General features: G+C 45.3%; 3 protein-coding genes across 4 annotated transcripts; 1 reads left to right on the top strand and 2 right to left on the bottom strand.

Annotated features, from left to right (window-relative positions):
* Positions 1-19,825: 19,825 nt before the first annotated feature.
* On the bottom strand, positions 19,826-52,935 carry LOC139539123 (UPF0524 protein C3orf70 homolog B). Its single transcript, XM_071341915.1, has 3 exons — positions 52,373-52,935; positions 25,230-25,475; positions 19,826-22,982 (listed from the first exon to the last, which is right to left on the bottom strand). Exons 1-3 carry the CDS (start codon positions 52,554-52,556, stop codon positions 22,651-22,653), a joined length of 762 nt encoding a protein of 253 aa, XP_071198016.1. The 5' UTR covers positions 52,557-52,935; the 3' UTR covers positions 19,826-22,650.
* A 5,449-nt stretch (positions 52,936-58,384) lies between these two features.
* Positions 58,385-121,142, bottom strand: ehhadh (enoyl-CoA, hydratase/3-hydroxyacyl CoA dehydrogenase). Of its 2 annotated transcripts, XM_071341912.1 has the most exons (9): positions 120,641-121,142; positions 120,190-120,293; positions 119,599-119,768; positions 117,081-117,192; positions 109,473-109,577; positions 62,377-62,718; positions 60,710-60,912; positions 59,819-60,498; positions 58,385-59,201 (listed from the first exon to the last, which is right to left on the bottom strand). In XM_071341912.1, exons 1-9 carry the CDS (start codon positions 120,712-120,714, stop codon positions 58,835-58,837), a joined length of 2,157 nt encoding a protein of 718 aa, XP_071198013.1. In that variant the 5' UTR covers positions 120,715-121,142; the 3' UTR covers positions 58,385-58,834. The 2 variants fall into 2 exon arrangements, with proteins under 2 accessions (XP_071198013.1, XP_071198014.1); XM_071341913.1 differs by lacking the exon at positions 109,473-109,577.
* Positions 121,143-121,255: 113 nt separating this feature from the next.
* On the top strand, positions 121,256-124,855 carry tmem41aa (transmembrane protein 41aa). The gene is made up of 5 exons (XM_071341914.1): positions 121,256-121,422; positions 122,427-122,577; positions 122,778-122,939; positions 123,232-123,370; positions 123,608-124,855. Exons 1-5 carry the CDS (start codon positions 121,256-121,258, stop codon positions 123,817-123,819), a joined length of 831 nt encoding a protein of 276 aa, XP_071198015.1. The 3' UTR covers positions 123,820-124,855.
* The last annotated feature ends 19,324 nt before the right edge of the window (positions 124,856-144,179 follow it).

Genomic DNA, 144,179 nt, shown 5'->3' with positions numbered 1-144,179 from the left:
TTATACCAACCAGACTGTACTATACCAACCAGACTGTATTATACCACCAGACTGTATTATACCAACCAGACTGTATTATACCAACCAGACTGTATTATACCAACCAGACTGTACTATACCAACCAGACTGTACTATACCAACCAGACTGTATTATACCAACCAGACTGTATTATACCAACCAGACTGTACTATACCAACCAGACTGTACTATACCAACCAGACTGTATTATACCAACCAGACTGTATTATACCAACCAGACTGTACTATACCAACCAGACTGTATTATACCTACCAGACTGTATTATACCACCAGACTGTATTATACCAACCAGACTGTACTATACCAACCAGACTGTATTATACCTACCAGACTGTATTATACCACCAGACTGTATTATACCAACCACATACTGTATTATACCACCAGCCTGTATTATACCAACCAGACTGTATTATACCAACCAGACTGTACTATACCAACCAGACTGTATTATACCACCAGACTGTATTATACCAACCAGACTGTATTATACCACCAGACTGTATTATACCAACCAGACTGTATTATACCAACCAGACTGTATTATACCAACCAGACTGTATTATACCACCAGACTGTATTATACCACCAGACTGTATTATACCAACCAGACTGTATTATACCACCAGACTGTATTATACCAACCAGACTGTACTATACCAACCAGACTGTATTATACCAACCAGACTGTATTATACCAACCAGACTGTATTATACCTACCAGACTGTATTATACCACCAGACTGTATTATACCTACCGGACTGTATTATACCAACCAGACTGTATTATACCTACCAGACTGTATTATACCAACCAGACTGTATTATACCAACCAGACTGTATTATACCAACCAGACTGTATTATACCAACCACACTATATTATACCAACCAGACTGTATTATACCAACCAGACTGTATTATACCAACCAGACTGTATTATACCAACCACATACTGTATTATACCAACCAGACTGTATTATACCAACCAGACTGTATTATACCAACCAGACTGCATTATACCAACCAGACTGTATTATACCAACCACATACTGTATTATACCAACCAGACTGTATTATACCAACCAGACTGTATTATACCAACCAGACTGTATTATACCAACCAGACTGTATTATACCAACCAGACTGTATTATACCAACCAGACTGTATTATACCAACCAGACTGTATTATACCACCAGACTGTATTATACCAACCAGACTGTACTATACCAACCAGACTGTATTATACCAACCAGACTGTATTATACCAACCACATACTGTATTATACCAACCAGACTGTATTATACCAACCAGACTGTATTATACCAACCAGACTGCATTATACCAACCAGACTGTATTATACCAACCACATACTGTATTATACCAACCAGACTGTATTATACCAACCAGACTGTATTATACCAACCAGACTGTATTATACCAACCAGACTGTATTATACCAACCAGACTGTATTATACCAACCAGACTGTATTATACCAACCAGACTGTACTATACCAACCAGACTGTATTATACCAACCAGACTGTATTATACCAACCAGACTGCATTATACCAACCACAGACTGTATTATACCACCAGACTGTATTATACCAACCACATACTGTATTATACCAACCACATACTGTATTATACCAACCAGACTGTACTATACCAACCAGACTGTATTATACCACCAGACTGTATTATACCAACCAGACTGTACTATACCAACCAGACTGTATTATACCAACCAGACTGTACTATACCAACCAGACTGTATTATACCAACCAGACTGTATTATACCAACCACATACTGTATTATACCACCAGACTGTATTATACCAACCACATACTGTATTATACCAACCAGACTGTATTATACCAACCAGACTGTATTATACCAACCACATACTGTATTATACCACCAGACTGTATTATACCAACCAGACTGTACTATACCAACCAGACTGTATTATACCAACCAGACTGTATTATACCAACCACATACTGTATTATACCACCAGACTGTATTATACCAACCAGACTGTACTATACCAACCAGACTGTACTATACCAACCAGACTGTATTATACCAACCAGACTGTATTATACCAACCAGACTGTATTATACCAACCACATACTGTATTATACCACCAGACTGTATTATACCAACCAGACTGTACTATACCAACCAGACTGTATTATACCAACCAGACTGTATTATACCAACCACATACTGTATTATACCAACCAGACTGTATTATACCAACCAGACTGTACTATACCAACCAGACTGTACTATACCAACCAGACTGTATTATACCAACCAGACTGTATTATACCAACCAGACTGTATTATACCAACCAGACTGTATTATACCAACCACATACTGTATTATACCACCAGACTGTATTATACCAACCAGACTGTACTATACCAACCAGACTGTATTATACCAACCAGACTGTATTATACCAACCAGACTGTACTATACCAACCAGACTGTACTATACCAACCAGACTGCATTATACCAACCAGACTGTACTATACCAACCAGACTGTATTATACCACCAGACTGTATTATACCAACCAGACTGTATTATACCAACCAGACTGTATTATACCAACCAGACTGTACTATACCAACCAGACTGTACTATACCAACCAGACTGTATTATACCAACCAGACTGTATTATACCAACCAGACTGTACTATACCAACCAGACTGTACTATACCAACCAGACTGTATTATACCAACCAGACTGTATTATACCAACCAGACTGTACTATACCAACCAGACTGTATTATACCTACCAGACTGTATTATACCACCAGACTGTATTATACCAACCAGACTGTACTATACCAACCAGACTGTATTATACCTACCAGACTGTATTATACCACCAGACTGTATTATACCAACCACATACTGTATTATACCACCAGCCTGTATTATACCAACCAGACTGTATTATACCAACCAGACTGTACTATACCAACCAGACTGTATTATACCACCAGACTGTATTATACCAACCAGACTGTATTATACCACCAGACTGTATTATACCAACCAGACTGTATTATACCAACCAGACTGTATTATACCAACCAGACTGTATTATACCACCAGACTGTATTATACCACCAGACTGTATTATACCAACCAGACTGTATTATACCACCAGACTGTATTATACCAACCAGACTGTACTATACCAACCAGACTGTATTATACCAACCAGACTGTATTATACCAACCAGACTGTATTATACCTACCAGACTGTATTATACCACCAGACTGTATTATACCTACCAGACTGTATTATACCAACCAGACTGTATTATACCTACCAGACTGTATTATACCACCAGACTGTATTATACCTACCAGACTGTATTATACCAACCAGACTGTATTATACCAACCAGACTGTATTATACCACCAGACTGTATTATACCAACCAGACTGTATTATACCAACCAGACTGTATTATACCAACCAGACTGTATTATACCAACCAGACTGTATTATACCAACCAGACTGTACTATACCAACCAGACTGTATTATACCAACCAGACTGTATTATACCAACCAGACTGCATTATACCAACCACAGACTGTATTATACCACCAGACTGTATTATACCAACCACATACTGTATTATACCAACCACATACTGTATTATACCAACCAGACTGTACTATACCAACCAGACTGTATTATACCACCAGACTGTATTATACCAACCAGACTGTACTATACCAACCAGACTGTATTATACCAACCAGACTGTACTATACCAACCAGACTGTATTATACCAACCAGACTGTATTATACCAACCACATACTGTATTATACCACCAGACTGTATTATACCAACCACATACTGTATTATACCAACCAGACTGTATTATACCAACCAGACTGTATTATACCAACCACATACTGTATTATACCACCAGACTGTATTATACCAACCAGACTGTACTATACCAACCAGACTGTATTATACCAACCAGACTGTATTATACCAACCACATACTGTATTATACCACCAGACTGTATTATACCAACCAGACTGTACTATACCAACCAGACTGTACTATACCAACCAGACTGTATTATACCAACCAGACTGTATTATACCAACCAGACTGTATTATACCAACCACATACTGTATTATACCACCAGACTGTATTATACCAACCAGACTGTACTATACCAACCAGACTGTATTATACCAACCAGACTGTATTATACCAACCACATACTGTATTATACCAACCAGACTGTATTATACCAACCAGACTGTATTATACCAACCAGACTGTATTATACCAACCAGACTGTACTATACCAACCAGACTGTACTATACCAACCAGACTGTATTATACCAACCAGACTGTATTATACCAACCAGACTGTATTATACCAACCAGACTGTATTATACCAACCACATACTGTATTATACCACCAGACTGTATTATACCAACCAGACTGTACTATACCAACCAGACTGTATTATACCAACCAGACTGTATTATACCAACCAGACTGTACTATACCAACCAGACTGTACTATACCAACCAGACTGCATTATACCAACCAGACTGTACTATACCAACCAGACTGTATTATACCACCAGACTGTATTATACCAACCAGACTGTATTATACCAACCAGACTGTATTATACCAACCAGACTGTACTATACCAACCAGACTGTACTATACCAACCAGACTGTATTATACCAACCAGACTGTATTATACCAACCAGACTGTACTATACCAACCAGACTGTACTATACCAACCAGACTGTATTATACCAACCAGACTGTATTATACCAACCAGACTGTACTATACCAACCAGACTGTATTATACCTACCAGACTGTATTATACCACCAGACTGTATTATACCAACCAGACTGTACTATACCAACCAGACTGTATTATACCTACCAGACTGTATTATACCACCAGACTGTATTATACCAACCACATACTGTATTATACCACCAGCCTGTATTATACCAACCAGACTGTATTATACCAACCAGACTGTACTATACCAACCAGACTGTATTATACCACCAGACTGTATTATACCAACCAGACTGTATTATACCACCAGACTGTATTATACCAACCAGACTGTATTATACCAACCAGACTGTATTATACCAACCAGACTGTATTATACCACCAGACTGTATTATACCACCAGACTGTATTATACCAACCAGACTGTATTATACCACCAGACTGTATTATACCAACCAGACTGTACTATACCAACCAGACTGTATTATACCAACCAGACTGTATTATACCAACCAGACTGTATTATACCTACCAGACTGTATTATACCACCAGACTGTATTATACCTACCAGACTGTATTATACCAACCAGACTGTATTATACCTACCAGACTGTATTATACCACCAGACTGTATTATACCTACCAGACTGTATTATACCAACCAGACTGTATTATACCAACCAGACTGTATTATACCACCAGACTGTATTATACCAACCAGACTGTATTATACCTACCAGACTGTATTATACCACCAGACTGTATTATACCTACCAGACTGTATTATACCAACCAGACTGTATTATACCAACCAGACTGTATTATACCAACCAGACTGTATTATACCAACCAGACTGTATTATACCAACCAGACTGTATTATACCAACCAGACTGTATTATACCAACCAGACTGTATTATACCACCAGACTGTATTATACCAACCAGACTGTATTATACCTACCAGACTGTATTATACCAACCAGACTGTATTATACCAACCACATACTGTATTATACCTACCAGACTGTATTATACCAACCAGACTGTATTATACCAACCAGACTGTATTATACCAACCAGACTGTATTATACCTACCAGACTGTATTATACCAACCAGACTGTATTATACCAACCAGACTGTATTATACCAACCAGACTGTATTATACCAACCAGACTGTATTATACCAACCAGACTGTATTATACCAACCACAGACTGTATTATACCAACCAGACTGTATTATACCACCAGACTGTATTATACCAACCAGACTGTATTATACCAACCAGACTGTATTATACCAACCAGACTGTATTATACCAACCAGACTGTATTATACCAACCAGACTGTATTATACCAACCAGACTGTATTATACCAACCAGACTGTATTATACCAACCAGACTGTATTATACCAACCAGACTGTATTATACCTACCAGACTGTATTATACCAACCAGACTGTATTATACCTACCAGACTGTATTATACCAACCAGACTGTATTATACCAACCAGACTGTATTATACCAACCAGACTGTATTATACCAACCAGACTGTATTATACCAACCAGACTGTATTATACCAACCAGACTGTATTATACCAACCAGGCTGTATTATACCACCAGACTGTATTATACCAACCAGACTGTACTATACCAACCAGACTGTATTATACCAACCAGACTGTATTATACCAACCAGACTGTATTATACCAACCAGACTGTATTATACCACCAGACTGTATTATACCAACCAGACTGTACTATACCAACCAGACTGTATTATACCTACCAGACTGTATTATACCAACCAGACTGTATTATACCTACCAGACTGTATTATACCACCAGACTGTATTATACCTACCAGACTGTATTATACCAACCAGACTGTATTATACCAACCAGACTGTATTATACCACCAGACTGTATTATACCAACCAGACTGTATTATACCTACCAGACTGTATTATACCACCAGACTGTATTATACCTACCAGACTGTATTATACCAACCAGACTGTATTATACCAACCAGACTGTATTATACCAACCAGACTGTATTATACCAACCAGACTGTATTATACCAACCAGACTGTATTATACCAACCAGACTGTATTATACCAACCAGACTGTATTATACCACCAGACTGTATTATACCAACCAGACTGTATTATACCTACCAGACTGTATTATACCAACCAGACTGTATTATACCAACCACATACTGTATTATACCTACCAGACTGTATTATACCAACCAGACTGTATTATACCAACCAGACTGTATTATACCAACCAGACTGTATTATACCTACCAGACTGTATTATACCAACCAGACTGTATTATACCAACCAGACTGTATTATACCAACCAGACTGTATTATACCAACCAGACTGTATTATACCAACCAGACTGTATTATACCAACCACAGACTGTATTATACCAACCAGACTGTATTATACCACCAGACTGTATTATACCAACCAGACTGTATTATACCAACCAGACTGTATTATACCAACCAGACTGTATTATACCAACCAGACTGTATTATACCAACCAGACTGTATTATACCAACCAGACTGTATTATACCAACCAGACTGTATTATACCAACCAGACTGTATTATACCAACCAGACTGTATTATACCTACCAGACTGTATTATACCAACCAGACTGTATTATACCTACCAGACTGTATTATACCAACCAGACTGTATTATACCAACCAGACTGTATTATACCAACCAGACTGTATTATACCAACCAGACTGTATTATACCAACCAGACTGTATTATACCAACCAGACTGTATTATACCAACCAGACTGTATTATACCACCAGACTGTATTATACCAACCAGACTGTACTATACCAACCAGACTGTATTATACCAACCAGACTGTATTATACCAACCAGACTGTATTATACCAACCAGACTGTATTATACCACCAGACTGTATTATACCAACCAGACTGTACTATACCAACCAGACTGTATTATACCAACCAGACTGTATTATACCAACCAGACTGTACTATACCAACCAGACTGTATTATACCAACCAGACTGTATTATACCAACCAGACTGTATTATACCTACCAGACTGTATTATACCAACCAGACTGTATTATACCAACCAGACTGTATTATACCAACCAGACTGTATTATACCAACCAGACTGTATTATACCTACCAGACTGTATTATACCAACCAGACTGTATTATACCAACCAGACTGTATTATACCAACCAGACTGTATTATACCAACCAGACTGTATTATACCAACCAGACTGTATTATACCAACCACAGACTGTATTATACCAACCAGACTGTATTATACCACCAGACTGTATTATACCAACCAGACTGTATTATACCAACCAGACTGTATTATACCAACCAGACTGTATTATACCAACCAGACTGTATTATACCAACCAGACTGTATTATACCAACCAGACTGTATTATACCAACCAGACTGTATTATACCAACCAGACTGTATTATACCAACCAGACTGTATTATACCTACCAGACTGTATTATACCAACCAGACTGTATTATACCAACCAGACTGTATTATACCAACCAGACTGTATTATACCAACCAGACTGTATTATACCAACCAGACTGTATTATACCAACCAGACTGTATTATACCAACCAGACTGTATTATACCACCAGACTGTATTATACCAACCAGACTGTACTATACCAACCAGACTGTATTATACCAACCAGACTGTATTATACCAACCAGGCTGTATTATACCAACCAGACTGTATTATACCACCAGACTGTATTATACCAACCAGACTGTACTATACCAACCAGACTGTATTATACCAACCAGACTGTATTATACCAACCAGACTGTACTATACCAACCAGACTGTATTATACCAACCAGACTGTATTATACCACCAGACTGTATTATACCAACCAGACTGTATTATACCAACCAGACTGTATTATACCAACCAGACTGTATTATACCAACCAGACTGTATTATACCAACCAGACTGTATTATACCAACCAGACTGTATTATACCAACCAGACTGTATTATACCAACCAGACTGTATTATACCTACCAGACTGTATTATACCAACCAGACTGTATTATACCAACCAGACTGTATTATACCAACCAGACTGTATTATACCAACCAGACTGTATTATACCAACCACATACTGTATTATACCACCAGACTGTATTATACCAACCAGACTGTATTATACCACCAGACTGTATTATACCAACCAGACTGTATTATACCAACCACATACTGTATTATACCAACCAGACTGTATTATACCAACCAGACTGTATTATACCAACCACATACTGTATTATACCAACCAGACTGTATTATACCAACCACATACTGTATTATACCAACCAGACTGTATTATACCAACCAGACTGTATTATACCAACCACATACTGTATTATACCAACCAGACTGTATTATACCAACCAGACTGTATTATACCAACCAGACTGTATTATACCAACCAGACTGTATTATACCAACCAGACTGTATTATACCAACCAGACTGTATTATACCACCAGACTGTATTATACCAACCAGACTGTATTATACCACCAGACTGTATTATACCAACCAGACTGTATTATACCAACCAGACTGTATTATACCAACCAGACTGTATTATACCAACCAGACTGTATTATACCACCAGACTGTATTATACCAACCAGACTGTATTATACCACCAGACTGTATTATACCACCAGACTGTATTATACCACCAGACTGTATTATACCAACCAGACTGTATTATACCAACCACATACTGTATTATACCACCAGACTGTATTATACCAACCAGACTGTATTATACCACCAGACTGTATTATACCAACCAGACTGTATTATACCAACCAGACTGTATTATACCAACCAGACTGTATTATACCAACCAGACTGTATTATACCAACCAGACTGTATTATACCAACCAGACTGTATTATACCAACCAGACTGCATTATACCAACCAGACTGTATTATACCAACCAGACTGTATTATACCAACCAGACTGTATTATACCAACCAGACTGTATTATACCAACCAGACTGTATTATACCAACCAGACTGTATTATACCAACCAGACTGTATTATACCAACCAGACTGTATTATACCAACCAGACTGTATTATACCAACCAGACTGTCCTATACCAACCAGACTGTACTATACTGCTTGTTGGGCTTCTGGCTGCATATTTCTGTTTACAGAGGGAAGGGGACTGTGGCTGTGGAGGAGGGAGGCTGTGTCATGCTGACTCACTGCAGCACCTCCTACAGTTATTGTATAGGACTTCATGCTTAAACCTCAACGTTCATTTAGGTTACAGTTCCTCAACGCTTTTTGTTAATGATTTTCTGTCAGACCAAATCAAGATGTGTTTTGCCGGTGTCTCCCCCGTCTCCCCTTATCACTACTAATATACATTTAACCATTACGCCTTGCTGTTTTGCAAGTCAATGTTTTGTGCCTGAAGAGAAATTGGAGTCCTTGAAAAGGCTAAATCTATTGTTGTGTTTATAGACTAATTGATCTACATTATTAAAGATACGTTTTACTGTTCAGTAGAATGTTGGCCTGTGAACTGCACCTGTGTGTTTTATTTAACCTTTATTTAACTAGGCAAGTCTTAAGAACAAAATCTTATTTACATTGATGGAACAGTGGGTTAACTGCTTGTTCAGGGGCAGAACGACAGAGTTTTACCTTGTCAGCTCGGGGGATTTGATCCAGCAACCTTTTGGTTACTGGCCCAACACTCTAACCACTAGGCTACCCTGCCGTTTCTCAGTGTTGATGCCAGGGTGGCTATAAACAGCTGCGTCCTTGTGCAAGGACACCATTTGATATGTGTGAGTGTGTGACTGTGTATCAGTCCTTTGCTCTGAGGGACAGCAGACCTTTCTTGTTATCTCAGTACTAGATCTATGGGCTCCTGTACTGGACTGTCTGCCCTACTGTCTCTACTCTAGGTCTACTGACTTTAGTGTAGGTCTACTGTACTAGACTGTCTGGCCTACTGTCTCTACTGTAGGTCTACTGTACTGGACTGTCTGCCCTACTGTCTCTACTCTATGTCTACTGTCTCTACTGTAGGTCTACTGTACTAGACTGTCTGGCCTACTGTCTCTACTGTAGGTCTACTGTACTAGACTGTCTGCCCTACTGTCTCTACTCTAGGTCTACTGTCTCTGCTGTAGGTCTACTGTACTAGACTCTGGCCTACTGTCTCTACTGTAGGTCTACTGTACTAGACTCTGGCCTACTGTCTCTACTGTAGGTCTACTGTACTGGACTGTCTGCCCTACTGTCTCTACTGTAGGTCTACTGTACTAGACTCTGGCCTACTGTCTCTACTGTAGGTCTACTGTACTAGACTCTGGCCTACTGTCTCTACTGTAGGTCTACTGTACTGGACTGTCTGGCCTACTGTCTCTACTGTAGGTCTACTGTACTAGACTGTCTGGCCTACTGTCTCTACTGTAGGTCTACTGTACTAGACTCTGGCCTACTGTCTCTACTGTAGGTCTACTGTACTGGACTGTCTGGCCTACTGTCTCTACTGTAGGTCTACTGTACTAGACTGTCTGGCCTACTGTCTCTACTGTAGGTCTACTGTACTAGACTCTGGCCTACTGTCTCTACTGTAGGTCTACTGTACTGGACTGTCTGGCCTACTGTCTCTACTGTAGGTCTACTGTACTGGACTGTCTGGTCTACTGTCTCTACTGTAGGTCTACTGTACTGGACTGTCTGGCCTACTGTCTCTACTGTAGGTCTACTGTACTAGACTGTCTGGTCTACTGTCTCTACTGTAGGTCTACTGTACTAGACTGTCTGGCCTACTGTCTCTACTGTAGGTCTACTGTCTCTACTGTATGTCTACTGTCAGGCCCTTGTCCTGTGTCTCTCTGTCATCTGTCAACTATTACAGAATAGAGAATGTATAAATATTTACACTGATTAAATAGACTGAATACATAGACTGATTATACAGACTGATTATATAGACTTATTATATAGACAGATTAAATAGACTGATTATATAGACTTATTATATAGACAGATTAAATAGACAGATTATATAGTATAGACTGATTATATAGACTTATTATATAGACAGATTAAATAGACAGATTATATAGTATAGACTGATTATATAGACTTATTATATAGACAGATTAAATAGACAGATTATATAGTATAGACTGATTATATAGACTGATTATATAGACAGATTAAATAGACAGATTATATAGACTTATTATATAGACAGATTAAATAGACAGATTATATAGTATAGACTGATTATATAGACTTATTATATAGACAGATTAAATAGACAGATTATATAGTATAGACTGATTATATAGACTGATTATATAGACAGATTAAATAGACAGATTATATAGTATAGACTGATTATATAGACTGATTATATAGACAGATTAAATAGACAGATTATATAGACTTATTATATAGACAGATTAAATAGACAGATTATATAGACTTATTATATAGACAGATTAAATAGACAGATTATATAGTATAGACTGATTATATAGACTGATTATATGCACACTATGACCACCCACAAATCTCAAACCCAGAAACTCTCTTGCAAATGGTTTCCGCTTTGGAAGAGAAATTAAATACTGATACATTGTGCTCTTCAGCGCTGAAGTCATCTGATGCACCAACATGCAAACAGTAGATATTCCTTCGCCCAAAACACAAGGGAGTACGGTATTCACCAGGAGTACCATACCACCACAGTCCAACTGCCAATCTCATGCAAGGTTCTGATGGTCTACGCCAGTTCGCTGTTTGTTTATCTAGGGTTGGTCCCAAAACTTCCATGTCTCAGCTAGGGTCAGTCTGTTATATCTGGAGTATTTCAGCTATGGTGACCAGTGAGCTGAGATAAGGAGGGGCTTTACCTAGCAGAGACTTGTAGATAACCTGTAGCCAGTGGGTTTGGCGACGAGTATGAAGCGAGGACCAGCCAACGAGAGCATACAGGTCGCAATGGTGGGTAGTATATGGGGCTTTGGTGACAAAACGGATGGCACTGTGATAGACTGCATCCAGTTTGTTGAGTAGAGTGTTGGAGGGTATTTTATAGATGACATCACCGAAGTTGAGGATTGGTAGGATGGTCAGGTGTCCTGTGTGAATTTAAGTATGCTCCCTCTAATTCTCTCTCTCTTTCTCTCTTGTCTGGGTTGGCGCCCCCCCCCCCTTGGGTTGTGCCGTGGCGGAGATCTTTGTGGGCTATACTCGGCCTTGTCTCAGGATGGTAAGTTGGTGGTTGAAGATATCCCTCTAGTGGTGTGGGGGCTGTGCTTTGGCAAAGTGGGTGGGGTTATATCCTGCCTGTTTGGCCCTGTCCGGGGGTATCATCAGATGGGGCCACAGTGTCTCCTGACCCCTCCTGTCTCAGCCTCCAGTATTTATGCTGCAGTAGTTTATGTGTCGGGGGGCTAGGGTCAGTTTGTTATATCTGGAGTATTTCTCCTGTCTTATCCGGTGTCCTGTGTGAATTTAAGTATGCTCTCTCTAATTCTCTCTTTCTCTCTTTCTTTCTCTCTCTCGGAGGACCTGAGCCCTAGGACCATGCGTCAGGACTACTGGGCATGATGACTCCTTGCTGTCCCCAGTCCACCTGGCCGTGCTGCTGCTCCAGTTTCAACTGTTCTGTCTGCGGCTATGGAACCCTGACCTGTTCACCGGACGTGCCACCTCTAGAGACCGCAGGAGCGGTAGAGATACTCTTAATAATCGGCTATGAAAAGCCAACTGACATTTACTCCTGTGGTGCTGACTTGCTGCACCCTCGACAACTACTGTGATTATTATTATTTGACCATGCTGGTCATTTATGAACATTTGAACATCTTGGCCATGTTCTGTTATAATCACCACCAGGCACAGCCAGAAGAGGACTGGCCACCCCTCATAGCCTGGTTCCTCTCTAGGTTTCTTCCTAGGTTTTGGCCTTTCTAGGGAGTTTTTCCTAGCCACCGTGCTTCTATACCTGCATTGCTTGCTGTTTGGGGTTTTAGGCTGGGTTTCTGTACAGCACTTTGAGATATCAGCTGATGTAGGAAGGGCTTTATAAATACATTTGATTTGATCTGAACAGAAGAGTTCAGGTGGAGAGAGAACAGAGCAGTAGACTGTATCACTTCAAGCTGCTCTATACAGTCTGATTCATTTGACTTACTTGCATTATACCAGGTGAAATACAGACAGCGAAAATGTAAAAGATGGTTTGGAAAGAATTTCCAGGTGAGGTGAAAAAGCCTGTGAAATTACTATTACATGGATTCTAATTGCGAGAGAGAGAGAGAGAGAGAGAGAGAGAGAGAGAGAGAGAGAGAGAGAGAGAGAGAGAGATAGAGAGAGAGAGAGAGAGAGACAGACAGAGAGAGAGAGAGAGACAGAGAGAGAGAGACAGAGAGGGACAGAGAGGGACACTGATCAAAACCTTAGAAAAACCTTGACGAAGTACAGGCTCAGTGAGCACAGCCTTGCCACTGAGAAGGGTAGACACAGCAAAACCTGGCTCCCTGTAGAGGAAAGGCTGTGAAACCACTGCACAACAGCAGAACCTGAGACAGAGCTGCATTTCCTGACAAAATGTCAAAAATATTAAACAATTAGAGAGTGTCATTTCCCCAAATTTGAAACCCATATTCAAGGTTTCAAAGACCTCTCTGATGAGAGGAGGCTACCCGTCCTGTTGGGGGAGGATGCAGAGAGCTGTGGGTTGGCAGCGCACTACATTGCTGCCTGCCATAAGATGAGGGACAGTGTCTGACAGACCAATCAACCTGCACATGTCCTCTACTGTATGTTTATTGTTATTGTTGAATGTATGCTTATTTTGACCCTTGGTTATTGTTGTTACTGTTGTCCCGTTGACAATTTTGATTCTCATTTTTATTTTTATATTGTAAATATCCAAAATAAGCTTTGGCAATATGTACATTGTTACGTCATGCCAATAAAGCGAATTGAATTGAATTGAGAGAGAGAGAGAGAGAGAGAGAGAGAGAGAGAGAGAGAGAGAGAGAGAGAGAGAGAGAGAGAGAGAGAGAGAGAGAGAGAGAGAGAGAGAGAGAGAGAGAGAGAGAGAGAGAGAGAGAGAAATCCCTCCATCAGTGCTCAGACTGTCCGCAATTGGCTGAGGCTGGACTGGGGGCTTGTAGGCCTGTTGTAAGGCAGGTCCTCACCAGACATCACCGGCAACAACTTCGCCTATGGGCACATAGTCCTGGACCAGACAGGTCTCTTCACTGACGAGTCGCGGTTTTGTCTCACCAGGGTTGATGGTCGGATTCGCGTTTATCGTCGAAGGAATGAACGTTACACCGAGGCCTGTACTCTGGAGCGGGATCAATTTGGAGGTGGAGAGTCCGTCATGGTCTGGGGCATCATCGGACTGAGCTTGTTGTCATTGCAGGCAATCTTAATGCTGTGAGTTACAGGGAAGACATCCTCCTCCCTCATGTGGTACCCTTCCTGCAGGCTCGTCCTGACATGACCCTCCCCCTCCCCCCTCCCCAGCATGACAATGCCACCAGCCATGCTGCTCGTTCTGTGCGTGATTTCCTGCAAGACAGAAATGTCAGTGTTCTGCCATGGCCAGCGAAGATCCCGGATCTCAATCCTATTGAGCATGTCGGGGACCTGTTGGATCAGAGGATGAGGGCTAGGGCCATTGCCCCCAGAAATGTCCGGGAATTTGCAGGTGCCTTGGTGGAAGAGTGGGGTAACATCTCACAGCAAGAACTGGCACATCTGGTGCAGTCCATGAGGAGGAGATGCACTGCAGTACTTAATGCAGCTGGTGGCCACACCAGATACTGACTGTTACTTTTGATTTTGACCCCCCATTTGTTCAGGGACACATTATTCCATTTCTGTTAGTCACATGTCTGTGGAACTTGTTCAGTTTATGTCTCAGTTGTTGAATCTTGTTATGTTCATACAAATATTTACACATGTTAAGTTTGCTGAAAATAAACGCAGTTGACAGTGAGAGGACGTTTCTTTTTTTGCTGAGATTATCAAGTTGGCTGGATGTCCTGTGATAAACACAGGAAACTGTTGAGTGGGAAAACCACAGCAGCGTTGTAGTTCTTGACACACTCAATCCGGAGCACCTGGAAGCTACCAGAGGAGACAGTGTTGCAGAGTAGAAACTCTAATTGGGTAGAAACTCTAATTGGGTAGAGACTCTAATTGGGTAGAAACTCTAATTGGGTAGAGACTCTAATTGGGTAGAGACTCTAATTGGGTAGAGACTCTAATTGGGTAGAAACTCTAATTGGGTAGAGACTCTAATTGGGTAGAAACTCTAATTGGGTAGAGACTCTAATTGGGTAGAGACTCTAATTGGGTAGAGACTCTAATTGGGTAGAGACTCTAATTGGGTAGAAACTCTAATTGGGTAGAAACTCTAATTGGGTAGAAACTCTAATTGGGTAGAGACTCTAATTGGGTAGAGACTCTAATTGGGTAGAGACTCTAATTGGGTAGAAACTCTAATTGGGTAGAGACTCTAATTGGGTAGAAACTCTAATTGGGTAGAGACTCTAATTGGGTAGAAACTCGAATTGGGTAGAAACTCGATTTTAACCGAAAAGTATCTCTCATTGTTCTCATCTCAATGTGCACCAAATGCATCCCTCCTACTGGCTTACGGCTAAGACAAGAGCGTATTAAAATCCTAGAAACTCTGAGAAAGGCAAAATGACACTCCACAGGCAGCCTCAGATTACATCAAACACAAGAACAGCTGTCATCATAATGCCTCCAGGGCAAAAAGTCTGAATAAGAGAGCCTATCAGAGTCATGATGTGATTCATTCTGTTTCTACAGAGTCAGAGTAAGAGAGAGTATCAGTAATGATGTGATTCACTCTGGTTATACAAAATGTCTGTAAAACAAGGAGAGCAGGAGACATTCAATTTATTTTATGTTTATTTGTATGAAAACAAGAGCTAGAATAACAACAGGAACATAATAAGAAAGGCGGTATAACTGCATCATATTGTTGAGAGGTGATGATGTGATGTGGACCTAAATACAGCACTCTGCTTCTTTGTCTCTGAAGATGGAAAACACGACAGAGTGACAACATGTCCTCAGCCCTTCCCTGTTTTAAAAAAGGGAACAGCTGAGGACAATTGATCTAATTCTAGCCCCTTGTGACTTTGTGAGGCTACAGGACTGAGATGAGAACACAGTCTATTCTAGAACAGAGGCTATGACACTCCAAACCAACAGTCCATTCTAGAAGACAGAGGCTATGACACTCCAAACCAACAGTCCATTCTAGAAGACAGAGGCTATGACACTCCAAACCAACAGTCCATTCTAGAACACAGAGGCTATGACACTCCAAACCAACAGTCCATTCTAGAAGACAGAGGCTATGACACTCCAAACCAACAGTCCATTCTAGAACACAGAGGCTATGACACTCCAAACCAACAGTCCATTCTAGAAGACAGAGGCTATGACACTCCAAACCAACAGTCCATTCTAGAACACAGAGGCTATGACACTCCAAACCAACAGTCCATTCTAGAAGACAGAGGCTATGACACTCCAAACCAACAGTCCATTCTAGAACACAGAGGCTATGACACTCCAAACCAACAGTCCATTCTAGAACACAGAAGCTATGACTCTCCAAACCAACAGTCCATTCTAGAACACAGAGGCTATGACACTCCAAACCAACAGTCCATTCTAGAACACAGAGGCTATGACTCTCCAAACCAACAGTCCATTCTAGAACACAGAGGCTATGACACTCCAAACCAACAGTTCATTCTAGAACACAGAGGCTATGACACTCCAAACCAACAGTCCATTCTAGAACACAGAGGCTATGACTCTCCAAACCAACAGTCCATTCTAGAACACAGAGGCTATGACTCTCCAAACCAACAGTCCATTCTAGAACACAGAGGCTATGACACTCCAAACCAACAGTCCATTCTAGAACACAGAGGCTATGACTCTCCAAACCAACAGTCCATTCTAGAACACAGAGGCTATGACACTCCAAACCAACAGTCTATTCTAGAACACAGAGGCTATGACACTCCAAACCAACAGTCTATTCTAGAACACAGAGGCTATGACACTCCAAACCAACAGTCCATTCTAGAACACAGAGGCTATGACACTCCAAACCAACAGTCCATTCTAGAACACAGAGGCTATGACTCTCCAAACCAACAGTCCATTCTAGAACACAGAGGCTATGACACTCCAAACCAACAGTCCATTCTAGAACACAGAGGCTATGACACTCCAAACCAACAGTCCATTCTAGAACACAGAGGCTATGACACTCCAAACCAACAGTCCATTCTAGAACACAGAGGCTATGACATTCCAAACCAACAGTCCATTCTAGAACACAGAGGCTATGACACTCCAAACCAACAGTCCATTCTAGAACACAGAGGCTATGACACTCCAAACCAACAGTCTATTCTAGAACACAGAGGCTATGACACTCCAAACCAACAGTCCATTCTAGAACACAGAGGCTATGACACTCCAAACCAACAGTCCATTCTAGAACACAGAGGCTATGACACTCCAAACCAACAGTCCATTCTAGAACACAGAGGCTATGACACTCCAAACCAACAGTCCATTCTAGAACAGAGGCTATGACACTCCAAACCAACAGTCCATTCTAGAACACAGAGACTATGACTCTCCAAACCAACAGTCCATTCTAGAAGGGGTACACTAACTGGGCCATTGGCCTGAGTGTGGCTGATCTCACTGAGAGCATCATCAAGAACATGAGCAGGATCCACCCTGTCTCCACCATGGTCAAGGACATGTATGGTATTGGCGAGGAGGTGTTCCTGTCCCTGCCATGCGTGCTGAACAGCAACGGAGTGGGCAGCGTGATCAATATGACCCTGACCGACGCTGAGGTGGGACAGCTGAAGAAAAGCGCAGACACACTCTGGGGCATCCAGAAGGACCTCAAGGACATCTAGACACACATCTGCCCTCCCTTTTCCGTTCCCGATGCAGTCAAACCCAGACCTAATTCCAACCGTCCTCCTTTTCATCTTAATCTACTGGTATACTCTTCCTTTCACCCACCCTTTCCTTTTGTAGGATTAGGTTGCTGTGTTTCCATGCTAGGTACTGTGTGAACCAGTATGACTGTATGCACCCTCATTCGATTCATGTGTTAAAGCTATTGTTCTACGATCAAAAAAAATGTTGGCTTTATCCTCCGTTTGCACTGTCTTGAAGCACTGTTCTGTTCACTTCCTGTAGTGAGCGCAGAAACACAGACCCTATAACTCAGTCTCCTCCTGAGGGGAGCAGTGGTGTTGGTTATTGTGCGAGGAGAGATATTCAGTCCTTTCTGGCATTCAATGTCAAAGAGGGAGAGAGGGCAGAGGTGGAATCAATCGAAACCACCTACTTTATTTTTACTTACTGTAACACCCATGTTGATTGTGTAATGGTGAATGCACCAATTTGTAAGTCGCTCTGGATAAGAGCGTCTGCTAAATGACTTAAATGTAAATGTAAATGTAGAAGACAGAGGCTATGACACTCCAAACCAACAGTCCATTCTAGAACACAGAGGCTATGACTCTCCAAACCAACAGTCCATTCTAGAACACAGAGGCTATGACACTCCAAACCAACAGTTCATTCTAGAAGACAGAGGCTATGACACTCCAAACCAACAGTCCATTCTAGAACACAGAGGCTATGACACTCCAAACCAACAGTCCATTCTAGAACACAGAGGCTATGACACTCCAAACCAACAGTCCATTCTAGAACACAGAGGCTATGACACTCCAAACCAACAGTCCATTCTAGAACACAGAGGCTATGACACTCCAAACCAACAGTCCATTCTAGAACACAGAGGCTATGACACTCCAAACCAACAGTCCATTCTAATGAGTAATATTGAACAGTACTGTATGGTAATGGATAGTACTGAACAGTACTGTATGGTATGGGTAGTACTGAACAGTACTGTATGGTAATGGATAGTACTGTATGGTATGTGTAGTACTGAACAGTACTGTATGCTATTAGATAGTACTGAACAGCACTGTATATTAATGAGTAGTACTGAACAGTACTGTATGGTAATGGATAGTACTGTATGGTAATGGGTAGTACTGAACAGTACTGTATGGTAATGGGTAGTACTGAACAGTACGGTATGGTAATGGATAGTACTGTATGGTAATGGGTAGTACTGAACAGTACTGTATGGTGATGGATAGTACTGAACAGTACAGTATGGTAACGGATAGTACTGAACAGTATTGTATGTTGATGTATTGTACTGTATGGTAATGGATGGTACAGTATGACAATGGATAGTACTGTATGGTAATGGATAGTACAGTATGGTAATGGAGGTACTGAACAGTATTGTATGTTAATGGATTGTACTGTATGGTAATGGATAGTACAGTATGGTACTGGATAGTACTGAACAGTATTGTTTATTAATGGATACAGTACAGTATGGTAATGGATAGTACTGAACAGTATTGTTTATTAATGGATAGTACTGTATGGTAATGGATAGTAATGTATGGTAATGGATAGTACTGTATGGTAATGGATAGTACTGTATGGTAATGGATAGTACTGTATGGTAATGGATAGTACTGAACAGTACTGTATAGTAATATATAGTACAGTATGGTAATGGATAGTACTGAACAGTAATGTTTATTAATGGATACAGTACAGTATGGTAATTGATAGTACTGAACAGTATTGTTTATTAATGGATACAGTACAGTATGGTGATGGGTAGTACTGAACAGTATTGTTTATTAATGGATACAGTACAGTATGGCAATTGATAGTACTGAACAGTATTGTTTATTAATGGATACAGTGCAGTATGGTAATGGATAGTACTGAACAGTACTGTTTATTAATGGATACAGTACAGTATGGTAATGGATAGTACTGTATGGTAATGGATAGTACTGAACAGTATTGTTTATTAATGGATACAGTACAGTATGGTAATGGATAGTACTGAACAGTATTGTGTATTAATGGATACAGTACAGTATGGTAATGGATAGTACTGAACAGTATTGTTTATTAATGGATACAGTACAGTATGGTAATGGATAGTACTGAACAGTATTGTTTATTAATGGATACAGTACAGTATGGTAATGGATAGTACTGAACAGTATTGTTTATTAATGGATAGTACTGTATGGTAATGGATAGTACTGAACAGTACTGTTTATTAATGGATACAGTACAGTATGGTAATGGATAGTACTGAACAGTATTGTTTATTAATGGATAGTACTGTATGGTAATGGATAGTACTGAACAGTACTGTTTATTAATGGATACAGTACAGTATGGTAATGGATAGTACTGAACAGTACTGTTTATTAATGGATACAGTACAGTATGGTAATGGATAGTACTGAACAGAACTGTTTATTAATGGATACAGTACAGTATGGTAATGGATAGTACTGTATGGTAATGGATAGTACTGTATGGTAATGGATAGTACTGAACAGTATTGTTTATTAATGGATACAGTACAGTATGGTAATGGATAGTACTGAACAGTACTGTTTATTAATGGATACAGTACAGTATGGTAATGGATAGTACTGAACAGTACTGTTTATTAATGGATACAGTACAGTATGGTAATGGATAGTACTGAACAGAACTGTTTATTAATGGATACAGTACAGTATGGTAATGGATAGTACTGAACAGTACTGTTTATTAATGGATACAGTACAGTATGTGCTGGGCTTTTATACTGAGCGGTTGCTCTGGTGTGAATGACCCCCTCAAGAGGAAAGTAGCCAGTAACATGGGTGCTTCACTGCTTCCCATCAAGGTAACAAAGTACATAGTAGCTGTGGGAATCACTGGTCCTCTTTCCTCTTAGGTTTACATGCTTTGCTCTGGTAAACATGTGATTTGGTATGTCCACACTGTGTCATTGGCTGACAGGAGTTGAGTAGGTGGGTCTTCACAGCAGGTAGAGGAAGGAATGTGCTTTCTTGATTGTCAAACAACTTCAAAGTTCTATCTGAAAAACTCCACTGTGATTCTATTTCTAGAAGCAGGTAGAAGTTGCTGATACAAGGCTTGGTAGTTGGTTGTTCAGTGGCTAATAAAGGCTGTGATTGTCTGTTGATGGACTAGAAAGAAGCCTATTTAGTCAGCTGCTGTGAGTGTTCAAGGACATGTTTTCCTGTGTATTTCTAGTCAAAACTTTGCTACAGTAGACAGCTCCATCTATCTAACAAACCATGCAGGGGGACTGGAGAGATATAGAGTGGGGTGGAAAAACCAGAGACCATCCAAACCTGGGATCCTTGACCGTCTCTGAGAAAACACATAGGGTCATTATCATGTGGGGTTACCTACTGTATATCGGACAACAACAAAGTAAACTCCACTAGGTGGACTGTCGGTTCCTTAAATCCAACTCAAGAAATCTGGAGCTGTTTTTCAAATGCTCCCAGAGAGGCGGTGTGCTCCATATATATAGTAGAATATAGTTGTATCTCTCCGGTGTGCTCAGTGAAGTGTCTGTCTCTGTCTGTCACACAGTGGTCTCTATCTTCTCGATGATCTCCACCATGGACTTAGAGGGAGACAGCAGAGAGGTCTCATCCTGGTCCCAGAGACTACAGAGGCTAGATTTCCCATCTCCATCGGTGCTCAACTCCTCATTCTGATCCTCTGACTCTGACTCACAGGATTCCAGGTAGTGCAGACCTAACGCGTTGATCCCAGAGTCCTCGGAGCTGGATGGAGAGGAGCAGTGGTCCATCTTGGGGCCTTTCAGCTTGTCTACAGGGCTGGGGTGGTGGGGCTTGTCTACAGGGCTGGGGTGGTGGTGCTTGTCTACAGGGCTGGGGTGGTGGTGCTTGTCTACAGGGCTGGGGTGGTGGGGCTTGTCTACAGGGCTGGGGTGGTGGGGCTTGTCTACAGGGCTGGGGTGGTGGGGCTTGTTTACAGGGCTGGGGTGGTGGTGCTTGTCTACAGGGCTGGGGTGGTGGGGCTTGTCTACAGGGCTGGGGTGGTGGTGCTTGTCTACAGGGCTGGGGTGGTGGTGCTTGTCTACAGGGCTGGGGTGGTGGTGCTTGTCTACAGGGCTGGGGTGGTGGTGCTTGTCTACAGGGCTGGGGTGGTGGGGCTTGTCTACAGGGCTGGGGTGGTGGTGCTTGTCTACAGGGCTGGGGTGGTGGGGCTTGTCTACAGGGCTGGGGTGGTGGGGCTTGTCTACAGGGCTGGGGTGGTGGGGCTTGTCTACAGGGCTGGGGTGGTGGGGCTTGTCTACAGGGCTGGGGTGGTGGGGCTTGTTTACAGGGCTGGGGTGGTGGTGCTTGTCTACAGGGCTGGGGTGGTGGTGCTTGTTTGCAGGGCTGGGGTGGTGGGGCTTGTCTACAGGACTGGGGTGGTGATGCTTGTCTACAGGGCTGGGGTGGTGGGGCTTGTCTACAGGGCTGGGGTGGTGGGGCTTGTTTACAGGGCTGGGGTGGTGGGGCTTGTCTACAGGACTGGGGTGGTGCTGCTTGTCTACAGGGCTGGGGTGGTGGTGCTTGTCTACAGGGCTGGGGTGGTGGTGCTTGTCTACAGGGCTGGGGTGGTGGGGCTTGTTTACAGGGCTGGGGTGGTGGGGCTTGTCTACAGGACTGGGGTGGTGCTGCTTGTCTACATGGCTGGGGTGGTGGGGCTTGTCTACAGGGCTGGGGTGGTGGTGCTTGTCTACAGGGCTGGGGTGGTGCGGCTTGTCTACAGGGCTGGGGTGGTGGGGCTTGTCTACAGGGCTGGGGTGGTGGGGCTTGTCTACAGGGCTGGGGTGGTGGGGCTTGTCTACAGGGCTGGGTTGGTGGGGCTTGTCTACAGGGCTGGGGTGGTGCTGCTTGTCTACAGGGCTGGGGTGGTGGGGCTTGTCTACAGGGCTGGGGTGGTGGGGCTTGTCTACAGGGCTGGGGTGGTGGGGCTTGTCTACAGGGCTGGGTTGGTGGGGCTTGTCTACAGGGCTGGGGTGGTGGTGCTTGTCTACAGGGCTGGGGTGGTGGGGCTTGTCTACAGGGCTGGGGTGGTGGGGCTTGTCTACAGGGCTGGGGTGGTGGTGCTTGTCTACAGGGCTGGGGTGGTGGGGCTTGTCTACAGGGCTGGGGTGGTGGGGCTTGTCTACAGGGCTGGGGTGGTGCTGCTTGTCTACAGGGCTGGGGTGGTGGGGCTTGTCTACAGGGCTGGGGTGGTGGTGCTTGTCTACAACAGGGAGGTGGTGGTGCTCCCTCTGGTCTACTGGGGTGCTGTAGTAATGCTTGTCCACAGAGCTTTTGTAGTGTTGTGGTATTTTGTTGTAGTCCACAGAGGGGTGATGCTTGTCTAGAGGCGATTTGTGTTGCTTCTCACTGTGTGCAGGGGGATTGTGTTGGTGCACAGGGCTTTTGTGGTGGGGCTTTTCCACCGGGGGTTGTAGTGTGTTGTGGTGGGGCTTTTCCACCGGGGGTTGTAGTGTGTTGTGGTGGGGCTTTTCCACCGGGGGTTGTAGTGTGTTGTGGTGGGGCTTGTCCACCGGGGGTTGTAGTGTGTTGTGGTGGGGCTTTTCCACCGGGGGTTGTAGTGTGTTGTGGTGGTGCTTGTCTACAGGGCTGGGGTGGTGGGGCTTTTCCACCGGGGGTTGTAGTGTGTTGTGGTGGGGCTTTTTCCACCGGGGGTTGTAGTGTGTTGCTGCAGCAGGAGGAGGTGCCGCCGCAGCAGGAGGTGCCGCAGCAGGAGGAGGTGCAGCAGCAGGAGGAGGAGCCGCAGCAGGAGGAGGTGCCGCAGCAGGAGGAGGTGCAGCAGCAGGAGGAGGTGCCGCAGCAGTAGGAGGTGCAGCAACAGGAGGAGGTGCCGCAGCAGGAGGAGGTGCTGCAGCAGGAGGAGGTGCCGCAGCAGGAGGAGGTGCCGCAGCAGGAAGAGGTGCCGCAGCAGGAGGAGGTGCCGCAGCAGTAGGAGGTGCCGCAGCAGGAGGAGGTGCCGCAGCAGGAGGAGGTGCCGCAGCAGGAAGAGGTGCCGCAGCAGGAGGAGGTGCCGCAGCAGGAAGAGGTGCAGCAGCAGGAGGAGGTGCCGCAGCAGGAGGAGGTGCCGCAGCAGGAAGATCAGGGATGGGAGGAGGAGAACGTTGAACATAACACATCTTCCCGTTGATGCGTTTGACGATATAGTCGTCGATGAAGAGGTCTGCTATGACACAGTATTTGGGCGACTGAAGGTACGGCGGGGACTGGAAGCAGGGGGCGATCTTCAGGAAGTGTTCGGTGAGGGAGACAGACAGGTTCATGGTGGCTGGGGACTCAGAGGGGTCAGAGGGTACCGCCGTGCTCGGCAGCTGGCACACACTGGTCATGGGCTGGTAAACATATTTACCTGCACAGACAGGAAGAGAAACACAACAGAAGAAATGTAAATATAGTCATCAAGACAAGAGCCTCTGGATGACTCCTGGTGCTTTGACTCTGATCCGTTCCCGAAAACTGACAGCCTGGGATTAAAAAACAGATATTCTTCAAACTAACGACAATGGTTTAAAAATCAGATATTCATCAAACTAACGACAAGAGATTAACAATCAGATATTCTTCAAACTAACGACAAGGGATTAACAATCAGATATTCTTCAAACTAACGACAAGGGATTAACAATCAGATATTCTTCAAACTAACGACAAGGGATTAAACTTCTTAAGGTGCTATTTTCACTTTTGGGGAAAATCGTATCCAATTTAAACGGCCTCGTACTCAATTCTTGCTCGTACAATATGCATATTATTATTACTATTGGATAGAAAACACTCTCTAGTTTCTAAAACCGTTTGAATTATTTCTCTAAGTGAAACAGAACTCTTTTTACAGCCCATTTCCTATCCGGAAGTGAGATTTCCAAAAGCGAGGTCTCTCTTCAAGAGCTTGTCTATAAAAGGGCATGTCACTTATGACTGTAGAAACACGTCATACACCTTCCCCTGGGTGTCATGCGGAAGTGAGAGCAGAAATGACTTGATTATCTCGTTCTGGGATTGAATACAACCTCTTGGAGTGAGAGGTCCGCCATTATTTTTTTTGGAAGGCGCGAAGTTGGACCTGGAATCGCCTCCTGGAAAACCGTCGTTATAGGTGAATATGATCTCCGGCTTCGATTTTATTTGATACATGTCACAATATCATCCTAAAGTATGTTTTTTCAATATAGTTTAATTATATTATTGAAATTTATTCGGGACTTTAGACGTGATACGTTGCAAGAATTTGTTCAAGAAGGAGAGGTTAGCGCCGCACGGCCAGTGTGCTTGCTAATTCAAGAGGGAAATAGTTCGTTCTGGATCCAAACAAAGACGGTTCTGAACAAAGGACCCCTTGTACAACATTCTGATGGAAGATCAACAAAGATAAGGACCCAATTTGGGATGCTATTTCATATATCTGTCGAACTGTGCTATCGCTACCGTCTGCCCTGAATCAATGGTGCTGTGTGTTAGCTATTGTAGTAAGCTAATATAACGATATATTGTGTTTTCGCTGTAAAACACTTCAAAAATCGGAAATATTGTCTGTATTCACAAGATCTTTGTCTTTCATTAGCTATCCACCATATATTTTTCTGAAATGTTTTATGATGAGTAATTAGGTAGTTGACGTTGGTGTCTGTATTTACTCTGGCTACTCCCATGCGATTTCTGACTGTAGCTATGATGGTAGCTATGATGGTAGCAGTAATGTAAAACTGATTTATAGCTCAAATATGCACATTTTTCGAACAAAACATAGATTTATTGTGTAACATGTTATAGGACTGTCATCTGAGGGAGTTTTTTCTAGGTTATTTAGGTTGGTTCTAGGTTAGTTAGGTTGGCTTTGTGCATGCTACCTGCATGCTACCGTTGCTGTGAAAAATGTCTGTCTGTCTTTTGTATTTGGTGGTGAGCTAACATAAATATACGTGGTGTTTTCGTTGTAAAACATTTTAAAAATCGGAAATATTGGCTATATTCACAAGATCTTTGTCTTTCATTTGCTATCCACCATATATTTTTCTGAAATGTTTTATGATGTGTAATTAGGTAGTTGACGTTGGTGTCTGTATTTACTCTGCCTACTCCCGTGCTATTTCTGACTGTAGCTATGATGGTAGCAGTAATGTAAAACTGATTTATAGCTCAAATATGCACATTTTTGGAATAAAACATAGATTTATTGTGTAACATGTTATAGGACTGTCATCTGAGGGAGTTGTTTCTAGGTTAGTTAGGTTGGTTCTAGGTTAGTTAGGTTGGCTTTGTGCATGCTACCTGCATGCTACCGGTGCTGTGAAAAATGTCTGTCCTCTTTTGTATTTGGTGGTGAGCTAACATAAATATACGTGGTGTTTTTGCTGTAATACATTTAAAAAATCGGACATGTTGGCTGGATTCACAAGATGTTTATCTTTCAAATGCTGTATTGGACTTGTTAATGTGTGAAAGTTAAATATTTCAAAAAAAAAAAAAATTGAATTTCGCGCTCTGCCTTTTCAGTGGAATGTGGGAGGAGTTCCGCTAGCGGAACGGGGGGGCGAGACAGGTTAACAATCAGATTTTCTTCAAACTAACGACAAGGGATTAACAATCAGATATTCTTCAAACTAACGACAACAGATTTCAGGGATTACCAGATACTGATTTAAATTATATGTAAGGATAATCTTGAGCCATCAGAGTTGATCAGAATAGAACTCTTTTCAGACTATAGGTGTTTCTTAAGATCCTGACAACAGTGGTCCTGTATTGTCCAAGCCAAGCATCTCTTTCTCTGTGGATTAGTCCCTAACGGCACCCTATTCCCTACATAGTGCACTCCTTTGACCAGAGCCCTATAGGCACTATCTAGGGAATAGGGTGTCTGTCTGGTGTATGAATCCAAGGCTGAGTAGTCATGTGTAGTGGAAGCTGCTCCCAGTTCTCCTTGACAGCTCAATCACCTAACGTTGAACATAGGGCTCCCAAGTGGCGGTCTAAGGCACTGCATCTCAGTGCAAGAGGCATCACTGCAGTCCCTTGTTCGATTCCAGGAGGTATCACATCCGTCTGTGATTGGGAGTCCCATAGGGCGGTGCACAATTGGCCCAACGTCCTCCGGGTTTGGCCGGGGTAGGCAGTCATTGTAAATAAGAATTTGTTCTTAACTGACTTGCCTAGTTTAAAAAAAACAGCTCACACTACTGTATGACTAAAGGACGTCATAGAAAGATGTTGTTTTCAAGAACGGCTTTCAAATGTCATTAAGCGTTTACAGCCGACTGCATCTGCAGCAAGCTGCTGTGGTTGAGGACTGCAGTCTGTAGCAAGCTGCTGTGGTTGAGGACTGCAGTCTGTAGCAAGCTGCTGTGGTTGAGGACTGCAGTCTGTAACAAGCTGCTGTGGTTGAGGACTGCAGTCTGCAACAAGCTGCTGTGGTTGAGGACTGCAGTCTGTAGCAAGCTGCTGTGGTTGAGGACTGCAGTCTGCAACAAGCTGCTGTGGTTGAGGACCGCAGTCTGTAACAAGCTGCTGTGGTTGAGGACTGCAGTCTGCAACAAGCTGCTGTGGTTGAGGACTGCAGTCTGTAACAAGCTGCTGTGGTTGAGGACTGCAGTCTGTAACAAGCTGCTGTGGTTGAGGACTGCAGTCTGCAACAAGCTGCTGTGGTTGAGGACTGCAGTCTGTAACAAGCTGCTGTGGTTGAGGACTGCAGTCTGCAACAAGCTGCTGTGGTTGAGGACCGCAGTCTGCAACAAGCTGCTGTGGTTGAGGGCCGCAGTCTGTAACAAGCTGCTGTGGTTGAGGACTGCAGTCTGCAACAAGCTGCTGTGGTTGAGGACTGCAGTCTGCAACAAGCTGCTGTGGTTGAGGACCGCAGTCTGTAACAAGCTGCTGTGGTTGAGGACTGCAGTCTGTAACAAGCTGCTGTGGTTGAGGACTGCAGTCTGCAACAAGCTGCTGTGGTTGAGGACTGCAGTCTGTAACAAGCTGCTGTGGTTGAGGACTGCAGTCTATAACAAGCTGCTGTGGTTGAGGACTGCAGTCTGTAGCAAGCTGCTGTGGTTGAGGACTGCAGTCTGTAACAAGCTGCTGTGGTTGAGGACTGCAGTCTATAACAAGCTGCTGTGGTTGAGGACTGCAGTCTGTAGCAAGCTGCTGTGGTTGAGGACTGCAGTCTGTAACAAGCTGCTGTGGTTGAGGACTGCAGTCTGTAACAAGCTGCTGTGGTTGAGGACTGCAGTCTATAACAAGCTGCTGTGGTTGAGGACTGCAGTCTGTAGCAAGCTGCTGTGGTTGAGGACTGCAGTCTGTAACAAGCTGCTGTGGTTGAGGACTGCAGTCTGTAACAAGCTGCTGTGGTTGAGGACTGCAGTCTGTAACACGCTGCTGTGGTTGAGGACTGCAGTCTGTAACAAGCTGCTGTGGTTGAGGACTGCAGTCTGTAACAAGCTGTTGTGGTTGAGGACTGCCGTCTGTAACAAGCTGCTGTGGTTGAGGACTGCAGTCTGTAACACGCTGCTGTGGTTGAGGACTGCAGTCTGTAACAAGCTGCTGTGGTTGAGGACTGCAGTCTGTAACACGCTGCTGTGGTTGAGGACTGCAGTCTGTAACAAGCTGCTGTGGTTGAGGACTGCAGTCTGTAGCAAGCTGCTGTGGTTGAGGACTGCAGTCTGTAACAAGCTGCTGTGGTTGAGGACTGCAGTCTGTAACAAGCTGCTGTGGTTGAGGACTGCAGTCTGTAACAAGCTGCTGTGGTTGAGGACTGCAGTCTGTAACACGCTGCTGTGGTTGAGGACTGCAGTCTCTGCAGATCCCCTCAAGCTCTGTCAGGTTGGATGGGGAGCGTCGCTGCACAGCTATTTTCAGGTCTCCAGAGATGTTCGATCTGGTTCAAGTCCAGGCTCTGGCTGGGCCACTCAAGGACATTCAGGGACTATTGTTTGAGGAGAGTGCCAAGCTATGAACTTGAAAAGCTATTAATAAACCAATTAGGCACATTTGGGCAGTCTTGATACAACATTTTGAACAGAAATGCAATGGTTCATTGGATCAGTCTAAAGCTTTGCACATACACTGCTGCCATCTAGTGGCCAAAATCTAAATTGCGCCTGGCTGGAATAATACATTATGGCCTTTCTCTTGCATTTCAAAATGATGGTACAAAAAAAAACGCATGTTTTTTTCTTTGTATTATCTTTCACCAGATCTAATGTGTTATATTCTCCTACATTAATATCACATTTCCTCAAACTTCAAAGTGTTTCCTTTCAAATCTTATCAAGAATATGCACATCCTTGCTTCAGGTCCTGAGCTACAGGCAGTTAGATTTGGGTTTGTTATTTTAGGAGAAAATTTGAAAAAAGGGTCCCATCCTTATTAAGAAGGATGGAGGCCATTGTGTTCTTGGGGACTTTCAATGCTGCAGACATGTTTTGTTACCCTTCCCAAGATCTGTGTTTCGACACAATCCTGTCTCAGAGCTCCATGGACAATTCCTTCGACCTCATGGCTTGGTTTTTGCTCTGACATGCACTGTCAACTGTGTCTTTCCAAATCATGCCTAATCAATTGAATTTACCACAGGTGGACTCCAATCAAGTTCTTTATAAATTTGCAAAAATGTCTAAAAACCTGTTTTCGCTTTGTCATTATAGGGTAGTGTGTGTGTAGATTGATGAGGGTAAAAAACTATATATTCAATTTTAGAATAAGGTTGTAAAGTAACAAAATGTGGAAAAAGGGAAGGAGTCTGAATACTTTCCGAATTCCCTGTATGAGTCTAATTTATGTTAATATATTATGTTCTGTACTTTGTCATGTATTTGTAGGTTTTATGTTGACCCCAGGAAGAGTAGCTGCTGCATGTTCAGTAACTAATGCGGAACTAATCAAAATGTCCATATTGCAATTAATTGAAACTCTGGCAAGGCATCATTATATGTGTTTCAGTTATGTCTCTCTAGTGCACTCCAAGACAGTCTGCTCAGACCTGTGGAAAGGGAATAGAAGGAAGTGGGAGAGAGTATGGAGGAAGAGAGTATGGAGGAAGAGAGGGAGGAAGAAGAAGAGAGGGAGGAGGAAGAGAGGGAGGAGGAAGAGAGGGAGGAAGAAGAGAGGGAGGAGGAAGAGAGGGAGGAAGAAGAGAGGGGGGAGGAAGAGGGGGAGGAAGAAAGGGAGGAAGAAGAGAGGGAGGAGGAAGAGAGGGAGGAGGAAGAGAGGGGGGGGGGGAGGGGGAGGAAGAGAGGGAGGAAGAAGAGAGGGAGGAGGAAGAGAGGGGGGAGGAAGAGAAGGCGGACAAGAGTGAGTCGGACGAGGAGGGAGACTCAACACAGAAAGGAAGGAAGGTCTGGCCATGATCCGGTCCAGAGGAGAGAGAGAGCACAGCTGGCAGGCTGGCCATGATCAGCTCCACTCCACCTTCCTAATCCCCTGCCTCCTCTCCACTTCTCCCCTCCCTTTCGTCTCTCTCCCCTCTGTCCTCACCTCTCTCCTCTCCGGTCCAGGCCTGCAGGTTTAGGGCATTATAGCCTGGGTTAATGCAGCAGCTAGGAGCCAGAAGCTAGCTGCTAGTCGACCCTCTACTGTGTGAATAACGCAGCAGCTAGGAACCAGAAGCTAGCTGCTAGTCAACCCTCTACTGTGTGAATAACGCAGCAGCTAGGAACCAGAAGCTAGCTGCTAGTCGACCCTCTACTGTGTGAATAATGCAGCAGCTCGGAACCAGAAGCTAGCTGCTAGTCGACCCTCTACTGTGTGTATAATGCAGCAGCTAGGAGCCAGAAGCTAGCTGCTAGTCGACCCTCTACTGTGTGAATAATGCAGCAGCTAGGAGCCAGAAGCTAGCTGCTAGTCGACCCTCTACTGTGTGAATAACGCAGCAGCTAGGAACCAGAAGCTAGCTGCTAGTCGACCCTCTACTGTGTGAATAACGCAGCAGCTAGGAACCAGAAGCTAGCTGCTAGTCGACCCTCTACTGTGTGAATAACGCAGCAGCTCGGAACCAGAAGCTAGCTGCTAGTCGACCCTATACTGTGTGTATAACGCAGCAGCTCGGAGCCAGAAGCTAGCTGCTAGTCGACCCTCTACTGTGTGAATAACGCAGCAGCTAGGAGCCAGAAGCTAGCTGCTAGTCGACCCTCTACTGTGTGAATAACGCAGCAGCTAGGAGCCAGAAGCTAGCTGCTAGTCGACCCTCTACTGTGTGAATAACGCAGCAGCTAGGAGCCAGAAGCTAGCTGCTAGTCGACCCTCTACTGTGTGAATAACGCAGCAGCTAGGAGCCAGAAGCTAGCTGCTAGTCGACCCTCTCCTGTGTGAATAACGCAGCAGCTAGGAGCCAGAAGCTAGCTGCTAGTCGACCCTCTACTGTGTGAATAACGCAGCAGCTAGGAGCCAGAAGCTAGCTGCTAGTCGACCCTCTACTGTGTGAATAACGCAGCAGCTAGGAGCCAGAAGCTAGCTGCTAGTCGACCCTCTACTGTGTGAATAACGCAGCAGCTAGGAGCCAGAAGCTAGCTGCTAGTCGACCATCTACTGTGTGAATAACGCAGCAGCTAGGAACCAGAAGCTAGCTGCTAGTCGACCCTCTCCTGTGTGAATAACGCAGCAGCTAGGAACCAGAAGCTAGCTGCTAGTCGGCCCTCTACTGTGTGAATAACGCAGCAGCTAGGAGCCAGAAGCTAGCTGCTAGTCGGCCCTCTACTGTGTGAATAACGCAGCAGCTAGGAGCCAGAAGCTAGCTGCTAGTCGGCCCTCTACTGTGTGAATAACGCAGCAGCTAGGAGCCAGAAGCTAGCTGCTAGTCGACCCTCTACTGTGTGAATAACGCAGCAGCTAGGAGCCAGAAGCTAGCTGCTAGTCGACCCTCTACTGTGTGAATAACGCAGCAGCTAGGAGCCAGAAGCTAGCTGCTAGTCGACCCTCTACTGTGTGAATAACGCAGCAGCTAGGAGCCAGAAGCTAGCTGCTAGTCGACCCTCTACTGTGTGAATAACGCAGCAGCTAGGAGCCAGAAGCTAGCTGCTAGTCGACCCTCTACTGTGTGAATAACGCAGCAGCTAGGAGCCAGAAGCTAGCTGCTAGTCGACCCTCTACTGTGTGAATAACGCAGCAGCTAGGAGCCAGAAGCTAGCTGCTAGTCGACCCTCTACTGTGTGAATAACGCAGCAGCTAGGAACCAGAAGCTAGCTGCTAGTCGACCCTCTACTGTGTGAATAATACAGCAGCTAGGAACCAGAAGCTAGCTGCTAGTCGACCCTCTACTGTGTGAATAATGTAGCAGCTAGGAGCCAGAAGCTAGCTGCTAGTCGACCCTCTCCTGTGTGAATAACGCAGCAGCTAGGAACCAGAAGCTAGCTGCTAGTCGACCCTCTCCTGTGTGAATAACGCAGCAGCTAGGAACCAGAAGCTAGCTGCTAGTCGACCCTCTACTGTGTGAATAACGCAGCAGCTAGGAGCCAGAAGCTAGCTGCTAGTCGACCCTCTACTGTGTGAATAACGCAGCAGCTAGGAGCCAGAAGCTAGCTGCTAGTCGACCCTCTACTGTGTGAATAACGCAGCAGCTAGGAACCAGAAGCTAGCTGCTAGTCGACCCTCTACTGTGTGAATAACGCAGCAGCTAGGAACCAGAAGCTAGCTGCTAGTCGACCCTCTACTGTGTGAATAACGCAGCAGCTCGGAACCAGAAGCTAGCTGCTAGTCGACCCTCTACTGTGTGTATAACGCAGCAGCTCGGAGCCAGAAGCTAGCTGCTAGTCGACCCTCTACTGTGTGAATAACGCAGCAGCTAGGAGCCAGAAGCTAGCTGCTAGTCGACCCTCTACTGTGTGTATAACGCAGCAGCTCGGAGCCAGAAGCTAGCTGCTAGTCGACCCTCTACTGTGTGAATAACGCAGCAGCTAGGAGCCAGAAGCTAGCTGCTAGTCGACCCTCTACTGTGTGAATAACGCAGCAGCTAGGAGCCAGAAGCTAGCTGCTAGTCGACCCTCTACTGTGTGAATAACGCAGCAGCTAGGAGCCAGAAGCTAGCTGCTAGTCGACCCTCTCCTGTGTGAATAACGCAGCAGCTAGGAGCCAGAAGCTAGCTGCTAGTCGACCCTCTACTGTGTGAATAACGCAGCAGCTAGGAGCCAGAAGCTAGCTGCTAGTCGACCCTCTACTGTGTGAATAACGCAGCAGCTAGGAACCAGAAGCTAGCTGCTAGTCGACCCTCTCCTGTGTGAATAACGCAGCAGCTAGGAACCAGAAGCTAGCTGCTAGTCGACCCTCTACTGTGTGAATAACGCAGCAGCTAGGAGCCAGAAGCTAGCTGCTAGTCGGCCCTCTACTGTGTGAATAACGCAGCAGCTAGGAGCCAGAAGCTAGCTGCTAGTCGGCCCTCTACTGTGTGAATAACGCAGCAGCTAGGAGCCAGAAGCTAGCTGCTAGTCGACCCTCTACTGTGTGAATAACGCAGCAGCTAGGAGCCAGAAGCTAGCTGCTAGTCGACCCTCTACTGTGTGAATAACGCAGCAGCTAGGAGCCAGAAGCTAGCTGTTAGTCGACCCTCTACTGTGTGAATAACGCAGCAGCTAGGAGCCAGAAGCTAGCTGCTAGTCGACCCTCTACTGTGTGAATAACGCAGCAGCTAGGAGCCAGAAGCTAGCTGCTAGTCGACCCTCTACTGTGTGAATAACGCAGCAGCTAGGAGCCAGAAGCTAGCTGCTAGTCGACCCTCTACTGTGTGAATAACGCAGCAGCTAGGAGCCAGAAGCTAGCTGCTAGTCGACCCTCTACTGTGTGAATAACGCAGCAGCTAGGAACCAGAAGCTAGCTGCTAGTCGACCCTCTACTGTGTGAATAACGCAGCAGCTAGGAACCAGAAGCTAGCTGCTAGTCGACCCTCTACTGTGTGAATAATGTAGCAGCTAGGTGCCAGAAGCTAGCTGCTAGTCGACCCTCTCCTGTGTGAATAACGCAGCAGCTAGGAACCAGAAGCTAGCTGCTAGTCGACCCTCTCCTGTGTGAATAACGCAGCAGCTAGGAACCAGAAGCTAGCTGCTAGTCGACCCTCTACTGTGTGAATAACGCAGCAGCTAGGAGCCAGAAGCTAGCTGCTAATCGACCCTCTACTGTGTGAATAACGCAGCAGCTAGGAGCCAGAAGCTAGCTGCTAGTCGACCCTCTACTGTGTGAATAACGCAGCAGCTAGGAGCCAGAAGCTAGCTGCTAGTCGACCCTCTACTGTGTGAATAACGCAGCAGCTAGGAGCCAGAAGCTAGCTGCTAGTCGACCCTCTACTGTGTGAATAACGCAGCAGCTAGGAGCCAGAAGCTAGCTGCTAGTCGACCCTCTACTGTGTGAATAACGCAGCAGCTAGGAACCAGAAGCTAGCTGCTAGTCGACCCTCTCCTGTGTGAATAACGCAGCAGCTAGGATCCAGAAGCTAGCTGCTAGTCGACCCTCTACTGTGTGAATAACGCAGCAGCTAGGAACCAGAAGCTAGCTGCTAGTCGACCCTCTACTGTGTGAATAATACAGCAGCTAGGAACCAGAAGCTAGCTGCTAGTCGACCCTCTACTGTGTGAATAATGTAGCAGCTAGGAGCCAGAAGCTAGCTGCTAGTCGACCCTCTACTGTGTGAATAACGAAGCAGTTATATTCACACTAATAGAGATAAGCATATCTTTATCAGGTCTACCCAGGCCTCTCTCTCTCTCTCTCCACTTCATTCTACTCCACTCAGAGACAAAATGAAGGCAAGTCTGTGGTTGAGGAAGCTGAACTAAAGGCTGAGATGGGACAGTATGAAGCTGGAAAGCTATGAGAAAGGTCTCGAGAGAGTAGAGGAAACCAGGTCTGGCTGACTCAATCACTATAATAGGCTATGTTTTAGACTGACGCCAGAGTCAGTGTGGCTTGAACTACACTACAGCTTTTCATGCTCCTTCTATTTATATAACCTCAGAGCCAAATCATGTGATATCTTCCTGAAATGTGAACCTGTCATGTGTATTTATAAATGTCTTTATAAATGTTATGTATTATCCCTGTAGTAATGTACAGGGCCAGTCGAAAGTTTGGACACACCTACTCATTCAAGGGTTTGTCTTAATTTTTACTATTTTCTACTTTGTAGAATAATAGTGAAGACATCACAACTATGAAATAACACATATGGAATCATGCAGTAACCAAAAAAAAGTGTTAAACAAATCTAAATATATTTCATATTTGAGATTCTTCAAAGTAGCCACACTTTTAGAGAATTTGGAAGACCATGTGTAACCACGCCAACCCAGGACCTCTACATCCGGCTTCTTCCCCGGCGGCGTCATCAGAGACCAGCCACCCGGACAGCTGACGAAGAATTTCTGCACAAACTGTCAGAAACCGTCTTAGGGAAGCTAATCTGCGTGTTCGTTGTCCTCACCAGGGTCTTGACCTGACTGCAGTTGGGCGTCGTAACCGACTTCAGTGGGTAAATGCTCACCTTCGATGGCCACTGGCACGCTGGAGAAGTGTGCTCTTCACGGATGAATCCCGGTCTCAACTGTAACAGGCAGATGGCAGAGAGCATGTATGGCGTCGTGTTGGCGAGCGGTTTACTGATGTCAACGTTGTGAACAGAGTGCCCCATGGTGGCAGTGGGATTATGGTATGGGCAGGCATAAGCTATGAACATTAAACACAATTGCATTTTATTGATGGCAATTTGAATGAACAGGGATACCGTGATGAGATCCTGGGGCGCATTGTTGTGCCATTCATCCGCCGCCATCACCTCATGTTTCAGCATGATAATACACGGCCCCATGTCGCAAGGATCTGGACACAATTCCTGGAAGCTGAAAATGTCCCAGTTCTCCCATGGCCTGCATACTCACCAGACATGTCACCCATTGAACATGTTTGGGATGCTCTGGATCGACGTGTACGACAGCGTGTTCCAGTTCCCGCCAATATCCAGCAAACTTCGCAAAGCCAGCGAAGAGGAGTCGGAAAACATTTCACAGGCCACAATCAACAGTCTGATCAACTCTATGTGAAGGAGATGTGTCACGCTGCATGAGGCAAATGGTGGTCACACCAGATACTGACTGGTTTTCTGATCCACACCCCTACCTTTTTTAAAGGTATCTGTGACCAACAGATGCAGATCTGTATTCATGTGAAGTCCATAGATGAGGGCCTAATTTATTTATTTCAACTGACTGATTTCCTTATATGAACTGTAACTCAGCAAAATCTTTGTTATTGTTGCAAATACTGTTTATATTTTTGTTTCAGTGTACATGGGTCTGTAGGGCAGCCCCTGAAGGGACTCTTCTCATCAACTGTATGCAAGAACTTCCTCTGTGTTGTCTTAGGAATTCAGTGTTCTCTGTATTGTCTTAGGAATTCAGCGTTCTCTGTATTGTCTTAGGAATTCAGTGTTCTCTGTATTGTCTTAGGAATTCAGCGTTCTCTGTATTGTCTTAGGAATTCAGTGTTCTCTGTGTCGTCTTAGGAATTCAGCGTTCTCTGTATTGTCTTAGGAATTCAGCGTTCTCTGTATTGTCTTAGGAATTCAGCGTTCTCTGTATTGTCTTAGGAATTCAGTGTTCTCTGTGTCGTCTTAGGAATTCAGCGTTCTCTGTATTGTCTTAGGAATTCAGCGTTCTCTGTATTGTCTTAGGAATTCAGCGTTCTCTGTATTGTCTTAGGAATTCAGTGTTCTCTGTGTCGTCTTAGGAATTCAGCGTTCTCTGTATTGTCTTAGGAATTCAGCGTTCTCTGTATTGTCTTAGGAATTCAGTGTTCTCTGTGTCGTCTCACCTCTGAGAAGCAGAGCTGCTTGCCTCAGTAAATTAATGCTAGAACATTGGTCGTCAGGATTAGCTATTTGTATCTAGCCTCTTAATAAAGATAGACACACGTCCATTATAGTCATCTTGAGTCACTGATGCTATGATTCGCTACCTTGCAAGAGAATCCAGAAACGCACACAGGGCCTGTTGCATTTAATTCACATAATAATGGAGTAACACCAATGAGACATTTGATGTAAATTAGGATTTTCTGGAAATGGAGGCCACAAATGCTCAAATCAAAGTCATCAATCCTTTAAAAAAATCATAAACTAAAGTGATATGATTAATCATTTTGCTCGCCATGTTATTACACGCTCCTCCTTCCCTGTAGGCTGAAAGCATAGAAAGTATTTAAAGTCTAAATCAATATTGTACCTTCGGAAATTAATCAGGCACCTTCCTATTTTCCACATTTTGTTACGTCACACGTTTTATCCTAAAATGGATTAAATAAATAAAATCCTCATCAATCTACACACAATACGCCATAATGACAAAGCAAAAACAGGTTGTAAGACATTTTTGCAAATTTATTAAAAATAAACAGAAATTCCTTATTTACATAAGTATTCAGACCCTTTGCTATGAGACTCGAAATTGAGCTCAGGTGTATCCTGTTTCCATTGATCATCCTTGAGATGTTTCTACAACTTGTTTGGAGTCCACCTGTGGTAAATTCAATTGATTGGACATGATTAAGAAAGGCGCACACCTGTCTATACAAGGTCCCACAGTCTGAGCCGCTGAATTGCGACTCTACTTTGTCTCTATACTGACGCTTAGCTTGTTTGATTGCCTTGCTGAGCGAATAGCTACACTGTTTGTATCCGGTCGCCTTGCCCTGATTAAAAGCAGTAGTTCGCGCTTTCAGTTTTGTGTGAATGCTGCCATCAATCCACGGTTTCTGGATTGATGGTTCTTCCCGGCTGTATGTAATAAGACTTAACATTTCCTGGGGTAACAATGTAAGAAATAATACATAATAAAAAATACTGCATAGTTTCCAAGAACGCGAAGCAAGGCGACCACCAGAGGGTTAAAGGTGGAGGCTAGACAGTAGTGTTGAAGGAACACCACCAGACAGTTAAAGGTGGAGGCTAGACAGTAGTGTTGAAGAAGGAACACCACCAGACAGTTAAAGGTGGAGGCTAGAAAGTAGTGTTGAAGAAGGAACACCACCAGACAGTTAAAGGTGGAGGCTAGACAGTAGTGTTGAAGAAGGAACACCACCAGACAGTTAAAGGTGGAGGCTAGACAGTAGTGTTGAAGAAGGAACACCACCAGACAGTTAAAGGTGGAGGCTAGACAGTAGTGTTGAAGGAACACCACCAGACAGTTAAAGGTGGAGGCTAGACAGTAGTGTTGAAGAAGGAACACCACCAGACAGTTAAAGGTGGAGCCTAGACAGTAGTGTTGAAGGAACACCACCAGACAGTTAAAGGTGGAGGCTAGACAGTAGTGTTGAAGGAACACCACCAGACAGTTAAAGGTGGAGGCTAGACAGTAGTGTTGAAGGAACACCACCAGACAGTTAAAGGTGGAGGCTAGACAGTAGTGTTGAAGAAGGAACACCACCAGACAGTTAAAGGTGGAGGCTAGACAGTAGTGTTGAAGGAACACCACCAGACAGTTAAAGGTGGAGGCTAGACAGTAGTGTTGAAGAAGGTACACCACCAGACAGTTAAAGGTGGAGGCTAGACAGTAGTGTTGAAGGAACACCACCAGACAGTTAAAGGTGGAGGCTAGACAGTAGTGTTGAAGGAAAACCACCAGACAGTTAAAGGTGGAGGCTAGACAGTAGTGTTGAAGAAGGAACACCACCAGACAGTTAAAGGTGGAGGCTAGACAGTAGTGTTGAAGAAGGAACACCACCAGACAGTTAAAGGTGGAGGCTAGACAGTAGTGTTGAAGAAGGAACACCACCAGACAGTTAAAGGTGGAGGCTAGACAGTAGTGTTGAAAAAGGAACACCACCAGACAGTTAAAGGTGGAGGCTAGACAGTAGTGTTGAAGAAGGAACACCACCAGACAGTTAAAGGTGGAGGCTAGACAGTAGTGTTGAAGAAGGAACACCACCAGACAGTTAAAGGTGGAGGCTAGACAGTAGTGTTGAAGAAGGTACACCACCAGACAGTTAAAGGTGGAGGCTAGACAGTAGTGTTAAAGAAGGAACACCACCAGGCAGTTAAAGGTGGAGGCTAGACAGTAGTGTTGAAGAAGGAACACCACCAGGCAGTTAAAGGTGGAGGCTAGACAGTAGTGTTGAAGAAGGAACACCACCAGACAGTTAAAGGTGGAGGCTAGACAGTAGTGTTGAAGAAGGAACACCACCAGACAGTTAAAGGTGGAGGCTAGACAGTAGTGTTGAAGAAGGAACACCACCAGACAGTTAAAGGTGGAGGCTAGACAGTAATGTTGAAGAAGGAACACCACCAAACAGTTAAAGGTGGAGGCTAGACAGTAGTGTTGAAGAAGGAACACCACCAGACAGTTAAAGGTGGAGGCTAGACAGTAGTGTTGAAGAAGGAACACCACCAGACAGTTAAAGGTGGAGGCTAGACAGTAGTGTTGAAGAAGGAACACCACCAGACAGTTAAAGGTGGAGGCTAGACAGTAGTGTTGAAGGAACACCACCAGACAGTTAAAGGTGGAGGCTAGACAGTAGTGTTAAAGAAGGAACACCACCAGACAGTTAAAGGTGGAGGCTAGACAGTAGTGTTGAAGGAACACCACCAGACAGTTAAAGGTGGAGGCTAGACAGTAGTGTTGAAGAAGAAACACCACCAGACAGTTAAAGGTGGAGGCTAGACAGTAGTGTTGAAGAAGGAACACCACCAGACAGTTAAAGGTGGAGGCTAGACAGTAGTGTTGAAGAAGGAACACCACCAGACAGTTAAAGGTGGAGGCTAGACAGTAGTGTTGAAGGAACACCACCAGACAGTTAAAGGTGGAGGCTAGACAGTAGTGTTGAAGGAACACCACCAGACAGTTAAAGGTGGAGGCTAGACAGTAGTGTTGAAGAGGGAACACCACCAGACAGTTAAAGGTGGAGGCTAGACAGTAGTGTTGAAGGAACACCACCAGACAGTTAAAGGTGGAGGCTAGACAGTAGTGTTGAAGGAACACCACCAGACAGTTAAAGGTGGAGGCTAGACAGTAGTGTTGAAGAGGGAACACCACCAGACAGTTAAAGGTGGAGGCTAGACAGTAGTGTTGAAGAAGGAACACCACCAGACAATTAAAGGTGGAGGATAGACAGTAGTGTTGAAGAAGGAACACCACCAGACAGTTAAAGGTGGAGGCTAGACAGTAGTGTTGAAGAAGGAACACCACCAGACAGTTAAAGGTGGAGGCTAGACAGTAGTGTTTTGAAGAAGGAACACCACCAGACAGTTAAAGGTGGAGGCTAGACAGTAGTGTTGAAGGAACACCACCAGACAGTTAAAGGTGGAGGCTAGACAGTAGTGTTGAAGGAACACCACCAGACAGTTAAAGGTGGAGGCTAGACAGTAGTGTTGAAGAGGGAACACCACCAGACAGTTAAAGGTGGAGGCTAGACAGTAGTGTTGAAGGAACACCACCAGACAGTTAAAGGTGGAGGCTAGACAGTAGTGTTGAAGGAACACCACCAGACAGTTAAAGGTGGAGGCTAGACAGTAGTGTTGAAGAGGGAACACCACCAGACAGTTAAAGGTGGAGGCTAGACAGTAGTGTTGAAGAAGGAACACCACCAGACAGTTAAAGGTGGAGGCTAGACAGTAGTGTTGAAGAAGGAACACCACCAGACAGTTAAAGGTGGAGGCTAGACAGTAGTGTTGAAGAAGGAACACCACCAGACAGTTAAAGGTGGAGGCTAGACAGTAGTGTTGAAGAAGGAACACCACCAGACAGTTAAAGGTGGAGGCTAGACAGTAGTGTTGAAGAAGGAACACCACCAGACAGTTAAAGGTGGAGGCTAGACAGTAGTGTTGAAGAAGGAACACCACCAGACAGTTAAAGGTGGAGGCTAGACAGTAGTGTTGAAGAAGGAACACCACCAGACAGTTAAAGGTGGAGGCTAGACAGTAGTGTTGAAGGAACACCACCAGACAGTTAAAGGTGGAGGCTAGACAGTAGTGTTAAAGAAGGAACACCACCAGACAGTTAAAGGTGGAGGCTAGACAGTAGTGTTGAAGGAACACCACCAGACAGTTAAAGGTGGAGGCTAGACAGTAGTGTTGAAGAAGGAACACCACCAGACAGTTAAAGGTGGAGGCTAGACAGTAGTGTTGAAGAAGGAACACCACCAGACAGTTAAAGGTGGAGGCTAGACAGTAGTGTTGAAGAAGGAACACCACCAGACAGTTAAAGGTGGAGGCTAGACAGTAGTGTTGAAGGAACACCACCAGACAGTTAAAGGTGGAGGCTAGACAGTAGTGTTGAAGGAACACCACCAGACAGTTAAAGGTGGAGGCTAGACAGTAGTGTTGAAGAGGGAACACCACCAGACAGTTAAAGGTGGAGGCTAGACAGTAGTGTTGAAGGAACACCACCAGACAGTTAAAGGTGGAGGCTAGACAGTAGTGTTGAAGGAACACCACCAGACAGTTAAAGGTGGAGGCTAGACAGTAGTTTTGAAGAGGGAACACCACCAGACAGTTAAAGGTGGAGGCTAGACAGTAGTGTTGAAGAAGGAACACCACCAGACAGTTAAAGGTGGAGGCTAGACAGTAGTGTTGAAGAAGGAACACCACCAGACAGTTAAAGGTGGAGGCTAGACAGTAGTGTTGAAGAAGGAACACCACCAGACAGTTAAAGGTGGAGGCTAGACAGTAGTGTTGAAGGAACACCACCAGACAGTTAAAGGTGGAGGCTAGACAGTAGTGTTGAAGAAGGAACACCACCAGACAGTTAAAGGTGGAGGCTAGACAGTAGTGTTGAAGGAACACCACCAGACAGTTAAAGGTGGAGGCTAGACAGTAGTGTTGAAGAGGGAACACCACCAGACAGTTAAAGGTGGAGGCTAGACAGTAGTGTTGAAGGAACACCACCAGACAGTTAAAGGTGGAGGCTAGACAGTAGTGTTGAAGGAACACCACCAGACAGTTAAAGGTGGAGGCTAGACAGTAGTGTTGAAGGAACACCACCAGACAGTTAAAGGTGGAGGCTAGACAGTAGTGTTGAAGAAGGTACACCACCAGACAGTTAAAGGTGGAGGCTAGACAGTAGTGTTGAAGGAACACCACCAGACAGTTAAAGGTGGAGGCTAGACAGTAGTGTTGAAGGAAAACCACCAGACAGTTAAAGGTGGAGGCTAGACAGTAGTGTTGAAGAAGGAACACCACCAGACAGTTAAAGGTGGAGGCTAGACAGTAGTGTTGAAGAAGGAACACCACCAGACAGTTAAAGGTGGAGGCTAGACAGTAGTGTTGAAGAAGGAACACCACCAGACAGTTAAAGGTGGAGGCTAGACAGTAGTGTTGAAGAAGGAACACCACCAGACAGTTAAAGGTGGAGGCTAGACAGTAGTGTTGAAGAGGGAACACCACCAGACAGTTAAAGGTGGAGGCTAGACAGTAGTGTTGAAGGAACACCACCAGACAGTTAAAGGTGGAGGCTAGACAGTAGTGTTGAAGGAACACCACCAGACAGTTAAAGGTGGAGGCTAGACAGTAGTGTTGAAGAGGGAACACCACCAGACAGTTAAAGGTGGAGGCTAGACAGTAGTGTTGAAGAAGGAACACCACCAGACAGTTAAAGGTGGAGGCTAGACAGTAGTGTTGAAGAAGGAACACCACCAGACAGTTAAAGGTGGAGGCTAGACAGTAGTGTTGAAGAAGGAACACCACCAGACAGTTAAAGGTGGAGGCTAGACAGTAGTGTTGAAGAAGGAACACCACCAGACAGTTAAAGGTGGAGGCTAGACAGTAGTGTTGAAGGAACACCACCAGACAGTTAAAGGTGGAGGCTAGACAGTAGTGTTGAATAGGGAACACCACCAGACAGTTAAAGGTGGAGGCTAGACAGTAGTGTTGAAGGAACACCACCAGACAGTTAAAGGTGGAGGCTAGACAGTAGTGTTGAAGGAACACCACCAGACAGTTAAAGGTGGAGGCTAGACAGTAGTGTTGAAGAGGGAACACCACAGACAGTTAAAGGTGGAGGCTAGACAGTAGTGTTGAAGAAGGAACACCACCAGACAGTTAAAGGTGGAGGCTAGACAGTAGTGTTGAAGAAGGAACACCACCAGACAGTTAAAGGTGGAGGCTAGACAGTAGTGTTGAAGAAGGAACACCACCAGACAGTTAAAGGTGGAGGCTAGACAGTAGTGTTGAAGAAGGAACACCACCAGACAGTTAAAGGTGGAGGCTAGACAGTAGTGTTGAAGGAACACCACCAGACAGTTAAAGGTGGAGGCTAGACAGTAGTGTTGAAGAAGAAAGATTGAAAAACATTTGTTAAAAATAATAAATACTCTACAATATGAGATAAAGAGTATTTCTCGTTGGTCCTGTAGGCCTAATCGTCTACACCACATTTATCCGGGCATTTCAGCGGATCATTTGAATCACTAGGCTGCTGCACATTTCAGATGGAGACATTAAAATCCTGAGATTACATCTGACTGAGATTACGATGTTACGGACTGCTACCATGTGAAGCTCTAAACCGCTTCTGCTGATAGCAAACTGAAAATTGCTTCTTTCAGCGTCTCAAATGGCACCCTATTCCCTATATAGTGCACTACTTTAGGCATTGTGGGCCCTGGATAAAAGTAGTGCACTATATAGGGAATAGGGTGCCATTTGGGAATCAGCTTTCTACTGTGCTGAGGATTTCCAAACCTGTCGCAGAGAGAATCAAGAAAGAGACTACATTCACTGTCGAGCCTGTCAGGTTATGACTCCTGCTTTAGGTTTTCAGTTGAGGTGCCAGTCAGGATGTAAACAGACGTAGTAGTTGTAGTACCAGTAGTAACAGCATTAGTAGTAGTAGTAACAGTAGTAGTGGTAACCTCCATACCTTCAGGCTCTGATCAGGCCCTACACCCAAACAAGGGCACTGCGTTCATCCACCTCTGGCCTGCTCGCCTCCCTACCTCTGAGGAAGTACAGTTCCCGCTCAGCCCAGTCAAAACTGTTCGCTGCTCTGGCACCCCAATGGTGGAACAAACTCCCTCACGACGCCAGGTCAGCGGAGTCAATCACCACCTTCCGGAGACACCTGAAACCCCACTTCTTTAAGGAATACCTAGGATAGGATAAAGTAATCCCTCTAACCCCCCCCCCCCCTTAAAAGAGTTAGATGCACTATTGTAAAGTGGTTGTTCCACTGGATATCATAAGGTGAATGCACCAATTTGTAAGTCGCTCTGGATAAGAGCGTCTGCTAAATGACTTAAATGTAAATGTTAAATGTAGTGATAGTAGTAGTAGTGGTAGTAATGATAGTAGTGGTAGTAGTGGTAGTAGTAGTGATAGTAGTGGTGGTAGTAGTAGTAGTAGTGGTAGAGTGGTAGTAGTGATGGTAGTAATAGTAGTGATAGTAGTAGTAGTAGTAGTAGTAGTAGTAGTAGTAGTAGTAGTAGTAGTATTAGTAGTAGTGGTGGTGGTGGTCATGGTGGTCGTGGTAGTGGTGGTAGTAGTAGTAGTAGTAACATTAGTGGTGGTAGTAGTAGTGGGAGAGTAATAGTAGTAGTAGAAGTGGTAGTAGTGGTAGAGTAGTAGTAGTAGTAGTAGTAGTAATAGTAGCAGTAGAAGTGGTAATTGTGGTGATGGTAGTAGTAGTAGTAGAAGCGGTGGTGGTAGTAGTAGTGGTGGTAGTGGTAGTAGTGGTGGTGGTAGTAGTAGTGGTGGAATTAGTAGTAGTAATAGTAGTAGTAGTAGTAGTAGTAGTAGTGTTGGTAGTGGTGGTGGTGGTAGTAGTAGTGGTAGTAGTTATAGTAGTGATAGTAGTAGTAGTGGTAGTAGTAGTGGTGGTAGTGGTAGTAGTGGTGGTGGTAGTAGTAGTGGTGGAATTAGTAGTAGTAATAGTAGTAGTAGTAGTAGTAGTAGTAGTGTTGGTAGTGGTGGTGGTGGTGGTGGTGGTAGTAGTAGTGGTAGTAGTTATAGTAGTGATAGTAGTGGGGGTAGTAGTAGTAATAGTGGTGGTGGTGGTAGTAGTCATGGTAGTAGTTATAATAGTGATAGTAGTGGGGGTAGTAGTAGTGATAGTAGTAGTAGTAGTAGTGGTGGTAGAAGTAGTAGTAGTGGCAGTGGTTGTAGTAGTAGTAGTAGTAATAGTGGTGGTGGTGGTGGTGGTAGTAGTAGTAGTAGTAGCAGCGTAATAGTAGTAGTAGTGGTGTTGGTAGTAGTCATAGTAGTAGTGGTAGTAGCAGTAGTAGTAGTAGAGTAGTAGTAGTAGTAGTAGTGGTAGTGGTAGTAGTAGTATAGTAGTAGTAGTAGTAGTAGAGTAGTAGTAGTAGGAGTGGTGGTAGTAGTAGTAGTGGGAGAGTAATAGTAATAGTAGTAGTGGTGGTAGTAGTAGTGGTGGTAGTAGTGGTATAGTAGTAGTAGTAGTAGTAGTAGTAGTAGTAGTAGTAGTAGTATAGTAGTAGTAGTAGTAGTAGTAGTAGTAGTAGTAGTAGTAGTAGTAGTAGTAGTAGTAGTAGTAGTAGTAGTAGTAGTAGTGGTAGAGTAGTAGTAGTAGTAGTAGTAGTAGTGGTGGTAGTAGTAGTGGTGGTAGTAGTGGTATAGTAGTAGTAGTAGTAGTAGTAGTAGTAGTAGTAGTAGTAGTAGTAGTAGTAGTGGTAGTAGTAGTAGTAGTGGTGGTAGTGGTAGAGTAGTAGTAGTAGTAGTAGTAGTAGTAGTAGTAGTAGTAGTAGTAGTGGTGGTGGTAGTAGTAGTAGTAGTAGTAGTAGTAGTGGTGGTAGTGGTGGTAGTAGTAGTAGTATTAGTAGTAGTAATAGTAGTGGTGGTAGTAGTAGTGGTGGTAGTAGTGGTAGTAGTAGTAGTAGTAGTAGTAGTAGTGGGAGAGTAATAGTAGTAGTAGTAGTAGTAGTGGTGGTAGTGGTAGTGGTAGAGTAGTAGTAGTAGTGGTGGTAGTAGTAGTAGTAGTAGTGGTAGTGGTAGAGTAGTAGTAGTAGTAGTAGTAGTAGTAGTAGTAGTAGTAGTGGTGGTAGTGGTAGAGTAGTAGTAGTGGTGGTAGTAGTAGTAGTAGTGGTAGTGGTAGAGTAGTAGTAGTTGTGGTAGTAGTAGTGGTGGTAGTAGTAGTACTAGTAGTGGTGGTGGTGGTAGTAGTAGTGGTGGTTGTAGTAGTAGTAGTGGTGGTAGTAGTGGTAGTAGTAGTGGTGGTAGTAGTGGTAGTAGTAGTAGTAGTAGTAGTGGTGGTGGTGGTAGTAGTAGTGGTGGTGGTGGTAGTAGTAGTGGTGGTAGTAGTGGTAGTAGTAGTGGTAGTAGTGGTAGTAGTAGTGGTGGTGGTGGTAGTAGTAGTGGTGGTAGTAGTGGTAGTAGTAGTGGTAGTAGTGGTAGTAGTAGTGGTGGTAGTAGTGGTAGTAGTAGTGGTGGTAGTAGTAGTGGTGGTAGTAGTGGTAGTAGTAGTGGTGGGAGAGTAATAGCTGTAATACCCCCTGTATATAGCCTCCACATTGACTCTGTACCGGTACCCCCTGTATATAGCCTCCACATTGACTCTGTACCGGTACCCCCTGTATATAGCCTCCACATTGACTCTGTACCGGTAACCCCTGTATATAGCCTCCACATTGACTCTGTACCGTAACACCCTGTATATAGCTTCCACATTGACTCTGTACCGGTACACCCTGTATATAGTCTCCACATTGACTCTGTACCGATACACCCTGTATATAGCCTCCACATTGACTCTGTACCGGTACCCCCTGTATATAGCCTCCACATTGACTCTGTACTGGTACCCCCTGTATATAGCCTCCACATTGACTCTGTACCGGTACACCCTGTATATAGCCTCCACATTGACTCTGTACCGGTACACCCTGTATATAGCCTCCACATTGACTCTGTACCGGTACCCCCTGTATATAGCCTCCACATTGACTCTGTACCGGTACCCCCTGTATATAGCCTCCACATTGACTCTGTACCGGTACACCCTGTATATAGTCTCCACATTGACTCTGTACCGGTACCCCCTGTATATAGCCTCCACATTGACTCTGTACTGGTACCCCCTGTATATAGCCTCCACATTGACTCTGTACCGGTACCCCCTGTATATAGCCTCCACATTGACTCTGTACCGGTACCCCCTGTATATAGCCTCCACATTGACTCTGTACTGGTACCCCCTGTATATAGCCTCCACATTGACTCTGTACCGGTACACCCTGTATATAGCCTCCACATTGACTCTGTACCGGTACACCCTGTATATAGCCTCCACATTGACTCTGTACCGGTACCCCCTGTATATAGCCTCCACATTGACTCTGTACCGGTACCCCCTGTATATAGCCTCCACATTGACTCTGTACCGGTACCCCCTGTATATAGCCTCCACATTAACTCTGTACCGGTACCCCCTGTATATAGCCTCCACATTGACTCTGTACCGGTACCCCCTGTATATAGTTTCCACATTAACTCTGTACCGGTACCCCCTGTATATAGCCTCCACATTAACTCTGTACCGGTACCCCCTGTAAAGAAATTATTTACTAAAATAAACTGAAGTAAAAAAAAAAATTATAAAAAAATTAAGGAACAATAAAATATCCGTAGTGAGGCTATATACAGGGGGGACCGGTACAGAGTTAATGTGGAGGCTATATACAGGGGGTACCGGTACCCCCTGTATATAGCCTCACTACGGATATTTTATTGTTCCTTAATTTTTTTTCTTTTTTTTTTTTACTTCAGTTTATTTTAGTAAATAATTTCTTTACACTTTTCTTTCTTAAAACTGCTTTGTTGGTTAAGGGCTTGTAAGTCAGCATTTCACTGTAAGGTCTACCTACACCTGTTGTATCCGGCGCATGTGACAAATCAAATTCAATTTGATGCTTTGTCAAATTGATGATCATCAATCAACGTAAGTGTTGAAGCCTATAGACTACTGGGAAATAAGAAAAGCCCCTCAGAGGTACTCTTTCACTATGATAATGTGATTGAGTGGTTGACAATAGCGGCCTATACTTCCTACAGTACTGCTTGCCTAGCAGCCTGGTCTCATAGACTGGACTTAACATAGTAAACGTAAATCTGGGAAACTCAAATTAGTTGATATGATATGTTTTGGTTATATAAGTCAGCTGAGCAATGGGTATGGGGATAAATGTAACGACTCTCAAGGAAACAATGGAGTAAAAACAAGCTTCTATTTTGGGTTCTGATGGGTTCTGATGGGTTCTGATGGGTTCTGATGGTTTCTATGGGTTCTGATGGGTTCTGATGGTTTCTATGGGTTCTGATGGGTTCTGATGGGTTCTGATGGGTTCTGATGGTTTCTATGGGTTCTGATGGGTTCTGATGGGTTCTGATGTGTTCTGACAGTTGATCTAAGCTCCTGAGGCATTTATAAGTTACAATACTAAAAGTATATATACTAAAAGCATATTACATGGCTAAAAGTATGTGGACACCTGTTCGTTTAACATCTCATTCCAAAATCATGGGAACTAATATGGAGTTGGTTCCCCCTTTGCTGCTATAACAGCCTCCACTCTTCTGGGAAGGCTTTCCACTAGATGTTGGAACATTGCTGCTATAACAGCCTCCACTCTTCTGGGAAGGCTTTCCACTAGATGTTGGAACATTGCTGCTATAACAGCCTCCACTCTTCTGGGAAGGCTTTCCACTAGATGTTGGAACATTGCTGCTATAACAGCCTCCACTCTTCTGGGAAGGCTTTCCACTAGATGTTGGAACATTGCTGCTATAACAGCCTCCACTCTTCTGGGAAGGCTTTCCACTAGATGTTGGAACATTGCTGCTATAACAGCCTCCACTCTTCTGGGAAGGCTTTCCACTAGATGTTGGAACATTGCTGCTATAACAGCCTCCACTCTTCTGGGAAGGCTTTCCACTAGATGTTGGAACATTGCTGCATTGACTTGCTTCCATTCAGCCAGAAGAGCATTAGTGAGGGTCGGGAGATTAGGCCTGGCTTGCAGTCTGCAATTCTTGCAATTCATCCAAGAGGTGTTCGATGGGGCAGAGGTCAGGGCTCTGTGTAGGCCAGTCAAATTCTTCCACACCGATCTCAACAAATCATTTCTGTATGGACCTCGCTTTGTGCACGGGGGTATTGTCATGCTGAAACAGGAAAGGGCCTATCCCAAACTGTTTACCACAAAGTTGGAAGCACAGAACAAAGGGGCCTAGCCCGAACCATGAAAAACGCCTCAGACCATTATTTGTCCTCCACCAAACTTTAAGGTGACACTATGCATTCGTGTAGGTAGCGTACTCCTGGCATCCGCCAAACCCAGATTCACCCACTGCCAGATTCACCACTGCCAGATTCACCACTGCCAGATTCATTCACTGCCAGATTCACCACTGCCAGATTCATCCACTGCCAGATTCATCCACTGCCAGATTCATCCAGATTCACCACTGCCAGATTCACCACTGCCAGATTCACCACTGCCAGATTCATCCAGATTCACCACTGCCAGATTCATCCAGATTCATCCACTGCCAGATTCACCACTGCCAGATTCATCCAGATTCATCCACTGCCAGATTCACCACTGCCAGATTCACCACTGCCAGATTCATCCAGATTCATCCACTGCCAGATTCACCACTGCCAGATTCATCCAGATTCACCACTGCCAGATTCAACACTGCCAGATTCACCACTGCCAGATTCATCCAGATTCACCACTGCCAGATTCACCCACTGCCAGATTCACCCACTGCCAGATTCACCACTGCCAGATTCATTCACTGCCAGATTCACCACTGCCAGATTCATCCACTGCCAGATTCATCCACTGCCAGATTCATCCAGATTCACCACTGCCAGATTCACCACTGCCAGATTCACCACTGCCAGATTCATCCAGATTCACCACTGCCAGATTCACCACTGCCAGATTCATCCAGATTCACCACTGCCAGATTCACCACTGCCAGATTCACCCACTGCCAGATTCACCACTGCCAGATTCACCCAGATTCACCACTGCCAGATTCATCCAGAATCACCACTGCCAGATTCACCACTGCCAGATTCATCCAGATTCACCACTGCCAGATTCATCCAGATGAATCCACTGCCAGATTCACCCACTGCCAGATTCACCACTGCCAGATTCACCCACTGCCAGATTCACCACTGCCAGATTCACCACTGCCAGATTCACCACTGCCAGATTCATCCAGATTCATCACTGCCAGATTCACCACTGCCAGATTCATCCAGATGAATCCACTGCCAGATTCACCCACTGCCAGATTCACCACTGCCAGATTCACCACTGCCAGATTCACCCACTGCCAGATTCACCACTGCCAGATTCACCACTGCCAGATTCACCACTGCCAGATTCATCCAGATTCATCACTGCCAGATTCACCACTGCCAGATTCATCCAGATGAATCCACTGGCAGATTCACCCACTGCCAGATTCACACTGCCAGATTCACCACTGCCAGATTCACCACTGCCAGATTCATCCAGATTCATCACTGCCAGATTCACCACTGCCAGATTCATCCACTGCCAGATTCATCCACTGCCAGATTCATCCACTGCCAGATTCATCCACTGCCAGATTCACCACTGCCAGATTCACCCACTGCCATATTCATCCACTGCCAGATGGTGAAGCGTGATTCATCACTCCAGAGAACACGTTTCCACGGCTCCAGAGTCCAACTGCACTGAGCTTAACACCACTCTAACCATTGCTCATGGTGATCTTAGGCTTGTGTGCGGCTGCTCGGCCACGGAAACCCATTTTATGGAGCTATTGTGCTGACATTGCACATCACTTCCACTCGGTAGTGAGTGTTGCAACCGAGGACAGATGATTTTCCACGCGCTTCAACACTCAGCGGTCCTGTTATGTGAGCTTGTGTGGCCTACCTACCACTTTGCGGCTTCCAGTTGACCGGGGGCTGCTCTAGCAGGGTAGACATTTGATGAACTGACTTGTTGGAAAGGTGGCATCCTATGAAGGTGCCACGTTGTAAGTCACTAAGCTCTTCAGTACAGCCATTCTACTGCCAGTGTTTGTCTATGGAGATCGCATGGTTGTGTGCTCGATTTAATACACCTGTCAGCAACGGGTGTGGCTGAAATAGCCGAATCTACTAATTTGAAGGGGTGTCCACATAATTGTGTATATATAGTGTATATTCTTCAAGAATAAATGGTTATATATCATTAATTTAAAACACATTTATAAAACAAAATGCATGTAGCAATCGCCGATGGCCCTTTTCAACATGTTATGACTGTGTTATTGTTTGCTAATAGCTACTTACAGTGGCACCAACCCAAGTGACAGCACCAGTGCAACTTGAAGCACTTTCCGTGGCTGTGCGTGGCGCATATTGACAGCCCATCGCACGGTAAGAAGTCCGGTCTCCCCGCGCAGCTGCGGGCCAGTGCCTGCGCCTCGTCCAACTTATCGCTCTTCGGACACTTCTGGGCTCCAAAACCTGCCATGACCACATCGCCGATCACACCGATACAGAGGCGAACATCCGTCCGGTCAGATATCACATAACGGGGCGGAAATATCTAATGCGATTCTGTCGGGACAGGGAATACAATCTGAAAGTCTACTGTAAAACAAACGTCGGGAAAATATGATGTAGCGCGTTATTTCAGGATAGGCAAAAGCAAAACGAAACGCCCTATAAAAGTTGATACAGAAAGGAAATTCAATGTTCAATCAATGCAGAGGTGGTAAATTATCCGGCTGTCCGTTGGAATCTATCCTTCTTCGAAGAAGCGAGTCGCACTTTCGATGTTCCAGAGATCAATCAATCCATCCACACTGGGAGGAAAAAGGTCCTTGTCCCTGGTCGTTCTGCGTGCTGCAGACGCCGATCCATCCAGCGCACCCTTTCCCCTCCCTCTCACCCCCCCTCTCCCCCCCCCCCCATCCCTCCCTCTCACCCCCCCTCCCTCCCTCGTACCCACCCGCTCCTATCCTCCTCAACTTTAACACAGAGACTCCAATAAATATGAATTCACATTGCCGCTATATGGCCGAATTTGATGCGTATGTAATTTCCGGGCTTGTTTTTGGGGCTTGAGAACTAATTTGGTTGTCAATTGTTGTCAAGTCATAAAATATAGAATATACATATGAACAGCAACAGCAGAATGCCACTAGATGGCCTTGTTACTGTGGTTTGAGTTGTAGACTAGGCTATATCAGCCATTAGTTAGGGATGGATAAACATTGACACGATAGTTACCAGGAGAACAATACGGAAGGGGAACCCCTTTTCAATTTCAGTCAAGGGGAAGGTTTGTATTTATTTATTTTAATCTAGTCCATGGGGAGGGTCATGTAATTTGTAATTGTTGAAATGTCTATATTTCTCAGTGTTTTAGAATGAGTTTATTTAGGTTACTCTGATTCTTCGCTGTGCAATATCAAGTGTGCCTATAGGCTATTTAGTGTGGTCTCAATCACATGATCCATAGCCTATAGTGGTGTGGCATGGCTTGTGGGGTATGCAAGGTGTGCATTCAACATGTCAATACCTCTCACAAATACAAGTAGTGATGAAGTCAATCTGTCCTCCACTTTGAGCCAGGAGAGATTGACATGCATATTATTAATGTTAGCTCTCTGTGTTTCTTTAAGGGCCAGCTGTGCTGCCCTGTTCTGGGCCAATTATGACTTTCCTAAGTCCCTCTTTGTGGCACCTGACCACACGACTGAACAGTAGTCCAGGTGCGACAACACTAGGGCCTGTAGGACCTGCCTTGTTGATAGTGTTGTTAATAAGGTAGAAACTAGGGCCTGTAGGACCTGCCTTGTTGATAGTGTTGTTAAGAAGGTGCAACACTGTAAAGTGTTGCAGTGATTTCACTTGCTGTGGTAGCTGACGTATATAGTGTTGAGTCATCAGCATACTGTATGTAAAGAACACAGGCTTTACTCAGAGGTCCTTTGTAAAGATTGAAAAAAGTAAGGGGCTTAGACAGCTGCCCTGGAGAAGGCCTGACTCTACCTGGATTTTGTTGGAGAGGCTTCCATTAAAGAACACCCTGTAATGTCTGTTACTCAAACCACATTATAGCAGGTAACTCTTTATCCACAATATAGCAGGGGGTGTAAAGCCATAACACACGTTTTTCCAGCAGCAGATTATGATCGATAATGTCAAAAGTCGCAATGAAGTCTAACAAAACAGGTCACACAATCTTTTTATTATCAATTTCTCTCATCAGTCATTTGTGTAATGCCCTTCTCTATAAGCGTGCTGAAAATCTGTTAATTTGCTTACTGTGAAATAACATTGTTATTGGTCAAACACAATTTGTTTGAGAAGTTTACTGAGGGTTGGTAACAGGCTGATTGGTTGGCTGTTTGAGCCAGTAAAGGGGGCTTTACTATTCTTGGGTAGCGGAATGACTTCAGCTTCCCTCCAGGCCTGAGGGCTGACACTTTATAGTAGGCTTAAATTGAAGACATGGCAAATAGGAGTGGGAATATCGTCCTCTATCATCCTCAGTAATTTTCCATCCAAGATGTCAGACCCTGGTGGCTTGTCATTGACCATAGACATCAATCTTTTCCCCTCTTCCAACTCACTTTACTTGTCTTTCATAATTTGATTAGTTATGCATGGATGTGTAGGTTCATAATTTTGCATGTCATGCCTAAGTTTGTGAATGTTGTCAATGAAAAAACTAAGTAAAAGTAGTTATCAGGAGGTTTTGTGACAAACAAAAAGATGTTGCATAAAGCCTACTTCATTATTCCATTAATGAAGTTATCTTCACTGGATCAGGGACAGCATACCCAGACCTTTCTGCTGTACAGCCTTCTCTTCAGTGTGTCGGTACAGTTTTCTTTAATTCAAAACAGCATTTATAAAGAACACCTGATGAGCAGCAGGTGCTTCTAATCAGGGTTGCCACTCATCAGCCAATCAGGGCCCCTCTGGTCTACCTGTATACCAATTAGTCTCTTTTGATTTGGTGATGAATGAGCCATCTGATTCAATGAATGGAGCTGAGTTTGCCTTTTTTCCCTGTAATTAAATTTAAGGCGCTCCAGAGCTTTTTACTGTCATTATTTATGTCATTTATCTTTGTTTCATAGTGTAGTTTCCTTCTTATTTTTTATTCATTTTAGTCACATGATTTCTCAATTTGCAGTACGTTTTGCCAAATGGCTGTGCAGTCAGACTTATTCATTTGGCCTGATCCCTCTCAACCATTTTTCAATTCCTCATCAACCCACAGGGATTTAACACATTTTACAGTCATTTTCTTAATGGGTGCATGTTTATTAGTAACTGGAATAACTCATTTCATAAATGTGTCAAGTGCAGTGTCTAGTTTCTTCTCATTACACCACAGACCAACATATACTCTTTACATCAACAACATAGGAGTCAGTACAAAACGTATTGTATGACCTCTTATACACTATATTAGGCTCAGACTTTGGAACTTTGGTTTACCTAGATATGGCTACTATAGCTAATTTCTGTAGCATTAGTAAAGATGTGATCAATACAGGATTTAATTCCTGTGCTGTTTATAACGACTCTGGTAGGTTGACTGATAACCTGAACCAGGTTGCAGGCACTGGTTACAGTTTGAAGCGTTTTCTTGAGTGGGCAGCTTGATGAAAGCAGGTCAATGTTTAAATCACCCAGAAAATATACCTCTCTGTTTAAATCACATACATTATCAAGCATTTCACAAGTGTTATCCAGATACTGACTGTTAGCATTTGGTGGTGTATTTACCATTAGTAGTTAATTAGTATGCTTTATTTGCGTTTAACCTGTAGTTGTTGTCTCTCTTCAAAAGTATAAGATCATATTCCTGCTTAAGTTCAGACATTTTTATTTTCTTCTTTACTTTGTAAACATTTTATTGTGGGATTTTTTTCTAAGATTGTGATTTATTTTTTTCTAACTCGGATTTAGCTTTTGAATGAGATTATAATTTCCCTAATGTACACTTTAAATGCATCCCGGATTATATTTCGGGTGTCGGCTTTTCTCTGTACTATGATGTTAAAGGCTTAGCTATAGTATGTACAGGGCATTCAGAAAGAATTCAGACCACAGGCCCTAGTTTCTACCTTGACTTTCCCCCCCCCAAAAAAATTAGGTTACAACCTTATTCTAAAAAATATTTTATCTACACACAACATCCCATAATGACAAAGAAAAAATTGAAATATGACATTTACATATGTATTCAGACCCTTTACTCAGTACTTTGTTAAAGCACCTTTGGCAGCGATTACAGCCTTGAGTCTTCTTAGGTATGACACTACAAGCTTGGCACACCTGTATTTGGGGAGTTTCTCCCATTCTTCTCTGCAGATCCTCTCAAGCTCTGTCAGGTTAGTTGGGGAGTGTCGCTGCACAGACATTTTCAGGTCTCTCCAGAGATGTTCGATCGAGTTCAAGTCCGGACTCTGGCTGGTCCAGTCAAGGATGGTGCACAATTGACCCAGTGTCGTCCGGGTTAGGGCTTGGTAGGCAGTCATTGTAAATAAGAATTTGTTCTTAACTGACTTGGCTAGTTAAATAAAAAAGGTCATCAGACTTGAGAGATGTTCGATGTGGTTCAAGTCCGGGTTCTGGCTGGGCCACTCAAGCACATTCAGAGACTAGTCCCGAAGCCTCTCCTGCGTTGTCTTGGCTGTGTGCTTAGGGTCGTTGTCTTGTTGGAAGGTGAACCAGTCGGAGGTCCTGAGCTCTCTGGAGCAGGTTTTCATCAAGGATCTCTCTCTGTATTTTGCTCCGTTCATCTTTCCCTCGATCCCGACTAGTCTCCCTGTCCCTGCCGCTGAAAAACATCCCCACAGCAATGATGCTGCCACCACCATGCTTCACTGTAGGGATGGTGCCAGGTTTCCTCCAGACGTGACGATTGGCATTCGGGCCAAAGAGTTCAATCTTGGTTTCATTAGACCAGAACATCTTGTTTCTCATTGTGCCTTTTGGCAAACTCCAAGCGGGCTGTTGTGCCTTATACTGAGGAGTGGCTTCTGTCTGGCCACTCTACCATAAAGGCCTGATTGGTGGAGTGCTACAGAGATGGTTGTCCTTCTGGAAAGTTCTCCCATCTCCACACAGGAACTCTGGAGCTCTGTCAGAGTGACCATCGGGTTCTTGGTCACCTCCCTGACCAAGGCCTTTTTTGGCCGGGCGGCCAGCTTTACGAAGTCTTGGTGATTCCAAACCTGTTCCATTTATGAATGATGGAGGCCACTGTGTTCTTGAGAACCTTCAATACTGCAGAACTTTTTTGGTACCCTTCCCCAGATCTGTGCCTCGACACAATCCTGTCTAGGAGCTCTACGGACAATTCCTTCGACCTCATGGCTTGGTTTTTGCTCTGACATGCACTGTCAACTCTGGGGCCTTTATATAGACAGGTGTGCGCCTTTCCAAATCATGTCCAATCAATTTAATCAATTTCGAGTCTGATAGCAAAGGGTCTGAATACTTGTTATTTTATAATACATTTGCAAACATTTCTAAAAAACAGTTTTTGCTTTGTCAGATTTTTAATTTAATTAATTTTAGAAGAAGGCTGTGACGTTACAAAATGTGTGACGAGTCAAGGGGTGTGAATACTTTCCGAATGCACTGTGTGTCTGTATGTCTACATTTGGCAAATAAGCATTTATTCATAACCTTCATTCCCTTGACATCTGGTTTTCATAACCCATGGAAACAAATCAACCTAAAAACACCTAATAGCAACATACCACAAGTAGAAGTGATGGCTGGGATTCAGTCAAACATGCCATAGTAATGTCTTCATTTACAATATTCATCCCATGCCCACACACTTCGAACTCTGAAAAGTGAAAGCTGTTGGGTGGTGGGGTGGGGCGCCCTGCTAGTAGCTGTAGGTTTTTAAACAGCACCTAAGACCAGTCTGTGAGTTCATTGGAAAAAGAGCTTTTGATTGTATTGAGCCAGCGATCAGGCTGGTTGTACACGGCTAAGAGACAGATTCAGTCTGCATCAGGACCTCTCTCCACCCCGGGAAAAAAGGCTGAATAATGTCTGGTTAATTCATTTTGACAGGAGGGTGAATGAAATGCCAACAGCCAAAGGTTAACCCACACTGACATGTGGAAAACACTATTGAGTTACGAGTGAGAATGACTTGTCAGACCTACAGAGTAAACTGTTATTTGAATACCCAATTCTCTGTTCAGCTAAATCTAGTCAAATATGAAGCCAACTTACCTCAATTAAACATAATACAAAACCAACCCTCCATAAACGTGTCAGTGGGTATTATTTTGAAAACATGAGAAAATGTATGATAGAAAATGTATTTATTACAGTAGATCACATTTCCTAAGACAATTGGCCGACATGCTGATGGTGGGGAAGGCACTGATACACTATAATTCCCCCTAGAATTCACCCTAGAAATCCCTGGGCGTATCTCTAATGTGAGACGTTATTATGTAATCACAGGGTAGCATTGACAGGTAAGACGTTATGTAAACACAGGGTAGCATTGACAGGTAAGACGTTATGTAAACACAGGGTAGCATTGACAGGTAAGACGTTATGTAATCACAGGGTAGCATTGACAGGTAAGACGTTATGTAATCACAGGGTAGCATTGCCAGGTGAGACGTTATGTAATCACAGGGTAGCATTGCCAGGTGAGACGTTATTATTTAATCACAGGGTAGCATTGCCAGGTGAGACGTTATTATTTAATCACAGGGTTACATTGCCAGTTGAGACTTGGGCATCTCAGAGCTGACTGTGTACTCTTTCTTTGTTGATGAACTCTCTCCACTTCTGGACCGGAGGACTTCCCGCCGCGACCAGCCTCCGCAGCAGCGTGCTGGGCTTCAGATGGGGCACGTCAGGGTGGTTGTGGTGGTGGTGGTGCAGCCTCTCCAGGATCCTGCCCAACCCCACCTGGCCTGCATGGAACATGGGTCCCCCGTGGTGCCGGGGCCAGCCGTACCCAAACACATAGATGGCGTCGATGTCTTCCGGCCCGGCGGCCGTGGCATCCTGCAGGATGTTGAAGCCTTCATTGATCAGAGCGTAGAGACAGCGTTCTAGGATCTCCTCCGGGGCGATGCTCCGGGCCACCAGGCCGTGCTCCGCCCTGTATCAATCGATTGATTGATTAATTGACTGATTGAAGGACAATCTATCTATCCACCCAACCACCCATCCATACCGACCAACCCGGCAGGTAGCCTAGCAATTAAGATCGTTCGGCCAGTAACCGAAAGGTCGCTGATTTGAATCCCTGAGCTGACTAGGTGAAAGAAATCTGTTGATGTGCCCTTGAGCAAGGCACTTAACCCTAATAGCTGATGTTAGTCTCTCTGGAGAACAGCGTCTGTTAAATGACTAACATGTAAATATAGATGTTAGTCTCTCTGGAGAACAGCGTCTGTTAAATGACTAACATGTAAATATAGATGTTAGTCTCTCTGGAGAACAGCGTCTGTTAAATGACTAACATGTAAATATAGATGTTAGTCTCTCTGGAGAACAGCGTCTGTTAAATGACTAACATGTAAATATAGATGTTAGTCTCTCTGGAGAACAGCGTCTAAATGACTAACATGTAAATATATAGCCATCCATCCATTCATCACATTCATTTTATAAAGCCCTTTTAACATCAGCAGATATACAGATTTAAAATCATTACAGATTTAAAATCATTACAGATTTAAAATCATTACAGATTTAAAATCATTACAGATTTACCTGTAGGTCTCCAGGAAGATGTGTACCCAGGGGTCGGAGCGCGCCACCCTGCCTCCAGGCCCGTCATACTGGTACCATCCCTTCCCCGTCTTCTGGCCCAGCCGGCCTGCCTCACACATCTGGTCAGGTAGCGGGCTGTACCGTCGGCCCTGGCGTGTCCTGGTTGACTCCACCCCTGGCCATGTAAGCCCCGCCTCCTTCCTGATCCTCCAGCCCACATCCAGCCCTGATAGGTCAGACATCCGGAACACGCCCATGGGGAATCCAAACTCCTCCAGCGCCTCGTCCACCTGCTGGGGCGTGGCTCCTTCCTCCAACAGGAAGTTGGCCTGTTCCAGGTACAGCTTCAACATCCGGTTACCCACAAACCCCGGACAGTTGCCCACGGCGACGCTGACTTTCCCCATCCTCTTGCCCAGCTGCATTGCCGTGGCGACTGCCTCCGGGGATGACCGTGGACCACACACCACCTCCAGCAGCTTCATGACGTGGGCCGGCGCAAAGAAGTGCATCCCCACCACCAGGCCAGGGTTCTGGGTGACGGCAGCTAGCTGGTCGATGTCCAGGCCAGAGGTGTTGGAGCCGAGCAGGGTCCCAGGTCTACACACTGAGGTCAGATGCCTAAACACCTGCAGCTTCAGGGACATGTCCTCAAACACCGCCTCGATCACCAACTCCACCTGAATGATTGATTGAGTGTATTTTAACATATATAAACAGTACATGCGTCTAGAATAACACAATATACTATTGTGGTACCTTAAAATACATGATATAATTACAATACACGATATAATTACAATACACAATATAATTATAATACATGATATAATTACAATACATGATATAATTACAATACATGATATAATCCAGATATAAAACTAGTTTTACCTCACTAACGTCCTGCAAGTTGGAGCTGAAGGAGATAACCCCTGGGGGTGTGGCCAAGCCTCGTCGCCCCGCCTCTCTCTGCAGCATCGCCGGAACCGCCTGACTGGCCTCTGCCAGCTGCTTCTCTTGGGTCTCCACGGCAACCACAGAGATGCCCGTCAGAGCCAGTGCCACAACGATGCCACGCCCCATGGTACCCAGACCTGGAGACAAACAGACAACACCAAGTACATGAGGACTTACAGAGCCTTCAAAGTATTCACACCCCTTGAGGTTTTCCACATTATGTTATATTACAGCCTGAATTTAAAATTGATTTAAATTGAGATGTGTCATCACTGGTCTACACACAATACCCCATACTGTCAAAGTGGAATTATGTTTTTAGAAATGTTTACAAATTAATAAAACAAATTTAGCCTAAATGTCTTGATTTTATCTGTAAGGTCCCTCAGTCGAGGAGTGATTTTCAAACACATATTCAACCACAAAGACCAGGGAGGTTTTCCAATGCCTCACAAAGAAGAGCACCTATTGGTAGATGGGTAAATATAAAATATATAAAGCGCACCTTGAATATCCCTTTGAGCATGGTGAAGTTATTAATTACACTTTGATGGTGTATCAATACACCCAGTCACTACAAAGATACAGGCGTCCTTCCTAACTCAGTTGCCGGAGAGGAAGGAAACCGCTCAGGATTTTCACCATGAAGCCAATGGTGACTTTAAAACAGTTACAGAGTTTAATGGCTGTGATAGGAGAAAACAACTGAGGATGGATCAACAACATTGTAGTTACTCTACAATACCAACCTAATGACAAAACATGCATCTGGTTTGCAATAAGGCACCAAAGTAATACTGCAAATAATGTGGCAAAGAAATGTACTTTATGCCCTGAATACAAAGCGTTATGTTTGGGGCAAATCCAACACACCAGACTCTTCATATATGACTTGTTTCAGAAAACTAGCCGTATGTCGCATGTCACTACTTTACAGGAGAAGCATTTAAACATAAAAAAAAATGTGTTATATCAAAATGCTATTTTGGGCAGAAATGCCTTCTGGAACCTTCATGTGCCTTAATAACAAACGTGTATGCCATCTGTAAATAAGAATAATATTGTTAAATTACGAGCATAGTTGGTTTAGCCACGGAAAAAGTCAGGAACCTTCCCGCTAGCCATGATTGGCTGAGATAATGGATGGGCTGGACATGCCGGGAGATGAGTTCTGATTGGTCTGCCCTTCTGTCTATAACGTCAGCTGCTCAGTATGTGTAGGTAATCCTTTATAAACCGGCTATTTTGAAAGATATCACAAAGAACTGCCCAAATGTTGCTAATGTTTTCCACTTTCTGGAGGACTGAGTTTTGACATCAGTGGAATGCCCGGTGGAAGCAGAGTATGATAGCGAAGTAAATGGAGAAAATTCTGGCGATTGATTGCAAAATAATGAGGAGGGAGTCGAAAAGAGAACACACAGAAGAAGAAGGCTGTAGTATAAAACACCTGTCTCTGGATTACATCTTCAAACTAAAGGACAACCACGGCGTCCATGACAGCGAGGGAGAAGCATTCATCCATGTATTAACCAACCTTTAGTCTTGAAAACCCTGGATTTAAGAGTAGACTTCAGTGAAATAGAGGTTACCCCTCTCACCAATAACAGCAGCTTTGCTGATGGTCCTGGCGGTGCTGTTGTCCCAGCTCGCCCCACTAGGCAGACTCCACTTCCCCACCACCCTCTGGGAGAAGAAGGCATACTGCAGAGCTCGGGCCTGGCCGCTGTTGAACAGGGTGGTCATCAGGTCCCTCTCCTTCTCCATACCCTGGGTGTAAGGTAGGGAGGCAGCCGCCCTCAGAGCCTGAACACAGGCCACCGGAGCCAGGGCACCCCGGGAGCGCTGCCGGACCTTGGCCATGACTTTGTCCAAGAGGGAGTCAACGTCTGGGGGGCAGGGGCAGGGCAGGGTGCTCAGACGACGGGGGTCCAGGGGCTGGCCTGAAACACACACAGATGGGATGGCCTGAAAACACACACAGATGAGATGGCCTGAAACACACACAGATGAGATGGCCTGAAACACACACAGATGAGATGGCCTGAAAACACACACAGATGAGATGGCCTGAAAACACACAGATCAGATTCCAAACCCTGACTAAGTTTCAACCACACAGTTTCAAGCTTTAGGCATTAACAAAGATAAAGTCATGTGCTTCAGATATTGAGGCCTAGCCCTCCTGATATTATCATTGAAAAAGAGAGCGCCACCATGTGGTGGTCTCCGATACAGGTGCAGGTTCAGATATATAGATACAACTGTCCCAGAGTCCCACTAAGAGGACTGACAATGACCAGCAGGAGACAGGGATACAATCCACACTTCATTACACACAACATAACAGAGGAGGGAACTAGTGGTAGTGGTTGTCTGCAGAAGACAAGAGCATGTATTATATCATGGCATTACAGGCTAATGACTATGTAATAGCAATGAGAATGACAACAGAGTACTATAACGGTTAGGTGTTAGCATAGGCTAATATGGTACACAGTAGGACACAATAGGGGCTAGCATAGAATAGGGTAATACACAGGATACAACTAGCATGGTAAACGAGATATACAAGAGAAGATCGCATTCTAGGCTAGTAGTCCACATCCCTGGTCTTCTACCTGGTCATCCATGCTACCTGGTCTTCTACCTGGTCATCTATACTACCTGGTCTTCTATCTGGTCATCTACCTGGTCATCCATACTACCTGGTCATCTACCTGGTCATCCATACTACCTGGTCATCTACCTGGTCATCCATGCTATCTGGTCATCTACCTGGTCATCCATACTACCTGGTCATCTACCTGGTCATCCATACTACCTGGTCATCCATACTACCTGGTCATCCATACTACCTGGTCATCTACCTGGTCATCCATACTACCTGGTCATCCATGCTACCTGGTCATCCATGCTCCCTGGTCATCTACCTGGTCATCTACCTGGTCATCCATACTACCTGGTCATCCATGCTACCTGGTCATCTACCTGGTCATCCATGCTATCTGGTCATCTACCTGGTCATCCATACTACCTGGTCATCCATGCTACCTGGTCATCCATGCTACCTGGTCATCTACCTGGTCATCTACCTGGTCATCCATACTACCTGGTCATCCATGCTACCTGGTCATCTACCTGGTCATCCATGCTATCTGGTCATCTACCTGGTCATCCATACTACCTGGTCATCCATGCTACCTGGTCATCTACCTGGTCATCTACCTGGTCATCCATGCTATCTGGTCATCTACCTGGTCATCCATACTACCTGGTCATCCATGCTACCTGGTCATCTACCTGGTCATCCATGCTATCTGGTCATCTACCTGGTCATCCATACTACCTGGTCATCCATGCTACCTGGTCATCTACCTGGTCATCTACCTGGTCATCCATGCTATCTGGTCATCTACCTGGTCATCCATGCTACCTGGTCATCCATGCTACCTGGTCATCTACCTGGTCATCTACCTGGTCATCCATACTACCTGGTCATCCATGCTACCTGGTCATCTACCTGGTCATCCATGCTATCTGGTCATCTACCTGGTCATCCATACTACCTGGTCATCCATACTACCTGGTCATCCATGCTATCTGGTCATCTACCTGGTCATCCATACTACCTGGTCATCCATACTACCTGGTCATCTACCTGGTCATCTACCTGGTCATCCATGCTACCTGGTCATCTACCTGGTCATCCATGCTATCTGGTCATCTACCTGGTCATCCATACTACCTGGTCATCCATGCTACCTGGTCATCTACCTGGTCATCTACCTGGTCATCCATGCTATCTGGTCATCTACCTGGTCATCCATACTACCTGGTCATCCATGCTACCTGGTCATCTACCTGGTCATCCATGCTATCTGGTCATCTACCTGGTCATCCATACTACCTGGTCATCCATGCTACCTGGTCATCTACCTGGTCATCTACCTGGTCATCTACCTGGTCATCCATGTTATCTGGTCATCTACCTGGTCATCCATACTACCTGGTCATCCATGCTACCTGGTCATCTACCTGGTCATCCATACTACCTGGTCATCCATACTATCTGGTCATCTACCTGGTCATCCATATTACCTGGTCATCCATACTACCTGGTCATCTACCTGGTCATCCATACTACCTGGTCATCCATGCTACCTGGTCATCTACCTGGTCATCTATACTACCTGGTCTTCTATCTGGTCATCTACCTGGTCATCCATGCTATCTGGTCATCTACCTGGTCATCCATACTACCTGGTCATCCATGCTACCTGGTCATCTACCTGGTCATCTATACTACCTGGTCTTCTATCTGGTCATCTACCTGGTCATCCATACTACCTGGTCATCTACCTGGTCATCCATACTACCTGGTCATCCATACTACCTGGTCATCCATACTACCTGGTCATCTACCTGGTCATCCATACTACCTGGTCATCCATGCTACCTGGTCATCCATGCTACCTGGTCATCTACCTGGTCATCTACCTAGTCATCCATACTACCTGGTCATCCATGCTATCTGGTCATCTACCTGGTCATCCATGCTACCTGGTCATCCATGCTACCTGGTCATCTACCTGGTCATCTACCTGGTCATCCATACTACCTGGTCATCCATGCTATCTGGTCATCTACCTGGTCATCCATACTACCTGGTCATCCATACTACCTGGTCATCCATACTACCTGGTCATCTACCTGGTCATCCATACTACCTGGTCATCCATGCTACCTGGTCATCCATGCTACCTGGTCATCTACCTGGTCATCTACCTGGTCATCCATACTACCTGGTCATCCATGCTACCTGGTCATCTACCTGGTCATCCATACTACCTGGTCATCTACCTGGTCATCCATGCTACCTGGTCATCCATACTACCTGGTCATCTACCTGGTCATCCATACTACCTGGTCATCCATACTACCTGGTCATCTACCTGGTCATCTACCTGGTCATCCATGCTACCTGGTCATCTACCTGGTCATCCATACTACCTGGTCATCTACCTGGTCATCCATACTACCTGGTCATCTACCTGGTCATCCATACTACCTGGTCATCCATACTACCTGGTCATCTACCTGGTCATCCATACTATCTGGTCATCTACCTGGTCATCCATACTACCTGGTCATCTACCTGGTCATCCATACTACCTGGTCATCTATACTACCTGGTCATCCATACTACCTGGTCATCTACCTGGTCATCCATACTACCTGGTCATCTACCTGGTCACCTATACTACCTGGTCATCCATGCTATCTGGTCATCTACCTGGTCATCCATATTACCTGGTCATCCATACTACCTGGTCATCTACCTGGTCATCCATACTACCTGGTCATCCATGCTACCTGGTCATCTACCTGGTCATCCATACTACCTGGTCATCCATACTACCTGGTCATCTACCTGGTCATCCATACTACCTGGTCATCCATACTACCTGGTCATCCATACTACCTGGTCATCTACCTGGTCATCTATCTGGTCATCTACCTGGTCATCCATGCTACCTGGTCATCTACCTGGTCATCCGCACTACCTGGTCATCTACCTGGTCATCCATGCTATCTGGTCATCTACCTGGTCATCCATGCTATCTGGTCATCCATGCTACCTGGTCATCTACCTGGTCATCCATCCTACCTGGTCATCTATGCTACCTGGTCATCTATGCTACCTGGTCATCCATACTACCTGGTCATCTATGCTACCTGGTCATCTATGCTACCTGGTCATCCATACTACCTGGTCATCTATGCTACCTGGTCATCTATGCTACCTGGTCATCCATACTACCTGGTCATCTATGCTACCTGGTCATCTATGCTACCTGGTCATCCATACTACCTGGTCATCCATACTACCTGGTCATCTATGCTACCTGGTCATCCATACTACCTGGTCATCTATGCTACCTGGTCATCTATGCTACCTGGTCATCCATACTACCTGGTCATCCATACTACCTGGTCATCTATGCTACCTGGTCATCTAACTGGTCATCTACCTGGTCATCCATACTACCTGGTCATCCATACTACCTGGTCATCTATGCTACCTGGTCATCCATACTACCTGGTCATTTATGCTACCTGGTCATCCATACTACCTGGTCATCTATGCTACCTGGTCATCCATACTACCTGGTCATCCATACTACCTGGTCATCCATACTACCTGGTCATCTATACTACCTGGTCATCCATACTACCTGGTCATCTATACTACCTGGTCATCTACCTGGTCATCCATACTACCTGGTCATCCATACTACCTGGTCATCCATACTACCTGGTCATCTACCTGGTCATCTACCTGGTCATCCATACTACCTGGTCATCCATACTACCTGGTCATCCATACTACCTGGTCATCTACCTGGTCATCCATACTACCTGGTCATCTACCTGGTCATCTACCTGGTCATCCATGCTACCTGGTCATCTATACTACCTGGTCATCTACCTGGTCATCCATACTACCTGGTCATCCATACTACCTGGTCATCCATACTACCTGGTCATCTACCTGGTCATCTATACTACCTGGTCATCTACCTGGTCATCTATACTACCTGGTCATCCATACTACCTGGTCATCCATACTACCTGGTCATCTACCTGGTCATCCATACTACCTGGTCATCTACCTGGTCATCCATACTACCTGGTCATCCATACTACCTGGTCATTTAACTGGTCATCCATACTACCTGGTCATCTAACTGGTCATCTATACTACCTGGTCATCCATACTACCTGGTCATCTATGCTACCTGGTCATCTACCTGGTCATCTATACTACCTGGTCATCCATACTACCTGGTCATCCATACTACCTGGTCATCTATACTACCTGGTCATCTACCTGGTCATCTACCTGGTCATCCATACTACCTGGTCATCCATACTACCTGGTCATCCATACTACCTGGTCATCTACCTGGTCATCCATACTACCTGGTCATCCATACTACCTGGTCATCCATACTACCTGGTCATCCATACTACCTGGTCATCTATACTACCTGGTCATCTACCTGGTCATCTACCTGGTCATCCATACTACCTGGTCATCCATACTACCTGGTCATCTACCTGGTCATCCATACTACCTGGTCATCCATACTACCTGGTCATCCATACTACCTGGTCATCTATACTACCTGGTCATCCATACTACCTGGTCATCTATGCTACCTGGTCATCTACCTGGTCATCTATACTACCTGGTCATCCATACTACCTGGTCATCCATACTACCTGGTCATCCATACTACCTGGTCATCTACCTGGTCATCCATACTACCTGGTCATCTATACTACCTGGTCATCCATACTACCTGGTCATCTATACTACCTGGTCATCCATACTACCTGGTCATCTATACTACCTGGTCATCCATACTACCTGGTCATCTACCTGGTCATCCATACTACCTGGTCATCCATACTACCTGGTCATCCATACTACCTGGTCATCCATACTACCTGGTCATCTATACTACCTGGTCATCTACCTGGTCATCTACCTGGTCATCCATACTACCTGGTCATCCATACTACCTGGTCATCCATACTACCTGGTCATCTACCTGGTCATCCACACTACCTGGTCATCCATACTACCTGGTCATCCATACTACCTGGTCATCCATACTACCTGGTCATCCATACTACCTGGTCATCTACCTGGTCATCCATACTACCTGGTCATCCATACTACCTGGTCATCTATACTACCTGGTCATCCATACTACCTGGTCATCTATACTACCTGGTCATCCATACTACCTGGTCATCTATACTACCTGGTCATCCATACTACCTGGTCATCTACCTGGTCATCCATAATATCTGATCTGGCGGATTCACTAAACACAAATGCTTTGTTTGTAAATTATGTCTGAGTGATGAAGTGTGCCCCTGGCTATCCGTAAATAAATCAAAAACAAGAAAATCATGGTTACCAAGCTTTAAAGGGACAGACTCCTCTCTGGGTCAGTTAGTGGGTCACCATGGTTACCAAGCTTTAAAGGGACAGACTCCTCTCTGGCTCTGACCACTAAGTCTTAAAGGGACAGACTCCTCTCTGGCTCTGACCACTAAGTCTTAAAGGGACAGACTCCTCTCTGGCTCTGACCACTAAGTCTTAAAGGGACAGACTCCTCTCTGGCTCTGACCACTAAGTCTTAAAGGGACAGACTCCTCTCTGGCTCTGACCACTAAGTCTTAAAGGGACAGACTCCTCTCTGGCTCTGACCACTAAGTCTTAAAGGGACAGACTCCTCTCTGGCTCTGACCACTAAGTCTTAAAGGGACAGACTCCTCTCTGGCTCAGTTAGTGGGTCGTCATGGTTACCAAGCCTTAAAGGGACAGCCTCATCTCTGGCTCTGACCACTAAGTCTTAAAGGGACAGACTCCTCTCTGGCTCTGACCACCAAGCCTTAAAGAGACAGACTCCTCTCTGGCTCTGACCACTAAGTCTTAAAGGGACAGACTCCTCTCTGGCTCAGTTAGTGGGTCGTCATGGTTACCAAGCCTTAAAGGGACAGACTCCTCTCTGGGTCTGACCACTAAGTCTTAAAGGGACAGACTCCTCTCTGGCTCAGAGAGTTCAGGTCATCCTGGTCATCCTATAACAGCCTGGTTCTCTGAACAGGTCATCCTATAACAGCCTGGTTCTCTGAACAGGTCATCCTATAACAGACTGGTTCTCTGAACAGGTCATCCTATAACAGCCTGGTTCTCTGAACAGGTCATCCTATAACAGCCTGGTTCTCTGAACAGGTCATCCTATAACAGACTGGTTCTCTGAACAGGTCATCCTATAACAGCCTGGTTCTCTGAACAGGTCATCCTATAACAGCCTGGTTCTCTGAACAGGTCATCCGATAACAGCCTGGTTCTCTGAACAGGTCATCCTATAACAGCCTGGTTCTCTGAACAGGTCATCCTATAACAGCCTGGTTCTCTGAACAGGTCATCCTATAACAGCCTGGTTCTCTGAACAGGTCATCCTATAACAGCCTAGTTCTCTGAACAGGTCATCCTATAACAGCCTGGTTCTCTGAACAGGTCATCCTATAACAGCCTGGTTCTATGAACAGGTCATCCTATAACAGCCTGGTTCTCTGAACAGGTCATCCTATAACAGCCTGGTTCTATGAACAGGTCATCCTATAACAGCCTGGTTCTCTGAACAGGTCATCCTATAACAGCCTGGTTCTCTGAACAGGTCATCCTATAACAGCCTGGTTCTCTGAACAGGTCATCCTATAACAGCCTGGTTCTATGAACATGTCATCCTATAACAGACTGGTTCTCTGAACACGTCATGTCATCCTATAACAGCCTGGTTCTCTGAACAGGTCATCCTATAACAGCCTGGTTCTCTGAACAGGTCATCCTATAACAGCCTGGTTCTCTGAACAGGTCATCCTATAACAGCCTGGTTCTCTGAACAGGTCATCCTATAACAGCCTGGTTCTATGAACAGGTCATCCTATAACAGCCTGGTTCTCTGAACAGGTCATCCTATAACAGCCTGGTTCTCTGAACAGGTCATCCTATAACAGCCTGGTTCTCTGAACAGGTCATCCTATAACAGCCTGGTTCTCTGAACAGGTCATCCTATAACAGCCTGGTTCTCTGAACAGGTCATCCTATAACAGCCTGGTTCTATGAACAGGTCATCCTATAACAGCCTGGTTCTCTGAACAGGTCATCCTATAACAGACTGGTTCTCTGAACAGGTCATCCTATAACAGCCTGGTTCTCTGAACAGGTCATCCTATAACAGCCTGGTTCTCTGAACAGGTCATCCTATAACAGCCTGGTTCTCTGAACAGGTCATCCTATAACAGCCTGGTTCTCTGAACAGGTCATCCTATAACAGCCTGGTTCTCTGAACAGGTCATCCTATAACAGCCTGGTTCTCTGTGAACGTCATCCTATAACAGCCTGGTTCTCTGAACAGGTCATCCTATAACAGCCTGGTTCTCTGAACAGGTCATCCTATAACAGCCTGGTTCTCTGTGAACGTCATCCTATAACAGCCTGGTTCTCTGAACAGGTCATCCTATAACAGCCTGGTTCTCTGAACAGGTCATCCTATAACAGCCTGGTTCTCTGAACAGGTCATCCTATAACAGACTGGTTCTCTGAACAGGTCATCCTATAACAGCCTGGTTCTCTGAACAGGTCATCCTATAACAGCCTGGTTCTCTGAACAGGTCATCCTATAACAGCCTGGTTCTCTGAACAGGTCATCCTATAACAGACTGGTTCTCTGAACAGGTCATCCTATAACAGCCTGGTTCTCTGAACAGGTCATCCTATAACAGCCTGGTTCTCTGAACAGGTCATCCTATAACAGCCTGGTTCTCTGAACACGTCATCCTATAACAGCCTGGTTCTATGAACAGGTCATCCTATAACAGCCTGGTTCTCTGAACAGGTCATCCTATAACAGCCTGGTTCTCTGAACAGGTCATCCTATAACAGCCTGGTTCTCTGAACAGGTCATCCTATAACAGCCTGGTTCTCTGAACAGGTCATCCTATAACAGCCTGGTTCTATGAACAGGTCATCCTATAACAGCCTGGTTCTCTGTGAACGTCATCCTATAACAGCCTGGTTCTCTGTGAACGTCATCCTATAACAGCCTGGTTCTCTGAACAGGTCATCCTATAACAGCCTGGTTCTCTGAACAGGTCATCCTATAACAGCCTGGTTCTCTGAACAGGTCATCCTATAACAGCCTGGTTCTCTGAACAGGTCATCCTATAACAGCCTGGTTCTCTGTGAACGTCATCCTATAACAGCCTGGTTCTCTGAACAGGTCATCCTATAACAGCCTGGTTCTATGAACAGGTCATCCTATAACAGCCTGGTTCTCTGAACAGGTCATCCTATAACAGCCTGGTTCTCTGAACAGGTCATCCTATAACAGCCTAGTTCTCTGAACAGGTCATCCTATAACAGACTGGTTCTCTGAACAGGTCATCCTATAACAGCCTGGTTCTCTGAACAGGTCATCCTATAACAGCCTGGTTCTCTGAACAGGTCATCCTATAACAGCCTGGTTCTCTGAACACGTCATCCTATAACAGCCTGGTTCTCTGAACAGGTCATCCTATAACAGCCTGGTTCTCTGAACAGGTCATCCTATAACAGCCTGGTTCTCTGTGAACGTCATCCTATAACAGCCTAGTTCTCTGAACAGGTCATCCTATAACAGCCTGGTTCTCTGAACAGGTCATCCTATAACAGCCTGGTTCTCTGAACAGGTCATCCTATAACAGCCTGGTTCTCTGAACAGGTCATCCTATAACAGCCTGGTTCTCTGAACAGGTCATCCTATAACAGCCTGGTTCTCTGAACAGGTCATCCTATAACAGCCTGGTTCTCTGAACAGGTCATCCTATAACAGCCTGGTTCTCTGAACAGGTCATCCTATAACAGCCTGGTTCTCTGAACAGGTCATCCTATAACACCCTGGTTCTCTGAACAGGTCATCCTATAACAGCCTGGTTCTATGAACAGGTCATCCTATAACAGTCTGGTTCTCTGAACAGGTCATCCTATAACAGCCTGGTTCTCTGTGAACGTCATCCTATAACAGCCTGGTTCTCTGAACAGGTCATCCTATAACAGCCTGGTTCTCTGAACAGGTCATCCTATAACAGCCTGGTTCTCTGAACAGGTCATCCTATAACAGCCTGGTTCTCTGAACAGGTCATCCTATAACAGCCTGGTTCTCTGAACAGGTCATCCTATAACAGCCTGGTTCTCTGAACAGGTCATCCTATAACAGCCTGGTTCTCTGAACAGGTCATCCTATAACAGCCTGGTTCTCTGAACAGGTCATCCTATAACAGACTGGTTCTCTGAACACGTCATCCTATAACAGCCTGGTTCTCTGTGAACGTCATCCTATAACAGCCTGGTTCTCTGAACAGGTCATCCTATAACAGCCTGGTTCTCTGAACAGGTCATCCTATAACAGCCTGGTTCTCTGTGAACGTCATCCTATAACAGCCTGGTTCTCTGAACAGGTCATCCTATAACAGCCTGGTTCTCTGAACAGGTCATCCTATAACAGCCTGGTTCTCTGAACAGGTCATCCTATAACAGCCTGGTTCTCTGAACAGGTCATCCTATAACAGCCTGGTTCTCTGAACACGTCATCCTATAACAGCCTGGTTCTCTGAACAGGTCATCCTATAACAGCCTGGTTCTCTGAACAGGTCATCCTATAACAGCCTGGTTCTATGAACAGGTCATCCTATAACAGCCTGGTTCTCTGTGAACGTCATCCTATAACAGCCTGGTTCTCTGTGAACGTCATCCTATAACAGCCTGGTTCTCTGAACAGGTCATCCTATAACAGCCTGGTTCTCTGAACAGGTCATCCTATAACAGCCTGGTTCTCTGTGAACGTCATCCTATAACAGCCTGGTTCTCTGAACAGGTCATCCTATAACAGCCTGGTTCTCTGAACAGGTCATCCTATAACAGCCTGGTTCTCTGAACAGGTCATCCTATAACAGCCTAGTTCTCTGAACAGGTCATCCTATAACAGCCTGGTTCTCTGAACAGGTCATCCTATAACAGCCTGGTTCTATGAACAGGTCATCCTATAACAGCCTGGTTCTCTGAACAGGTCATCCTATAACAGCCTGGTTCTCTGAACAGGTCATCCTATAACAGCCTGGTTCTCTGAACAGGTCATCCTATAACAGCCTGGTTCTCTGAACAGGTCATCCTATAACAGCCTGGTTCTCTGAACAGGTCATCCTATAACAGCCTGGTTCTATGAACAGGTCATCCTATAACAGCCTGGTTCTCTGAACAGGTCATCCTATAACAGACTGGTTCTCTGAACAGGTCATCCTATAACAGCCTGGTTCTCTGAACAGGTCATCCTATAACAGCCTGGTTCTCTGAACAGGTCATCCTATAACAGCCTGGTTCTCTGAACAGGTCATCCTATAACAGCCTGGTTCTCTGAACAGGTCATCCTATAACAGCCTGGTTCTCTGAACAGGTCATCCTATAACAGCCTGGTTCTCTGTGAACGTCATCCTATAACAGCCTGGTTCTCTGAACAGGTCATCCTATAACAGCCTGGTTCTCTGAACAGGTCATCCTATAACAGCCTGGTTCTCTGTGAACGTCATCCTATAACAGCCTGGTTCTCTGAACAGGTCATCCTATAACAGCCTGGTTCTCTGAACAGGTCATCCTATAACAGCCTGGTTCTCTGAACAGGTCATCCTATAACAGACTGGTTCTCTGAACAGGTCATCCTATAACAGCCTGGTTCTCTGAACAGGTCATCCTATAACAGCCTGGTTCTCTGAACAGGTCATCCTATAACAGCCTGGTTCTCTGAACAGGTCATCCTATAACAGACTGGTTCTCTGAACAGGTCATCCTATAACAGCCTGGTTCTCTGAACAGGTCATCCTATAACAGCCTGGTTCTCTGAACAGGTCATCCTATAACAGCCTGGTTCTCTGAACACGTCATCCTATAACAGCCTGGTTCTCTGAACAGGTCATCCTATAACAGCCTGGTTCTCTGAACAGGTCATCCTATAACAGCCTGGTTCTCTGAACAGGTCATCCTATAACAGCCTGGTTCTCTGTGAACGTCATCCTATAACAGCCTGGTTCTCTGAACAGGTCATCCTATAACAGCCTGGTTCTCTGAACAGGTCATCCTATAACAGCCTGGTTCTCTGAACAGGTCATCCTATAACAGCCTGGTTCTCTGAACAGGTCATCCTATAACAGACTGGTTCTCTGAACAGGTCATCCTATAACAGCCTGGTTCTCTGAACAGGTCATCCTATAACAGCCTGGTTCTCTGAACACGTCATCCTATAACAGCCTGGTTCTATGAACAGGTCATCCTATAACAGCCTGGTTCTCTGAACAGGTCATCCTATAACAGCCTGGTTCTCTGAACAGGTCATCCTATAACAGCCTGGTTCTCTGAACAGGTCATCCTATAACAGCCTGGTTCTCTGAACACGTCATCCTATAACAGCCTGGTTCTCTGAACAGGTCATCCTATAACAGCCTGGTTCTCTGAACAGGTCATCCTATAACAGCCTGGTTCTCTGAACAGGTCATCCTATAACAGCCTGGTTCTCTGTGAACGTCATCCTATAACAGCCTGGTTCTCTGAACAGGTCATCCTATAACAGCCTGGTTCTATGAACAGGTCATCCTATAACAGCCTGGTTCTCTGTGAACGTCATCCTATAACAGCCTGGTTCTCTGTGAACGTCATCCTATAACAGCCTGGTTCTCTGAACAGGTCATCCTATAACAGCCTGGTTCTCTGAACAGGTCATCCTATAACAGCCTGGTTCTCTGAACAGGTCATCCTATAACAGCCTGGTTCTCTGAACAGGTCATCCTATAACAGCCTGGTTCTCTGTGAACGTCATCCTATAACAGCCTGGTTCTCTGAACAGGTCATCCTATAACAGCCTGGTTCTCTGAACAGGTCATCCTATAACAGCCTGGTTCTCTGAACAGGTCATCCTATAACAGCCTAGTTCTCTGAACAGGTCATCCTATAACAGCCTGGTTCTCTGAACAGGTCATCCTATAACAGCCTGGTTCTATGAACAGGTCATCCTATAACAGCCTGGTTCTCTGAACAGGTCATCCTATAACAGCCTGGTTCTCTGAACAGGTCATCCTATAACAGCCTGGTTCTCTGAACAGGTCATCCTATAACAGCCTGGTTCTCTGAACAGGTCATCCTATAACAGCCTGGTTCTCTGAACAGGTCATCCTATAACAGCCTGGTTCTATGAACAGGTCATCCTATAACAGCCTGGTTCTCTGAACAGGTCATCCTATAACAGACTGGTTCTCTGAACAGGTCATCCTATAACAGCCTGGTTCTCTGAACAGGTCATCCTATAACAGCCTGGTTCTCTGAACAGGTCATCCTATAACAGCCTGGTTCTCTGAACAGGTCATCCTATAACAGCCTGGTTCTCTGAACAGGTCATCCTATAACAGCCTGGTTCTCTGAACAGGTCATCCTATAACAGCCTGGTTCTCTGTGAACGTCATCCTATAACAGCCTGGTTCTCTGAACAGGTCATCCTATAACAGCCTGGTTCTCTGAACAGGTCATCCTATAACAGCCTGGTTCTCTGTGAAAGTCATCCTATAACAGCCTGGTTCTCTGAACAGGTCATCCTATAACAGCCTGGTTCTCTGAACAGGTCATCCTATAACAGCCTGGTTCTCTGAACAGGTCATCCTATAACAGACTGGTTCTCTGAACAGGTCATCCTATAACAGCCTGGTTCTCTGAACAGGTCATCCTATAACAGCCTGGTTCTCTGAACAGGTCATCCTATAACAGCCTGGTTCTCTGAACAGGTCATCCTATAACAGCCTGGTTCTCTGAACAGGTCATCCTATAACAGCCTGGTTCTCTGAACAGGTCATCCTATAACAGCCTGGTTCTCTGAACAGGTCATCCTATAACAGACTGGTTCTCTGAACAGGTCATCCTATAACAGCCTGGTTCTCTGAACAGGTCATCCTATAACAGCCTGGTTCTCTGAACAGGTCATCCTATAACAGCCTGGTTCTCTGAACACGTCATCCTATAACAGCCTGGTTCTCTGAACAGGTCATCCTATAACAGCCTGGTTCTCTGAACAGGTCATCCTATAACAGCCTGGTTCTCTGAACAGGTCATCCTATAACAGCCTGGTTCTATGAACAGGTCATCCTATAACAGCCTGGTTCTCTGTGAACGTCATCCTATAACAGCCTGGTTCTCTGTGAACGTCATCCTATAACAGCCTGGTTCTCTGAACAGGTCATCCTATAACAGCCTGGTTCTCTGAACAGGTCATCCTATAACAGCCTGGTTCTCTGAACAGGTCATCCTATAACAGCCTGGTTCTCTGAACAGGTCATCCTATAACAGCCTGGTTCTCTGTGAACGTCATCCTATAACAGCCTGGTTCTCTGAACAGGTCATCCTATAACAGCCTGGTTCTATGAACAGGTCATCCTATAACAGCCTGGTTCTCTGAACAGGTCATCCTATAACAGCCTGGTTCTCTGAACAGGTCATCCTATAACAGCCTAGTTCTCTGAACAGGTCATCCTATAACAGACTGGTTCTCTGAACAGGTCATCCTATAACAGCCTGGTTCTCTGAACAGGTCATCCTATAACAGCCTGGTTCTCTGAACAGGTCATCCTATAACAGCCTGGTTCTCTGAACACGTCATCCTATAACAGCCTGGTTCTCTGAACAGGTCATCCTATAACAGCCTGGTTCTCTGAACAGGTCATCCTATAACAGCCTGGTTCTCTGTGAACGTCATCCTATAACAGCCTAGTTCTCTGAACAGGTCATCCTATAACAGCCTGGTTCTCTGAACAGGTCATCCTATAACAGCCTGGTTCTCTGAACAGGTCATCCTATAACAGCCTGGTTCTCTGAACAGGTCATCCTATAACAGCCTGGTTCTCTGAACAGGTCATCCTATAACAGCCTGGTTCTCTGAACAGGTCATCCTATAACAGCCTGGTTCTCTGAACAGGTCATCCTATAACAGCCTGGTTCTCTGAACAGGTCATCCTATAACAGCCTGGTTCTCTGAACAGGTCATCCTATAACAGCCTAGTTCTCTGAACACGTCATCCTATAACAGACTGGTTCTCTGAACACGTCATGTCATCCTATAACAGCCTGGTTCTCTGAACAGGTCATCCTATAACAGCCTGGTTCTATGAACAGGTCATCCTATAACAGCCTGGTTCTCTGAACAGGTCATCCTATAACAGCCTGGTTCTCTGAACAGGTCATCCTATAACAGCCTGGTTCTCTGAACAGGTCATCCTATAACAGCCTGGTTCTCTGAACAGGTCATCCTATAACAGCCTGGTTCTCTGAACAGGTCATCCTATAACAGCCTGGTTCTCTGAACAGGTCATCCTATAACAGACTGGTTCTCTGAACACGTCATCCTATAACAGCCTGGTTCTCTGTGAACGTCATCCTATAACAGCCTGGTTCTCTGAACAGGTCATCCTATAACAGCCTGGTTCTCTGAACAGGTCATCCTATAACAGCCTGGTTCTCTGTGAACGTCATCCTATAACAGCCTGGTTCTCTGAACAGGTCATCCTATAACAGCCTGGTTCTCTGAACAGGTCATCCTATAACAGCCTGGTTCTCTGAACAGGTCATCCTATAACAGCCTGGTTCTCTGAACAGGTCATCCTATAACAGCCTGGTTCTCTGAACACGTCATCCTATAACAGCCTGGTTCTATGAACAGGTCATCCTATAACAGCCTGGTTCTCTGAACAGGTCATCCTATAACAGCCTGGTTCTCTGAACAGGTCATCCTATAACAGCCTGGTTCTCTGAACAGGTCATCCTATAACAGCCTGGTTCTCTGAACAGGTCATCCTATAACAGCCTGGTTCTATGAACAGGTCATCCTATAACAGCCTGGTTCTCTGTGAACGTCATCCTATAACAGCCTGGTTCTCTGTGAACGTCATCCTATAACAGCCTGGTTCTCTGAACAGGTCATCCTATAACAGCCTGGTTCTCTGAACAGGTCATCCTATAACAGCCTGGTTCTCTGAACAGGTCATCCTATAACAGCCTGGTTCTCTGAACAGGTCATCCTATAACAGCCTGGTTCTCTGTGAACGTCATCCTATAACAGCCTGGTTCTCTGAACAGGTCATCCTATAACAGCCTGGTTCTATGAACAGGTCATCCTATAACAGCCTGGTTCTCTGAACAGGTCATCCTATAACAGCCTGGTTCTCTGAACAGGTCATCCTATAACAGCCTAGTTCTCTGAACAGGTCATCCTATAACAGACTGGTTCTCTGAACAGGTCATCCTATAACAGCCTGGTTCTCTGAACAGGTCATCCTATAACAGCCTGGTTCTCTGAACAGGTCATCCTATAACAGCCTGGTTCTCTGAACACGTCATCCTATAACAGCCTGGTTCTCTGAACACGTCATCCTATAACAGCCTGGTTCTCTGAACAGGTCATCCTATAACAGCCTGGTTCTCTGTGAACGTCATCCTATAACAGCCTAGTTCTCTGAACAGGTCATCCTATAACAGCCTGGTTCTCTGAACAGGTCATCCTATAACAGCCTGGTTCTCTGAACAGGTCATCCTATAACAGCCTGGTTCTCTGAACAGGTCATCCTATAACAGCCTGGTTCTCTGAACAGGTCATCCTATAACAGCCTGGTTCTATGAACAGGTCATCCTATAACAGCCTGGTTCTCTGAACACGTCATCCTATAACAGCCTGGTTCTCTGAACAGGTCATCCTATAACAGCCTGGTTCTCTGAACAGGTCATCCTATAACAGCCTGGTTCTCTGAACAGGTCATCCTATAACAGCCTGGTTCTATGAACAGGTCATCCTATAACAGCCTGGTTCTATGAACAGGTCATCCTATAACAGTCTGGTTCTCTGAACAGGTCATCCTATAACAGCCTGGTTCTCTGAACAGGTCATCCTATAACAGCCTGGTTCTATGAACAGGTCATCCTATAACAGACTGGTTCTCTGAACACGTCATCCTATAACAGCCTGGTTCTCTGAACACGTCATCCTATAACAGCCTGGTTCTCTGTGAACGTCATCCTATAACAGCCTGGTTCTCTGAACAGGTCATCCTATAACAGCCTGGTTCTCTGAACAGGTCATCCTATAACAGCCTGGTTCTCTGTGAACGTCATCCTATAACAGCCTGGTTCTCTGAACAGGTCATCCTATAACAGCCTGGTTCTCTGAACAGGTCATCCTATAACAGCCTGGTTCTCTGAACAGGTCATCCTATAACAGCCTGGTTCTCTGAACACGTCATCCTATAACAGCCTGGTTCTCTGAACAGGTCATCCTATAACAGCCTGGTTCTCTGAACAGGTCATCCTATAACAGCCTGGTTCTCTGAACAGGTCATCCTATAACAGCCTGGTTCTCTGTGAACGTCATCCTATAACAGCCTGGTTCTCTGAACAGGTCATCCTATAACAGCCTGGTTCTATGAACAGGTCATCCTATAACAGCCTGGTTCTCTGAACAGGTCATCCTATAACAGCCTGGTTCTCTGAACAGGTCATCCTATAACAGCCTAGTTCTCTGAACAGGTCATCCTATAACAGACTGGTTCTCTGAACAGGTCATCCTATAACAGCCTGGTTCTCTGAACAGGTCATCCTATAACAGACTGGTTCTCTGAACAGGTCATCCTATAACAGACTGGTTCTCTGAACAGGTCATCCTATAACAGCCTGGTTCTCTGAACAGGTCATCCTATAACAGACTGGTTCTCTGAACAGGTCATCCTATAACAGACTGGTTCTCTGAACAGGTCATCCTATAACAGACTGGTTCTCTGAACAGGTCATCCTATAACAGCCTGGTTCTCTGAACAGGTCATCCTATAACAGCCTGGTTCTATGAACAGGTCATCCTATAACAGCCTGGTTCTCTGAACAGGTCATCCTATAACAGCCTGGTTCTCTGAACAGGTCATCCTATAACAGCCTGGTTCTCTGAACACGTCATCCTATAACAGCCTGGTTCTCTGAACAGGTCATCCTATAACAGCCTGGTTCTCTGAACAGGTCATCCTATAACAGCCTGGTTCTCTGTGAACGTCATCCTATAACAGCCTAGTTCTCTGAACAGGTCATCCTATAACAGCCTGGTTCTCTGTGAACGTCATCCTATAACAGCCTGGTTCTCTGAACAGGTCATCCTATAACAGCCTGGTTCTCTGAACAGGTCATCCTATAACAGCCTGGTTCTCTGAACAGGTCATCCTATAACAGCCTGGTTCTCTGAACAGGTCATCCTATAACAGCCTGGTTCTCTGAACAGGTCATCCTATAACAGCCTGGTTCTCTGAACAGGTCATCCTATAACAGCCTGGTTCTCTGAACAGGTCATCCTATAACAGCCTGGTTCTCTGAACAGGTCATCCTATAACAGCCTGGTTCTCTGAACAGGTCATCCTATAACAGCCTGGTTCTCTGTGAAAGTCATCCTATAACAGCCTGGTTCTCTGAACAGGTCATCCTATAACAGCCTGGTTCTATGAACAGGTCATCCTATAACAGCCTGGTTCTCTGAACAGGTCATCCTATAACAGCCTGGTTCTCTGAACAGGTCATCCTATAACAGCCTAGTTCTCTGAACAGGTCATCCTATAACAGCCTGGTTCTCTGAACAGGTCATCCTATAACAGCCTGGTTCTCTGAACAGGTCATCCTATAACAGCCTGGTTCTCTGAACAGGTCATCCTATAACAGCCTGGTTCTCTGAACAGGTCATCCTATAACAGCCTGGTTCTCTGAACAGGTCATCCTATAACAGCCTGGTTCTCTGAACAGGTCATCCTATAACAGCCTGGTTCTATGAACAGGTCATCCTATAACAGCCTGGTTCTCTGAACAGGTCATCCTATAACAGCCTGGTTCTCTGAACAGGTCATCCTATAACAGCCTGGTTCTCTGAACAGGTCATCCTATAACAGCCTGGTTCTCTGAACACGTCATCCTATAACAGCCTGGTTCTCTGTGAACGTCATCCTATAACAGCCTAGTTCTCTGAACAGGTCATCCTATAACAGCCTGGTTCTCTGAACAGGTCATCCTATAACAGCCTGGTTCTCTGAACAGGTCATCCTATAACAGCCTGGTTCTCTGAACAGGTCATCCTATAACAGCCTGGTTCTATGAACAGGTCATCCTATAACAGCCTGGTTCTCTGAACAGGTCATCCTATAACAGCCTGGTTCTATGAACAGGTCATCCTATAACAGCCTGGTTCTCTGAACAGGTCATCCTATAACAGCCTGGTTCTCTGAACAGGTCATCCTATAACAGCCTGGTTCTCTGAACAGGTCATCCTATAACAGCCTGGTTCTCTGAACAGGTCATCCTATAACAGCCTGGTTCTCTGAACAGGTCATCCTATAACAGCCTGGTTCTCTGAACAGGTCATCCTATAACAGACTGGTTCTCTGAACACGTCATCCTATAACAGCCTGGTTCTCTGTGAACGTCATCCTATAACAGCCTGGTTCTCTGAACAGGTCATCCTATAACAGCCTGGTTCTCTGAACAGGTCATCCTATAACAGCCTGGTTCTCTGTGAACGTCATCCTATAACAGCCTGGTTCTCTGAACAGGTCATCCTATAACAGCCTGGTTCTCTGAACAGGTCATCCTATAACAGCCTGGTTCTCTGAACAGGTCATCCTATAACAGCCTGGTTCTCTGAACAGGTCATCCTATAACAGCCTGGTTCTCTGAACACGTCATCCTATAACAGCCTGGTTCTATGAACAGGTCATCCTATAACAGCCTGGTTCTCTGAACAGGTCATCCTATAACAGCCTGGTTCTCTGAACAGGTCATCCTATAACAGCCTGGTTCTCTGAACAGGTCATCCTATAACAGCCTGGTTCTCTGAACAGGTCATCCTATAACAGCCTGGTTCTATGAACAGGTCATCCTATAACAGCCTGGTTCTCTGTGAACGTCATCCTATAACAGCCTGGTTCTCTGTGAACGTCATCCTATAACAGCCTGGTTCTCTGAACAGGTCATCCTATAACAGCCTGGTTCTCTGAACAGGTCATCCTATAACAGCCTGGTTCTCTGAACAGGTCATCCTATAACAGCCTGGTTCTCTGAACAGGTCATCCTATAACAGCCTGGTTCTCTGTGAACGTCATCCTATAACAGCCTGGTTCTCTGAACAGGTCATCCTATAACAGCCTGGTTCTATGAACAGGTCATCCTATAACAGCCTGGTTCTCTGAACAGGTCATCCTATAACAGCCTGGTTCTCTGAACAGGTCATCCTATAACAGCCTAGTTCTCTGAACAGGTCATCCTATAACAGACTGGTTCTCTGAACAGGTCATCCTATAACAGCCTGGTTCTCTGAACAGGTCATCCTATAACAGCCTGGTTCTCTGAACAGGTCATCCTATAACAGCCTGGTTCTCTGAACACGTCATCCTATAACAGCCTGGTTCTCTGAACAGGTCATCCTATAACAGCCTGGTTCTCTGAACAGGTCATCCTATAACAGCCTGGTTCTCTGTGAACGTCATCCTATAACAGCCTAGTTCTCTGAACAGGTCATCCTATAACAGCCTGGTTCTCTGAACAGGTCATCCTATAACAGCCTGGTTCTCTGAACAGGTCATCCTATAACAGCCTGGTTCTCTGAACAGGTCATCCTATAACAGCCTGGTTCTCTGAACAGGTCATCCTATAACAGCCTGGTTCTCTGAACAGGTCATCCTATAACAGCCTGGTTCTCTGAACAGGTCATCCTATAACAGCCTGGTTCTCTGAACAGGTCATCCTATAACAGCCTGGTTCTCTGAACAGGTCATCCTATAACAGCCTGGTTCTCTGAACAGGTCATCCTATAACAGCCTGGTTCTCTGAACAGGTCATCCTATAACAGCCTGGTTCTCTGAACAGGTCATCCTATAACAGCCTGGTTCTATGAACAGGTCATCCTATAACAGCCTGGTTCTATGAACAGGTCATCCTATAACAGTCTGGTTCTCTGAACAGGTCATCCTATAACAGCCTGGTTCTCTGAACAGGTCATCCTATAACAGCCTGGTTCTATGAACAGGTCATCCTATAACAGACTGGTTCTCTGAACACGTCATCCTATAACAGCCTGGTTCTCTGTGAACGTCATCCTATAACAGCCTGGTTCTCTGAACAGGTCATCCTATAACAGCCTGGTTCTCTGAACAGGTCATCCTATAACAGCCTGGTTCTCTGTGAACGTCATCCTATAACAGCCTGGTTCTCTGAACAGGTCATCCTATAACAGCCTGGTTCTCTGAACAGGTCATCCTATAACAGCCTGGTTCTCTGAACACGTCATCCTATAACAGCCTGGTTCTCTGAACAGGTCATCCTATAACAGCCTGGTTCTCTGAACAGGTCATCCTATAACAGCCTGGTTCTCTGAACAGGTCATCCTATAACAGCCTGGTTCTCTGTGAACGTCATCCTATAACAGCCTGGTTCTCTGAACAGGTCATCCTATAACAGCCTGGTTCTATGAACAGGTCATCCTATAACAGCCTGGTTCTCTGAACAGGTCATCCTATAACAGCCTGGTTCTCTGAACAGGTCATCCTATAACAGCCTAGTTCTCTGAACAGGTCATCCTATAACAGACTGGTTCTCTGAACAGGTCATCCTATAACAGCCTGGTTCTCTGAACAGGTCATCCTATAACAGCCTGGTTCTCTGAACAGGTCATCCTATAACAGACTGGTTCTCTGAACAGGTCATCCTATAACAGACTGGTTCTCTGAACAGGTCATCCTATAACAGCCTGGTTCTCTGAACAGGTCATCCTATAACAGCCTGGTTCTATGAACAGGTCATCCTATAACAGCCTGGTTCTCTGAACAGGTCATCCTATAACAGCCTGGTTCTCTGAACAGGTCATCCTATAACAGCCTGGTTCTCTGAACACGTCATCCTATAACAGCCTGGTTCTCTGAACAGGTCATCCTATAACAGCCTGGTTCTCTGAACAGGTCATCCTATAACAGCCTGGTTCTCTGAACAGGTCATCCTATAACAGCCTGGTTCTCTGTGAACGTCATCCTATAACAGCCTAGTTCTCTGAACAGGTCATCCTATAACAGCCTGGTTCTCTGTGAACGTCATCCTATAACAGCCTGGTTCTCTGAACAGGTCATCCTATAACAGCCTGGTTCTCTGAACAGGTCATCCTATAACAGCCTGGTTCTCTGAACAGGTCATCCTATAACAGCCTGGTTCTCTGAACAGGTCATCCTATAACAGCCTGGTTCTCTGAACAGGTCATCCTATAACAGCCTGGTTCTCTGAACAGGTCATCCTATAACAGCCTGGTTCTCTGAACAGGTCATCCTATAACAGCCTGGTTCTCTGAACAGGTCATCCTATAACAGCCTGGTTCTCTGAACAGGTCATCCTATAACAGCCTGGTTCTATGAACAGGTCATCCTATAACAGCCTGGTTCTCTGTGAACGTCATCCTATAACAGCCTGGTTCTCTGTGAACGTCATCCTATAACAGCCTGGTTCTCTGAACAGGTCATCCTATAACAGCCTGGTTCTCTGAACAGGTCATCCTATAACAGCCTGGTTCTCTGAACAGGTCATCCTATAACAGCCTGGTTCTCTGAACAGGTCATCCTATAACAGCCTGGTTCTCTGTGAACGTCATCCTATAACAGCCTGGTTCTCTGAACAGGTCATCCTATAACAGCCTGGTTCTATGAACAGGTCATCCTATAACAGCCTGGTTCTCTGAACAGGTCATCCTATAACAGCCTGGTTCTCTGAACAGGTCATCCTATAACAGCCTAGTTCTCTGAACAGGTCATCCTATAACAGACTGGTTCTCTGAACAGGTCATCCTATAACAGCCTGGTTCTCTGAACAGGTCATCCTATAACAGCCTGGTTCTCTGAACAGGTCATCCTATAACAGCCTGGTTCTCTGAACACGTCATCCTATAACAGCCTGGTTCTCTGAACAGGTCATCCTATAACAGCCTGGTTCTCTGAACAGGTCATCCTATAACAGCCTGGTTCTCTGTGAACGTCATCCTATAACAGCCTAGTTCTCTGAACAGGTCATCCTATAACAGCCTGGTTCTCTGAACAGGTCATCCTATAACAGCCTGGTTCTCTGAACAGGTCATCCTATAACAGCCTGGTTCTCTGAACAGGTCATCCTATAACAGCCTGGTTCTATGAACAGGTCATCCTATAACAGCCTGGTTCTCTGAACAGGTCATCCTATAACAGCCTGGTTCTCTGAACACGTCATCCTATAACAGCCTGGTTCTCTGAACAGGTCATCCTATAACAGCCTGGTTCTATGAACAGGTCATCCTATAACAGCCTGGTTCTCTGAACAGGTCATCCTATAACAGCCTGGTTCTCTGAACAGGTCATCCTATAACAGCCTGGTTCTCTGAACAGGTCATCCTATAACAGCCTGGTTCTCTGAACAGGTCATCCTATAACAGCCTGGTTCTCTGAACAGGTCATCCTATAACAGCCTGGTTCTCTGTGAACGTCATCCTATAACAGCCTGGTTCTCTGAACAGGTCATCCTATAACAGCCTGGTTCTCTGTGAACGTCATCCTATAACAGCCTGGTTCTCTGAACAGGTCATCCTATAACAGCCTGGTTCTCTGAACAGGTCATCCTATAACAGCCTGGTTCTCTGAACAGGTCATCCTATAACAGCCTGGTTCTCTGTGAACGTCATCCTATAACAGCCTGGTTCTCTGAACAGGTCATCCTATAACAGCCTGGTTCTATGAACAGGTCATCCTATAACAGCCTGGTTCTCTGAACAGGTCATCCTATAACAGCCTGGTTCTCTGAACAGGTCATCCTATAACAGCCTAGTTCTCTGAACAGGTCATCCTATAACAGACTGGTTCTCTGAACAGGTCATCCTATAACAGACTGGTTCTCTGAACAGGTCATCCTATAACAGCCTGGTTCTCTGAACAGGTCATCCTATAACAGACTGGTTCTCTGAACAGGTCATCCTATAACAGACTGGTTCTCTGAACAGGTCATCCTATAACAGACTGGTTCTCTGAACAGGTCATCCTATAACAGCCTGGTTCTCTGAACAGGTCATCCTATAACAGCCTGGTTCTCTGAACACGTCATCCTATAACAGCCTGGTTCTCTGAACAGGTCATCCTATAACAGCCTGGTTCTCTGAACAGGTCATCCTATAACAGCCTGGTTCTCTGTGAACGTCATCCTATAACAGCCTAGTTCTCTGAACAGGTCATCCTATAACAGCCTGGTTCTATGAACAGGTCATCCTATAACAGCCTGGTTCTCTGAACAGGTCATCCTATAACAGCCTGGTTCTCTGAACAGGTCATCCTATAACAGCCTGGTTCTCTGTGAACGTCATCCTATAACAGCCTAGTTCTCTGAACAGGTCATCCTATAACAGCCTGGTTCTCTGAACAGGTCATCCTATAACAGCCTGGTTCTCTGAACACGTCATCCTATAACAGACTGGTTCTCTGAACAGGTCATCCTATAACAGCCTGGTTCTCTGAACAGGTCATCCTATAACAGCCTAGTTCTCTGAACAGGTCATCCTATAACAGCCTGGTTCTATGAACAGGTCATCCTATAACAGCCTGGTTCTCTGAACAGGTCATCCTATAACAGCCTGGTTCTCTGAACAGGTCATCCTATAACAGCCTGGTTCTCTGAACAGGTCATCCTATAACAGCCTGGTTCTCTGAACAGGTCATCCTATAACAGCCTAGTTCTCTGAACAGGTCATCCTATAACAGCCTGGTTCTATGAACAGGTCATCCTATAACAGCCTGGTTCTCTGAACAGGTCATCCTATAACAGCCTGGTTCTCTGAACAGGTCATCCTATAACAGCCTGGTTCTCTGAACAGGTCATCCTATAACAGCCTGGTTCTCTGAACAGGTCATCCTATAACAGCCTGGTTCTCTGAACAGGTCATCCTATAACAGACTGGTTCTCTGAACACGTCATCCTATAACAGCCTGGTTCTCTGTGAACGTCATCCTATAACAGCCTGGTTCTCTGAACAGGTCATCCTATAACAGCCTGGTTCTCTGAACAGGTCATCCTATAACAGCCTGGTTCTCTGTGAACGTCATCCTATAACAGCCTGGTTCTCTGAAGAGGTCATCCTATAACAGCCTGGTTCTCTGAACAGGTCATCCTATAACAGCCTGGTTCTCTGAACAGGTCATCCTATAACAGCCTGGTTCTCTGAACAGGTCATCCTATAACAGCCTGGTTCTCTGAACACGTCATCCTATAACAGCCTGGTTCTATGAACAGGTCATCCTATAACAGACTGGTTCTCTGAACAGGTCATCCTATAACAGCATGGTTCTCTGAACAGGTCATCCTATAACAGCCTGGTTCTCTGAACAGGTCATCCTATAACAGCCTGGTTCTCTGAACAGGTCATCCTATAACAGCCTGGTTCTATGAACAGGTCATCCTATAACAGCCTGGTTCTCTGAACAGGTCATCCTATAACAGCCTGGTTCTCTGAATAGGTCATCCTATAACAGCCTGGTTCTCTGAACAGGTCATCCTATAACAGCCTGGTTCTCTGAACAGGGCATCCTATAACAGCCTGGTTCTCTGTGAACGTCATCCTATAACAGCCTGGTTCTCTGAACAGGTCATCCTATAACAGCCTAGTTCTCTGAACAGGTCATCCTATAACAGACTGGTTCTCTGAACAGGTCATCCTATAACAGCCTGGTTCTCTGAACAGGTTATCCTATAACAGCCTGGTTCTCTGAACAGGTCATCCTATAACAGCCTGGTTCTCTGAACAGGTCATCCTATAACAGCCTGGTTCTCTGAACACGTCATCCTATAACAGCCTGGTTCTCTGAACAGGTCATCCTATAACAGCCTGGTTCTCTGAACAGGTCATCCTATAACAGCCTGGTTCTCTGTGAACGTCATCCTATAACAGCCTAGTTCTCTGAACAGGTCATCCTATAACAGCCTGGTTCTATGAACAGGTCATCCTATAACAGCCTGGTTCTCTGAACAGGTCATCCTATAACAGCCTGGTTCTCTGAACAGGTCATCCTATAACAGCCTGGTTCTCTGAACAGGTCATCCTATAACAGCCTGGTTCTCTGAACAGGTCATCCTATAACAGCCTGGTTCTCTGAACAGGTCATCCTATAACAGCCTGGTTCTCTGAACAGGTCATCCTATAACAGCCTGGTTCTCTGAACAGGTCATCCTATAACAGCCTGGTTCTCTGAACAGGTCATCCTATAACAGCCTGGTTCTCTGAACAGGTCATCCTATAACAGCCTGGTTCTCTGAACAGGTCATCCTATAACAGCCTGGTTCTCTGAACAGGTCATCCTATAACAGCCTGGTTCTCTGAACAGGTCATCCTATAACAGCCTGGTTCTCTGAACACGTCATCCTATAACAGCCTGGTTCTCTGAACAGGTCATCCTATAACAGCCTGGTTCTCTGTGAACGTCATCCTATAACAGCCTAGTTCTCTGAACAGGTCATCCTATAACAGCCTGGTTCTCTGAACAGGTCATCCTATAACAGCCTGGTTCTCTGAACAGGTCATCCTATAACAGCCTGGTTCTATGAACAGGTCATCCTATAACAGCCTGGTTCTATGAACAGGTCATCCTATAACAGCCTGGTTCTCTGAACAGGTCATCCTATAACAGTCTGGTTCTCTGAACAGGTCATCCTATAACAGCCTGGTTCTCTGAACAGGTCATCCTATAACAGCCTGGTTCTCTGAACACGTCATCCTATAACAGACTGGTTCTCTGAACACGTCATGTCATCCTATAACAGCCTGGTTCTCTGAACAGGTCATCCTATAACAGCCTGGTTCTCTGAACAGGTCATCCTATAACAGCCTGGTTCTCTGAACAGGTCATCCTATAACAGCCTGGTTCTCTGAACAGGTCATCCTATAACAGCCTGGTTCTCTGAACAGGTCATCCTATAACAGCCTGGTTCTATGAACAGGTCATCCTATAACAGCCTGGTTCTCTGAACACGTCATCCTATAACAGACTGGTTCTCTGAACACGTCATGTCATCCTATAACAGCCTGGTTCTATGAACAGGTCATCCTATAACAGCCTGGTTCTCTGAACAGGTCATCCTATAACAGCCTGGTTCTCTGAACAGGTCATCCTATAACAGCCTGGTTCTCTGAACAGGTCATCCTATAACAGCCTGGTTCTCTGAACAGGTCATCCTATAACAGCCTGGTTCTCTGAACAGGTCATCCTATAACAGCCTGGTTCTCTGAACAGGTCATCCTATAACAGCCTAGTTCTCTGAACAGGTCATCCTATAACAGCCTGGTTCTCTGAACAGGTCATCCTATAACAGACTGGTTCTCTGAACAGGTCATCCTATAACAGCCTGGTTCTCTGAACAGGTCATCCTATAACAGCATGGTTCTCTGAACAGGTCATCCTATAACAGCCTGGTTCTCTGAACAGGTCATCCTATACAGTGAGGGAAAAAAGTATTTGATCCCCTGCTGATTTTGTTCGTTTGCCCACTGACATTGAAATGATCAGTCTGTAATTTTAATGGTAGGTTTATTTGAACAGTGAGAGACAGAATATCAACAAAAAAATCCAGAAAAACGCATGTCAAAAATTTTATAAATTGATTTGCATTTTAATGAGGGAAATAAGTATTTGACCCCTCTGCAAAACATGACTTAGTACTTGGTGGCAAAACCCTTGTTGGCAATCACAGAGGTCAGATGTTTCTTGTAGTTGGCCACCAGGTTTGCACACATCTCAGGAGGGATTTTGTCCCACTCCTCTTTGCAGATCTTCTTCAAGTCATTAAGGTTTCGAGGCTGACGTTTGGCAACTCGAACCTTCAGCTCCCTCCACAGATTTTCTATGGGATTAAGGTCTGGAGACTGGCTAGGCCACTCCAGGACCTTAATGTGCTTTTTCTTGAGCCACTCCTTTGCTGCCTTGGCCGTGTGTTTTGGGTCATTGTCATGCTGGAATACCCATCCACGACCCATTTTCAATACCCTGGCTGAGGGAAGGAGGTTTTCACCCAAGATTTGACGGTACATGGCCCCGTCCATCGTCCCTTTGATGCGGTGAAGTTGTCCTGTCCCCTTAGCAGAAAAACACCCCCAAAGCATAATGTTTCCACCTCCATGTTTGACGGTGGGGATGGTTTCTTGGGGTCATAGGCAGCATTCCTCCTCCTCCAAACACGACAAGTTGAGTTGATGCCAAAGAACTCCATTTTGGTCTCGTCTGACCACAACACGTTCACCCAGTTGTCCTCTGAATCATTCAGATGTTCATTGGCAAACTTCAGACGGGCATGTATATGTGCTTTCTTGAGCAGGGGGACCTTGCGGGCGCTGCAGGATTTCAGTCCTTCACGGCGTAGTGTGTTACCAATTGTTTTCTTGGTGACTATGGTCCCAGCTGCCTTGATATCATTGACAAGATCCTCCTGTGTAGTTCTGGGCTGATTCCTCACCATTCTCATGATCATTGCAACTCCACGAGGTGAGATCTTGCATGGAGCCCTAGGCCAAGGGAGATTGACAGTTATTTTGTGTTTCTTCCATTTGCGAATAATCGCACCAACTGTTGTCACCTTCTCACCAAGCTGCTTGGCAATGGTCTTGTAGCCCATTCCAGCCTTGTGTAGATCTACAATCTTGTCCCTGACATCCTTGGAGAGCTCTTTGGTCTTGGCCATGGTGGAGAGTTTGGAATCTGATTGATTGATTGCTTCTGTGGACAGGTGTCTTTTATACAGGTAAGAAACTGAGATTAGGAGCACTCCCTTTAAGAGTGTGCTCCTAATCTCAGCTCGTTACCTGTATGAAAGACACCTGGGAGCCAGAAATCTTTCTGATTGAGAGGGGGTCAAATACTTATTTCCCTCATTAAAATGCAAATCAATTTATAACATTTTTGACATGCGTTTTTCTGGATATTTTTGTTGTTATTCTGTCTCTCACTGTTCAAATAAACCTACCATTAAAATTATAGACTGATCATTTCTTTGTCAGTGGGCAAACGTACAAAATCAGCAGGGGATCAAATACTTTTTTCCCTCACTGTAACAGCATGGTTCTCTGAACAGGTCATCCTATAACAGCCTAGTTCTCTGAACAGGTCATCCTATAACAGCCTGGTTCTATGAACAGGTCATCCTATAACAGCCTGGTTCTCTGAACAGGTCATCCTATAACAGCCTGGTTCTCTGAACAGGTCATCCTATAACAGCCTGGTTCTCTGAACAGGTCATCCTATAACAGCCTGGTTCTCTGAACAGGTCATCCTATAACAGCCTGGTTCTATGAACAGGTCATCCTATAACAGCCTGGTTCTCTGAACACGTCATCCTATAACAGCCTGGTTCTATGAACAGGTCATCCTATAACAGCCTGGTTCTCTGAACAGGTCATCCTATAACAGCCTGGTTCTCTGAACAGGTCATCCTATAACAGCCTGGTTCTCTGAACAGGTCATCCTATAACAGCCTGGTTCTCTGAACAGGTCATCCTATAACAGCCTGGTTCTATGAACAGGTCATCCTATAACAGCCTGGTTCTCTGAACAGGTCATCCTATAACAGCCTGGTTCTCTGAACAGGTCATCCTATAACAGCCTGGTTCTCTGAACAGGTCATCCTATAACAGCCTGGTTCTCTGAACAGGTCATCCTATAACAGCCTGGTTCTCTGTGAATGTCATCCTATAACAGCCTGGTTCTCTGAACAGGTCATCCTATAACAGCCTAGTTCTCTGAACAGGTCATCCTATAACAGCCTGGTTCTCTGAACAGGTCATCCTATAACAGCCTGGTTCTATGAACAGGTCATCCTATAACAGCCTGGTTCTCTGAACAGGTCATCCTATAACAGCCTGGTTCTCTGAACAGGTCATCCTATAACAGCCTGGTTCTCTGAACAGGTCATCCTATAACAGCCTGGTTCTCTGAACAGGTCATCCTATAACAGCCTGGTTCTCTGAACACGTCATCCTATAACAGCCTGGTTCTCTGAACAGGTCATCCTATAACAGCCTGGTTCTCTGAACAGGTCATCCTATAACAGCCTGGTTCTCTGAACAGGTCATCCTATAACAGCCTGGTTCTATGAACAGGTCATCCTATAACAGCCTGGTTCTCTGAACAGGTCATCCTATAACAGCCTGGTTCTCTGTGAACGTCATCCTATAACAGCCTGGTTCTCTGAACAGGTCATCCTATAACAGCCTAGTTCTCTGAACAGGTCATCCTATAACAGACTGGTTCTCTGAACAGGTCATCCTATAACAGCCTGGTTCTCTGAACAGGTCATCCTATAACAGCCTGGTTCTCTGAACAGGTCATCCTATAACAGCCTGGTTCTCTGAACACGTCATCCTATAACAGCCTGGTTCTCTGAACAGGTCATCCTATAACAGCCTGGTTCTCTGAACAGGTCATCCTATAACAGCCTGGTTCTCTGAACAGGTCATCCTATAACAGCCTAGTTCTCTGAACAGGTCATCCTATAACAGCCTGGTTCTATGAACAGGTCATCCTATAACAGTCTGGTTCTCTGAACAGGTCATCCTATAACAGCCTGGTTCTATGAACAGGTCATCCTATAACAGCCTGGTTCTATGAACAGGTCATCCTATAACAGCCTGGTTCTCTGAACAGGTCATCCTATAACAGCCTGGTTCTCTGAACAGGTCATCCTATAACAGCCTGGTTCTCTGAACAGGTCATCCTATAACAGCCTGGTTCTCTGAACAGGTCATCCTATAACAGCCTGGTTCTCTGAACAGGTCATCCTATAACAGCCTGGTTCTCTGAACAGGTCATCCTATAACAGCCTGGTTCTCTGAACAGGTCATCCTATAACAGCCTGGTTCTCTGAACAGGTCATCCTATAACAGCCTAGTTCTCTGAACAGGTCATCCTATAACAGCCTGGTTCTCTGAACAGGTCATCCTATAACAGCCTGGTTCTATGAACAGGTCATCCTATAACAGCCTGGTTCTCTGAACAGGTCATCCTATAACAGCCTGGTTCTCTGAACAGGTCATCCTATAACAGCCTGGTTCTCTGAACAGGTCATCCTATAACAGCCTGGTTCTCTGAACAGGTCATCCTATAACAGCCTGGTTCTATGAACAGGTCATCCTATAACAGCCTGGTTCTCTGAACAGGTCATCCTATAACAGCCTGGTTCTCTGAACAGGTCATCCTATAACAGCCTGGTTCTCTGAACAGGTCATCCTATAACAGCCTGGTTCTCTGAACAGGTCATCCTATAACAGCCTGGTTCTCTGAACAGGTCATCCTATAACAGCCTGGTTCTCTGAACAGGTCATCCTATAACAGCCTGGTTCTCTGAACAGGTCATCCTATAACAGCCTGGTTCTCTGAACAGGTCATCCTATAACAGCCTGGTTCTCTGTGAACGTCATCCTATAACAGCCTGGTTCTCTGAACAGGTCATCCTATAACAGCCTAGTTCTCTGAACAGGTCATCCTATAACAGCCTGGTTCTCTGAACAGGTCATCCTATAACAGCCTGGTTCTATGAACAGGTCATCCTATAACAGCCTGGTTCTCTGAACAGGTCATCCTATAACAGCCTGGTTCTCTGAACAGGTCATCCTATAACAGCCTGGTTCTCTGAACAGGTCATCCTATAACAGCCTGGTTCTCTGAACAGGTCATCCTATAACAGCCTGGTTCTATGAACAGGTCATCCTATAACAGCCTGGTTCTCTGAACAGGTCATCCTATAACAGCCTGGTTCTCTGAACAGGTCATCCTATAACAGCCTGGTTCTATGAACAGGTCATCCTATAACAGCCTGGTTCTCTGAACAGGTCATCCTATAACAGCCTGGTTCTCTGAACAGGTCATCCTATAACAGCCTGGTTCTCTGAACAGGTCATCCTATAACAGCCTGGTTCTCTGAACAGGTCATCCTATAACAGCCTGGTTCTCTGAACAGGTCATCCTATAACAGCCTGGTTCTCTGAACAGGTCATCCTATAACAGCCTGGTTCTCTGAACAGGTCATCCTATAACAGCCTGGTTCTCTGAACAGGTCATCCTATAACAGCCTGGTTCTCTGAACAGGTCATCCTATAACAGCCTGGTTCTCTGAACAGGTCATCCTATAACAGCCTGGTTCTCTGAACAGGTCATCCTATAACAGCCTGGTTCTCTGAACAGGTCATCCTATAACAGCCTGGTTCTCTGAACAGGTCATCCTATAACAGCCTGGTTCTCTGAACAGGTCATCCTATAACAGCCTGGTTCTCTGAACAGGTCATCCTATAACAGCCTGGTTCTCTGTGAACGTCATCCTATAACAGCCTGGTTCTCTGAACAGGTCATCCTATAACAGCCTGGTTCTATGAACAGGTCATCCTATAACAGCCTGGTTCTCTGAACAGGTCATCCTATAACAGCCTGGTTCTCTGAACAGGTCATCCTATAACAGTCTGGTTCTCTGAACAGGTCATCCTATAACAGCCTAGTTCTCTGAACAGGTCATCCTATAACAGACTGGTTCTCTGAACAGGTCATCCTATAACAGCCTGGTTCTCTGTGAACGTCATCCTATAACAGCCTGGTTCTCTGAACAGGTCATCCTATAACAGCCTAGTTCTCTGAACAGGTCATCCTATAACAGACTGGTTCTCTGAACAGGTCATCCTATAACAGCCTGGTTCTCTGAACAGGTCATCCTATAACAGCCTGGTTCTCTGAACAGGTCATCCTATAACAGCCTGGTTCTCTGAACACGTCATCCTATAACAGCCTGGTTCTCTGAACAGGTCATCCTATAACAGCCTGGTTCTCTGAACAGGTCATCCTATAACAGCCTGGTTCTCTGAACAGGTCATCCTATAACAGCCTGGTTCTATGAACAGGTCATCCTATAACAGTCTGGTTCTCTGAACAGGTCATCCTATAACAGCCTGGTTCTCTGAACAGGTCATCCTATAACAGCCTGGTTCTATGAACAGGTCATCCTATAACAGCCTGGTTCTCTGAACAGGTCATCCTATAACAGCCTAGTTCTCTGAACAGGTCATCCTATAACAGCCTGGTTCTCTGAACAGGTCATCCTATAACAGCCTGGTTCTCTGAACAGGTCATCCTATAACAGCCTGGTTCTCTGAACAGGTCATCCTATAACAGCCTGGTTCTCTGAACAGGTCATCCTATAACAGCCTGGTTCTCTGAACAGGTCATCCTATAACAGCCTGGTTCTCTGAACAGGTCATCCTATAACAGCCTGGTTCTCTGAACACGTCATCCTATAACAGCCTGGTTCTCTGAACAGGTCATCCTATAACAGCCTGGTTCTCTGAACAGGTCATCCTATAACAGCCTGGTTCTCTGAACAGGTCATCCTATAACAGCCTGGTTCTCTGAACAGGTCATCCTATAACAGCCTGGTTCTCTGAACAGGTCATCCTATAACAGCCTGGTTCTATGAACAGGTCATCCTATAACAGCCTGGTTCTCTGAACAGGTCATCCTATAACAGCCTGGTTCTCTGAACAGGTCATCCTATAACAGCCTGGTTCTCTGAACAGGTCATCCTATAACAGCCTGGTTCTCTGAACAGGTCATCCTATAACAGCCTGGTTCTATGAACAGGTCATCCTATAACAGCCTGGTTCTCTGAACAGGTCATCCTATAACAGCCTGGTTCTCTGAACAGGTCATCCTATAACAGCCTGGTTCTCTGAACAGGTCATCCTATAACAGCCTGGTTCTCTGAACAGGTCATCCTATAACAGCCTGGTTCTCTGAACAGGTCATCCTATAACAGCCTGGTTCTCTGAACAGGTCATCCTATAACAGCCTGGTTCTCTGAACAGGTCATCCTATAACAGCCTGGTTCTCTGAACAGGTCATCCTATAACAGCCTGGTTCTCTGTGAACGTCATCCTATAACAGCCTGGTTCTCTGAACAGGTCATCCTATAACAGCCTAGTTCTCTGAACAGGTCATCCTATAACAGCCTGGTTCTCTGAACAGGTCATCCTATAACAGCCTGGTTCTATGAACAGGTCATCCTATAACAGCCTGGTTCTCTGAACAGGTCATCCTATAACAGCCTGGTTCTCTGAACAGGTCATCCTATAACAGCCTGGTTCTCTGAACACGTCATCCTATAACAGCCTGGTTCTATGAACAGGTCATCCTATAACAGCCTGGTTCTCTGAACAGGTCATCCTATAACAGCCTGGTTCTCTGAACAGGTCATCCTATAACAGCCTGGTTCTCTGAACAGGTCATCCTATAACAGCCTGGTTCTCTGAACAGGTCATCCTATAACAGCCTGGTTCTCTGAACAGGTCATCCTATAACAGCCTGGTTCTCTGAACAGGTCATCCTATAACAGCCTGGTTCTCTGAACAGGTCATCCTATAACAGCCTGGTTCTCTGAACAGGTCATCCTATAACAGCCTGGTTCTCTGAACAGGTCATCCTATAACAGCCTGGTTCTCTGAACAGGTCATCCTATAACAGCCTGGTTCTCTGAACAGGTCATCCTATAACAGCCTGGTTCTCTGAACAGGTCATCCTATAACAGCCTGGTTCTCTGAACAGGTCATCCTATAACAGCCTGGTTCTCTGTGAACGTCATCCTATAACAGCCTGGTTCTCTGAACAGGTCATCCTATAACAGCCTGGTTCTATGAACAGGTCATCCTATAACAGCCTGGTTCTCTGAACAGGTCATCCTATAACAGCCTGGTTCTCTGAACAGGTCATCCTATAACAGTCTGGTTCTCTGAACAGGTCATCCTATAACAGCCTGGTTCTCTGAACACGTCATCCTATAACAGCCTGGTTCTCTGAACAGGTCATCCTATAACAGACTGGTTCTCTGAACAGGTCATCCTATAACAGCCTGGTTCTCTGTGAACGTCATCCTATAACAGCCTGGTTCTCTGAACAGGTCATCCTATAACAGCCTAGTTCTCTGAACAGGTCATCCTATAACAGCCTGGTTCTCTGAACAGGTCATCCTATAACAGCCTGGTTCTCTGAACAGGTCATCCTATAACAGACTGGTTCTCTGAACAGGTCATCCTATAACAGCCTGGTTCTCTGAACAGGTCATCCTATAACAGCCTGGTTCTCTGAACAGGTCATCCTATAACAGCCTGGTTCTCTGAACACGTCATCCTATAACAGCCTGGTTCTCTGAACAGGTCATCCTATAACAGCCTGGTTCTCTGAACAGGTCATCCTATAACAGCCTAGTTCTCTGAACAGGTCATCCTATAACAGCCTGGTTCTCTGAACAGGTCATCCTATAACAGCCTGGTTCTCTGAACAGGTCATCCTATAACAGCCTGGTTCTCTGAACAGGTCATCCTATAACAGCCTGGTTCTATGAACAGGTCATCCTATAACAGTCTGGTTCTCTGAACAGGTCATCCTATAACAGCCTGGTTCTCTGAACAGGTCATCCTATAACAGCCTGGTTCTCTGAACAGGTCATCCTATAACAGCCTGGTTCTCTGAACAGGTCATCCTATAACAGCCTGGTTCTCTGAACAGGTCATCCTATAACAGCCTGGTTCTCTGAACAGGTCATCCTATAACAGCCTGGTTCTCTGAACAGGTCATCCTATAACAGCCTACTTCTCTGAACAGGTCATCCTATAACAGCCTGGTTCTCTGTGAACGTCATCCTATAACAGCCTAGTTCTCTGAACAGGTCATCCTATAACAGCCTAGTTCTCTGAACAGGTCATCCTATAACAGCCTGGTTCTCTGAACAGGTTATCCTATAACAGCCTGGTTCTATGAACAGGTCATCCTATAACAGCCTGGTTCTCTGAACAGGTCATCCTATAACAGCCTGGTTCTCTGAACAGGTCATCCTATAACAGCCTGGTTCTCTGAACAGGTCATCCTATAACAGCCTGGTTCTCTGAACAGGTCATCCTATAACAGCCTGGTTCTCTGAACAGGTCATCCTATAACAGCCTGGTTCTCTGAACACGTCATCCTATAACAGCCTGGTTCTCTGAACAGGTCATCCTATAACAGCCTGGTTCTCTGAACAGGTCATCCTATAACAGACTGGTTCTCTGAACAGGTCATCCTATAACAGCCTGGTTCTCTGAACAGGTCATCCTATAACAGCCTGGTTCTATGAACAGGTCATCCTATAACAGCCTGGTTCTCTGAACAGGTCATCCTATAACAGCCTGGTTCTCTGAACAGGTCATCCTATAACAGCCTGGTTCTCTGAACAGGTCATCCTATAACAGCCTGGTTCTCTGAACAGGTCATCCTATAACAGCCTGGTTCTCTGAACAGGTCATCCTATAACAGCCTGGTTCTCTGTGAACGTCATCCTATAACAGCCTGGTTCTCTGAACACGTCATCCTATAACAGCCTGGTTCTCTGTGAACGTCATCCTATAACAGCCTGGTTCTCTGAACAGGTCATCCTATAACAGCCTGGTTCTCTGAACAGGTCATCCTATAACAGCCTGGTTCTCTGAACAGGTCATCCTATAACAGCCTGGTTCTCTGAACAGGTCATCCTATAACAGCCTGGTTCTCTGAACAGGTCATCCTATAACAGCCTGGTTCTCTGAACAGGTCATCCTATAACAGCCTGGTTCTCTGAACAGGTCATCCTATAACAGCCTGGTTCTCTGAACAGGTCATCCTATAACAGCCTGGTTCTCTGTGAACGTCATCCTATAACAGCCTGGTTCTCTGAACAGGTCATCCTATAACAGCCTGGTTCTCTGAACAGGTCATCCTATAACAGCCTGGTTCTCTGAACAGGTCATCCTATAACAGCCTGGTTCTCTGAACAGGTCATCCTATAACAGCCTGGTTCTCTGAACAGGTCATCCTATAACAGCCTGGTTCTATGAACAGGTCATCCTATAACAGCCTGGTTCTCTGAACAGGTTATCCTATAACAGCCTGGTTCTCTGAACAGGTCATCCTATAACAGCCTGGTTCTCTGAACAGGTCATCCTATAACAGCCTGGTTCTCTGAACAGGTCATCCTATAACAGCCTGGTTCTCTGAACAGGTCATCCTATAACAGCCTGGTTCTCTGAACAGGTCATCCTATAACAGCCTGGTTCTCTGAACAGGTCATCCTATAACAGCCTGGTTCTATGAACAGGTCATCCTATAACAGCCTGGTTCTCTGAACAGGTCATCCTATAACAGCCTGGTTCTCTGAACAGGTCATCCTATAACAGCCTGGTTCTATGAACAGGTCATCCTATAACAGCCTGGTTCTCTGAACAGGTCATCCTATAACAGCCTGGTTCTCTGAACAGGTCATCCTATAACAGCCTGGTTCTCTGAACAGGTCATCCTATAACAGCCTGGTTCTCTGAACAGGTCATCCTATAACAGCCTGGTTCTCTGAACAGGTCATCCTATAACAGCCTGGTTCTCTGAACAGGTCATCCTATAACAGCCTGGTTCTCTGAACAGGTCATCCTATAACAGCCTGGTTCTCTGTGAACGTCATCCTATAACAGCCTGGTTCTCTGAACAGGTCATCCTATAACAGCCTGGTTCTCTGAACAGGTCATCCTATAACAGCCTGGTTCTCTGAACAGGTCATCCTATAACAGCCTGGTTCTATGAACAGGTCATCCTATAACAGCCTGGTTCTATGAACAGGTCATCCTATAACAGCCTGGTTCTCTGAACAGGTTATCCTATAACAGCCTGGTTCTCTGAACAGGTCATCCTATAACAGCCTGGTTCTCTGAACAGGTCATCCTATAACAGCCTGGTTCTCTGAACAGGTCATCCTATAACAGCCTGGTTCTCTGAACAGGTCATCCTATAACAGCCTGGTTCTCTGAACAGGTCATCCTATAACAGCCTGGTTCTCTGAACAGGTTATCCTATAACAGCCTGGTTCTCTGAACAGGTCATCCTATAACAGCCTGGTTCTCTGAACAGGTCATCCTATAACAGCCTGGTTCTCTGAACAGGTCATCCTATAACAGCCTGGTTCTCTGAACAGGTCATCCTATAACAGCCTGGTTCTCTGAACAGGTCATCCTATAACAGCCTGGTTCTCTGAACAGGTCATCCTATAACAGCCTGGTTCTCTGAACAGGTCATCCTATAACAGCCTGGTTCTCTGAACAGGTCATCCTATAACAGCCTGGTTCTCTGAACAGGTCATCCTATAACAGCCTGGTTCTATGAACAGGTCATCCTATAACAGCCTGGTTCTCTGAACAGGTCATCCTATAACAGCCTGGTTCTCTGAACAGGTCATCCTATAACAGCCTGGTTCTATGAACAGGTCATCCTATAACAGCCTGGTTCTCTGAACAGGTCATCCTATAACAGCCTGGTTCTCTGAACAGGTCATCCTATAACAGCCTGGTTCAGGTCATCCTATAACAGCCTGGTTCTCTGAACAGGTCATCCTATAACAGCCTGGTTCTCTGAACATGTCCTATAACAGCCTGGTTCTCTGAACAGGTCATCCTATAACAGCCTAGTTCTCTGAACAGGTCATCCTATAACAGACTGGTTCTCTGAACAGGTCATCCTATAACAGCCTGGTTCTCTGTGAACGTCATCCTATAACAGCCTGGTTCTCTGAACAGGTCATCCTATAACAGCCTAGTTCTCTGAACAGGTCATCCTATAACAGCCTGGTTCTCTGAACAGGTCATCCTATAACAGACTGGTTCTCTGAACAGGTCATCCTATAACAGCCTGGTTCTCTGAACAGGTCATCCTATAACAGCCTGGTTCTCTGAACAGGTCATCCTATAACAGCCTGGTTCTCTGAACAGGTCATCCTATAACAGCCTAGTTCTCTGAACAGGTCATCCTATAACAGCCTGGTTCTCTGAACAGGTCATCCTATAACAGCCTAGTTCTCTGAACAGGTCATCCTATAACAGCCTGGTTCTCTGAACAGGTCATCCTATAACAGTCTGGTTCTCTGAACAGGTCATCCTATAACAGCCTGGTTCTCTGAACAGGTCATCCTATAACAGCCTGGTTCTATGAACAGGTCATCCTATAACAGCCTGGTTCTCTGAACAGGTCATCCTATAACAGCCTAGTTCTCTGAACAGGTCATCCTATAACAGACTGGTTCTCTGAACACGTCATGTCATCCTATAACAGCCTGGTTCTCTGAACAGGTCATCCTATAACAGCCTGGTTCTCTGAACAGGTCATCCTATAACAGCCTGGTTCTCTGAACAGGTCATCCTATAACAGCCTGGTTCTCTGAACAGGTCATCCTATAACAGCCTGGTTCTCTGAACAGGTCATCCTATAACAGCCTGGTTCTCTGAACAGGTCATCCTATAACAGCCTAGTTCTCTGAACAGGTCATCCTATAACAGCCTGGTTCTCTGAACAGGTCATCCTATAACAGCCTGGTTCTCTGAACAGGTCATCCTATAACAGACTGGTTCTCTGAACAGGTCATCCTATAACAGCCTGGTTCTCTGAACACGTCATGTCATCCTATAACAGCCTGGTTCTCTGAACAGGTCATCCTATAACAGCCTGGTTCTCTGAACAGGTCATGTCATCCTATAACAGCCTACTTCTCTGAACAGGTCATCCTATAACAGCCTGGTTCTCTGTGAACGTCATCCTATAACAGCCTGGTTCTCTGAACACGTCATGTCATCCTATAACAGCCTACTTCTCTGAACAGGTCATCCTATAACAGCCTGGTTCTCTGTGAACGTCATCCTATAACAGCCTAGTTCTCTGAACAGGTCATCCTATAACAGCCTAGTTCTCTGAACAGGTCATCCTATAACAGCCTGGTTCTCTGAACAGGTTATCCTATAACAGCCTGGTTCTCTGAACAGGTCATCCTATAACAGCCTGGTTCTCTGAACAGGTCATCCTATAACAGACTGGTTCTCTGAACAGGTCATCCTATAACAGCCTGGTTCTATGAACAGGTCATCCTATAACAGCCTAGTTCTCTGAACAGGTCATCCTATAACAGCCTGGTTCTCTGAACAGGTCATCCTATAACAGCCTAGTTCTCTGAACAGGTCATCCTATAACAGCCTGGTTCTATGAACAGGTCATCCTATAACAGCCTGGTTCTCTGTGAACGTCATCCTATAACAGCCTGGTTCTCTGAACAGGTCATCCTATAACAGCCTGGTTCTCTGAACAGGTCATCCTATAACAGTCTGGTTCTCTGAACAGGTCATCCTATAACAGCCTGGTTCTCTGAACAGGTCATCCTATAACAGCCTGGTTCTCTGAACAGGTCATCCTATAACAGCCTGGTTCTCTGAACAGGTCATCCTATAACAGCCTGGTTCTCTGAACAGGTCATCCTATAACAGCCTGGTTCTCTGTGAACGTCATCCTATAACAGCCTGGTTCTCTGAACAGGTCATCCTATAACAGCCTGGTTCTCTGAACACGTCATCCTATAACAGCCTGGTTCTCTGAACAGGTCATCCTATAACAGCCTGGTTCTCTGAACAGGTTATCCTATAACAGCCTGGTTCTATGAACAGGTCATCCTATAACAGCCTGGTTCTATGAACAGGTCATCCTATAACAGCCTGGTTCTCTGAACAGGTTATCCTATAACAGCCTGGTTCTCTGAACAGGTCATCCTATAACAGCCTGGTTCTCTGAACAGGTCATCCTATAACAGCCTGGTTCTCTGAACAGGTCATCCTATAACAGCCTGGTTCTCTGAACAGGTCATCCTATAACAGCCTGGTTCTCTGAACAGGTCATCCTATAACAGCCTGGTTCTCTGAACAGGTCATCCTATAACAGCCTGGTTCTCTGAACAGGTTATCCTATAACAGCCTGGTTCTCTGAACAGGTCATCCTATAACAGCCTGGTTCTCTGAACAGGTCATCCTATAACAGCCTGGTTCTCTGAACAGGTCATCCTATAACAGCCTGGTTCTCTGAACAGGTCATCCTATAACAGCCTGGTTCTCTGAACAGGTCATCCTATAACAGCCTGGTTCTCTGAACAGGTCATCCTATAACAGCCTGGTTCTCTGAACAGGTCATCCTATAACAGCCTGGTTCTCTGAACAGGTCATCCTATAACAGCCTGGTTCTCTGAACAGGTCATCCTATAACAGCCTGGTTCTATGAACAGGTCATCCTATAACAGCCTGGTTCTCTGAACAGGTCATCCTATAACAGCCTGGTTCTCTGAACAGGTCATCCTATAACAGCCTGGTTCTCTGAACAGGTCATCCTATAACAGCCTGGTTCTCTGAACAGGTCATCCTATAACAGCCTGGTTCTCTGAACAGGTCATCCTATAACAGCCTGGTTCTCTGAACAGGTCATCCTATAACAGCCTGGTTCTCTGAACAGGTCATCCTATAACAGCCTGGTTCTCTGTGAACGTCATCCTATAACAGCCTGGTTCTCTGAACAGGTCATCCTATAACAGCCTGGTTCTCTGAACAGGTCATCCTATAACAGCCTGGTTCTCTGAACAGGTCATCCTATAACAGCCTGGTTCTCTGAACAGGTCATCCTATAACAGCCTGGTTCTCTGAACAGGTCATCCTATAACAGACTGGTTCTATGAACAGGTCATCCTATAACAGCCTGGTTCTATGAACAGGTCATCCTATAACAGCCTGGTTCTCTGAACAGGTTATCCTATAACAGCCTGGTTCTCTGAACAGGTCATCCTATAACAGCCTGGTTCTCTGAACAGGTCATCCTATAACAGCCTGGTTCTCTGAACAGGTCATCCTATAACAGCCTGGTTCTCTGAACAGGTCATCCTATAACAGCCTGGTTCTCTGAACAGGTCATCCTATAACAGCCTGGTTCTCTGAACAGGTTATCCTATAACAGCCTGGTTCTCTGAACAGGTCATCCTATAACAGCCTGGTTCTCTGAACAGGTCATCCTATAACAGCCTGGTTCTCTGAACAGGTCATCCTATAACAGCCTGGTTCTCTGAACAGGTCATCCTATAACAGCCTGGTTCTCTGAACAGGTCATCCTATAACAGCCTGGTTCTCTGAACAGGTCATCCTATAACAGCCTGGTTCTCTGAACAGGTCATCCTATAACAGCCTGGTTCTCTGAACAGGTCATCCTATAACAGCCTGGTTCTCTGAACAGGTCATCCTATAACAGCCTGGTTCTATGAACAGGTCATCCTATAACAGCCTGGTTCTCTGAACAGGTCATCCTATAACAGCCTGGTTCTCTGAACAGGTCATCCTATAACAGCCTGGTTCTATGAACAGGTCATCCTATAACAGCCTGGTTCTCTGAACAGGTCATCCTATAACAGCCTGGTTCTCTGAACAGGTCATCCTATAACAGCCTGGTTCAGGTCATCCTATAACAGCCTGGTTCTCTGAACAGGTCATCCTATAACAGCCTGGTTCTCTGAACATGTCCTATAACAGCCTGGTTCAGGTCATCCTATAACAGCCTGGTTCTCTGAACAGAGAGTATTACTCAGAGCACAAGTAAAGAAGGTTGGTTTGGGGCAACACTGCACAATCAAATAGGCCACTGATTCCAGTGTACATTTGGGTGGAATTAATCCTGCACTTAATCTGTAAATGGTTGGTCTGTGACGTGACGTGCGATTGGGTTGTTTAGAGGGTAAAGGCTGGTTTTGTTGACAGATGTCACGACTACCTACTGTTAATCTCTCCTCTCAGACAGGGAGGAATCACACAGCTCAATGGAGAAAAATAAATCAGATGTGTGTGTGTGTGTGTGTGTGTGTGTGTGTGTGTGTGTGTGTGTGTGTGTGTGTGTGTGTGTGTGTGTCAAAAAGAGAGACAGAGAGAGAGACAGCAAGAGAGACAGAGAGAGAGAGAGAGAGAAACTGCCACCAAACACCATCAGGTTACATTGAGCCTCTGCTCTCTCATTGATGACTTCCTGTCAAAAGCTAGACAATCATCTTCCCATCAACTCCACATCTCTCTCTCCTATTCTAAAGCTTCCCATCAACTCCACATCTCTCTCTCCTATTCTAAAGCTTCCCATCAACTACACATCTCTCTCTCCTATTCTAAAGCTTCCCATCAACTCCACATCTCTCTCCTATTCTAAAGCTTCCCATCAACACCACATCTCTCTCTCCTATTCTAAAGCTTCCCATCAACTCCACATCTCTCTCTCCTATTCTAAAGCTTCCCATCAACTCCACATCTCTCTCTCCTATTCTAAAGCGTCATATCTCTCTGTCTGCCTTAATTACTATTCTATTATTTCTACCCATGAAGACATTTTCTCTCCCATCTGAATATTTGCAGAGCTATCTGGGTGACTTAATGGACATGTGTAGGTATCGGTCATAATTCATCTATACTCTTCATTATTAAATAATATATTTGCTTCTTCCGTCTTCCCTCATCAGCGTGATGGGCCACGCCGACTGTCATCAGGGTGATGGGCCACGCCGACTGTCATCAGGGTGACGGGCCACGCCGACTGTCATCAGGGTGACGGGCCACGCCGACTGTCATCAGGGTGACGGGCCACGCCGACTGTCATCAGCGTGACGGGCCACGCCGACTGTCCTCAGCGTGACGGGCCACGCCGACTGTCCTCAGGGTGACGGGCCACGCCGACTGTCCTCAGGGTGACGGGCCACGCCGACTGTCCTCAGGGTGACGGGCCACGCCGACTGTCCTCAGGGTGACGGGCCACGCCGACTGTCCTCAGGGTGACGGGCCACGCCGACTGTCCTCAGGGTGACGGGCCACGCCGACTGTCCTCAGGGTGACGGGCCACGCCGACTGTCCTCAGGGTGACGGGCCACGCCGACTGTCCTCAGGGTGACGGGCCACGCCGACTGTCCTCAGGGTGACGGGCCACGCCGACTGTCCTCAGGGTGACGGGCCACGCCGACTGTCCTCAGGGTGACGGGCCACGCCGACTGTCCTCAGGGTGACGGGCCACGCCGACTGTCCTCAGGGTGACGGGCCACGCCGACTGTCCTCAGGGTGACGGGCCACGCCGACTGTCCTCAGGGTGACGGGCCACACCGACTGTCCTCAGGGTGACGGGCCACACCGACTGTCCTCAGGGTGACGGGCCACACCGACTGTCCTCAGGGTGACGGGCCACACCGACTGTCCTCAGGGTGACGGGCCACACCGACTGTCCTCAGGGTGACGGGCCACACCGACTGTCCTCAGGGTGACGGGCCACACCGACTGTCCTCAGGGTGACGGGCCACACCGACTGTCCTCAGGGTGACGGGCCACACCGACTGTCCTCAGGGTGACGGGCCACACCGACTGTCCTCAGGGTGATGGGCCACGCCGACTGTCATCAGGGTGACGGGCCACGCCGACTGTCATCAGGGTGATGGGCCACACCGACTGTCATCAGGGTGATGGGCCACACCGACTGTCATCAGGGTGATGGGCCACACCGACTGTCATCAGGGTGACGGGCCACACCGACTGTCATCAGGGTGACGGGCCACGCCGACTGTCATCAGGGTGACGGGCCACACCGACTGTCATCAGCGTGATGGGCCATACTGACTGTCATCAGGGTGACGGGCCACCACGCTGACTGTCATCAGGGTGATGGGCCATACTGACTGTCATCAGGGTGACGGGCCATACCGACTGTCATCAGGGTGATGGGCCACACCGACTGTCATCAGGGTGATGGGCCACACCGACTGTCATCAGCGTGATGGGCCATACTGACTGTCATCAGGGTGATGGGCCACACCGACTGTCATCAGGGTGATGGGCCACACCGACTGTCATCAGGGTGACGGGCCACGCCGACTGTCATCAGGGTGACGGGCCACAAAGACTGTCATCAGCGTGATGGGCCATACTGACTGTCATCAGGGTGACGGGCCACCACGCTGACTGTCATCAGGGTGATGGGCCATACTGACGGTCATCAGGGTGACGGGCCATACCGACTGTCATCAGGGTGATGGGCCACACCGACTGTCATCAGGGTGACGGGCCACACCGACTGTCATCAGGGTGACGGGCCACACCGACTATCATCAGGGTGACGGGCCACACCGACTGTCATCGGGGTGACGGGCCACACCGACTGTCATCAGTGTGATGGGCCACACCGACTGTCATCAGTGTGATGGGCCACACCGACTGTCATCAGGGTGACGGGCCACACCGACTGTCATCAGTGTGATGGGCCACACCGACTGTCATCAGTGTGATGGGCCACACCGACTGTCATCAGTGTGATGGGCCACACCGACTGTCATCAGGGTGATGGGCCATACAGACTGTCATCAGGGTGATGGGCCACACCGACTGTCATCAGGGTGACGGGCCACGCCGACTGTCATCAGGGTGAGGGCCACGCCGACTGTCATCAGGGTGAGGGCCACGCCGACTGTCATCAGGGTGAGGGCCACACCGACTGTCATCAGTGTGATGGGCCACACCGACTGTCATCAGTGTGATGGGCCACACCGACTGTCATCAGGGTGATGGGCCACACCGACTGTCATCAGGGTGACGGGCCACGCCGACTGTCCTCAGGGTGACGGGCCACACCGACTGTCATCAGCGTGATGGGCCATACTGACTGTCATCAGGGTGACGGGCCACGCCGACTGTCATCAGCGTGATGGGCCATACTGACTGTCATCAGGGTGATGGGCCACACCGACTGTCATCAGCGTGATGGGCCATACTGACTGTCATCAGGGTGACGGGCCACCACGCTGACTGTCATCAGGGTGATGGGCCACGCCGACTGTCATCAGGGTGTGGTATCCCGGGAGGTCTACCCCGGGGGTTGGTGATAGAAGGGAGGTACGTGCTGCGACGTTGGCTCCCTCTGCTGGGAGTACACGGGCACCCCGGCGCTGATGTCTCCAAGTGGAGGCTACATAAAGGGAGCACCGGGACACACCGCGAGGGAAGACAGAGAGACAGACATGGAGGCTACATAAAGGGGGCACTGCGAGGGAAGACAGAGAGACAGACGTGGAGGCTACATAAAGGGGGCACCGCGAGGGAAGACAGAGAGACAGACATGGAGGCTACATAAACGGGGCACCGCGAGGGAAGACAGAGAGACAGACGTGGAGGCTACATAAAGGGGGCACCGCGAGGGAAGACAGAGAGACAGACGTGGAGGCTACATAAAGGGGGCACTGCGAGGGAAGACAGAGAGACAGACGTGGAGGCTACATAAAGGGGGCACCGCGAGGGAAGACAGAGAGACAGACATGGAGCAGAATCTGAGAAGGACCGAGCCAAACCCAAGATATTTTGTTGTTATGTTTATTTTGTTGCCTCATAGCGTTGTGTTTTCTGACGAGAACCGCTCCGTCTCTGTGATAATCTCTGCACGCTCAACCCAACAGCCCACGGTGTAATGGGACATACAGGGCCTTCGGAAAGTATTCAGACCCCTTTATTTTCCCACACTTTGTTACGCTACAGCCTTATTCTAAAAATGTAATCGTTTTTTCCCCTCTCATCAATCTACACACAATACCCCATAATGACAAAGCAAAACATGTTTTTTAGAAGTGTTTGCTAAGATGAAAAATCTTTACATAAGTATTCAGACCCTTTACTCAGTACTTTGTTGAAGCACCATTGGCAGCGATTACAGCCTTGAGTCTTCTTGGGTATGACGCTACAAACTTGGCACACCTGTATTTGGGGAGTTTCTCCCATTCTTCTTTTCACCCTTCTAAATAACAATTCACATCTGACTATCAAACATTGATCTATTTTCCTAAATGGTTTTAGCTGTGAAAGGTCACTAATAGAAAACGGAAAGGTGTCAATGTATTTTTTTCGCATATCCTTTCTGAATTTAATAGTAATTCCAAGAAGTTATCTAGTTTTTACAAAAATTATATGATCACAATATTTTAGCTAGTAACGGATTACAGATTTTTTTTTTGTCATCTGTTATTCCCGAATCCCGGTCATGATGTCATGATGATGTCATCAACTCCTACCTGCAACGCTCCTGACGAACTCCACGGCCTGGTCCACAGCGTTGCTATCGGTAACCTGATCTACGATCCCCAGCTTCAGGGCCTCAGCAGCAGAGATATGGCGACCTGGGAAGTATACAACAGTCTGCGTTCACACAGGAAGCACAATACTCATCTTTTTTTACACTGATGGAACCTTGGTCCAATCACATTAGATATATTCTCACAACATATTTTTCAGATGTACAGTGCATTCGGAAAGTATTCAGATCCTTTGACTTTTTCCACATTTTGTTACGTTACAGCCTTATTCTAAAACTGATTAAATTGTGTTTTTTTACCCCTCATCAATCTAAACACAAAACCCCATAATGACGAAGCAATAACAGGTTTAGAATTTTTTGCAAATGTATAAAATAAAACTGAAATATCACATTTTACATAAGTATTCAGAGCCTTTACTCAGTACTTTCTTTGTTGAAGCACCTTCGGCAGCGATTACAACCTCGAGTCTTCTTGTGTACGACGCTACAAGCATGGCACACTTGTATTTATGGAGTTTCTCCCATTCTTCTCTGCAGATCCTCTCAATCTCTGTCAGGTTGGATGGGGAGTGTCGCTGCACAGCTATTTTCAGGTCTCTCCAGAGATGTTCGATTGGGTTCAAGTCCGGGCTCTGGCTGGGCCACTCAAGGACATTCAAAGACTTGTCCCAAAGCCACTCCTGCGCTGTCTTGGCTGTGTGCTTAGGTTCGTTGTCCTGTTGGAAGGTGTAACCTTCGCCCAAGTCTCAGGTCCTGAGCGCTCAGGAGCAGGTTTTCATCAAGGATTTCTCTGTACTTTGCTCTGTTCATCCTTCCCTTGACCCTGACTAGTCTCCCAGTCCCTGCCGCTGAAAAACATCCCCACAACATGATGCTGCCACCACCATAGAGATGGTGCCAGGTTTCCTCCAGATGTGACGACTGGCATTCAGGCCAGAGTTCAATCTTGGTTTCGTCAGACCAGAGAATCTTGTTTCTCATGGTCTGAGAGGCCTTTCTCATGGTCTGAGAGGAAAACTCCAAGCGGGTTGTCAAGTGCCTTTTACTGAGGAGTGGCTTCCGTCTGGCCACTCTACCATAAAGGCCTGATTGGTGTAGTGCTGCAGAGCTGGTTGTCCTTCTGGAAGGTTCTCCCATCTCCACAGAGGAACTCTGGAGCTCTGTCAGAGTGACCATCGGGTTCTTGGTCACCTCCCCGACCAAGGCCCTTCTCCCCCGATTGCTCAGTTTGGCCGGGTGTCCAGCTCTAGGAAGAGTCTTGGCGGTTCCAAACTTCTTCCATTTAAGAATGATGGAGGCGACTGTGTTCTTGGGGACCTTCAATTCTGCAGACATTCTTTGTTACCCTTCCCCAGATCTGTGCCTCGACACAATCCTGTCTCGGAGCTCTACGGACAATTCCTTTGATCTCATGGCTTGGTTTTTGCTCTGACGTGCACTGTCAACTGTGGGACCTTATATAGAGTGCCTTGCAAAAGTATTCATCCCCCTTGGCGTTTTTCCTATTTTGTTGCATTACAACCTGTAATTTAAATATATTTTCATTTGTATTTCATGTAATGGACACAAAATAGTTCAAATTGGTGAAGTGAAATTTTTAAAATAAAATTCGAAAAAATTGTTTCAAAAAAATTCGAACAAATAAAATACAGAAAAGTGGTGCGTGGATATGTATTCACCGCTTTGCTATGAAGCCCCTAAATAAGATCTGGTGCAACCAATTACCTTCAGAAGTCACATAATTAGTTTAATAAAGTCCACCTGTGTGAAATTTAAGTGTAACATGGTCTGTCACATGATCTCAGTATATATACACCTGTTCTGAAAGGCCCCAGAGTCTGCAACACCACTAAGCAAGGGGCACCACCAAGCAAGCGGCACCATGAAGACCAAGGAGCTCTCCAAACAGGTCAGGGACAACATTGTGGAGAAGTACAGATCAGGGTTGGGTTATAAAAAAATATTAGAAACTTTGAACATCCCACGGAGCACCATTAAATCCATTATTAAAAATGGGAAGAATATGGCACCACAACAAACCTGCCAAGAGAGTGCCGCGCACCAAAACTCACAGACCAGGCAAGGAGGGCATTAATCAGAGGCAACAAAGACACCAAAGATAACACTGAAGGAGCTGCAAAGCTCCACAACGGAGATTGGAGTATCTGTCCATAGAACCACAGAGCTGGGCTGTGTCCAGAAAAAAGCCATTGTTAAAGAAAAAAATAAGCAAACACGTTCGGTGTTTGCCAAAAGGCATGTTGGACACTCCCCAAACATATGGAAGAAGGTACTCTGGTCAGATGAGACTAAAATGTTGCTTTTTGGTCATCAAGGAAAACGCTATGTCTGGCGCCAACACCTCTCATTACCCAGAGAACACCATCCCCACAGTGAAGCATGGTGGTGGCAGCATCATGCTGTGGGGATGTTTTTCATCGGCAGGGACTGGAAAACTGGTCAGAATTGAAGGAATGATGGATGGCGCTAAATACAGGGATATTCTTGATGGAAACCTGTTTCAGTCTTCCAGAGATTTGAGACTGGGATGGAGGTTCACCTTCCAGCAGGACAATTACCCTAAGCACACTGCTAAAGCAACACTCGAGTGGATTAAGGGGAAACATTTAAATGTCTTAGAATGGCCTAGTCAAAGCCCAGACCTCAATCCAATTGAACATCTGTGGTATGACTTAAAGATTGCTGCACACCAGCAGAACCCAACCAACTTGAAGGAGCTGGAGCAGTTTTGCCTTGAAGAATGGGCAAAAATCCCAGTGGCTAGATGTGCCAAGCTTATAGAGACATACCTCAAGAGACTTGCAGCTGTAATTGCTGCAAAAGGTGGCTCTACAAGGTACTAACTTTGGGGGGGGTGAATAGTTATGCACGCTCAAGTTCAGTTTTTTTGTCTTACTTCCTGTCTGTTTCACAATTAAAAAATATTTAGCATCTTCAAAGTGGTAGTCATGTTGTGTAAAACAAATGATACAAACCCCCCAAAATCAATTTTAATTCCAGGTTGTAAGGCAACAAAATAGGAAAAATGACAAGGGGGTGAATACTTTCGCAAGCCACTGTAGATATGTGTGCCCTTCCAAATCATGTCCAATCAATTGAATTTACCACAGGTGGACTGCAATCTAGTTGTAGAAACATCTCAAGGATGATCAATGGAAACAGGATGCACCTGAGCTCAATATCAAGTCTCAAAGCAAAGGGTGTGAATACTTATGTAAATAAGGTATTTCTGTTTTTTATTTTTAATACATTTGCAAAAAACATAAAAAACATTTATTTGCTTTGGCATTATGGGGTATTGCATGTAGATTGATGAGGGAAAACATTTGTTGATATTTAATAGATTTTATAATAAGGCTGTAACGTAACAAAATGTGGAAAAAGTCTGAATACTGAATACTTTCCGAATGCACTGTAAATATACAAAAGTATGTCGACACCCCTTCACCTTAGACAAACATTGGCAGTAGAACGGTCTTACTGAAGAGCTCAGTGATATTCAATGTGTCACCATCATAGGATGCCAGCTTTCCAACAAGTCAGTTGGTCAAATTTCTACCCTGCTAGAGCTCCCCGGTCAACTGTAAGTGCTTTTATTGTGAAGTGGAAACATCTAGGAGCAACAACAGCTCAGCCGTGAAGTGGTAGGCCACACAAGCTCACAGAACGGGACCGCCAAGTGCTTAAGCACATAGCGCATTAAAATTGTCTGTCCTCGGTTGCAACACTCACTACCGAGTTCCAAACTGACTCTGGAAGCTAAGTCAGCACAAGAACTGTTCGCCGGGAGCTTCATAAAACGGGTTTCAATGGCCGAGCAGCCGCACACAAATCTAAGATCACCATGCGCAATGCCAAGCGTCGGCTGAAGTGGTGTAAAGCTCACCGCCATTGGACTCTAGAGCAGTGGAAACGCGTTCTCTGGAGTGATGAATCACGCTTCACCATCTGGCAGTCCGACGAGAAGAACGCTACGTGTCCCAATGCATAGCGCCAATGATTTTGGAATGAGGTGTTTGATGAGCAGTTATCCACATCATTTTGTTCACTACATGACCAACAGTATCAGAATTGGGCAGCCATAGGGTCTTATTTTACAGCCCTGACCCTAATTCAGTATTTTAAGGAATTCATCTTGCTTTAGGGTAAGTGTAAGAAACAATTGTCAGAAAACTTCTAGTGACTACGGTTTCATTGACAAGCATTAGGCCTAACAGCACGGAATAGAAAGGTGCAATGCTGACCCCTGCTGGAGACATGGACAAAGTACGTATCCGGCAGCACCCTTTTAAACAATAAATACTGTACGCATTTTATGTAAAACAATGCTAATGATATATTACGAATACAAACTGAAACCATAATGCATCTGTACATTGAATGTGCAAAGACATGAGATGAAAAGACATTTCCAGCGAGAGGGGAAAAAAGGACTGTATGAGTCTAACATGTTGTCTGCTGTACCTGTAGTGATGAGGTCCAGGCCAGCTGTTAACCCTATGAGTCTAACATGTTGTCTGCTGTACCTGTAGTGATGAGGTCCAGGCCAGCTGTTAACCCTATGAGTCTAACATGTTGTCTGCTGTACCTGTAGTGATGAGGTCCAGGCCAGCTGTTAACCCTATGAGTCTAACATGTTGTCTGCTGTACCTGTAGTGATCAGGTCCAGGGCAGCTGTTAACCCTATGAGTCTAACATGTTGTCTGCTGTACCTGTAGTGATGAGGTCCAGGGCAGCTGTTAACCCTATGAGTCTAACATGTTGTCTGCTGTACCTGTAGTGATGAGGTCCAGGGTAGCTGTTAACCCTATGAGTCTAACATGTTGTCTGCTGTACCTGTAGTGATGAGGTCCAGGTTAGCTGTTAACCCTATGAGTCTAACATGTTGTCTGCTGTACCTGTAGTGATGAGGTCCAGGGCAGCTGTTAACCCTATGAGTCTAACATGTTGTCTGCTGTACCTGTAGTGATGAGGTCCAAGGCAGCTGTTAACCCTATGAGTCTAACATGTTGTCTGCTGTACCTGTAGTGATGAGGTCCAGGGTAGCTGTTAACCCTATGAGTCTAACATGTTGTCTGCTGTACCTGTAGTGATGAGGTCCAGGGTAGCTGTTAACCCTATGAGTCTAACATGTTGTCTGCTGTACCTGTAGTGATCAGGTCCAAGGCAGCTGTTAACCCTATGAGTCTAACATGTTGTCTGCTGTACCTGTAGTGATGAGGTCCAGGGCAGCTGTTAACCCTATGAGTCTAACATGTTGTCTGCTGTACCTGTAGTGATGAGGTCCAGGGCAGCTGTTAACCCTATGAGTCTAACATGTTGTCTGCTGTACCTGTAGTGATCAGGTCCAGGGCAGCTGTTAACCCTATGAGTCTAACATGTTGTCTGCTGTACCTGTAGTGATCAGGTCCAGGGCAGCTGTTAACCCTATGAGTCTAACATGTTGTCTGCTGTACCTGTAGTGATCAGGTCCAGGGCAGCTGTTAACCCTATGAGTCTAACATGTTGTCTGCTGTACCTGTAGTGATGAGGTCCAGGGCAGCTGTTAACCCTATGAGTCTAACATGTTGTCTGCTGTACCTGTAGTGATCAGGTCCAGGGCAGCTGTTAACCCTATGAGTCTAACATGTTGTCTGCTGTACCTGTAGTGATGAGGTCCAGGGCAGCTGTTAACCCTATGAGTCTAACATGTTGTCTGCTGTACCTGTAGTGATGAGGTCCAGGGTAGCTGTTAACCCTATGAGTCTAACATGTTGTCTGCTGTACCTGTAGTGATGAGGTCCAAGGTAGCTGTTAACCCTATAAGTCTAACATGTTGTCTGCTGTACCTGTAGTGATCAGGTCCAGGCCAGCTGTTAACCCTATGAGTCTAACATGTTGTCTGCTGTACCTGTAGTGATGAGGTCCAGGGTAGCTGTTAACCCTATGAGTCTAACATGTTGTCTGCTGTACCTGTAGTGATCAGGTCCAGGGCAGCTGTTAACCCTATGAGTCTAACATGTTGTCTGCTGTACCTGTAGTGATGAGGTCCAGGGCAGCTGTTAACCCTATGAGTCTAACATGTTGTCTGCTGTACCTGTAGTGATGAGGTCCAAGGCAGCTGTTAACCCTATGAGTCTAACATGTTGTCTGCTGTACCTGTAGTGATGAGGTCCAAGGCAGCTGTTAACCCTATGAGTCTAACATGTTGTCTGCTGTACCTGTAGTGATCAGGTCCAGGGCAGCTGTTAACCCTATGAGTCTAACATGTTGTCTGCTGTACCTGTAGTGATCAGGTCCAGGGCAGCTGTTAACCCTATGAGTCTAACATGTTGTCTGCTGTACCTGTAGTGATCAGGTCCAGGGCAGCTGTTAACCCTATGAGTCTAACATGTTGTCTGCTGTACCTGTAGTGATGAGGTCCAGGGTAGCTGTTAACCCTATGAGTCTAACATGTTGTCTGCTGTACCTGTAGTGATCAGGTCCAGGCCAGCTGTTAACCCTATGAGTCTAACATGTTGTCTGCTGTACCTGTAGTGATCAGGTCCAGGCCAGCTGTTAACCCTATGAGTCTAACATGTTGTCTGCTGTACCTGTAGTGATGAGGTCCAGGGCAGCTGTTAACCCTATGAGTCTAACATGTTGTCTGCTGTACCTGTAGTGATGAGGTCCAGGGTAGCTGTTAAACCTATGAGTCTAACATGTTGTCTGCTGTACCTGTAGTGATGAGGTCCAGGGTAGCTGTTAACCCTATGAGTCTAACATGTTGTCTGCTGTACCTGTAGTGATGAGGTCCAAGGCAGCTGTTAACCCTATGAGTCTAACATGTTGTCTGCTGTACCTGTAGTGATCAGGTCCAGGGCAGCTGTTAACCCTATGAGTCTAACATGTTGTCTGCTGTACCTGTAGTGATGAGGTCCAGGGTAGCTGTTAACCCTATGAGTCTAACATGTTGTCTGCTGTACCTGTAGTGATGAGGTCCAGGGTAGCTGTTAACCCTATGAGTCTAACATGTTGTCTGCTGTACCTGTAGTGATCAGGTCCAGGGCAGCTGTTAACCCTATGAGTCTAACATGTTGTCTGCTGTACCTGTAGTGATGAGGTCCAGGGTAGCTGTTAAACCTATGAGTCTAACATGTTGTCTGCTGTACCTGTAGTGATGAGGTCCAGGGTAGCTGTTAACCCTATGAGTCTAACATGTTGTCTGCTGTACCTGTAGTGATGAGGTCCAGGGTAGCTGTTAACCCTATGAGTCTAACATGTTGTCTGCTGTACCTGTAGTGATGAGGTCCAGGGTAGCTGTTAAACCTATGAGTCTAACATGTTGTCTGCTGTACCTGTAGTGATGAGGTCCAGGGTAGCTGTTAACCCTATGAGTCTAACATGTTGTCTGCTGTACCTGTAGTGATGAGGTCCAGGGCAGCTGTTAACCCTATGAGTCTAACATGTTGTCTGCTGTACCTGTAGTGATCAGGTCCAGGGCAGCTGTTAACCCTATGAGTCTAACATGTTGTCTGCTGTACCTGTAGTGATCAGGTCCAGGCCAGCTGTTAACCCTATGAGTCTAACATGTTGTCTGCTGTACCTGTAGTGATCAGGTCCAGGGCAGCTGTTAACCCTATGAGTCTGGGTAGACGTTGTGTCCCTCCTGCGCCTGGCAGCAGACCCAGGGTCACCTCTGGAAGTCCTAGAAGGGCCTAAAAACAGTCATAACGTTTAATAATAGTAACACATATGATTTAGGGGGGGGGAAAGACTTAACTAGAGCTGAGAAGGGCTGAGGTAAGACAAGGGGAAAGACTTAACTAGAGCTGAGAAGGGCTGAGGTAAGACGAGGGGAAAGACTTAACTAGAGCTGAGAAGGGCTGAGGTAAGACGAGGGGAAAGACTTAACTAGAGCTGAGAAGGACTGAGGTAAGAGGAGGGGAAAGACTTAACTAGAGCTGAGAAGGGCTGAGGTAAGACGAGGGGAAAGACTTAACTAGAGCTGAGAAGGACTGAGGTAAGAGGAGGGGAAAGACTTAACTAGAGCTGAGAAGGGCTGAGGTAAGACGAGGGGAAAGACTTAACTAGAGCTGAGAAGGGCTGAGGTAAGCGGAGGGGAAAGACTTAACTAGAGCTGAGAAGGGTTGAGGTAAGCGGAGGGGAAAGACTTAACTAGAGCTGAGAAGGGCTGAGGTAAGACGAGGGGAAAGACTTAACTTAGCTAGAGCTGAGAAGGGCTGAGGTAAGACGAGGGGAAAGACTTAACTAGAGCTGAGAAGGGCTGAGGTAAGACGAGGGGAAAGACTTAACTTAGCTAGAGCTGAGAAGGGCTGAGGTAAGACGAGGGGAAAGACTTAACTAGAGCTGAGAAGGGCTGAGGTAAGACGAGGGGAAAGACTTAACTAGAGCTGAGAAGGGCTGAGGTAAGCGGAGGGGAAAGACTTAACTAGAGCTGAGAAGGGCTGAGGTAAGACGAGGGGAAAGACTTAACTAGAGCTGAGAAGGGCTGAGGTAAGACGAGGGGAAAGACTTAACTAGAGCTGAGAAGGGCTGAGGTAAGCGGAGGGGAAAGACAGACTTAACAGGTGGTGTTCGGGGTCTGGTTTTGAAGGTAAAATATTTTAAAAAGCACACATTGAATATCCCTTTGAGCATGGTGAAGTTATTAATTACACTTTGGATGGTGTATTAATACACCCAGTCACTACAAAGATACAGGCGTCCTTCCTAACTCAGTTGCCGGAGAGGAAGGAAACCACTCAGGGATTTCAACATGAGGCCAATGGTGACTTTAAAACAGTTACACAGTTTAATGGCTGTGATAGGAGAAAACTGAGGATGGATCAACAATATTGTAGTTACTCCACAATACTAACCTAAATGACAGAATGAAATGAAGGAAGCCTGTACAGAATAAAAAATATATTCCAAAACATGCATCCTGTTTGCAACAAGGCACTAAAGTAATACTGCCAAAAATATGGCAAAGAAATAAACTTTTTGTCCTGAATACAAAACGTTATGTTTGGGGCAAATTCAGTTTTACAGTTTTGATGGTTGTCTAGCGATGATCAACAACCAATTTGACAGAGCTTGAAAAATTTTGAAAATAATAATGGGCAAATTTTGCACAATCCAGGTGTAGAAATCTCTTACAGATGTAATCGCTGCCAAAAGGTTCTTCAACAAAGTATTGACTCAGGGGGGTGAATACTTATGTAAATTAGATATTTCTATATTTCATTTTCAATAAATGTACAGTCATTTTCTAAAAACATGTTTTCACTTTGTCATTATGGGGTCTTGTGACGTCATTATGGGGTCTTGTGACGTCATTATGGGGTCTTGTGACGTCATTATGGGGTCTTGTGACGTCATTATGGGGTCTTGTGACGTCATTATGGGGTCTTGTGACGTCATTATGGGGTCTTGTGACGTCATTATGGGGTCTTGTGACGTCATTATGGGGTATTGTGTTTTAGATGGGTGATTTGATTTGAGGTGGATTTGGTGATGGCCTTGATGTGGGGCTCGAAGGAGAGAGTAGGGTCAAGTTGAAGCAGCCGTCAACACAAGGTCACCCACTTTTTTTTAGGAGAGCCTTGGGAGCCACCAGCATGACCTCAGTTATGTTGCTGTTGAGTCATCCAATTAAGACAGCCAAAGCTTTTTATACTAAGGAGTCCTTTTTATATAAATGATCACTAGTTCTGTAATAATTACATCTCTCCTGGACTGAGATGATATAATATAATTCAGGAGTAAACAAGAACCTCGACTACAACAAGACATTCCAGAGAACACTGTCAGTCAGTCAGTCAGGCCCATGATCACTCAGTCAGTCAGACCCATGATCACTCAGTCGGTCAGTCAGACCACTCAGTCAGTCGGTCAGTTGGACCTATGGTCAGTCAGTTGGACCTATGATCAGTCAGTCAGTTGGACCTATGATCAGTCAGTCAGTTGGACCTATGATCAGTCAGTCAGTTGGACCTATGATCAGTCAGTCAGTTGGACCTATGATCAGTCAGTCAGTCAGTCAGCTGGACGTATGATCAGTCTGTCAAGTCAGCCAGTCATTTGGACGTTGATCCCTGAGAGAGAATCATGTAACTAACCTTGGAGTGTGCAATGCGATAGTGACAGCCAAGTGCTAACTCCAGTCCTCCTCCCAGTGCTACTCCCTCGATGGCTGCCGCCACAGGCTTGTCCACAGCCTCTATAGCATGGATCATGGGCACCAGGGGGGGCCCCAACATCGGCCCCGCAAACTCCCTGATGTCCGCCCCTGGTAGAAACAGACAAACCTCTGATCGCATTGTACAGTTGTATACCTGAATGATTATGCTTCATAATAAAACATATTTGAAAGTGAGTAATAGATAAACCTCTATCAGTGCTGCTGGGAGACAAAGTTTGCATCCCAAAAGGCACCCTATTTATGTTGTCTATCCCCGTTATGGTTCACTATCGCCTTAACCTTCAGAAACCTACAGAAACATCCCAAATGGCTCCCTATTTATGTGGTCAAGTAGTGCACTACTATATATAGGGTGCCAATTGGGACACACCCAGATCCAGACCTCTATTCTAGACAGACCTACGGTGCATCAAAAACGGCAACCTATTCCCTATATAGTGCACTACTTTTGATAGGGGCCCTGGTCAAACACAGCAGTATACTGTAGAATCTAGAAGGACATTCTTACCTCCACAGAACTTCCCATTCTGTCCACAGATCACTACAGATGTCACCTTTGGGTCCTTCAGGGCCCTCTGCACCGTGTCTACTATGCCCTGTCGCACCGCTGCACTGGGGACACACAGACAGACACAAATCACATCAATATGACACTAAAGGTCCAAAATGCGCAGACAGACAGGTGCAGAATCATGTAAAGTTACAGAATTTGTTTCAACACTACAGGAATTCAATTTACATGATTACATTCCACACTAGCTATACTTTAATAATAATATTACAATCTTAAGTATAAAGACAAGTATTTTTAACAAGGACATGACAGGTGCAAAAGATAAACAACTTGCTTTGTTGTCACCTTTGTAACACTTAAGCCTTCTAATCGACAGGAACATGTTTATCTAAATTTCTACTGCGTGCAATATTATCCTAACCTTACCAAGTTAGTTTTAACTCACCTGAGCGCATTGACAGGTGGATTCTGAAGCGTTATCAGAGCAACGGATCCCGGGAGCCGAGAGTACGTGGCCATTATTGTTCTGGAGAAAACTCACTGCTCATATGCCATGGTGCGTGCAGCTGTTGTTGAACTTTAGAACTAGTGACATGGCGTGTTGCCATCACCTTTACCACATTCAGAAGTGAGTTTGTTGACTTGGTTGAGAAGGAAGTCTTTGGATACTTTTTAATTTCTTCAATACGACACTGAGATTTTCCCCAATTAGTGAAAACATCAATTACTTAAATAATTACTTTTCATATAGTTTTAACCCTGTGTGTATATTCCCTTTGCCATTTCCAATAAAAAATACGTCTGGATGACTGCAACAGACTCACTGAAAGCGCTAAACGTGTTTAGAATGGTAATAACAATATGACCCCATGCTGTTCAATGACACAAACTTGACACAAACGTTGTGTTGACAATAACGGATGTTACGTCACAGCTATCCGTCTAGGCTCCCCCTTTTCCTCTTCGGTCCAGCGCTTATTGTCATCCCCCTTCTGTCTCACCCGATACTTGGTTCCTGTATTGCGAAATGCTTGTAGACTAACTAGCTTCTTCTTTAACTATGCGGTCAATTGTGGGTTTAATTGTTGTAATTACCGCCGCTACTTTCTATCTGTACATTCTGTCTTCTTACCTTCCGACCGGACCGCGAAAACTCCCACCCAAAGCGACGGAGAACGAAGAAACGTCTGACATCGACACTAACGAGGGCGAATTCAAAGAACACAGGTAACTATGTAGACTACAGTATATGGCTCTGACTCGGGCTGGTGTAACAGTTTAGCTTCCGTCCCTCTCCTCACATAGACATCTGCCTCCCCACGAAGTATCGTTACAGAGGAAGGGGGAATAACTACTTCAGGGCTCAGCGTGAGTGACGTCACCGATTGAGACGCTGTTAGCGCGCACCACCGCTAACTAGATAGCCATTTCACATCGGTGACACTCACCCCCCTTTTGACCTCCACCTTTCCCGCAGCAACCAGTGATCCGGGTCAACAGCATCAATGTAACAGTTTAGCTTCCGTTCCTACCTGGGCTCGAACCAGATTTTTAGGTACTATATTTATTGATTATATGAATCCTTTAAATTCAAATGGCCAAGATGGATACAATCAATTAGATGAATTTATCATAGATCTAATTATATTTCAACAAAATAATGTTGCAGGAATGCTAATCTTACCTGTTTGTAACAACAGAAACGATTTCAGATTTATTTCGCTTTTTGAGTGGCGCAGCGGTCTAAGGCACTGCATCTGCGCTTGAGGCATCACTACAGACACCCTGGTTCGATTCCAGGCTGTATCACATCCGGCCGTGATTGGGAGCCGCATAGGGCGGCACACCATTGGCCCGGCGTCGTTCGGGTTTGGCCGGGGTAGGCCGTCATTGTAAATAAGAATATGTTCTTAACTGACTTGCCTAGTTGAATTAAAAATACAAATAAATAGAATTTGAGGTGGAACAACCCTTCATTCATCTTCCCATCATCATGCATTGATGAGTACCATGACTCATAAACTGATGAGTACCATGACTCGTATACTGATGAGTACCATGACTCATATACTGATGAGTACCATGACTCATATACTGATGAGTACCATGACTCATATACTGATGAGTACCATGACTCATATACTGTAGTTTATCTCCAGCAGCCCCAGATCAGACAGACCCTTGTTCCCCAGCCTTCATGACACTATCTGTGTTGTGATCCCTGCGTTCAGGCTGAAGTTCCCCTCGGACCTGGTAGAGCTGAGGGAACTGGCAGAGCTGCTCCAGTTCTACAAGACAGAACACACTGGATACGTCCTGCTTCTCTTCTGTAGCGCCTATCTCTACAAGCAGTCCTTCGCCATTCCTGGCTCCTCCTTCCTGGTACACACACTCGCACACAGAAAACGTACTCAGAAAACACACTCAGAAAACACACTCAGAAAACATACTCAGAAGCAGAAATTGTAGATAAACATCATAATATACACATTATAAACGTGACTAAAAAACATGTTTGTGGAAATGTTTGTAATCATATAATCAGCTATGATTGTTTGTTGATTCCTCTCTGTCCTCTGCAGAACATTCTAGCGGGTGCTCTGTTTGGCCCATGGCAGGGCTTGGTGCTAGCCTGTGTTCTGACCACTGTGGGCTCCACAATGTGTTACCTCCTCTCACAGGCCTTCGGTAAGCGCTACATCACAAACCTCTTCCCTGGCAAGGTCTCCATGCTGCAGAGGAAGGTATGTAGTATGCAACAATCCCATTCACTGTGTTTCAACAGGTCAAATCCATCCTCCCAATGTGTATGTAGCCGATGTGAATTGGTTAGCTAGTTAGCGGTGTGGTAGTAGTGTTTCATTCTGTGACTTCACCTGCTCTGACACCTAGAAGTGGGCTGTTGCTTTGGTAGAGGGATTGGGAACACTTGATCTGTGGGATGCCGACACTGACATTGGTTGGTCGGGTGGCAGCAGAGTTCATGTGATAGTAGGTAGATATTAACCGCCTCTCTTTTGCTGCCCTGGTTCCAAGGTGGAAGAGAACCAGTCGTGTCTGTTCTTCTTCCTCCTCTTCCTCAGGTTCTTCCCCATGACTCCTAACTGGTTCCTCAACATGTCCGCCCCCGTCGTCAACATCCCTGTCACATTCTTCTTCTTCTCCGTCTTCATCGGTAAGCAGCAGAAACTGATTCACTCTTTTTTTTACTTCATTGGTCCACCCTTTATAGTCCCAATGTGTTATAAATGTAATATTCAGAGACAGTCTCTTTTATGATCCGTGTCTTTATAAATAAGCATTTAATTTAAAGACCATAACAAACTTAGCAATGATTTATGTTATGTTTCTGTCCCTCTGTGTGTCTCATGTCTCTTTCACTTTCTGTCTCCCTCTGTCCCCATCCCTCCAGGTCTGATCCCATATAACTTCATCTGTGTCCAGACGGGCGCCATGCTGTCTGAGGTGTCCTCTCTGGATGACCTGTTCTCCTGGGGCAAAGTGCTACAGCTGCTGGGCATAGCCTGTGTGGCTCTGCTCCCAGGGGCCCTCATCAGACACTACAGCCAGACACACCTCAAACTGGACGGACAGAACAATGGAGTCGACAAGAAGACTCAGTGAGGAGCGACCAAGGGTCTCCCGGTCCTGTGGAAATAACCACACATAGAGGATGAAGTTGGAGGATTTGGAGTACCTTGGATAGTCTGTACTCTACAAGTTCAGCCTCCATTTTGTTGGTAAGACTCAGTGAGCATCCTGGGTCAGCCTGTACATATTCCTGTCAGTGGGCTGGATACAGGAGGAAACATGATCAAATAGGTTGGGAACTGAGATTTCCTACAGTAGATGACCTCACCGCAGAAGGGAGATGTGGAAGTCTGTGTGTATGTTAGAGATCGTATGGACCGAGTCTATGTCTGCGTGAAGGTATTTTAAACCATTCGTGTTTTTATGGGTGAAGGGAGGAGACATTAATTCAAATCATTTTGTTGGTTTTCTTGTTTGATGAAGATACTGTCATTGAGATACATTTATTTTTGGATAGATTCTGTTGTTGTTGGTACGGATACACACGTACCTTTTTAGAAGTGGCCTGTGTTTCTGTTTTAAACAGCAAGCTACCTCAAAGCAGAACAGGATGTCCTGCGAAGACAATTCTAGGGAGGGAAAGGTAAAAGGTGTGTTATTACATCGGGAATTGATTGGGTATCTTTTAAAAAATATATTTTTCTGAATTGTTCCACCTGTATTTTATTGAAACAATCTTTTTACTACTGCCGATCACTAAGGGCTGGATTCATCTGTATCGCTGAAGTTCATTAGCGTTAGTGTGATTGAAATTTAAAGGCAATGTTCCCGTGTTAGCAGAATGCATTCACGGTCAATGCTGCATATGTCGGTTCAGTTGGAAATTACCTTTAAATTTAGATTGCGCAATCTGTAACGGTTCAGTGATCCAGATTGAATAGAGTCCTGATGGAATTCAGTCTCCTTGATTGAATGTTTGTGTAAATACAAGGGTTTCCTTTTCTAATTGTCAACAAGTTATCAATTGTGAGGAATGTGTATTTAAAAAAAAAGATTTTGTCACTTTCAAAATGTAAATGTTTTCTGTCTGGATATCTTATTTGTCAATAAAAATAACATGTGAACAACACCCAGAGTGTTCCGTTAATATCATTCGATTTGTTTAAGGGATCAGCTTTAATATTGTTGATAGATTGTAGCTTCCATCAATGTAATTGTCTGCATCATTTCCAATCCCCCATATATTTTGGGGTAAATATATACATATAAAATAAATGTTTTTCTTCATATTTTACTTTATTTCCCCTAACCCTAGCACCCCTCCCCTAATTGGAGTAAACTAATGGACAACAACTCTTAGGCTTCTACTTCACGGGAGGCTGGTGGCGCCTTAATTGGGTAGGACTGTCTCAAGGTAATGACTGGAGAGGAATCAGTGGAATGGTATCAAACACCTGGTTTCCATGGTTTCCCTGTGTTTGATGCCATTCCATATATTCCATCCCAGACATTATTATGAGCCGTCCTCCCCTCACCAGCCTCCTGTGTTCTATTTCCGGCTTATACATACTGTATACATTTAACAAATACTTTACAATAGTTATATTAAATTTGTTTTTAGTCCCATCCTTCAGCTCCGCTCAATCCCTCCCATCTATTTTTTATTTTACATTTATTTAACTAGGCGAGTCAGTTAATAAGAACAAATTCTCATTTTCAATGACGGCCTAGGAACAGTGGGTTAACTGCCTTGTTCAGGGGCAGAACAACAGATGTTTACCTTATCAGCTCTGGGATTCAATCTTGCAACCTTTCAGTTACTAGTCCAATGCTCTAACCACTAGGCTACCTGCCGCCCCTACACTCTAACCCCTAGGCTACCTGCTGCCCCAACGCTCTAACCCCTAGGCTACCTGCCGCCCCATCTATATCTGAACACCATCCAGTTTGGATTTATATTTGCCATATATTTTTTAACTGTGATGTTTCACAAAAGTTCTGGACCTTTCTATTCTCATAGTTCCTACAGATTGTAAATTAAAGATAAACGTTTTTGCTAAAAGTATTTTATTATTGATCGATTGACTATGACTTTTTAGGTCACCCAGCAGTGCTATCTGTAGAGTTAGCTCCAGGTAAATGTTTCAATTTTGCCCCTAATTTATGGACCAATCTGCAGAGTTCACTGCAGTTAGCTGTGCTGGTGTCACTCAGGCAGGTTACACTATTGATTGAGGACCTCTATGTAGTTGAATGTGATTGATTTCATTCAATATGTTTATTTAGTTATTGTGTGCTGAATTATATTGTTTTATCCACACATACGTGTATGTTTTATTGTGCTGTTTTTATTGTAATGTGTACATGGCTCTCTTGTAAAAGAGATTTTAATCTCAATTGACTCCCTGTTTAAATAACTTTTTTTTTTTTTTTTATGCTAAGAAAAAAAATGATCCAGCCGTTCCTGAACCTGCGACCAAAAACAAGCAACATATGGACAGAACGAAAACAAATTATATAATGATTCTGTCTCTTCGCAGCAAAATCTGCAGAGCTGGGATGGTTGTATCCCACATATAAATAACATTATATTGGTTGCAAGAATTTTGTATAATTAAATTGAAAAACTCTTAAGTTTTGAATCAGTTTCTAAACCAAGTGCCATGGAATTAGTACATCGAAAATCTCTTCCCAACTATTGTGCAATCTATGTGGCACAGATGTAAATGTTTTGGTCGTTATTGGTCTGTTATTATTTGTATTTCATTGATATGACTTCATCACAGTCACTACACTTTGAAATGGGGGAAAAAAATTACATAAAATATTAGAATAAAAAAGTGAAAACTCAGAAGAAAAACTTTTTGAAAGACATTTTTTATTTCTCTGATCCAGAATGGTCACCAATGCCGTTCACTCACATCCCAACAACAACATGGCTGATTGGCTGTTACCAGATAGAACTGGGCCAGTCAGCTTGCAGTCCAAGGTTGCATCTCGAAATGGCACCCTGCTCCCTATATAGTGACCAAAAGTAGTGCACTATATAGGGAATAGGGTGCTATAAAAGTAGTGCACTATATAGGGAATAGGGTTCTATAAAAGTAGTGCACTATATAGGGAATAGGGTGCTATAAAAGTAGTGCACTATATAGGGAATAGGATGCTATAAAAGTAGTGCACTATAATAGGGAATAGAATGCTATTTAGAACACATTGTACTCCAGTCACTTCCCGTCTGGTTAGCCCAGACCCAGTGGTTCCTGGGAAGGTGGACGACAGAGTTTCTGACCATGAAATTAGAATGATTCTGATTGTAGAATTATTCTGATTCCAATTCTATGGTTCTGACCCTCTATGCTGAAGGGATAGTACCATGTTCAGTGGAATGAATCCACCTCAACTAGGATGAATGAAATGCAGTACAGACTCTGATAGTTGTTCTGTCATGCTTCTTTTGCATAATTTTCTCATCCAGCAATAAAACAGGACAGAAACACCTTGATGTGGCTTCGTTGGCAGATGACTCTAGAATCCTCAGCTGAGCCACGACACATATTTCAGGTATTTTTAGTATTTTATTAGGATGCAATAATGGCTCTATATAATACTGTACGCTTTCTTGAATTTGTTCTGGATTTGTGGACTGTGGAGAAAGAAAACCTGGTGGCATGTCTGGTGGGGTAAGTGTGTGTGTCAGAGCTGTGTGTAAGTTGACTATGCAAACTATTTGGGATTTAACACAATAATGTTTCTCATAAAAATAAGAAGTGATGCAGTCAGTCTCTCCTCAACTCTTAGCCAAGAGAGACTGGCATCCATAGTATTTATATTAACCCTCTGATTACAATGAAGAGCAAGACATGCTGCTCTGTTCTGGGCCAGCTGCAGCTTAACTAGGTCTTTCCTTGCAGCACTCGACCACACGACTGGACAATAGTCAAGATAAGACAAAACTAGAGCCTGCAGAACTTGCTTTGTGTCAAAAAAGCAGAGCATCTCTTTATTACAGACAGACCTCTCCCCATCTTTATAACTATTGAATCTATATGTTTGACCATGACAGTTTACAATCTAAGGTACCGCCAAGTAATTTAGTCTCAACTTGTTCAACAGCAACACCATTCATTACCAGATTCAGCTGAGGTCTAGAACTTAGGGAATGATTTGTACCAAATACAATGCTCTAAGATTTATATGTACTCATTCTTATTCCATCCCTTTACATTTGTCTGTACAAGGTAGTTGTTGTGGAATTGTTAGATTACTTGTTAGATATTACTGCATGATCGGAACTAGAAGCACAAGCATTTCGCTACACTCACATTAACATCTGCTAACCATGTGTATGTGACCAATAACATTTGATTGGATCTAGTAGAAAGCCTTCCCAGAAGAGTGGAGGCTGTTATAGCAGCAAAGGGGGGGACTAACTCCATATTAATGCCCATGATTTTGGAATGAGATGTTCGACGAGCAGGTGTCCACATACAAAGCAACTCATTTTTTTCCGTCTCCGTTTCTGCAGCTTCACAAAATCATCCGACATTCTAGAATGTAGATGACTGTCTTGAGCAAATTCTCTTCCAACCAGTGAGATTCAAATTATTCTCAGATTCAGTGTGGCCTTTGAATAGTGTTAAACAGCCCAAACGTATTGATTTCAAATTGATATCAATATCAGTGATTTCTACATTGGCGACCTTCGTTTGAAACAAAATGCAACAATCCACAACGTAGCTGTCGATCTTCTACAAGGCGGCATCTAACCAATGATATACAGTGCATTCAGAAAGTATTCAGACCCCTTGACTTTTTTCACATGTTGTTACGTTACAGCCTTATTCTAAAATGGATTCAATGAAATGTTTTCCTCATCAATCTACACACAATACCTCATAATGACAAAGGAAAACAGTTTTTTAGAAATTTTTGCATATGTATTAAAAATAAAAAACAGAAATACCTTATTTACATAAGTATTCAGACCCTTTGCTATGAGACTTGAAATTGAGCTCAGATGCATCCTGTTTCCATTAATCATCCTAAAGATGTTTCTCCAACTTGACTGGAGTCCACCTGTGGTAAATTCAGTAGATTGGACAAGGTTTGGAAAGGCTCTAGGAAGAGTCTTGGGGGCACCAAACTTCTTTCATTTGAGAATGATGGAGGCCACTGTGTTCTTGGGGACCTTCAATACTTCCCGAAGGCAATTATTTCTGCACCTACTAGTTACATTTTCAAAGTATTTCATGTAGATTGACACTTTAATAGTTTAATGTTAAACATGTATTACTTGGTGCTATACATGACCATACTGTATTTTATGATTACATTTTATATATTTTTTTAAATGATACAACTGTATTTACGGTTAAGAAAAAGTTAATAAACATGTCTGCTTTCTTTGTGAGGAGGTATCTGAGACACTAATCTAGTTTAAGCTGCTTAAATAGATCCAAATAGATCAGGTGCTGGAACGTACCGCTGCTATTAGTCTCCTGTCTGGAGTAGATCCCACTCTCACCACTGAAGACAAGTGGTCAATTAATCAATACTATTTTATATAGTTATTCTGATAACTATAGCAGTTGTAGAACAGGATTTTGTTATTATTATTATTATTTATAATCGAATGAATTATTTGGACGATGCTACTCTCCAAAACATTCAGGACTAATTTGACTGAGAGGAAGATTTTTTTTTACTTCTCTGGGGATTATCTGTTCGCGTTACTGAGTATGACAAGATAACTTTTTGCCATTGAGGCAATATGAGCTATTTCAGACAATTCTTACCGTAATGGTCATTCTGTGGGCCTGCTACCTGTTCCTCACCTACCTGTCCCTCTACCTGTCTTTCAATTTCCTGCGCAGCTTACGAAAGGACAGTGGAAAGCAGAAAGTGACCTCAACGATGCGCAGGAAGAGAAGAAGAAGGGGACGAGCACGGCTGTCCACACGAAGAGCCTTCCAACGCAGGAGCACACACTAGCAGCTGAACTGACCTGGACTGACCTCCCAGCTGAACTGACCTGGGCTCCCAGCTGAACTGACCTGGGCTCCCTGCTGAACTGACCTGGGCTCCCAGCTGAACTGACCTGGGATCCCTGCTGAACTGACCTGGGCTCCCAGCTGAACTGACCTGGACTGACCTGGGCTCCATGCTGAACTGACCTGGGCTCCCAGCTGAACTGACCTGGGCTCCCAGCTGAACTGACCTGGGCTCCCTGCTGAACTGACCTGGGCTCCCAGCTGAACTGACCTGGGCTCCCTGCTGAACTGACCTGGGCTCCCAGCTGAACTGACCTGGGCTCCCTGCTGAACTGACCTGGGCTCCCAGCTGAACTGACCTGGGCTCCCTGCTGAACTGACCTGGGCTCCCAGCTGAACTGACCTGACCTCCCAGCTGAACTGACCTGGGCTCCCAGCTGAACTGACCTGGGCTCCCTGCTGAACTGACCTGGGCTCCCAGCTGAACTGACCTGGGCTCCCTGCTGAACTGACCTGGGCTCCCAGCTGAACTGACCTGACCTCCCAGCTGAACTGACCTGGGCTCCCAGCTGAACTGACCTGGGCTCCCAGCTGAACTGACCTGGGCTCCCTGCTGAACTGACCTGGGCTCCCAGCTGAACTGACCTCCCAGCTGAACTGACCTGGTCTCCCTGCTGAACTGACCTGGGCTCCCAGCTGAACTGACCTGGGCTCCCAGCTGAACTGACCTCCCAGCTGAACTGACCTGGGCTCCCTGCTGAACTGACCTGGGCTCCCTGCTGAACTGAACTGACCTGGGCTCCATGCTGAACTGACCTGGGCTCCCAGCTGAACTGACCTGGGCTCCCAGCTGAACTGACCTGGGCTCCCTGCTGAACTGACCTGGGCTCCCAGCTGAACTGACCTGGGCTCCCAGCTGAACTGACCTGGGCTCCCTGCTGAACTAACCTGGGCTCCCTGCTGAACTGACCTCCCAGCTGAACTGACCTGGGCTCCATGCTGAACTGACCTGGGCTCCCAGCTGAACTGACCTAGGCTCCCAGCTGAACTGACCTAGGCTCCCAGCTGAACTGACCTGGGCTCCCAGCTGAACTGACCTGGGCTCCCTGCTGAACTGACCTCCCAGCTGAACTGACCTGGGCTCCCAGCTGAACTGACCTGGGCTCCCTGCTGAACTGACCTGGGCTCCCTGCTGAACTGACCTGGGCTCCCTGCTGAACTGACCTGGGCTCCCAGCTGAACTGACCTGGGCTCCCTGCTGAACTGACCTGGGCTCCCAGCTGAACTGACCTGGGCTCCCAGCTGAACTGACCTGGGCTCCATGCTGAACTGACCTGGGCTCCCAGCTGAACTGACCTGGGCTCCCAGCTGAACTGACCTGGGCTCCCAGCTGAACTGACGTGGGCTCCATGCTGAACTGACCTGGGCTCCCAGCTGAACTGACCTGGGCTCCATGCTGAACTGACCTGGGCTCCCAGCTGAACTGACCTGGGCTCCATGCTGAACTGACCTGGGCTCCCAGCTGAACTGACCTGGGCTCCCAGCTGAACTGACCTGGGCTCCCAGCTGAACTGACCTGGGCTCCCTGCTGAACTGACCTCCCAGCTGAACTGACCTGGGCTCCCAGCTGAACTGACCTGGGCCCTCAGCTGAACTGACCTGGGCCCCCAGCTGAACTGACCTGGGCCCCCAGCTGAACTGACCTGGGCTCCCTGCTGAACTGACCTGGGCTCCCAGCTGAACTGACCTGGGCTCCCAGCTGAACTGACCTGGGCTCCCAGCTGAACTGACCTCCCAGCTGAACTGACCTGGGCTCCTGGGATGAGAATGATCCAGAAAGCAGTCAAAAGCTCTATGGTGGTATTCTACTGTAAAAGCTCTATGGTGGTATTCTACTGTAAAAGCTATTTTGGTGGTATTCTACTGTAAAAGCTCTTTTGGTGGTATTCTACTGTAAAAGCTCTATGGTGGTATTCTACTGTAAAAGCTCTATGGTGGTATTCTACTGTAAAAGCTCTATGGTGGTATTCTACTGTAAAAGCTCTATGGTGGTATTCTACTGTAAAAGCTCTATGGTGGTATTCTACTGTAAAAGCTCTATGGTGGTATTCTACTGTAAAAGCTCTATGGTGGTATTCTACTGTAAAAGCTCTTTGGTGGTATTCTACTGTAAAAGCTCTTTTGGTATTCTACTGTAAAAGCTCAATGGTGGTATTCTACTGTAAAAGCTCTATGGTGGTATTCTACTGTAAAAGCTCTATGGTGGTATTCTACTGATTCAAGTCAACGCAGCACATCAACAGAGACCCGGGGAACTTACTTGGTGATACTATACTGTATTTCATATGTGATAGAATCGAATGCAAGAACAAGCGATGGGACAAATGGACATATGTAAGATTTGGATATTGTTATGGGGGGGGGGGGGGGGGGGGGACAATCATTGACAGTCTTAGGAGAAGACCAGTATGACAAAAAATGATGGCAAACATTATTGTATGTAGAAAACAAATGTCTTATAACTGTGTGCCTTTGTATGGAGCATAGGCAGATAGTAGGAATGAGGTGTCAGTTCCTTCTGCCGTGCAAGGTGTTAGTCTGCTGAAGAGGAGCTGTCATGAATGATTAGAATGGTCTTGGACTGAGAAGGATCACCCTGATCGCCATGCAGCAGATGCATGCTGGGTTGCCCATTAATCCCCCCATGTGGTCATCAGTTGTGATAACGACCATACGACATCTCACACTTTAAAATCACACTGTACAACACCTGTAACAGACTTTATTGACATGTCTCAATCTTAAGTTTCATAAAACACGATTAAAATATGTATCATTAAAAATGGGATATGACTCATTCCATCGGTTTGTAAGCGGATTGCGGTCTACGCTGACAGTTCTTCATCAGAGTTACACCAGGCCACCTAGCAGACAAAATGAAACACTGTACTAGTGATGCCATGAAAACATACTGTTCACAAACACTTAAACATGCCATATACACTGAGATGGAGAAGCTGTTAAACTACGTACCACATTCATACAGTACGTTTATCTTCTGTATGTCCACAACACTGGGGCCATCTCGCTGACCAATAGGAATGTTGGGATCTGGTTTGGGGATGATGGTTGGGCCACCGTCCTCTGAGAAGGCATACCTGAATCAGAGAACGCAACCTTAGCAGAACACAGCCTTAGAACCCAACATTATAACACAACCTTAGAACTGAACATTAGAACCGAACATTAGAGCACAACCTTAGAACCGAACATTAGAACCAAACATTAGAGCACAACATTAGAACCGAACATTAGAGCACAACCTTGGAACCGAACATTAACAGCACAACATTAGAGCACAACCTTAGAACCGAACCTTAGAACCGAACATTATAACACAACCTTAGAACCGAACATTAGAACACAACCTTATAACCGAACATTAGAGCACAACCTTATAACCAAACATTAGAACACGACCTTAGAACCGAACATTAGAACACAACCTTAGAACCGAACATTAGAACACAACCTTAGAACCAAACATTAGAACACAAGATTAGAACACAACCTTAGAACCGAACATTAGAACACAACCTTAGAACCGAACCATGTACCAGGAATAAGACGTGCCCTGCTGGAGGGTGGAGAGCTGGAGTCCTCCTTAGGCTCAGATACAGAGAAAATCGTCCGGTACTCCCCTCTGTTTTATTGGCAAACGTCCAGTCACTGAAGAACTCGATGGACGAGCTCTGTTTGAGAGTTTCCTACCAACGGGATGTGAAAAGCTGTAATATTCTATGCTTTTCAGAAACTTGGCTGACGGGCGATATAAACATGAAAAACTCTAGGGTTTCTCCATGCTTTGTCGCGACTCGACAGCGGACTCAGGCAAAACCAAAGGGGGAGGGGTGTCCCTCTTTGTAAACAACAACTGGTGTGCTGCTTTAAGTGTGAAGGAAGTCTAGAGCTTTTACTCACCTGAACTAGAATACCTCACAGTAAATTGTAAACCTTTTAATCTACCAAGAGAGTTTTAATCTGTAATCGTCACTGCTGTCTACATCCCACCACAAGACGAGAATGGCACTAAAGCAGGCCCTCAACGAGCTGTACAGGGCCACAAACAAGACAACGCAGAGGCAGAGTTTCTAGTAGACGGAGTCTTTAACGCAGGGAGAGTGAAATGGTTTTTTTCTCCACACTTTTACCAACACATCTTCAGCGCCGCACTAACACTCTGGACCACTTTTACTCTACCCATAGAAAAGCATACAAGACCCTGGCATGAGAGCTCCTGCTGTTCCAGATGGCTGTGTGATCACGCTCTCCGTGGCGGATGTGAATAAGAATTTTAAACAGGTGAACACTAGCAAGGAGGAACATCAGGACGTGTACTCAGAGCATGCGCAGACCAGCTGGCAAGTGGCTTCACAGACATTTTCAACATTTCCTTGTCCCAGTCTGTAATCCCAACATGTTTCAAGCAGACCAGCATAGTCTCTGGGTCCAAGAACACCAGGGTAACCTGCCTAAACAACTATCTTTCCGTAGCATTCACACCTGTAGCCATGAAATCTTTTGAAAGGCTGGTAATGGCTCACATCAACACCATCATCCCAGACACCCTGGATCCACTCCAATTCGCATACCGTCCCAACAGATCCACAGACGACACAATCTCTATTGCACTCGACACTGCCCTCACCCACCTACACAAGAGGAATACCTATGTGAGAATGCTGTTCACTGGCTACAGCTTAGTGTTCAACACCATAGTGCCATCCTAGCTCATCACCAAGCTCGGGACCCTGGGACTGAACCCCTCACCCTACAACTGGATCCTGGACTTCCTGACGGGCCGCCCCAGGTGGTGAGGGTAGGTAACATCCCCTCCGCCAGGCTGACCCTGAACATGGGGCCCCACAGGGGTGTGTGCTGTACTCCCTGTTCACCCTGTGTGAGCGTGTGGGTAGAGTCCAGTGAGTGTGCATAGAGTCAGAGTAACGGTAGATTTGGCGCTCCGGTACCGTTTGCCGTGCGTTAGCAGAGAGAACAGTCTATGGCTTGGGTGGCTGGGGTCTTTGAAAATATTCTGTCCCTTCCTCTGGTATAGAGGTCCTGGATGGCAGGTAGTTTGGCCCCAGGGGGTGTACTGATGTACTGTACAGTACCCTCTGTATCACCTTGCTATCGAGGGCGATGCAGTTACCATACTAAGGGGTGATGTAGTTACCATAGTTACCATACTAAGGGGTGATGTAGTTACCATAGTTACCATACTAAGGGGTGATGTAGTTACCATAGTTACCATACTAAGGGGTGATGTAGTTACCATACTAAGGGGTGGTGCAGTTACCATACTAAGGGGTGATGTAGTTACCATAGTTACCATACTAAGGGGTGATGTAGTTACCATACTAAGGGGTGATGTAGTTACCATAGTTACCATACTAAGGGGTGATGTAGTTACCATACTAAGGGGTGGTGCAGTTACCATACTAAGGGGTGATGTAGTTACCATACTAAGGGGTGATGTAGTTACCATACTAAGGGGTGATGCAGTTACCATACTAAGGGGTGATGTAGTTACCATACTAAGGGGTGATGCAGTTACCATACTAAGGGGTGATGTAGTTACCATACTAAGGGGTGATGTAGTTACCATACTAAGGGGTGGTGCAGTTACCATACTAAGGGGTGATGTAGTTACCATACTAAGGGGTGATGCAGTTACCATACTAAGGGGTGATGTAGTTACCATACTAAGGGGTGGTGCAGTTACCATACTAAGGGGTGATGTAGTTACCATACTAAGGGGTGATGCAGTTACCATACTAAGGGGTGATGTAGTTACCATACTAAGGGGTGATGCAGTTACCATACTAAGGGGTGGTGCAGTTACCATACTAACAGGTGGTGCAGTTACCATACTAAGGGGTGATGTAGTTACCATACTAAGGGGTGGTGCAGTTACCATACTAAGGGGTGATGTAGTTACCATACTAAGAGGTGATGCAGTTACCATACTAAGGGGTGATGCAGTTACCATACTAAGGGGTGATGTAGTTACCATACTAAGAGGTGATGCAGTTACCATACTAAGGGGAGGTGTAGTTACCATACTAAGGGGTGATGTAGTTACCATACTAAGGGGTGGTGCAGTTACCATACTAAGGGGTGATGCAGTTACCATACTAAGGGGTGATGCAGTTACCATACTAAGGGGTGATGCAGTTACCATACTAAGGGGTGGTGCAGTTACCATACTAAGGGGTGATGCAGTTACCATACTAAGGGGTGGTGTAGTTACCATACTAAGGAGTGGTGCAGTTACCATACTAAGGGGAGGTGTAGTTACCATAGTTACCATACTAAGGGGTGGTGTAGTTACCATACTAAGGGGTGGTGTAGTTACCATACTAAGGGGTGGTGTAGTTACCATACTAAGGGGTGGTGTAGTTACCATACTAAGGGGTGGTGTAGTTACCATACTAAGGGGTGATGTAGTTACCATACTAAGAGGTGATGCAGTTACCATACTAAGGGGTGATGTAGTTACCATACTAAGGGGTGATGCAGTTACCATACTAAGGGGTGATGTAGTTACCATACTAAGGTGTGGTGTAGTTACCATACTAAGGGGTGGTGTAGTTACCATACTAAGGGGTGATGTAGTTACCATACTAAGGGGTGATGTAGTTACCATACTAAGGGGTGGTGTAGTTACCATACTAAGGGGTGATGTAGTTACCATACTAAGGGGTGATGTAGTTACCATACTAAGGGGTGGTGTAGTTACCATACTAAGGGGTGATGTAGTTACCATACTAAGGGGTGATGTAGTTACCATACTAAGGGGTGATGTAGTTACCATACTAAGGGGTGGTGTAGTTACCATACTAAGGGGTGGTGTAGTTACCATACTAAGGGGTGGTGTAGTTACCATACTAAGGGGTGATGTAGTTACCATACTAAGGGGTGGTGTAGTTACCATAGTTACCATACTAAGAGGTGATGCAGTTACCATACTAAGGGGTGGTGCAGTTACCATACTAAGGGGTGATGTAGTTACCATACTAAGGGGTGGTGTAGTTACCATAGTAACCATACTAAGGGGTGATGCAGTTACCATACTAAGGGGTGATGTAGTTACCATAGTTACCATACTAAGAGGTGATGCAGTTACCATACTAAGGGGTGGTGCAGTTACCATACTAAGGGGTGGTGCAGTTACCAAACTAAGGGGTGATGTAGTTACCATACTAAGGGGTGGTGCAGTTACCATACTAAGGGGTGATGCAGTTACCATACTAAGAGGTGATGTAGTTACCATACCAAGGGGTGATGTAGTTACCATACTAAGGGGTGATGTAGTTACCATACTAAGGGGTGATGTAGTTACCATACTAAGAGGTGATGTAGTTACCATACTAAGGGGTGATGTAGTTACCATACTAAGGGGTGATGTAGTTACCATACTAAGGGGTGATGTAGTTACCATACTAAGGGGTGATGTAGTTACCATACTAAGGGGTGGTGTAATTACCATACTAAGGGGTGGTGCAGTTACCATACTAAGGGGTGATGTAGTTACCATACTAAGGGGTGGTGCAGTTACCATACTAAGGGGTGATGTAGTTACCATAATAAGGGGTGATGTAGTTACCATACTAAGGGGTGGTGCAGTTACCATACTAAGGGGTGGTGCAGTTACCATACTAAAGGGTGGTGCAGTTACCATACTAAGGGGTGGTGCAGTTACCATACTAAGGGGTGGTGTAGTTACCATACTAAGGGGTGGTGTAGTTACCATACTAAGGGGTGGTGCAGTTACCATACTAAGGGGTGATGTAGTTACCATACTAAGGGGTGGTGCAGTTACCATACTAAGGGGTGGTGTAGTTACCATACTAAGGGGGTGGTGTAGTTACCATACTAAGGGGTGGTGTAGTTACCATACTAAGGGGTGGTGTAGTTACCATACTAAGGGGTGATGTAGTTACCATACTAAGGGGTGGTGTAGTTACCATACTAAGGGGTGGTGCAGTTACCATACTAAGGGGTGATGTAGTTACCATACTAAGGGGTGGTGCAGTTACCATACTAAGAGGTGATGCAGTTACCATACTAAGGGGTGATGTAGTTACCATACTAAGGGGTGGTGTAGTTACCATACTAAGGGGTGGTGCAGTTACCATACTAAGGGGTGGTGCAGTTACCATACTAAGGGGTGGTGTAGTTACCATACTAAGGGGTGATGCAGTTACCATACTAAGGGGTGGTGCAGTTACCATACTAAGGGGTGATGTAGTTACCATACTAAGGGGTGATGTAGTTACCATACTAAGGGGTGGTGTAGTTACCATACTAAGGGGTGGTGCAGTTACCATACAGTCGTATGAAAAAGTTTGGGCACCCCTGACAATTTCCATGATTTCCATTCATAAATAATTGGGTGTTTGGATCAGCAATTTCATTTTGATCTATCAAATAACTGATGGACACAGTAATATTTCAGTAGTGAAATTAGGTTTATTGAATTAACAGAAAATGTGCAATATGCATCAAAACAAAATTAGACAGGTGCATAAATTTGGGCACCCCAATAGAAAAATCACATCAATAGTTAGTAGAGCCTCCTTTTGCTAAAATAACAGCCTCTAGACGCTTCCCATAGCCTCTAATGAGTGTCTGGATTCTGGATGAAGTTATTTTGGACCATTCCTCCTTACAAAACATCTCCAGTTCAGTTAGGTTTGATGGTTGCCGAGCATGGACAGCCCGCTTCAAATCATCCCACAGATTCTCAATGATATTCAGGTCTGGGGACTGGGATGGCCATTCCAGAACATTGTACTTGTTCCTCTGCATAAATGCCCGGGTAGATTTTGAGCAGTGTTTTGGGTCGTTGTCTTGTTGAAATATCCAGCGCCGGCGTAACTTCAACTTTGTGACTGATTCTTCAACATTATTCCCAAGAATCTGCTGATATTGAGTGGAATTCATGCGACCCTCAACTTTAACAAGATTCCCAGTACCGGCACTGACCACACAGCCCCAAAGCATGATGGAACCCCCACCAAATTTTACTGTGGGTAGCAAGTGTTTTTCTTGGAACGCTGTGTTCTTTTGCCGCCATGCATAACATCCCTTGTTATCACCAAATAACTCAATCTTTGTTTCATCAGTCCACAGCACCTTATTCCAAAATAAAGCTGGCTTGTCCAAATGTGCGTTTACATACCTCAAGCGACTCTGTTTGTGGCGTATGTGCAGAAAAGGCTTCTTCCGCATCACTCTCCCATACAGCTTCTCCTTGTGCAAAGTGCGCTGAATTGTTGAACGATGCACAGTGACACCATATGGAGCAAGATGATGTTGTAGGTCTTTGGAGGTGGTCTGTGGGCTGTTTTTGGCCGTTCTCACCATCCTTCGCCTTTGCCTCTCCGATATTTTACTTGGCCTGTCACTTCTGGCCTTAACAAGAACTGTGCCTGTGGTCTTCCATTTCCTCACTATGTTCTTCACTGTGGACACTGACAGCTTAAATCTCTGCGATAGCTTTTTGTAGCCTTCCTCTAAACCATAATGTTGAACAATCTTTGTTTTCAGGTCATTTGAGAGTTGTTTTGAGGCCCCCATGTTGCCACTCTTCAGAGGAGAGTCAAAGAGAACAACAACTTGCAATTGGCCACCTTAAATACCTTTTCTCATGATTGGATGCACTTGTCTATGAAGTTCAAGGCTTAATGAGCTCACCAAACCAATTGTGTGTTCCAATTAATCAGTGCTAAGTAGTTACAGGTATTCAAATCAACAGAATGACAAGGGTGCCCACATTTTTGCATAGCCTATTTTTCACATCTGATTTAATTTCATACAACTTAATATTGCTACACTAAAAATCTTTGTCTGGACAATACCCCAGTACTCAGATTTTATTAGAAAATGAATGGCATGCCACTGTGATCATTTTCTGTGACGACAGAGTAAATTATTATGCAGCCTCAGAGGGGTGCCCAAACTTTTTCATACGACTGTACTAAGAGGTGATGCAGTTACCATACTAAGGGGTGATGTAGTTACCATACTAAGGGGTGGTGCAGTTACCATACTAAGGGGTGATGCAGTTACCATACTAAGGGGTGGTGCAGTTACCATACTAAGGGGTGATGTAGTTACCATACTAAGGGGTGGTGCAGTTACCATACTAAGGGGTGGTGTAGTTACCATACGAAGGGGTGATGCAGTTACCATACTAAGGGGTGGTGCAGTTACCATACTAAGGGGTGATGTAGTTACCATACTAAGGGGTGATGTAGTTACCATACTAAGGGGTGGTGTAGTTACCATACTAAGGGGTGGTGCAGTTACCATACTAAGAGGTGATGCAGTTACCATACTAAGGGGTGATGTAGTTACCATACTAAGGGGTGGTGCAGTTACCATACTAAGGGGTGATGCAGTTACCATACTAAGAGGTGATGCAGTTACCATACTAAGGGGTGATGCAGTTACCATACTAAGGGGTGATGTAGTTACCATACTAAGGGGTGATGTAGTTACCATACTAAGGGGTGATGCAGTTTCCATACTAAGGGGTGATGTAGTTACCATACTAAGGGGTGATGGAGTTACCATACTAAGGGGTGATGTAGTTACCATACTAAGGGGTGGTGTAGTTACCATACTAAGAGGTGATGCAGTTACCATACTAAGGGGTGATGTAGTTACCATAGTAACCATACTAAGGGGTGATGCAGTTACCATACTAAGGGGTGATGTAGTTACCATAGTTACCATACTAAGAGGTGATGCAGTTACCATACTAAGGGGTGGTGCAGTTACCATACTAAGGGGTGGTGCAGTTACCAAACTAAGGGGTGATGTAGTTACCATACTAAGGGGTGGTGCAGTTACCATACTAAGGGGTGATGCAGTTACCATACTAAGAGGTGATGTAGTTACCATACCAAGGGGTGATGTAGTTACCATACTAAGGGGTGATGTAGTTACCATACTAAGGGGTGATGTAGTTACCATACTAAGAGGTGATGTAGTTACCATACTAAGGGGTGATGTAGTTACCATACTAAGGGGTGATGTAGTTACCATACTAAGGGGTGATGTAGTTACCATACTAAGGGGTGATGTAGTTACCATACTAAGGGGTGGTGTAATTACCATACTAAGGGGTGGTGCAGTTACCATACTAAGGGGTGATGTAGTTACCATACTAAGGGGTGGTGCAGTTACCATACTAAGGGGTGATGTAGTTACCATAATAAGGGGTGATGTAGTTACCATACTAAGGGGTGGTGCAGTTACCATACTAAGGGGTGGTGCAGTTACCATACTAAGGGGTGATGTAGTTACCATACTAAGGGGTGGTGCAGTTACCATACTAAGGGGTGGTGCAGTTACCATACTAAGGGGTGGTGTAGTTACCATACTAAGGGGTGGTGTAGTTACCATACTAAGGGGTGGTGCAGTTACCATACTAAGGGGTGATGTAGTTACCATACTAAGGGGTGGTGCAGTTACCATACTAAGGGGTGGTGTAGTTACCATACTAAGGGGTGGTGTAGTTACCATACTAAGGGGTGGTGTAGTTACCATACTAAGGGGTGGTGTAGTTACCATACTAAGGGGTGATGTAGTTACCATACTAAGGGGTGGTGTAGTTACCATACTAAGGGGTGGTGCAGTTACCATACTAAGGGGTGATGTAGTTACCATACTAAGGGGTGGTGCAGTTACCATACTAAGAGGTGATGCAGTTACCATACTAAGGGGTGATGTAGTTACCATACTAAGGGGTGGTGTAGTTACCATACTAAGGGGTGGTGCAGTTACCATACTAAGGGGTGGTGCAGTTACCATACTAAGGGGTGGTGTAGTTACCATACTAAGGGGTGATGCAGTTACCATACTAAGGGGTGGTGCAGTTACCATACTAAGGGGTGATGTAGTTACCATACTAAGGGGTGATGTAGTTACCATACTAAGGGGTGGTGTAGTTACCATACTAAGGGGTGGTGCAGTTACCATACTAAGAGGTGATGCAGTTACCATACTAAGGGGTGATGTAGTTACCATACTAAGGGGTGGTGCAGTTACCATACTAAGGGGTGATGCAGTTACCATACTAAGGGGTGGTGCAGTTACCATACTAAGGGGTGATGTAGTTACCATACTAAGGGGTGGTGCAGTTACCATACTAAGGGGTGGTGTAGTTACCATACTAAGGGGTGATGCAGTTACCATACTAAGGGGTGGTGCAGTTACCATACTAAGGGGTGATGTAGTTACCATACTAAGGGGTGATGTAGTTACCATACTAAGGGGTGGTGTAGTTACCATACTAAGGGGTGGTGCAGTTACCATACTAAGAGGTGATGCAGTTACCATACTAAGGGGTGATGTAGTTACCATACTAAGGGGTGGTGCAGTTACCATACTAAGGGGTGATGCAGTTACCATACTAAGAGGTGATGCAGTTACCATACTAAGGGGTGATGCAGTTACCATACTAAGGGGTGATGTAGTTACCATACTAAGGGGTGATGTAGTTACCATACTAAGGGGTGATGCAGTTTCCATATTAAGGGGTGATGTAGTTACCATACTAAGGGGTGATGTAGTTACCATACTAAGGGGTGATGTAGTTACCATACTAAGGGGTGATGTAGTTACCATACTAAGGGGTGATGTAGTTACCATACTAAGGGGTGGTGCAGTTACCATACTAAGGGGTGATGTAGTTACCATACTAAGGGGTGGTGCAGTTACCATACTAAGGGGTGGTGTAGTTACCATACTAAGGGGTGGTGTAGTTACCATACTAAGGGGTGGTGCAGTTACCATACTAAGGGGTGGTGTAGTTACCATACTAAGAGGTGATGCAGTTACCATACTAAGGGGTGATGTAGTTACCATACTAAGGGGTGGTGCAGTTACCATACTAAGGGGTGGTGTAGTTACCATACTAAGGGGTGGTGTAGTTACCATACTAAGGGGTGGTGCAGTTACCATACTAAGGGGTGGTGTAGTTACCATACTAAGGGGTGGTGCAGTTACCATACTAAGGGGTGATGCAGTTACCATACTAAGGGGTGATGTAGTTACCATACTAAGGGGTGATGTAGTTACCATACTAAGGGGTGGTGCAGTTACCATACTAAGGGGTGGTGCAGTTACCATACTAAGGGGTGGTGTAGTTACCATACTAAGGGGTGATGCAGTTACCATACTAAGGGGTGATGTAGTTACCATACTAAGGGGTGATGTAGTTACCATACTAAGGGGTGGTGTAGTTACCATACTAAGAGGTGATGCAGTTACCATACTAAGGGGTGATGTAGTTACCATAGTAACCATACTAAGGGGTGATGCAGTTACCATACTAAGGGGTGATGTAGTTACCATAGTTACCATACTAAGAGGTGATGCAGTTACCATACTAAGGGGTGGTGCAGTTACCATACTAAGGGGTGGTGCAGTTACCAAACTAAGGGGTGATGTAGTTACCATACTAAGGGGTGGTGCAGTTACCATACTAAGGGGTGATGCAGTTACCATACTAAGAGGTGATGTAGTTACCATACCAAGGGGTGATGTAGTTACCATACTAAGGGGTGATGTAGTTACCATACTAAGGGGTGATGTAGTTACCATACTAAGAGGTGATGTAGTTACCATACTAAGGGGTGATGTAGTTACCATACTAAGGGGTGATGTAGTTACCATACTAAGGGGTGATGTAGTTACCATACTAAGGGGTGATGTAGTTACCATACTAAGGGGTGGTGTAATTACCATACTAAGGGGTGGTGCAGTTACCATACTAAGGGGTGATGTAGTTACCATACTAAGGGGTGGTGCAGTTACCATACTAAGGGGTGATGTAGTTACCATAATAAGGGGTGATGTAGTTACCATACTAAGGGGTGGTGCAGTTACCATACTAAGGGGTGGTGCAGTTACCATACTAAGGGGTGATGTAGTTACCATACTAAGGGGTGGTGCAGTTACCATACTAAGGGGTGGTGCAGTTACCATACTAAGGGGTGGTGTAGTTACCATACTAAGGGGTGGTGTAGTTACCATACTAAGGGGTGGTGCAGTTACCATACTAAGGGGTGATGTAGTTACCATACTAAGGGGTGGTGCAGTTACCATACTAAGGGGTGGTGTAGTTACCATACTAAGGGGTGGTGTAGTTACCATACTAAGGGGTGGTGTAGTTACCATACTAAGGGGTGGTGTAGTTACCATACTAAGGGGTGATGTAGTTACCATACTAAGGGGTGGTGTAGTTACCATACTAAGGGGTGGTGCAGTTACCATACTAAGGGGTGATGTAGTTACCATACTAAGGGGTGGTGCAGTTACCATACTAAGAGGTGATGCAGTTACCATACTAAGGGGTGATGTAGTTACCATACTAAGGGGTGG

Source organism: Salvelinus alpinus, chromosome 14 (assembly GCF_045679555.1).
Source record: "Salvelinus alpinus chromosome 14, SLU_Salpinus.1, whole genome shotgun sequence".
NCBI classification, from domain to species: Eukaryota; Metazoa; Chordata; class Actinopteri; order Salmoniformes; family Salmonidae; genus Salvelinus; species Salvelinus alpinus.
Note: the sequence above shows the minus strand (reverse complement) of the source record. Positions and strands in the feature narration are given on the sequence as shown.

Excerpts from the sequence above, each read along its gene's own strand:
- LOC139539123 (XM_071341915.1), bottom strand. The coding sequence starts at position 52,556 with ATGGCAGGTTTTGGAGCCCAGAAGTGTCCGAAGAGCGATAAGTTGGAC. Across the intron at positions 25,476-52,372 it reads TCACTTGGGTTGGTGCCACT|GTAAATATGTTTACCAGCCC; the intron begins GTAAGTAGCTAT and ends CTGTCTGTGCAG. Across the intron at positions 22,983-25,229 it reads GAAGATGTGTTATGTTCAAC|ACAAGCACCACCACCCCAGC; the intron begins GTTCTCCTCCTC and ends CCAGCCCTGTAG.
- ehhadh (XM_071341912.1), bottom strand. The coding sequence starts at position 120,714 with ATGGCCACGTACTCTCGGCTCCCGGGATCCGTTGCTCTGATAACGCTT. Across the intron at positions 109,578-117,080 it reads CCTGGACCTGATCACTACAG|GTCGCCATATCTCTGCTGCT; the intron begins GTACAGCAGACA and ends TATACTTCCCAG. Across the intron at positions 60,499-60,709 it reads ACTTGCAGGACGTTAGTGAG|GTGGAGTTGGTGATCGAGGC; the intron begins GTAAAACTAGTT and ends TCAATCATTCAG.
- tmem41aa (XM_071341914.1), top strand. The coding sequence starts at position 121,256 with ATGCGGTCAATTGTGGGTTTAATTGTTGTAATTACCGCCGCTACTTTC. Across the intron at positions 121,423-122,426 it reads GGCGAATTCAAAGAACACAG|GCTGAAGTTCCCCTCGGACC; the intron begins GTAACTATGTAG and ends CCCTGCGTTCAG. Across the intron at positions 122,578-122,777 it reads TTCCTGGCTCCTCCTTCCTG|AACATTCTAGCGGGTGCTCT; the intron begins GTACACACACTC and ends TGTCCTCTGCAG.